Source organism: Henckelia pumila, chromosome 4 (assembly GCF_033568475.1).
Source record: "Henckelia pumila isolate YLH828 chromosome 4, ASM3356847v2, whole genome shotgun sequence".
NCBI lineage: Eukaryota > Viridiplantae > Streptophyta > Magnoliopsida > Lamiales > Gesneriaceae > Henckelia > Henckelia pumila.
In genome coordinates this window covers 123,346,287-123,490,465 of record NC_133123.1, presented here as the reverse complement: position 1 = coordinate 123,490,465, position 144,179 = coordinate 123,346,287, and the positions used below count along the sequence as shown (strand labels likewise).

At 34.6% G+C, this 144,179-nt stretch overlaps 9 protein-coding genes across 19 annotated transcripts; 6 read left to right on the top strand and 3 right to left on the bottom strand.

Annotated features, from left to right (window-relative positions):
• The first annotated feature begins 35,955 nt into the window (after positions 1-35,955).
• Positions 35,956-47,567, top strand: LOC140861667 (uncharacterized). Its single transcript, XM_073264688.1, has 6 exons — positions 35,956-36,086; positions 40,204-40,582; positions 42,476-42,499; positions 46,094-46,164; positions 46,924-47,015; positions 47,191-47,567. The coding sequence occupies exons 1-6, from the start codon at positions 35,956-35,958 to the stop codon at positions 47,316-47,318; spliced, it is 825 nt and encodes a 274-aa protein (XP_073120789.1). The 3' UTR covers positions 47,319-47,567.
• A 4,999-nt stretch (positions 47,568-52,566) lies between these two features.
• On the top strand, positions 52,567-56,023 carry LOC140860090 (receptor-like protein EIX2). Of its 5 annotated transcripts, none has more exons than XM_073262860.1 (2): positions 52,567-52,895; positions 53,119-56,012. In XM_073262860.1, exon 2 carries the CDS (start codon positions 54,289-54,291, stop codon positions 55,540-55,542), a length of 1,254 nt encoding a protein of 417 aa, XP_073118961.1. In that variant the 5' UTR covers positions 52,567-52,895; positions 53,119-54,288; the 3' UTR covers positions 55,543-56,012. The 5 variants fall into 5 exon arrangements, with proteins under 5 accessions (XP_073118961.1, XP_073118965.1, XP_073118964.1 ...); XM_073262864.1 differs by lacking the exon at positions 52,567-52,895 and having other exon boundaries at positions 52,974-53,279; positions 55,013-56,023; XM_073262863.1 differs by lacking the exon at positions 52,567-52,895 and having other exon boundaries at positions 52,974-53,279; positions 53,514-56,012.
• Positions 56,024-57,909: 1,886 nt separating this feature from the next.
• LOC140860089 (receptor-like protein EIX2) lies at positions 57,910-63,958 on the top strand. Of its 4 annotated transcripts, none has more exons than XM_073262859.1 (3): positions 57,910-60,834; positions 62,641-62,699; positions 62,882-63,958. In XM_073262859.1, the coding sequence occupies exon 1, from the start codon at positions 57,960-57,962 to the stop codon at positions 60,738-60,740; it is 2,781 nt and encodes a 926-aa protein (XP_073118960.1). In that variant the 5' UTR covers positions 57,910-57,959; the 3' UTR covers positions 60,741-60,834; positions 62,641-62,699; positions 62,882-63,958. The 4 variants fall into 4 exon arrangements, with proteins under 4 accessions (XP_073118960.1, XP_073118958.1, XP_073118959.1 ...); XM_073262857.1 differs by having other exon boundaries at positions 62,839-63,958; XM_073262858.1 differs by lacking the exon at positions 62,641-62,699 and having other exon boundaries at positions 62,834-63,958.
• Positions 63,959-71,065: 7,107 nt separating this feature from the next.
• On the top strand, positions 71,066-77,212 carry LOC140894720 (mitogen-activated protein kinase kinase kinase YODA-like). Its single transcript, XM_073303311.1, has 12 exons — positions 71,066-71,282; positions 72,154-72,715; positions 72,858-73,592; positions 73,789-73,876; positions 74,034-74,096; positions 74,416-74,576; positions 74,670-74,745; positions 75,108-75,167; positions 75,260-75,367; positions 75,590-75,826; positions 75,924-76,012; positions 76,154-77,212. The coding sequence occupies exons 2-12, from the start codon at positions 72,159-72,161 to the stop codon at positions 76,656-76,658; spliced, it is 2,679 nt and encodes an 892-aa protein (XP_073159412.1). The 5' UTR covers positions 71,066-71,282; positions 72,154-72,158; the 3' UTR covers positions 76,659-77,212.
• Positions 77,213-77,334: 122 nt separating this feature from the next.
• Positions 77,335-81,356, bottom strand: LOC140863092 (short-chain dehydrogenase TIC 32, chloroplastic-like). 2 transcript variants are annotated; one of them, XM_073266250.1, is made up of 9 exons: positions 81,120-81,253; positions 80,466-80,607; positions 80,153-80,384; positions 79,659-79,738; positions 79,262-79,415; positions 79,002-79,080; positions 78,149-78,233; positions 77,801-77,847; positions 77,335-77,664 (listed from the first exon to the last, which is right to left on the bottom strand). In XM_073266250.1, the coding sequence occupies exons 3-9, from the start codon at positions 80,317-80,319 to the stop codon at positions 77,494-77,496; spliced, it is 783 nt and encodes a 260-aa protein (XP_073122351.1). In that variant the 5' UTR covers positions 80,320-80,384; positions 80,466-80,607; positions 81,120-81,253; the 3' UTR covers positions 77,335-77,493. The 2 variants fall into 2 exon arrangements, with proteins under 2 accessions (XP_073122351.1, XP_073122350.1); XM_073266249.1 differs by lacking the exon at positions 80,466-80,607 and having other exon boundaries at positions 81,120-81,356.
• Positions 81,357-83,336: 1,980 nt separating this feature from the next.
• LOC140863529 (U-box domain-containing protein 32) lies at positions 83,337-89,494 on the bottom strand. Of its 2 annotated transcripts, XM_073267012.1 has the most exons (9): positions 89,080-89,494; positions 88,335-88,456; positions 87,982-88,102; positions 87,604-87,715; positions 86,835-87,102; positions 86,534-86,683; positions 85,615-86,142; positions 84,319-85,074; positions 83,337-83,895 (listed from the first exon to the last, which is right to left on the bottom strand). In XM_073267012.1, the coding sequence occupies exons 1-9, from the start codon at positions 89,249-89,251 to the stop codon at positions 83,713-83,715; spliced, it is 2,412 nt and encodes an 803-aa protein (XP_073123113.1). In that variant the 5' UTR covers positions 89,252-89,494; the 3' UTR covers positions 83,337-83,712. The 2 variants fall into 2 exon arrangements, with proteins under 2 accessions (XP_073123113.1, XP_073123114.1); XM_073267013.1 differs by lacking the exons at positions 88,335-88,456; positions 89,080-89,494 and having other exon boundaries at positions 83,338-83,895; positions 87,604-87,708; positions 87,982-88,101.
• An 8,549-nt stretch (positions 89,495-98,043) lies between these two features.
• On the top strand, positions 98,044-100,259 carry LOC140867125 (uncharacterized protein At3g49055). Its single transcript, XM_073272201.1, has 5 exons — positions 98,044-98,966; positions 99,058-99,134; positions 99,423-99,534; positions 99,682-99,798; positions 99,887-100,259. Exons 1-5 carry the CDS (start codon positions 98,148-98,150, stop codon positions 100,214-100,216), a joined length of 1,455 nt encoding a protein of 484 aa, XP_073128302.1. The 5' UTR covers positions 98,044-98,147; the 3' UTR covers positions 100,217-100,259.
• An 8,702-nt stretch (positions 100,260-108,961) lies between these two features.
• Positions 108,962-110,503, top strand: LOC140866443 (gibberellin 20-oxidase-like protein). Its single transcript, XM_073271427.1, has 2 exons — positions 108,962-109,607; positions 109,737-110,503. The coding sequence occupies exons 1-2, from the start codon at positions 109,267-109,269 to the stop codon at positions 110,332-110,334; spliced, it is 939 nt and encodes a 312-aa protein (XP_073127528.1). The 5' UTR covers positions 108,962-109,266; the 3' UTR covers positions 110,335-110,503.
• A 736-nt stretch (positions 110,504-111,239) lies between these two features.
• On the bottom strand, positions 111,240-115,045 carry LOC140863558 (uncharacterized). Of its 2 annotated transcripts, XM_073267071.1 has the most exons (6): positions 115,001-115,045; positions 113,468-114,123; positions 112,723-112,781; positions 112,502-112,630; positions 112,067-112,202; positions 111,240-111,675 (listed from the first exon to the last, which is right to left on the bottom strand). In XM_073267071.1, the coding sequence occupies exons 2-6, from the start codon at positions 113,924-113,926 to the stop codon at positions 111,340-111,342; spliced, it is 1,119 nt and encodes a 372-aa protein (XP_073123172.1). In that variant the 5' UTR covers positions 113,927-114,123; positions 115,001-115,045; the 3' UTR covers positions 111,240-111,339. The 2 variants fall into 2 exon arrangements, with proteins under 2 accessions (XP_073123172.1, XP_073123171.1); XM_073267070.1 differs by lacking the exon at positions 115,001-115,045 and having other exon boundaries at positions 113,468-114,994.
• Between the last annotated feature and the right edge of the window lie 29,134 nt (positions 115,046-144,179).

Sequence of the window (144,179 nt, the reverse complement as noted above, 5' to 3'; positions counted from 1 at the left end):
AGCGAGTACGGAATGCAGTCTTGACTACGTCCTGATCACGGACTCTCAACCGATGATACCCAGATCTCAAGTCAATCTTGGAGTAGACTGACGTGCCCTGCAGCTGATCAAACAAATCATCAATACGGTGCAACGGATACTTGTTCTTCACAGTGACTCGATTCAGCTGCCGATAGTCAATGCACAGCCGCATCGACCCATCCTTCTTCATTACAAAAAGAACAGGAGCTCCCCAAGTAGATACACTAGGACGAATATACCCTTTGTCCAAAAGATCCTGTAGCTAATTCTTCAATTCACGCATCTCTGACGGAGCCAGACGATACGGTGCTCGAGAAATAGGCGAAGTACCCGGCATCAACTCTATGCCAAACTCGACTTCCCTAACAGGAGGAAAACTCGGAATCTCATCAGGAAATACATCTGGGAATTCATCCACAACAGGAATGCTCTCTATCTCAATACTCTTAGCGGACAAATCAACTGCATAGATAAGGTAGCCTTCCCCGCCAAACTCTAGAGCTCGACAGGCTCTCAAAGCTGATACCAAAGGCATCGGGGGTCGCGCTCCCTCACCATAGAAAAACCAGCTTTCGCTTCCTTCCGGATGAAAGTGTACTAATCTCTGATAGCAGTCCACTGAAGCTCGATAGGTAGTCAACATATCTATTCCCAGAATGCAGTCAAAGTCGTCCATCACCAGGACCATGAGATTTGCTAACAGAATGTTCCCTTCGAACTCTAAAGGGCAACCCATCGCTAGACGCTTAGCCAAAGCAGATTGGCCCGTCGGCGTAAAAACAGACATCACTACGTCTAGTGCAATGCATGGTAACTTATGCCTCTTAACAAAACGTGCAGAAATGAAGGAATGAGATGCACCAGTGTCAATAAGTACAAGATCAGGTATACCATAAAGCAGAAATGTACCTGCGATGACTTTCTCATTCTCCTCCACGGCCTGATCATGTCTCAGGGCAAACACCTGGCCAGAAGCTCGTGGCCTCAAATGAGAACTCCCAGCAGGCTGTCCCTGCTACCTCTGCTGTACGGTGGCCTGAGAACCAGATCCTGAACCAGAACCAGAACCGCCTCCCCCAGATAGTGGACAATCCCTCCGGATATGACCAGTCTCTCTACAATGAAAACAAGCTCCAGAAGCTCTACGGCACTTGTCGGATGGATGGTTCTTCCCACAGTGATCACACTTGTCCTTCTTACCGAAACGGACAACACCAACAGAGCCAGAGGAAGAAGAAGTAGATCCAGATTTTTTGAAAGAATGGGCACGGGGACCCAAAGAACTAGCAGGCCTCGACTGAGGGAAAGATCTGTTCCGCCGAATGCTGTCCTCCGCCTGGTGAAACGGCTCACCAAACCCTCGTAGGACATGTCGTCGCCAACTGCCACACGGTCATGGATCTCAGGGTTAAGGCCCTGAAGGAACAGATTATACTTCATCCCAGAGCTGTCAGCAATCTCGGGGCAATAGGATAGCAGATCAAAGAACTTATGCTGATACTCATCAATAGACATGGCTCCCTGTCGCAGACTCAGAAGCTCACCTGCCTTCGACTGACGGAGTGCAGGAGGAAAATACAGCTTTTGAAAAGCTGTGCGGAACTCGGCCTAGGTGGCCACTCCTCTCGCCGAAACAAAAGGTGCAGAAGTAAACCTCCACCACCTGCGCGCACGTCCATCCAGAAGATAACCCAGGGTCTCCATCTTCTGCTCCTTGATGCATTGGAAAGTCTGAAAAGTCGTCTCCATGCGGTCTAACCAGTTCTCCGCATCCTCCGGAGACTCACCTCCAACTAAGGGCTTAGGACCCATAGCTAAGAATCAACGCACAGTGAAACGCTCGTCGTCATGATGACGATGACACCGTTCTCGACGACGCTCTCGGTCGGCATCGCCCCAACGACCGCCTCCACTTCCATGGCTACTCTTATCATCGTAGTTTGCCATCTACAAAAATACCTCATGATGAGACTAAATCCCAAGAATACTTTTGCATGCTTTGATACCATAAATGTAGTGACCCTTACCTGGATCACCTTCTAAACAGAACTTAGACATGCAATTAACTTAATTAAACAGATAACAGAATAATCTTGCGGAAACCATAAACAAATACAATCCCAAGGAAAGGAATCTGTAATTTATCCGAATAATATACAACCAAATCGAATAGCTGTATCAACCCAAAACAATAGAAATAAAAACCTAGACGAAGCTCCAGCTGGCCAACCACTGACTAGCCCCTCTTGGATCCACCCGCCTCATCCAATCGCAAACCTGCCCCATGGAATAGGGTGTCCAGAACACAGAGTACAAGACGTGAGCATAAAATACTCAGTACAAGAGTATGAGTATACATGCATGCAAAGTGAACTCCCTATAAACTCAAGGTCAATGATCAGATAACAGAGACAGACCGGGCCCTGGTATGTAGCACGCTGTGCCGTCGCTTTAGGAGGTGGCTCCCATACCGAAATACAAGTGGATATGCCGGACCCAAATAGATGGATGTCCAACCACTAACAGGATAAGGAAAAACCCTACTAACAGACATCTCGAAGGAGATAGCTCAGTATGCAAATGAATGCAGCATAAATCAATGACATATAAATCATGCAGTCACATAATACATGCATACTCAGTCAGGATATTTCGAACAGTACTTTCGTACCTCAAATCAGTGCAAGCTCTACCAACTCTAGGTCCATGCCTATAGTCTGCTCTACACTGCCAAATGATACTACTATCATTAAAGTGCTCTAAAAGCCTTAACTAAGCTATTGCATACTCCTAAATATTTATAGAAAGCAAAAGCTATACCTTCGTCCGTCGTTAGCCCTTTGATGTCGATGCCTCCAGAACTTGGGCACAACTCCGCTACGACTATCGAATGCCTCGACGACTCCCGGGGGCAAGCCTAGGAAGGCTTGAACAACTCGAATACGACTAGAGTAGAGAGGAAATCCAAAATTGGCAATCGAAAGTGAATTCTCGGCCCTCTATTTATAGACAACGATCGGAGCCTCCGATCCTCGATCGGAATGTCCGAACCTCGATCGGAACGTCCGATCCTGCTATCGGAGCTTCCGAAAATCCTGATCTGCCGCGTGTCAAAATATCACTTGTTGACTTCGGATAGGGGTGATCGGAGCTTCCGATCTTGACACACGTCATGCCTGACGCAATACCATCGGATTTTCCGATCCTGCATCGGAGCTTCCGATCCTGTTCGGAGCTTTCGATCCTGTTCGGAGCTTTCGAACTCACCTTCGGAGCTTCCGAACTCTTCCCAAGTAATTATGATTAATTCCTTAATTACTGATTTTGGTTACAGGCTACTACATTTACACCATAATTTGTGAATAAGAACACGAAAGCTCACCTAGTGCGGCGACGGCGAGGCGTGTGCTGGCGACGGAGGCTGCTGCTGTGTGGCGGCGGCGGGGTCTGGTGGGAAATGGTTGACCTGACGGCGGGAACCAAGACGACGTGAAACTTGAAAAAGCAGAAGAATGGTTTCAGATTATTTCGTCCGATTTTCAGATCTGGGAAATTAAAACGATGGTTTGAAATTATTTTGTCTTTGGTAGGTGAAGGATGTCGGCAGCGGGAGGAGGCGGGAGGCTTTGGAGGAAGCGGGCTGTGGGAGAAGCTTTTGAACGTAAGAAGAAGAAGCTTTTGAATATATTATTTTGTCTTTGTTTTTTAATTTTTTTTAAAAATACATGTGGCTGCTGAAGAAGTGGGGAATTCACGGATAAGTCGGTCCTACCCATGGGGTAATACTCCATGGGTAGTGTGGAATCATATGATTAGTTTAAATAATGTGGATCCTACATGATTGATGTGGGGCCCCATGATTTAAACCAATCAAATCCTGCCACACTATCCATGGGGTAATACCCCATGGGTAGGATCGAATGAACCTACCATGCCACGTCAGCGGCGTGGACGAAGTGGGGATTTCATGTTGGGCAGCCAAAAGAAACTCTATATATATATTCTGGATACATATTAATTGCAATTTACAACGGATGTTTAATCAATACTATTTATAAAATTTATTTGTAATGCATATATAAAAATATTGACAAATATAACTATAAACTATTTATTTTTTAAAGTGTAGACACACTATTGTAGGAATTTATTTATGAGAGTAACTTACCTCATTAATTTATGTGTACGAATATTGAATAACTCTTTATTTTCAACGCGTCTCATTAATTGCACGCGTTTCAATAATTGAGCTAATTTTTACGTTGCTACGGATATTTATGATTCGTCGCACTTATTTGCTATGACTTTATAAAATCGTCGCAACATCCTTTATATTACGCCGCTCAAACCTCATTTCTTATCTGTCTCAGATTCAATTTTTTTCGAGAAGTACATAATTTTCACCCGAAATTTTTTTCTTCCTTCGTCCTTTATGGAACTCTCGTTTCGGATAAATGAATGGCAAGCTGACAAGCTCAGAAACAAATACCCAGGGACGGAGCCAGCCCAAAGGTTGGGGTGGGCTCCAGCACTGGTTAGTTTTTATTTTTATTTTTAAAGTTATTAGAAAAATGTGTTTTTTCATTTTTTATTGGGTTGATGTGTTTTTTTTATTGGGTTTCAACCCTAGTTAAAAATTTTTTGGGTCCTTAGCCCGTTGAATTTATGTTGCTCATTAAATTTAATTAGCACATTGAATTTTTTTATCCCAATAAATTTAATTATCCCATTAAAAATAACATTCATGTGAATACATGACTAATTAATCAATCTCTCTATTTTTTCCTCACCTCAAAATCGGTTAATAGCTATGATAGTCAAATTTAAATATCTCTTTAATGACCAAGTTTATTGTTAAAAATTTGTTAATTCTTAAATTTATTTGTTTGAAAAAGTCAATTTTATTTATGGTGATACATTTTGTTGAATTCTTAGACTATTATTAAGATTATGTTCGTGTTTTGCATTTATTGTATTGCCATCGATTTATAGCTTGTATATTGGTTCTATCTCATTACTTGTATTGTTCGAGGAAATGGTTACCAGATTTTTTTTTTCATCTTGCATTTTTTTTCTTTTTCATTGTGCTTTTTGAGACTTTATTGTTACATGTTGGATGTATAAAACTAGTTAGTTTTCTAAAAATTTAATTGTATATTTATTTCATAATAAGCTGGTTTTTCGAATTGAAGTACAATGACGACGAACAATCCGTCAAAAGACATTCACCCCAAGGTCGAAAAAATTTCTGGTTACGTCACTGGAGATACCAAACTCTCTTTTCCTGGTTACGAGACTATGCAACCCAAAGATTTATTCAATCAACCAATTTATGTAGTAAAATGTGTTGATTACAAATCTTTATCCGAGATACCATAAATTATACATTTTGGGATGAGTTAAATGCGCAGATTGAAATAATTTTTTGAAAAAAAAACAACAAAGAATTTGAATATGTTTTCTGAATCCTGCTAAGAATTTGATTAACAACATAAACTTTTGTAACCCAAATGTAATTACTACTTGTGGATCTCTAAAATTATAGATGGTCAACGCATCTAGATTGTTTGCAGTTGGTAAAAGAATATAGAAATATTATATATTATGGGAAAATTGCAAATTTAGTTTGGTATGTTTGTCACTTTGCGATTTTGGTCATCTATGTTTTCACATTTCAGTTTTAGTCCTGCATGTTCTAATTTTTGGCAATTTCGGTCCTTTTTATTAAAAAAATGCTTACGTGGCACTGTACACGTCAGCTCCATATCAGCACTGAATTGGTGCCACGTCAGCGCCACATCGGAAAAAGGACTAAAATTGCCAAAAAAATAAAGATAGCGGACTAAAACTGAAATGTGAAAATATAAAGGACTGAAATCGCAAAGTGACAAACATAAAGGATCAAAAAAGCAATTTTCCCATATATTATAGAGTATGACTGGCCATAAATTATCTCAATCCAAAAAGCAATTACCCAAGGATTTTGTCCTAAATGTGAATCCACCGTTTTTAAAATTTTCAATCCAAATTTTAAAACAGTCAATTTGCTTTTAAAGTGAAAATGTAAAATGCATTTATTATGAATCAGAGTGTTTTATGATAAATAATTAATATTTTATTTTCACATATCATAAAAATAAATTTGTATTATAACTTTCCGATTTACAAAATCATATCATAAGTATTACTTTCTTTGAATAAAATCATATCATAATTATAAATGGTCAAAGATGTGAACAAAATCTGAATGCGATTTTCTTATCTTTTTGAAGTCTATAAATATAAATAAATCGTGAGTGCGAATCAATTTCTATCTGTCATCTCTCTCACATATTGAGCTTTTTCCGAGTTCTGTAAATGACGGCTCAGTAATTCTCCTCCTCTGGAAAAGATTTTCATTTTTGTAAGTTAATCTGTGCATTTCTTCGCGAGTGTTTTAGAAAATGTATATTCTCTCATACATTAATTTTTTCGGGTAAATTTATGATTTTTTTTTACTTGGGAGCACGCTGCCGCTTCGGTGTGCACTGAATATACTCAGGGCTAACACAATAGTCTGTAAATCACACTAGCCAAGTTTTGGCCAAGTTTTATGTGACAGACTTGTCTAAAAAGGTGTCGGTAAAGGGAATTGAGTTGTTGACCTCTGACCAAGAGTTCAGCTACTCTACCAGCTTGGACATCCCATACGGGGGACATTTTTTTGTATTTTTTTTGGTTGTCATGGGTTGTTTTTCATCAATTTTTCATCATTTTATCCAGAGATTTTTTTGAAGATTCGACTACCTTGTGCGATTTTGAGTTTTCGTCCATGAAATTTTCTAAGGTAAGAATTGTACCAGAAATTTGAGATGGATGGGAGACCAAACACTTATCGTGCTCGGGAGGCTTCAATTGTGGGATTGTAGGCATCAGAAAGGAACATCTTTGAGCTCGTACAGGTTCGTGTTGATTATCTTTTGCCTTATGATAACCATTTGTTCCAATAATGCTATGTTTAATCGGAGAGAATGATTAAATTTGTTTGCGATTATGCTATAAAGCAAGATCTTTTCAAAAAAATACATTTTGTTTTTAATTACTTTGATAGAAGTTCAATGAGAGTGAATCTTTTTTCACCATAGATCTTTTTGACTACATGAATTATAATCTCTTATTAACAAATCCATCTCTATTTATTTTCTAGATTCTTCTAATAATTTGAGATATATCTATATCTATATATATATATATATATATATAGCTTCTTGGCTCTTATCAACTGCAAATTAACTCACAAGTACTCCAATTTCAACCTACTTTGAATAGAAACGTTTACGGGCAGTAGATCTTACCTTCATCAAAAGCTTTATTGTTGGAGGGAGAAGACCAGAGGCAATGCAAAAGGAAAGTGAGGAGGGAAATGTTGGGGTCGCTGAGGTTGATACGAGCTCAACAAGTAAAAACATTAAGGTCCACTGTTTCAAATAATCTTGTCAATGGATTTTTTCATGACGATTTTGTAGGCATCTCTACTCACATTTACTTGCTTCCAATACGGTTTCAAAAGGTCCTGGCCGATGGATTTCTTCATGACGATTTTGTAGGCATCTTTGCTCAAATTTCCGTGCTTCCAATAAGGTTTGGCGGAAATTTGAGCAAAGATGTCTACAAAATCGTCCTGAAGAAATCCATGGGCCAGGATCTTTTGAAACCGTATTGGAAGCAAGGAAATTTGAGCAGAGATACCTACAAAATCGTCATGAAGAAATCCATCGACAAGATTATTGGAAGCATCAAGGCATCAAAATTTCCCAGGACCAAAAATGACCACCAGAAGCATCTCTCTTTTCAAACTTGAAGATCTTTGAGCTCATACAATAAATAAATGATTAGGTCTCTTGCGAGACTGTCTCATGGATTTTTATTCGTGAGACGAGTCATCCTTATCCATATTTACAATAAAAAGTAATACTTTTAATATAAAAGGTAATACTTTTTAATGGGCGATCCAAATAAAAGATCTGTATCACAAAATTGACTCGTGAGAAATAGGAAATTTGTATCACAAAATTGATCTGTGAAACCATGTCACATGAGTTTTTGTGTAAATAAAGATTAGGTATCTTGTGAGACTTTTTTCACGGATCTTTATTCGTGAGACGGGTCATCCTTACCCATATTTACAATTAAAAAATAATATTTTTAACATAAAAGGTAATACTTATGAATGAGTAACTCAAATAGGAGATATGTATCACAAAATTGATCCGTGAGAAATAGAGGATCTATATCACAAAATTGATCAGTGAAACTGTCTCACATGAGTTTTTGTGTAAATAAATTATATACACAACTAAAATATATTTTAATATAGTTATAAACATATATTAAAATAAATATTTATTCCTATATTTAGATTAGATTACGTATGATTCGAAGAACCACAAAGCTTACCCAAAATGCAAAAACCAATTGCATAAACTTTTAACCATTGAAATGATGTTAATCAGGATAATGAGTGAGATTCATGTGTCATCAAGTCAGTGCTGCGGTCGCCACGCATGGCCTTTTTTTATGAAATTTTTTTTATCATGAAATTTTCATGTTGAATTCTTAACTAATCAGTATCATATTTTGAAAAATAAAATAAATGGTTACTGAGATTGATTTGATCGTTCGACAACACTACTTTCAAGCTACAATGACAGTTTATATCCTTTTTTTTCCTTTGGTTTTTGTTGTAATTTTAGATTGGGTTTCTGGGTCAGTCGTTCTTGTACATTGCCTTTTTTTTTTTTTTTTTTGATATTGAACTATCGTTCTTGAGAAATAAAAAATAAAACAACAAATATTCATTTTATTATATTTGTTAGTATATTAAAATATATTGTATCTACATATAAAATAATATATTTTTATTATATATATTTATGAAAATGACTAAAATATATTATATTTGAGTATATAATTTATTTATTGAGATATATTTGTATTTATTAATAATTATTATAATATTTTAACACAAAGAGTATGATACATATTCATCATGCTTAATTTTTAAATAATTATACAAATTTTTTTTAAAAAAATGAATCAATAAATATGCCTGAAAAAAATATATGTACCTAATTTAATTTTTAAATAATTGAATGATATATCAATTAAGTCATTTACAATATTTCATGCAAAATTCTTCAAAATACTTTTTACTCATCGTAATTGACATGTCGGCACAATATGTGATCAATGAATTTATTATATCAAGTATGTCATTATTAAAAGACAATATCTATTTAATAGAGAAACTATGATTTTATATTAAATGATCTACAAATCAAGTTCATGTGGTCGGGTTCAGGGGCGGATCCAGGATTATAATTTGGGGGGCGGTATGTCCACACATACAAAGTTAGGAAAATAAAATTTTTTTAGAATAAGTCAGGAAAATAATTATTATATGTTTGCATAAAAAATTCTATCAAGAATACAATAATTAAAAAATAAATAAAATACCTAAAGATAATATTGGTATATTACTAAAAAGAGGGAAGCCAAACATAATTTTATCAATAATTTTAGAAAAATGACATCCCAGAGTTATCAAAATTTTCAAAATGGGAAAATCGTGAAAAATAATTTTGATGAAAAATGAATTTTTAAAAAATGATCTTTATCGATGATTTTATAAAATCGACTTTTAATGATATCTAATCTAAAATAATACACATACATAAAATTAAATGAAAAAAAATCGTTGTGTCTATATATAGACGTGTTTGACCAAATAAAAATTTTAAAAAAAAATATTGAAGAAAATTTCAACTTTGGTTATTTCAGTTATTTTGCATTTGGGAAGATAATTTTTTTGTGTGAATTCAATTTAATTTCGTTTATTTTTGTGGGACCTAATTAAATCATTAAATTTTTTAAATCTGATTGATTAACAAATAATTAAAATTGATATGAATTTTGATAATTGAGTTCAATTGGCAAACAAATTACTTGGTTATATATATTGTCCAGAGAAATGACTTGTACGTTTATATATTTTATTTATATTTATTTAATTTAATAATAGGTTTTAAGTTTTGTCAAATAATAATAATAATAATAGGTTTTAAGTTGGCCTTTACAAAAGGCCCAACATTTTGTTTGCAAAAAAATTAAGTGAGTGGAATATTTTAAACTATGCGTCCGGAAGATTCGAACATGTATCGCGCGAAAATTAAAAGGCCTTCAGCCATCAGAATAGACATTGACATTGTGATGTTGACCAAATTATATATATACACATTAAATAAAATATATATCCTAAATACTAATAAATTTTTTTAAAATTTTCGGGGGGCCGTGGCCCCCTCCGGCTCTACAGTAAATCCGCCCCTGACCGGGTTCGTGTACAAAATCCATTATGCTCAGTCAAAGCACAGACTTGTCATATTAATTATTGCATGACCAATTACTTGACTATGAGATGTAATTTATGGAAGAGTAACACTCCCGTGAGACGGTCTCGTCCGTGAGACGGGTCAACCCTACCCATATTTATAATAATAAGTAATACTTTTGGCATAAATTGTAATACTTTTTAATGGATAACCCATACAAGAGATCCGTCTCATAAAAATGACCCTTGAGACCGTCTCATAGGAGTTTTTGACATTATGGAAATGATCAATATCTTCAATGATTCAACTAAAATTAATCTTGTGTGCGCACTTGTAATTTTTTGTGGCTTGGACAATTACTCAACTTTGGCTTCGTTTGGTAGGAGGATGAAATAACTAAATGATTAATAAATTGATTGATAAGTGGTTGATAAAGGAAGATTATATTTGTATTTGATAGTTAATATTATGTTTGGTGTGTGATATATTAGTGGGATTGATTAATATATATTTTATGTCATGACCAAAATACCCTTACTTCCCTCAATTCTCTCATCCACCCCTTCGTGAATAAACTGTGATTTTATTATTTATTATTATATTGAAGGGATAGTATGGTAAATGATGATGTGTAATTCATATGGACAAAATTAATCCATGGCAGAAGTGTTAGATCCATTGTCCAACTACTACAATATATTTCTATTAATCCATATGTTTATCTAAGCTCGAAAATTGAGACAATTTCAGTTTTACTCCGTTATCTTTATTTTTTTTTTTTGGTAATTTTAGTTCTTTTTCCAACGTAGCGCTGACATGACACCAATTCAGTGCTGATGTGAAACTGACGTGTACAGTGTCACTTAAGCATTTTCGAATAAAAAGAACTGAAAGTGCCAAAAATCGAAACATGCAGGACTAAAATTGTTATAGAATGAAATGTCATTAACCATCAAAAGAAGGGGATCGAAAACACCTACAAACAAAAATAGAGTCAAGGTTACATATCGTAGTATCATTAATAAAGATATTAATTGTGCAAAGTTGCAGAGAAAATTCCATAAATATATATATACCATAAATTTGAGATGGGTGGAAGACCAAATACTGCAAGTTTCATGTTTGAAACTAATACAATTAAGCAGGGACGGAACCAGGATTTTCTTTTAGGAAGGGCTAAAAATTTATTTGATAAAAATCGAAGCGTTAAAAATATACATATATATAATATGAAACTCGAAAATGATACACATATATATAGCCAGATCACAAATATACAATACTATGATTAAAACTATATATAGTAATATATTATCATTTGAGCTAAATTATTAATTATACATATTCAACACCTTAAATTAAGTATCATTTTGACTAAGAAACAAGTCGATTTCATTTATTGATATGATTTAATATTTTTAAAGTAAAATAATAAAAAAAAACCAATAATATTTAAACCCGATCAATTTGCTGATTTGAAGTCTACACATAATTTACATTATTTGTATATATATATATATATATATATATATATATATATATATATGAGTTTCTTTCAAGTGCCCACCTATCATGCCCACTAACATGCCCACCAATGATGTGGTACTATTCTATTGGACCTATAATTTATCACATCCAATAGTAGTGGGCATGATAGGTAGACACTTGAAAGAAACTCATATATATATATATATATATATATATATATATATATATATATAGGGTACAAGGGAGGGGTCAGCCTGGGCTGAAGCCTAGGCTAGCCCCTCAAACAAGGCCGTTCCTGCAATTAAGGTAGTGTTTGCAACCTCTAAAAATAAGTGATTATGAAGATTTTTTTAACAACAGAGGTTTCAAAAAAAAAAAAAAAACAACCGTTTGATGCAGATCATGTGCTAGCATAAACTCTCCCTATAAAAGGTTGCTTCTCCATGTAATTTAATAGAAGCAAAATTAGAAAATAATTTTTTTTGGTTCACTAAATTATCTCATCCCGATTCATGAGTTTTGGTTAAACTGAGTATTACAATATTGGTTTTGGTGCATAAAATTTTAACGTATGACTTTGGTTTAACGGTTCACGTGACATCATATGTCAAACAATCCCTGGTAACTAGCATGACATCATTACAAGCGTAGAAGCATCATGTCAGGACTCTGGCAAAATAAGATTAAAAGCAAAAGAAAAAATAAAAAAAAAATAAAAAAAAATCAAAGTTATTCATGAGCACTCGGTGCAAAAAAAAAAAAAAAAAAGCCATACTTCTGAGCACTCGGTGGTTAAAAGAAAAATACTTCATGGATCAAAATCCAAAACATGACAAATAAGTGGACAAAAATTTATTTTCCATCTATTTTAATTTTTTAATTTTTTCACGTTTACACAGAATAATTGACACATAAAAGAACATCTAAAAAAAGTTGGTAGAAGACATTTGGATTGCATTTTGGTGGAAAGGCTAAAACTCAAGTAAGCAAAATCATTTGTATATTTCAAAGCAATTTATTGTTGGGTTATGCTATATGTATAATGGGAGTTACATTACACATTGTATTTGAAATTACAAAAACTATACTATATGTTTGTTTGAAAAAAAATGTTCAAATAAAGTGCATGAATAATTTTGAAATTTGGCAAATGTGTAATCCTCATTATATATGCATATAACATTTTCCTTTATTGTTTGATAACATTGAGGTAAAACAATTTTGTAAAGGCAAATAAAAATAAATTCGATGTATAAAATTTTGTTAAAATTTATTAGTTCAAATACAAAAATTAAATCAAAATTAGTATATTTAGCCAAGCCTATCTCCATTGTTGAACATTACAATTTACAAATTTTAAATAAACGAGAAATTATTAATATAAAAATTGGAAAAAAGTTTCGATTTGTTTTTAAAACAATATAATCGATTTAAGCAATCGATATGAATAAATATCGATGGATTACATATTGTAGGTAGATTATAGATTATGAGTGATTATCAATACTCAATTAATAAAACTTTTAATCTATAAATTTTGTTCAAACTATGAAATCAAGGATTTTAAATTTTCAACACATTCTAAAACAACTAATTTATATTCATAAAGTAAAATGCATTGATTATAAATCGTTGTCCGAGATACCACGTTTAAAATATATATTTTTCATTCATATATTTATATATATCACAAAAATAAATTATATTTTGTAAAGATTACTTCATTGCATGAAGTAATTATTTTACTAAAAAGAAATAACAAATTTCCATTAACAAAAAATAATGTAAAAGGTACCTCTAATATCGTGTAGATCGATTATATCGGGAGATTTTTTTGTTATATCATGAGATTTTGAATTCATATTAGGAGATTTTGAAAAGTTTGTTTTTTTTTATATATTTACTTTTGTGATGTAAAAATTGATGTACATGTAACATTACCCATTAACAAAATCTTTTGCAATCCAAATAATAAAATTATAAATAAGCAATAAATGAGATTATTCCAACAAATTCATCATTTCAAATTTTTTGCCATTTTTTGTTTGTTGTTTTCCTGACAATAAATTTTGACAGAAAATTCTCACCTGTAATCTTTCTCATACACGCACTAAAAATTTACAGTGAGACTGAACTCAGCTTCATTCCCTCTGAGTTATTTGCATGGCGGCTTAATAATCCTCCTCGGACTCATTTTACTTCTCAATTCTTTGAGTTAATCTGCGCATACGTATTGAGGTTTCGAACCAGCAAATGAGAATTTTTTTATCAAGATTTTCAGGTTTTATTTTTGTGATTTTGATTAAATTTTTTTTCTATTATTTTTTGTGGCGTTGTTCTCATCGATTTTCATCCTTTTATCTTATTTGCAGAGATTTTGTGAAGATTCATCGAGGAATTAACGATTAGTGTAAAAAAACTTTTCATTTTTCTTATCCTGATGTCGTCAACTTCATTTTGGTTACCAACTGTTTCTATATGAATGCTTCCTGGTGATTTGTTGTTATCAATTTTTTAGTCGTGTGAAATGATATGTTTTGCCTTCGTACAATTACATGAAATTTTATTTTGTGATATAGGAACCATTAATATATCACGAGTGTGTGACCAAATTGAGAAAAGACTGAATTTTGGTAAAGTTTTCATTCCAAAAAATAAAATTAAAAATACAAAAACTCATATGAGATTGTGTTAATGGTTATTTTTGTGATACAAATACTTACTCGATCTGACCCCATTCTAGGAATAGATCAAAGATTTTCTCAAAATAGATACTACATATATGTTGGGGTGTCTGTTTTGTATGTGTTTAGCCGCAGGGAACTATAAACTCAAGGATTTTATGATCATGCTTATTGAGATTTCACTATCAATAATTGGCGAATGCAACAGAAAGTTAGATTTAATTCTCGAAAATTTGTTTTGGCTATCCATATATATTTGTTGAATATAACAAGTTTGAAGGGTTATTCTACTATATGAACATCAATTTACTCGGGAAAAATTCAGTCACTGGAGTAATTTTCTTATGATTTCGTAAACATATTGTTACATTCATACCTTTTCAAGTTGTTGAAAAATATATGATCCGAGGACGACAAATTGCAAATCTGAAAAATAGTCATCTTTCGTGCATGGGTGGTTTTGCCTTCTGACTTCTCCCTTTATAATTTATCGCTGCTCGTGACTTTCGAAATGTCAATTACTTGATCACTAATCTTATTATAAATGCTTATTCTTTTTATATCATGATTAAGAATTTCATAACTGGAAACACGACCAATCTTGGATAGGCCTTTGCCTCTCTGTAGGAGGTAAATCGTACGTATTGGCAGTAATTTATTTGTGGTATCTTCTACACATACCTTACAAAACCCATTAGTACATATCAAATATGAAAGAATTAATCGCAAAGTGTTTTGTTAGAGCGACAAGTACTATAGGGTCTTATTGGAATTGCAAATCATCCTATCATCGATCTTCCATAATTAAATTAAGCTACTTAAGATATGCACAGGATTTATTTATGGGTTTATTACATACACCACTTTTGTGAAATCTCGATATTACTAAAAAAACCCCTATGAAAAAAGAGTAATCTATTCAATCTTTGTCTTTTCAAATATTGAGCACATACATCACCATGTTTTTAAATTTTGAGCTGGTGTAATCTCGATATTGCTAAAAAAAAAACCCCTATGAAAAAAGAGTAATCTATTCAATCTCTGTTTTTTCAAATATTGAGCACATGCATCCCCATGTTTTCAAATTTTGAGCAATCATCCCCCTGTCCATACGTGTTTCAAAGGTGTTTGTACTCAAAATTTGAAAACACGGGGATTTAACAGTTATTTGGAGTTTTCAGAAATATCGTAATTTCACAAGGGTAATGTATGCAATTAGCCCTTTATTTATTGCAATGTTCTCATTATTTTACTTTTTTAAACTAATAATGTTCGGGTGGGGTAAATTCTTGCTTGCTTCTCTAGTCAAAATTTTATAGCTCATTGAAATTGACCTGTGTCACAGACGCTAAGTATATATCATTTATTCTTCAAACAGGTACTTACAGTTTCACGACAATATTTTTACGGTTCATTAACCTTATCTAATAAATTTTGGAGGAATATGGATGTGAATCGTGGCAAAAGTTTTCTCTTAACCAAAATGTCTCCTGGTTTTGACAATTGGCGATTAGAATCACAATGTAGTTCTACCCATAGTAAATTAACGCAGCCGCCGTACAGGTCAGTTTCATTTTCTGGTATGGTAAATTGTGTTGACATTTATTTTTCGTGAATATTTTGTATGAGCATGTGTAAAGGTTTGAAGAAATGAATGCTATTAAATCAAGTTCAAGATTCTTTATTTCTCTTCAGATTTGGATGTCATGATTTTAATGAGTTACTAGTTACTACCGATATCGATGGAATGCTGACCAATTCAACATTTGTTTTCTAGATAACTACTGGCAGTGCTTAGTCGTATCTCACCAAAATTAACCCAGCTCTAATAAAATTAAGGGAAAATCGCTTTTTTTGGTCCTATATATTTGTCACTTTGCGATTTCAGTTCTTTATCTTTTCAGATTTCAGTTTTAGACCGCTATCTTTATTTTTTTGGCAATTTTATTCCTTTTTCTGACGTGGCGCTGATGTGACACCAATTCAGTGCTGATGTGGTGCTAATGTGTACAGTGCCACGTAAGAATTTTCGAATAAAAAGGACCAAAATTGTCAAAAATCAAAACATGCAGGACTAAAACTGAAATGTGAAAACATAGAGGACCAAAATCGCAAAATGACAAACATATAAGACTAAATTTGCAATTTTTCCTAAAATTAATAAATATGAGTAGCATGAGTAGAGATCGTTCAAACTAGAAAGTGTGAATTTATCGTGCTAACAACTTTAAAACAATAAAAAAAATGTAAGGGAGAATCCTAAGAAAATAAAAGTTCAAATTTTGACAATTAAACTAATGAATTTAAATTAAATCGATTAAAACTTAGAGAAAACTAACCTTGGTTTCGATAGATTTTACCATTGGTATTTTATAATTTGATCATCTAGGCAATAATATCAATTTTTGTTAAAATTCGTAACTAAAATTTAATTTATGTCTTTTGAAAGGAATATTTTATTCCTTAAAAACATCCTAATATAAAAAAAATTTATTTAATATCTTTTGCCTTTCTTGGACATGAAGTAATCTTTATTTAAGTGTTTTATTTCATATTGATAAGCTGATTAGAATATTTATCATATCATATCTAATACTTATCTTTCCTTATTTTATGTAGATTTGATATGATCAAATAAAAGGAATCCTACGCCTACAAGAAACATATTGAAGAAGGATTCTTTGCATATATATGAGATTAGAGATCGACGAAAGGAGATTGAATAGAGAGCTTCACATACGTACGTGAGAACTGAAGAACTTCTGAAGCTTGTCACGATCGTGGTTGCTTGAAGCCGTGAAGAACACTCGAAGATTGTTGATCGAAGAGTGTTTACATCTCACATGTTTTGGCTTCAAGTTTTTCTCCTTACTATGTTTTCGTTATTCTATTACATATAGAATTTTTAGGAGAACTTTTATTTTTATTTCTCACTTGTATTGAGAAATTGAATTTTACAATAAACACTAGTTTTAGGGTTTGTAAAACTCTTTGATTATTTTCTAGTGAAGTTTTGCCCTGAGGCGCTGCAAGAGTATTTTATACTCTTGCTTAAATCATTTGAGTCTATTTAATTGGTTACTTGTTTATTTTATTTACGCTTTAATTATATTTCGCTGTAAATTACTCAAGGTGTTATAGTAGGTATTGTCAACACCTTGTGACAATACCTCAAACTGTTTATGTGCAACCCCCATTCCCTTACAAGTGGCATCAGAGCCATATTCTTGATACACTAAGAACTGATCTTGGTTTGTTTATTTTATTACAGGGAATAAGATGGACTCATCGTCTGTTGCGAACTCGTTCCTGAAACCTCCGGTCCTTGATGGCACGAATTACGCACTATGGAAGAATAGGATGCGATATACTATTAAGGCTATGAATGTTCGTGCTTGGCAAATTATTCTGACTGGTTAGACTCCTCCAAAGACGCTAGATGAAGATGGAGACTACATCATCAAGCAAGAAGAAACTTGGACTGCTGAGGAAACACAAAGTTCAAGCTACAATGCTAAAGCACTCAATGCAATTTTTGCAACTGTGGATATGAGGATGTATGGAATCATAGCCGACTGCACTATTGCTAAGAATGCATGGGATGCTCTTCAAGAACACTGTGAAGGAACTGATAGCGTGAGAAGAACAAGATTGAGATTGTTAAACGCAAGATTTGAGAATATCAGGATGGATGAGAATGAAACTATTGCTGATTATGATAAGAAACTTAGGGAGATAGCTACAGAGGCGCATGCTCTTGGAGGACCTATTGCTAGTGAAACTATGGTGAACAAGGTTCTTCGATCCTTGCCTAAAAGATTTAATTGGAAGATTTGGGCGCTTGAAGAAATTAAAGACACTTCAAAGATGAAGATGACTGAACTGATTAGCATCCTTCAAGTCTTTGAGATGAACAATTCAGAACAAGAGAAGGATAAAAGAAAATCAATAGCTCTTCAAGCCTCGAAACCCTCATACGAGGAGTATGTTCAATTTCATCAAGAAGTTCATAAATCTGACTTGGAAGATGATTCGATCTCTCTTATGACTAGTAAATTCAATGATTATCTGAAGAAGATGAAAGAGTCAAGAAAGACGGATAAAAAACTCAAGGCTCCAATTTTCTCTAACAAGCCTTTAAGGATTACTGGACCAGAACAATCACCAAGGAAACCTGTTGATACTCCTAAGCCTCGACTGATGTTGGAAGGGAAGAAGAAGTTTGTCTCAAAGAAGTTGGACACTGTTCAATGTCATGCTTGTCAAGGTTTTGGACACTATGCAAATGAGTGTGCCAACACGCTTAGGAAAGGAATGAACACATCTTTGAGTGATGAAGAGTCTGAAAAAGAAGAACATGAAGATGAAGAAAGTCATACTGCCTTATCTGCCCTACTGAAGAGCAAGAAAAAGTTTCAAGTGAATCCTTTAGGTGTTGCCGCAGGTGTTGCCACTGTTGGAACACGGTCGTTCTCCAGATCGAAAAAGAAAGTGATACCCGGTGCAGCGGAAGTTTTAAAATTTTATATGGAACGATTCCATATGGGTATCAAATTACTACGATTAAAATTGATAACATAAAATTTAAACAATGTAAATTTTACCTTAAAATCTCGAAACGAGATTATGGACACCAACAGATTAAACTGCTCTTGTTGTATATCCCAGGAACTGATGAACGAACAATTCTTTAATCAGGTCCACGAACAAAAATTTAATCCCTCTGAAAAACTGCACTAGAAAGTCTATCAGAAGTTTCTATGATGAGATTGAACAGATATGATCTGTTAAATCGGTCTGCAAATTCAAAAATTCACAGACTGAATTTTTGAACACTGTAAGAGAGGGGGAGGGGTCGGCCGAATCCTTTGAGAGAATGCTCTCTAGGGTTTCGAAATTTTTTGACCTGTGTTGTGTTAATTTTTGTACTGCAATAACTTATTTATAATGTGGGCTGCTAACAGCTTAGGGCCCATTAGTCATAAGTTCAAGCCTGACAAGCAAAGCCCGCATGTTCAGAAATTAATATAAAATTCATCGTGACTCAGATTGATAAACCAATTTCACCAATGTGCACAGAAACCATTTCTGCATCTTTTAAAGTCAAAACAAATTTTCTGAATCCGAATTCAGTGGTTTCCAAAAATGTCCATCAATATGTCATTTTAGGAAATCTTACTCCCTCTACTTTTAAATAAGAAGTCCTACTTCTTTATCCACTAAATTTAACTCTTTAAATTTAATTATCTCAACGGGGATTATAAATCCATTACTTGTGTGACCCTCAATGGTTCAGGGATACAGCTAGCCGTGGGCTCACAACTCCTTGTGACTCGGAACAACAATTTCCGACTTGTCCATCAAATCATGGTAAGAGCGTCTAGCAACATCGCCCCATGATTCCCTAGGTATAACTAATAGTTCCTGCAAGAACCAGTAGATTTTGGTTAGCGTACAGTACGGTCCCTTCATCCATATATCCCAATCGAATCAACAACCATTGGTACATCGAGAGTCGTTCGAGATTCGATAACTATGCAATGCATCTTGAAGATCAAATAGTGGCATCGCATGTGCTACTAGGAAACCAAGTAACCTAAAACACATCATGTACTCTGGCCAGAGATTCGTCAAACTAATATCTCCTCAGATTGCATAGGATATCCATACTCGCAAGTGTGCGGTGAATCCTTGACAACAAAGCATCGAATCCTATATATGTCGTAACTGTACCCAATCCCGACACCTAATGACCCTAATAGAGTCAGTAAACGAGTCAAAGCACAGTACTAGCATATAGAGTCTCAATGATGTTTCAAGTAATAAGGACTAATGGTGTACAACCAAAACCGCGGACTATATCCATTCGATAAGTGATAACCACTTGGAAAGTTCGAATAGGGTAGTTCGATCATTCATCATATGAATATCCATTTGCATGCTTCGAACATCTCTATGTTCCATACCAATGAAACATGGTACTCGGCATCGCAAATGCTAGTCTCAATCTCGAGCGATCCTTATCCTTATTTGTGGACGGCTCAATTGACTAGGAACTGTTTAGAATATACAGTGAACATAAGATGTGTTTCATGACAGTGATCTCTCTATATTCACTATCTCATTTTACTTTAGTATATTCAAGGTCTTTATCAAAATAGCAATAGTATATCATTATATAATAATAAGATAAAGTGAAAGCCATTTAAAGAACGTATATTATATTAAACAAAGATTGTTTACAAAAAGAGACTCTCAAAGCCCTTATCCACAAGTTGGCTAACGGGGCATCTACTCTTTCAATCTCCCACTTGCCCTAAAGCCAACTAGTCATACTACGTAGTCCCATTGCTTCACGATGTTTGTCAAATAATGGTCCTGGCAAGGGCTTAGTAAGTGGATCAGCGATATTGTCTGCAGAGGCCACTTCTCGACAGTGATGTCTCCTCTTTCCACGATCTCCCGGATGATGTGGTATTTCCTCAGTATGTGTTTGGATCTTTGATGAGACCTTGGTTCCTTTGCCTGAGCAATGGCACCCGTGTTGTCACAGTACACCGGGACTGGACCAACAGCTTCAGGAATAACGCCCAACTCTTGGACGAAATTTCTCATCCAAACGGCCTCTTTAGCAGCAGCTGATGCCGCAATGTATTCTGCCTCAGTGGTGGAATCTGCTGTGGTATCCTGCTTGGAACTCTTACAAGAGACAGCACCGCCATTGAGCATGAACACAAATCCAGAGGTTGACTTCGAGTCATCCACGTCACTTTGGAAGCTAGAATCGGTATAGCCTTCCAATTTCAGTTCTCTTCCTCCATAAACCATGAATACATTCTTAGTTCTTCTCAAGTACTTAAGAATATCCTTCACGACTTTCCAATGCATTTGACCGGGATTGGCTTGATATCTGCTCGTGACACTCAGAGCAAATGCCACATCCGGTCTGGTAGATATCATCCCATACATGATACTCCCTATGGCTGACGCATATGGTATGTGTGTCATTTTCTCTATCTCTTCGTCAGTCTTGGGACACATAGACTTGGATAGAGAGACTCCATGACACATAGGTAGATGTCCTCTTTTGGACTCATCCATTGAAAACCTTTTTCAATATAGTGTCGATGTAGGTAGCTTGAGTAAGTCCTATCATTCTCTTAGATCTATCTCTATAGATCTGTATCCCTAGAATATAGGACGCCTCACCCAAATCCTTCATCGAGAATCTACCTGACAACCATATTTTTGTTGACTGCAACATCCCTACATCATTCTCAATGAGTAAGATGTCATCAACATAAAGTACTAAGAATGTCACAGCATCCTTAACTACTTTCTTGTACACGCACGGTTCCTCCGGGTTCTTGATGAAATCAAAGTCCTTTATTGTTTCATCAAATTTCTGGTTCCAACTTTTTGATGCCTGTTTGAGACCATAGATCGATCTCTGAAGCTTACATACCTTATGCTCGCTTCCCATGGATGTGAATCTCTCGGGCTGCATCATATAGATATCTTCCTTAATGTTTCCATTAAAGAATGCAGTCTTCACATCCATTTGCCATATCTCATAGTCATACCATGCAGCAATGGCAATAAGGATTCTTATGGACTTGAACATTGCGACTGGTGAAAAAGTTTCATCATAGTCAACACCTTGTCTTTGAGTGTAACCTTTTGCAACCAATCGTGCCTTGTAGGTCAGTACCTTACCATCAGGCCCAAGCTTTCTCTTGTAGATCCATTTACACCCTATTGGAACTATTCCATCGGGAGGATCTACTAAAGACCAAACTTGGTTTGCATGCATCGAGTCTATTTTCGACTGCATAGCTTCAAGCCATAAGTTCGAATCAGCATCAGAAATTGCTTCCTTGAAGTTTCTCGGATCACATCCAATGTCGGGTTCACTTTGATCCCCTTCAAGAAGAATACCATATCTAATAGGAGACCTAGAAGTCCTCTCGGATCTTCTAGTAATAGGCGTGTCTTGTGATGATTCTTGAGGTATAGGATCGTTATTTTGTATCTCGGGTTCTTCTCGAATTTCTTCGAGTTCCATCATCTTGCCTTTCTTATCCAATAAGAACTCCTTCTCCAAGAAGGTGGCATTCCTTGAAACAAACACTTTTGTTTCAGTAGGATGATAGAAATAATATCCGATTGAATTCTTCGGATATCCTACAAAATAAAATAAGGTGGATTGACTATCCAATTTATCTCCCACTGTCTTCTTCACGTAAGCAGGACATCCCCAAATCCTCAAGTACGAATACTTAGGAGCTTTGCCATTCCATAACTCGTATGGTGTTTTGTCCACTGCTTTAGTGTGGACGTTGTTCAACAACAATACCGCCGTTTCAAGAGCATAGCCCCAAAACGAAGGTGGGAGCTCAATGAAGCTCATCATAGATCGAACCATGTCCAACAAGGTTCGATTGCGACGCTCCGAAACACCATTCAGCTGAGGTGTCATAGGAGGTGTCCACTAAGAGAGAATCCCATTCTCTTTTAGATAATCCAAAAACTCGGTACTTAAGTATTCTCCACCTCGATCTGATCGAAGTGCTTTAATACTCTTACCTAGTTTGTTTTCTACTTTAGCCTTGAATTCTTTGAACTTTTCAAATGATTCAGACTTATATTTCATCAAATATAAGTACCCATACCTAGAATAATCATCAGTAAAGGTAATGAAGTAGGTGTGACCAAATTTTGTACCAATACTAAATGGTCCGCAAACATCTGTATGGATCAAATCCAATAGATTTTGACTACGCTCAGGTTTTCCTTTGAAAGGAGATTTAGTCATTTTTTCTTTCAGGCAGGACTCACAAGTAGGTAGAGAGTTAATATCAGACATATCAAACATGCCCTCTCCCACTAGCTTGTTCATCCTCCTTGAGGAAACATGACCTAGCCTAGCATGCCAAAGGTTTGCCGGGTTTTTATTATCAATTTTCCTTTTATTTGTTGTTACCGGTTTATCAACATAATTAATTGGAACGTCTTTTAATTTTAAGTTATATAGATCATTTTCAAGTTGTCCACATCCAATTAAACATTCATTCTTGTAAATATTGCAGATCCCATTCACAAAATTTCAAGAAAAACCATCTCTATCAAGCATAGAAATAGAAATAATGTTTTTAACCAAATCTGGCACATATAAAATATCTCTCAAAAATAACTTAAAATCATTCTGCAAAATTAAACAAATGTCTCCCACAGCTTTTGCTTCAACTCGAGAACCATTTCCGAGCCTCAGCTGGGTCTTATCCATCCTAAGCTTGCGACTTCTTGTCATCACCTGCAAATCATTGCAAATGTGAGATCCACATCCGGTATCCAATACCCAAGAAGTAGTATTAAGTGAAATATTTATTTCAATATAAAACATACCCTTCGCAGTTCGCAACTGCTCGAGATATTCCTTGCAGTTACGTTTTTAATGACCGGGTTTCTTACAGTGATGGCAAACATCCTTGGATTTTTCCACGTTTGAAGCCTTTGTCTTGTTCTTCTTTTCGGGTTCGGTTTTCTTGGATGGGGCAGAACGTTTCTTACCCTTTGTACTTGGCCCCTTCTTAGCAGAAGAAGAGGAGCCCACCAAGAGAACCGGTTTATCCTTCTTTAAAGTGGCTTCATAAGTTACAAGCATATTGACCATCTCTTCAAGGGAGGCCTCTATCTTGTTCATATTGAAATTCACCACAAAACCGTCAAACGATGAAGGAAGAGAGAGAAGTAATAAGTTCACATTGAGTTCATGCTCCAATACCAATTCAAGCGTTACCAACTTCTGAATGAGCCAAATCACGCGTACCCCATGATCACGGACCGAAGTCCCTTTACGCATGCGACACGTCATTAACTATTTTATAGTAGCGAACCTTTCAGCTCTCGATTGAGCCCCAAAAAGTTCCTTGAGTTGTACGTGAATGTCAGCAGCATTCACGGTATCCTCAAATCGCCTCTGGAGTTCATCAGACATCGAAGCTTGCATATAGCATTTGGCCTTGATATCATGGTCCCACCATTTATCAAGTTTGGCCAACTCTTTCGGACTTATATCAGCTGGTGCTTCCTTCGGAGGAGATTTTTCTAACACGTAGAACATCTTCTCCGAGGTCAAGACAATCTTCAACTTACGGAACCATTTCGTATAGTTTGCGCCAGTCAGTTTATTTTGTTCGAGAATAGAGAATAGTGGATTGCGCGAATTCATCTTAATGAAATACTGAAAAGAAACAGACAATAATCAGTGATTGTTTAATTAATTTACTAAGATATAAAATAAGGCGAGTTTAATTTTATGAATTACACTCCCACTATTTTAACGATTCCACCACCCTCTAGTGAAAACGAGAGAATTATTTTCTTTAGTGGGAACATGGAGCCCAATTGACAAAACATGGTCCCGAATAATATCAGTCAACCATGCTCTTCAAAAGGTAGAGCCCAATTGTTTCCAAAACAATCCCCATGTTATTTACCTCATGTCCAGTAAGGGCCCAATAATATGACGCCGTTTATTGTGACATGTCAAGATGACCCATCAATATTAAGTTGTGATGAACGGTCGCCATGTGGATCCCCAATAATATGAGCCAATCCCATGGGAGTTCCATCCAACTTACAACATGTGTCGATCCAATGTACAGCTTTCCGACAAACGGGCCTCACCCAATAATATGAGCCGGACCGTATCCGCAGGTAGCATCTCATACATTGATCGTTGATGGAAGGTAGGAATATTTAAACAATATTTAAATGCTCTTTTGTTTATCTTGATATCAATTTTAAATCATATTTAAAATGAGGGATTTTAATTTCGAAAATTTGTCTCATCATTTAAAATTTGTATGCTTGAAGGATTCATACAATTTAGTCTAAACATGCATACAACAATAATATCATATATTATTTTAGGATGATCGATTCCATTACTAATCGACCCGTGGTTGCCAATCACGAGTCTAAGTCCAATCCTAGGTAATATGCAAGTATGCAATGCAATCCTATTACATTGAGCTTCCAATTTACATTTCTTCGGTCTTTATTGTCTGCTGGGCCCACCTTTGTCTTCAAATCTTCATCTCCCACTAAGTCTAAAATTTACAATAAATTTCGATGACAAGCAGGGGATACATATTTAAGGGGTGGAAACGGGCCATAAACCAGACCCACTTTTATTACATATGATAATTCATATTGGGCCATAAACCAGACCCATTAATAAATCCAACAACAATAATTAAAACCAAATGTAAACAACCTAACATACACCTATAATATTGGTCATGGCAATCGATCATCCTTATCCAATAATATTTAATTTAAAAATTAATTTATTGGATATCATGCAATGACAATAAATATAAATAGATAAAATCAAATTTCATACATAAAATCTTATTTTATATATAAAATCATATTTTATCTAGTTTATCCATAAAATCATATTTTACATATAAAATCCAATTTTATACATAAAATCATATTTTATTATCAATTGTACCAAAATTATTAATTTTATAAAATCTAATTTAATGGATAAAATTTATAAATTTTCCAAAAATTCAAATTTATCCAAAAATCAATTTTTAAAATTTCGAACTCAAACAATTTGATCCGATGCCTCGTGGACCAATCAAAAACAATTTTCAATCGGACCAAAAACTGAAATTTCAAAAATTTCAAAAAATCAAAAAATTAAATTTTAAAATTTCCGAACTGCCCGGGACAATCCCGGGCAGCCCGGCCTCCACGTGGGACAGGGCTGCCCACGTGGAGGTGGGCAGCCAATCGCTGCCCGTGGTCGTTGCCCTCTCTCACAGTGTTCGAAATTTTTTGACCTGTGTTGTGTCAATTTCTGTACTGAAATAACTTATTTATAATGTGGGCTGCTAACAGCTTAGGGCCCATTAGTCATAAGTTCAAGCCTGACAAGCAAAGCCCGCATGTTCATAAATTAATATAAAATTCATCGTGACTCAGATTGATAAACCAATTTCACCAATGTGCACAGAAACCATTTCTGCATCTTTTAAAGTCAAGACAAATTTTCTGAATCCGAATTCAGTGGTTTCCAAAAATGTCCATCAATATGTCATTTTAGGAAATCTTACTCCCTATACTTTTAAATAAGAAGTCCTACTTCTTTATCCACTAAATTTAACTCTTTAAATTTAATTATCTCAACGGGGATTAGAAATTCATTACTTGTGTAACCCTCAATGGTTCAGGGATACAGCTAGCCGTGGGCTCACAACTCCTTGTCACTCGGAACAACAATTTCCGACTTGCCCATGGAATCATGGTAAGAGCGTCTAGCAACATCGCCCCATGATTCCCTAGGTATCACTGATAGTGCCTGCAAGAACCAGTAGATTTTGGTTAGCGTACAGTACGGTCCCTTCATCCATATATCCCGATCGAATCAACAACCATTGGTACATCGAGAGTCGTTCGAGATTCGATAACTATGCAATGCATCTTGAAGATCAAATAGTGACATCGCATGTGCTACTAGGAAACCAAGTAACCTAAAACACATCATGTACTCTGGCCAGAGATTCGTCACACTAATATCTCCTCAGATTGCATAGGATATCCACACTCGCAAGTGTGCGGTGAATCCTTGACAACAAAGCATCGACTCATATATGTGTCGTAACTATACCCAATCCCGACACCTGATGACCCTAATAGAGTCGGTAAACGAGTCAAAGCACAGTACTAGCATATAGAGTCTCAATGATGTTTCAAGTAATAAGGACTAATGGTGTACAACCAAAACCGCGGACTATATCCACTCGATAAGTGATAACCACTTGGAAAGTCCGAATAGGGTAGTTCAATCATTCATCATATGAATATCCATTTGCATGCTTCGAACATCTCTATGTTCCATACCAATGAAACATGGTACTCGGCATCGCAAATGCTAGTCTCAATCTCGAGCGATTATTATCCTTATTTGTGGACGGCTCAATTGACTAGGAACTGTTTAGAATATACAGTGAACATAAGATGTGTTTCATGACAGTGATCTCTCTATATTCACTATCTCATCTTACTTTAGTATATTCAAGGTCTTTATCAAAATAGCAATAGTATATCATTATATAATAATAAGATAAAGTGAAAGCCATTTAAAGAACGTATATTATATTAAACAAATATTGTTTACAAAAAGAGACTCTCAAAGCCCTTAGCCACAAGTTGGCTAACGGGGCATCAACTCTTTCAGCCACACCTGGCCACAACATCTCCCAAATGTCAGTGTGTTTGAATTCCTCCATTACTGATAACATGTGTGATAATGATACATGTGAAGAGACAATGTCCATGGAAGAAGCTCGGATGATGTTTGAAGAGTTACATACTGATTGGGTTGAAAGGAATAAGATGAATATTATTCTTTCGAAGGAAAATTCTGATTTAAAGGCTGATGTGTCAAGACTAGAAGTCATGTTGAGTAAGAAAGACATGGAACTAAGTCAAGTGAAGAAAGAACTCGGAAAAGCAAATGCTACATTGGCCAAGTTTAATTCAAGCACTTCCAAGCTTGATTCGTTACTCATGATGGGAAGAGATGGTACGACTGGTTTAGGTTTTGAAAACAGCATATTTGAGGTTGGTGAAAGTTCGAAAGGCCCTGTGTTTGTCAAGGAAAGTAGCAGTGCAAAAAGCTCAAGCAAAAATGCCTCACCAAGTGATCCTCCAAAACCAAAGCCACAGCCTGTTGCCCCTTCAAAATCTAGAAGAAAACGTAAGTACATCTGTCATTACTGTCATAGACCAGGTCATATCAAACCATACTGTTTTAAGCTGCAGGAAGACTACAGGTATAGATCTGCATCGAAGGTATTGCCAATACCTCCCCACAACATCCCTAGAAATAGATCTTATGTAAGAAAGATTTGGGTACCAAAAGTTGATATTCAATGTCATATGATTTATACTGCTTTGAGAACTAATGTTTCAGGTGCATGATACTTTGATAGCGGTAGCTCTCGTCACATGACAGGTTCCAAAAAGTTTCTCACTGACTATGTTGAAGAGAAAAGTGGAAAAGTAACCTATGGTGGAGGTTCAAAGGGAAACATTGTTGGAAAAGGAACTCTGGATGTTGCTGGTCTGCCCAAGCTTCGCAATGTGCTTCATGTTGAAGGATTAACCGCAAATCTAATAAGCATAAGCCAACTTTGTGATGATAATTTGCATGTGCAATTTGATAAGAAATTATGCAAAGTTTTTGATGATTCAAATTTGTGTGTCATGACAGGTACAAGGTCATCGGATAACTGCTATCAACTCGGAGAAGAGATGGCTTGTAGGCACACAAAATTGAATGAGTTTGATCTATGGCATCAAAAATTGGGTCATGCAAACTTCAAGACTTTAAAGAACTTAAGTAAGTTAGATGCTGTCAGAGGTATGCCTAACTTAAAATCTGGTATTCCATTTATGTGTGAAGCGTGTCAGAAAGGGAAGCAGACTAGGGTGTCACACGAGGTGTTGCCAACATCTGTGACAACACGTTGCCTTGAGCTTTTACATATGGACTTGATGGGTCCAATGGATGTTGAAAGCTTTGGAGGTAAAAAATTTTCTTTTGTTTGTGTGGATGATTTCTCACGATATACTTGGGTAAATTTTCTGAGAGAAAAATCGGACACATTTGATGCCTTCAAGAAACTGCTCACTAAGATTACGAATCTACATAATCTGAAGGTAATCCGTATTCGCACTGATCATGGTAAGGAGTTTGAAAACTCTTCTTTTGCTAGTCTGTGTGATAAGAAAGGTATTTCTCATGAATTTTCTGCTCCTAAAACTCCACAACAAAATGGAATTGCTGAAAGGAAAAATAGGATTTTGCAAGAAATGACAAGAGTGATGTTGAGTTCGAAAAATATTTCAAAACATTTTTGGGCTGAAGCCTTGAATACTGCATGCCATATTTCAAATAGAGTTTATTTGAGAAATTGTACTACTATGACATCCTACGAAATTCTCATGGAAAAGAGGCCAAACCTTAAATATTTTCATGTTTTTGGATGTGTATGTCACGTTTTGAATGATAGGGATTATCTTGCTAAATTTGATGCAAAAAGTGATAAGTGTATGTTCTTGGGATATTCATCAAATATCCGAGCCTATAGGATGTATAACTTGAGAACAAGGACTATTTTTGAGTCAATTAATGTTGTTTTTGATGACTTTGCAGATCTAAAGAAGAAAACAGCTGAGGATGAAGTTAATGATCTGCTGGATAATTTTGGAAATTTAGATGTTGTCAAAGGAGTGTTGCCAACACCTTTGACAACACCTCCTACAGAAAATCCAGAATCAAAAGTTGAAAAGCCTACTGATGAGAACATTGATGAGAACAATGAGGTAAATGAAGCTGGAAAGAATGTTCCAAGCAAAATTCAGAAGAATCACCCAACCTCACAGGTCATTGGAGATGTGCATGGAGACTTGCAAACTCGGAGGAAAGAGAAAGTGGATTATCGAAAGATGGCAGGTTTGTTGTGCATGAGTTCTACATATTCTCAGGTAAGATTCTCTTATTTCGTGTCAAACATTGAACCCAAAAAGGTTGAAAAGGCTTTAAAATATGAGTTTTGGGTCAATGCTATGCATGAAGAGTTAAAACAATTTGTTAGGAATGATGTTTGGTACTTGGTACCGTGTCCTGCTCATGGTAATGTCATAGGAACTAAATGGATTTTTAAAAATAAAACTGATGAGTCGGGAAACATCATTAGAAATAAAGCTAGGTTGATAGCTCAAGGGTATACACAGGTTGAAGGGGTTGATTTTGATGAAACCTTTGCTCCTGTAGCCCGCATTGAGTCAGTTCGACTTTTGCTTGCTATTTCATGCAACATGGGAATGAAGCTTTATCAAATGGATGTAAAAAGTGCCTTTTTGAATGGGATCCTAAATGAAGAAGTCTTTGTGAAACAACCTAAGGGTTTTGAGGATCCAAATCATCTTGACTATGTGTATAAGTTGAAAAAGGCATTGTATGGATTGAAGCAAGCACCACGTGCATGATATGGGAGACTTACTGAGTATGTTGTTGTTGGTAGTTGTTGCTCACAACTTCTTTGGATGAATCAAATGCTAAATGATTATGGTGTTAAGAGTGATACTCCTATTGTGTACTGTGATAATTCTAGTGCCATTGATATATCCAAAAATCCAGTACAACACTCTCGAACCAAACACATTGACATTAGACATTACTTCATTCGAGATTTGGTCGAGAAAAGCATGATCCTAATTGAGTTTGTTGGAACTAATAACCAATTAGCTGATATATTCACAAAAGCTTTGGATTTCGAGAGATTTTCCAGTCTAAGAAAGTCTCTTAGTATGTGTGCATTATAGACAGATCTGAGATGTTGTCAGGAGTGTTTCCAACACCCTGTGACAACATCTTTTTATGCATGTGCATTTTTTTAAGATTTTAGGCATACTGCATTCATGCATTCATTCTGTTTTGTGATGTGTTGGATATTTTGTAGCCATTGACTAGTTTTCACTCAGGATTCTAAGCAAAAATTTTTTTTTACAGTTTAATATGGATTATTTGAAGAATAATTCTTACTTTGTCACTAAGTAGTGGAGGGACGTTCGCGTATTCCATGATTTTGTCCCAAATGAAAAGTGACTTTGCAAAAATCAGAATAACAAAAGAACAAAAAATGATTAAGCTTGAGTAGAATCAATCATCAAATTTAATTGATAATCAGAAGCAAATGGAAAAAGCAACCTAAAGGTGTCCATTAGAAGATCGTTCCTTTAGTGTGCAGGCTACCACTTCTGTAAGAATAATGAATTGAATATCAAAATTTTTTTGAATCCTGAAGTGCTGCTGGGAGATGTTGCCAACATCGTGGATGACACCTCATGTGTCAACATTTATTTGCGCATTTTTTTTCATTTTAATTTTTTTGTCACACTTTGTTTTAGACATAATTAAGTCGTGCATATTTTTTTTTGTGAATATACTAAGCCAAAAGGTTAAAAATTCTGATCGAACAAAATTTGTGATTTTTGCCCTATCCTCTGAATTTTTGAATTTGAATGTGATTGGATTTTGTTTCAGTGGTGTTATATTCTGATGAGGAGTTATATTTGAAAATATTTGGTAAGATATTTTGGCCTAAAATATCGGTGAGAATTGAAGAGATTTGGTTCCCTAATTTAATTCAATTTGCTACCGTTTTGGGAGTGTTATCGTTGAAATTTATTACCGTTAGAGGGGCTGTAATTCGAGTGAGAATAGGAAGGGTTGTGTGTGTGGTATTTATTTGTGTAATTATCTGTTTTTAGAAATATTCTTACCTTCTTAAACCCTCGAATTTCTCATATCTCTTTGTGCCTCTGTTTTTTATCATTCATGTGTCTTAAATATTTTTCTCGTATACAAATGGCAGGAAAGGGTTTTGATCCCCAAGATATTCGTTCTGAGATGGGATATACGGAAGATGTTGCTGAAGGTGTCACAACACCTACGTCACCACACCCCGTGGTTGAGCAAGCAATCATTCCTGTTACCGAGGAACCTGTGCCTCTGGACTCCATCGCTCCAGGAGAGCTTGGCAATGCAATCGATGTAGAGAATTTACCAGATATGAGCGTGCTGAATAAGGTGTTTCCCACGAAACCCTTAACTCGTCGTTCCAAGAGACAAGCTGGATATAACCCAGATTACACCGCCTCCAAGCGATTCCATGGGAAGGGTCAACCTTCCAGACCTTCACTTGTTGACACTGAATTCTCTTCTGGTGATGCAAGTTCTGATGAGGATTTCAAGCTGGTGCATCGAAAGAGGGGAAAATCAAGCGCCATGGAACCATCTGTTCCAACTATCCCCGTGCCATTTGAGTCGTCAAAGAAAGATTCGTCTTCTGAGGATGAATCTACAGAGTCAGAAACTCAATCTGTTGCTGCTAAAAAGAAAGATGCATCTGCATCAATTCCTACTGTTGAGGGACCATCATCTACTGCTCCTCCTATTCTATCTGATGATGAGAAGATTTCAATAGCCCAATTCATGGCTAAGATGAAAAAATCAAAAACCAAGAAGACTGCTGAGGAAGTCCCTGTTCCAGAAGCTGAAGATGAACCAGACGAGGAGATGCTCACTGAATTTGCTGACAACCGTCCCCAACCTTCCAATAGCTCCAGCTCTGATTCGAGTGAAGATTCAGATGCTGAAAAGGAGTTGGAAGAAGAGTCAGATTCTGATGACTCTGAAGAATAAGAGGAAGGTGCTGAGGAAGGTGTTGCCGACACCCTGGACAACACCTTGGGTGAAGAATATCGGGTAAACTCGTCCTACTCATCTACTTTTTATTCCAAGGATATTGCTGACTGCTGGGATAAGTATTCTGATCGTGAGTTCCTTAAGGAACGTAATATTGATGTGGAGAGCTATGAAGCTCAAAATTTGGTCAGATTCTTTGAAGTGAGAAATCTGCTGGCCACTGTCTCTACTTGTGGTCCGTATTGCAGGGAAATTGTTCGAGAATTCTACTGTAATTTGACTGAGGCTGTGAAGGACCCACGGTATGTAAAGTATGGGAAGGTGTATGTGCGAGGACATATTTTTGCCTTCAGTCCTGCTATGATAAATGGACTCCTCCATACTCTTACTTGTGATGATGTTGCACTACCTTCTATGGATGAGATGACCTCTGTCATTACTGGTGGTCAAGTCACTATCTTTCCCTCTCACCCAAAGAAGTTGCAGGCTGCCAAGCTCACCTTCTTCCACTCTGTTTTACACAAGACCGCTGTCAAGACATGGACTCCATCTGAGAATTCCACTGTTGTTACCAAGCATCAGGCTCCAGTCTTGTACGCCATTGGCACAGGAAGCAATTTCAACTATGGCCGATTTGTGTTTGACATTGTCATGGCCTTTGCAGATTGTGCACAACCAACATTGAAGCTGCCGTATCCATCACTCATCTATTCTATATTGTTGTCTCAAGAGATTGAGAAGGATGATGATGAAGTACTTATTGCTCCGGGAGAGTTGCTGAAGATCGCACGCATTGCTCAAGGGAAATAGGAAGATAAACCTTCCTTGGTCTGAGTCTGCTGATTACGCAGGTGTTGTGGCAGGTGCTGCCAACACCTCCTCTGCCACTGCTATTTTTGTACCTCCCTCTACTGCTCATGATGTTGATCCTGCATTCATACAAGCTCAATTGGTGCATGCTGAGCAGAAGATCGCACAAGCAAAGGCTGACCTAGCCTATTATGAAGGGTTAAAGGCTCACTATGAATCACTACTAAGCGGAGCTGGCCCTTCTGAACAAAAAAGGGGAGAAAGTGAAGCAGAAGAAGCTGAATCCGAGAGCAATCAATTTTAATTGTTTTGCAAATTTCTTTTTGGTTTTGCTAGTTTTTTTTTTATTTGTTTAGTTTTTGTTTTTGCTCTGATCCTAATCAAAACTGCTTTGTGTGTTAACTCTGATATGTTTTTTTTTTGTTTCTCCTTGCACTTATGATTTCTGATTTAAGGTGTCATAGCTAGATGTTGCCAACATCTCGAGACAACACCTCTGCATATACTTAGGGGAGAATCTATTCAGGGGGAGTTTTGATTAAGGGGGAGCTTAGTTGATCTGTTAGTGTATTAAATGTGTTTTGTCCAAAAAGGCAAAAAGGGAAGATTGAAAGGAATATTTTATTCCTTAAAAACATCCTAATATAAAAAGATTTTATTTAATATCTTTTGCCTTTCTTGGACATGAAGTAATCTTTATTTAAGTGTTTTATTTCATATTGATAAGCTGATTAGAATATTTATCATATCTAATACTTATCTTTCCTTATTTTATGTAGATTTGATATGATCAAATAAAAGAAATCCTATGCCTACAAGGAAACATATTGAAGAAGGATTATTTCCATATATATGAGATTAGAGATCGACGAAAGGAGATTGAATAGAGAGCTTCACATACGTACGTGAGAACTGAAGAACTTATGAAGCTTGTCACGATCGTGGTTGCTTGAAGCCATGAAGAACACTCGAAGATTGTTGATCGAAGAGTGTTTACATCTCACGTGTTTTGGCTTCAAGTTTTTCTCCTTACTATGTTTTCGTTATTCTATTTCATATAGAATTTTTAGGAGAACTTTTATTCTTTATTTTTCACTTGTATTGAGAAATTGAATTTTACAATAATCACTAGTTTTAGGGTTTGTAAAATTCTTTGATTATTTTCTAGTGAAGTTTTGCCCTGAGGCGCTGCAAGAGTATTTTATACTCTTGCTTAAATCATTTGAGTCTATTTAATTGGTTGCTTGTTTATTTTATTTATGCTTTAATTATATTCCGCTGCAAATTACTCAAGGTGTTATAGTAGGTGTTGTCAACACCTTGTGACAACACCTCAAACTGTTTATGTGCAACCCCCATTCCCTTACATCTTTCTTTATTTTTATTATTATTGTTGTTGTTGACGTGAGAACCTGCAACCATTACTTTTCGGTGCGTACTGGATAAACCATTGGACTAACTAGAAATACATGTTCTATTAATTAACCCTTATCAATAAACAATATCATGCAAGCGATAATGATTTAATTTATTGATATCATTACAAATTAGAAAGAATGTTGAAGTTAAACGACACAAATACAATTAAGTTGTTGCATTATCTAGTTAGTTTTTCTCCCAAAGAATTAATAATTCAGAACATAAAATTCAGTTGTTTCATATGGTAGAGGGATCAAACACTTTATGAATTTGACTGCATCTAATTTAGCAGTAGATTAAACGAATCAAAACTAGTTGACCAGTTTAACAAACAAATAAATAATCAATAATCTTGACAATACACGAAAACAATTGACACTCAGATATAAATAAACCAAAATTATGCACAAACCTCAATTATAATTTTCACAGGCCAATAAAATCCCAAAGTTTTGTATTCCTTGACCAAGAATTACATGTTTGGCCACACCAAGGCCAAAAAATAAAGAGTAGATTCTTATCTATAAAACGGATCAACCCGACTCATTTTTTTAAAATAGGTATAAATTTTGTTGATAAATAAGGGATTCTCGAGCTACAATATCACTAATATGATTTGGTGGACTCGATCAATAACAAGGATTAGCATAAAATCGGGATTTGATTGCCAAAACATGAGCAACCTCGTTGGCTAACCGACTAATAAAAGCAATAGAAAAACTCGGTTTCTGTTGCAAAATGAGCCGATATTCCTCTATTATAGCTCCAAATCCAGATTCTTCAGTTTTTGTGGAGCCAAATGCCTTCACAACCACATGAGCATCCATCTTAAATATTACTCGATTGAATTTCATTTCACGGATCCATGAAACTATTTCTCATAATCCCATTGCTTCTCCCTCCTTCGCCTCACATAGCTCTTCCACTATCATCAACTGACATCCAACACACTTTCCTTCAGTATCGTGGACCACCATTCCGAATCCCATACTTCTGGTTTCAGTGCAGAATGTTGCGTCAACATTAATCTTCAAGAAGTGAGCTTGCAACTTTTTCCATTCTGTAGGTTTTTTTTTTCAATTGCATTGTTTTCCTGCCCCTTGTTCCTTTTTGTTTTATGTCCAACCAATCATAAAGGATCTCAATGCATTAAACATAGCTTGGTAACAATCATCCATCGTATCTCTCCATAGTTTATTGTTCCGTTGTATCCGAATACTACAGATCAAAGTTGCGAATTTTCCTACATTCATCTTATCTCCTGCCATTAGCACTTTAAAAAACCAATTGACAAAACCATAATTGTTTTCTGCACATTGATCAACAATATCCTTTATATTTGAAGTTGTCCAACATTCTGCTGCATATGGACATGAGACAATGTGTGTCATGTATTCTCCATATCCCTATTACAGATCACACACAATAGAGAACAGTTTATTCCTCTCCTACGAAGGTTTGTTCTTGTAGGAAGACAATTTTGACGGCTCGCCAAAGCATGAATTTAAATTTAGGTGGGGCTTGTAGCTTCCATAGCTCTTTCCATTTTTCTGTGTTGTTTGTGCCCTATGTTTCTCCAGTTCTTTCATGAGTGTTATGTAAGCACTTTTAACCGAGTACACTCCATCCTTTGTTTGGTGCGAGATTATTCGATCTTGCCTCAAGGTTAAAGGAAGTGGAATATTCAAAAACTTCTTGTACATCTCTGCCAGTGAAATATTCCAGCAATAATTCATGGTCCCAACTTTGACATCTCGGAATAAGAAGCTCGTTCACCTTTATTCGAGTTAACAAGAGTAGACACAATCTCGATTTACCCTCCGCATGAGCCAATGGGCCTCTGACTTATGTGGAATGGGGTCTCCTTCGGGATCAACCCTTTTTAAAAAAAAAAAGAGTAGACACAAAGAAATTTGTTTCATCTCTCAACCAAGGGTCCTTCCATATATCAATATTATGACATGTCCCAACTTTCCACTACAACCTTTAGTTGGCTAAGCTTATAAAAAACAGTTTATAAGCTCTGTAAGCTGTTTTAGGAACTAGGCTAGCTCTCAGGTCTTATTTTAAATATAATTTGTTAAAGTATTTGGATGAACTTATTTTTAAACAACTTAAAGATGTTGATGTGTTTGGTATTATATGTTATTTTTATTGTCGAAATTACCAAAATAGTTAAAACACTATGAAAGTAATTTAAATAGTAATATACATACAAAATATTTTTAAATCTATCATAAATGTTAAACATATATTAAAAAAACTATTTTAAATTTTAATTTTGAAAAAAAATTGAGAAATCATGTACAAAAAATGGAAGAGGGCGTGGTGAGAATTTAATAAAATATATTTAGGGATAATATGGAGAAGTAAAATATCAAAATAATTTTTTTAAAAAAAAATTTATGGGTGACCTTACTTTTTTAAAAACAGCTTATAAACTGTCAAACAACTTATTTTGACAGTTTATTAACTGTTTAACAAAAAAGAGCTTATAAACTGTTTTCAAGAGCTTATAAGCTCTCCCAAACACCTTCTTAGTATTTTTACGCTCCAAATGCTACGCTAAGTTAAAAGACTTCAAGTTCCGAAATCCCAACCCTCCTTCATCTTTTTGAACACACATATGCTTCCAATTCAACCAGTTTATTCCTTGATTATTACCTTGTTTTTAACCCTACCAAAATGAGCTTAACATTCTATGTAGTTCCTAGAGTAAGGAAGTCGGTAAAAGAAAAGTTTGCATACAATATGCTGGAATAGCTTGGTCAACCCGACTCATATTTACATAAAAAAATATTTTGGCAAAAAAGTAATATGTTTTCATGGATTATCCAAAAAAAAAAAAAGATTCATCTCACGAAATTGGTCCGTGAGATCGTCTCACAAAAGTTTTTGTCTAAATAAAAATTGAAAACTTTTGGTCTAATTAAAGATAGATATATCTCTTTTTGTTGCTTTCTCACCAATTCTTGAATTCGGTTATCCCCAACCTTTCTCCAATTTCGAAATTTCCTTTGGTAAGGCGTGAAATATACTGTCTCCAAATTATTTCCTTTCCTTTTTGCCCTTCATGTAATCATGAAATCTTGAGTGCAAATCGACTAAATTCCATTTTATAGTCTTTACGTGAGTATCGAAAATTGCTTCAGACTTGACTGAAACAGGCATGAATTAGGGCTTCATGATACATGAGAAAATAAGGTTATGTCGATGCTAGCACATGGACTAGATTGACATATATTTTTTCTTTTTTTTTCCACGCGAAATTGAGCATTTTCAACAAATCCATAAAATAGATGAATTGAACAAGTCCTTTACAAGAAGAAAGACCAACAATCCTTTCGCACATGATCTTGGTTTTAATTCAATAAATAGACCTCTGAATAAAAAAACATTATTTTCTCTCTCCTACTTTTCTCATTCTTCTTTTCCCAAGCCTTGGTCGACCAAGGCTGGGTCGACCCAACTTGGGTCGACCAAGCTGCTGGCTGCTGGGTCGACCCAACTTGGGTCGACCATGCTAGTTGGGTCGACCGCTTGGGTCGACCAAGCTAGGGCCCGGGCCCCGGCTTGGTCAACCCAGGCTTGGGTCCACCCCAAACCATTGTATATATATTTTATTGTTTAGTATTATTATTAAAAATATTGGTGGCTTAGTGGTTAGAACCCAGGAGGAGGGAGGAGATCCAGGTTCGAATCCTGGAGAGGAGAGAGGACAGGGAGGGAAGATGAGAGCAGTGTTTTCATTACCGGACCGGTGATCGAACCGATTTACTTAGAAAAAATGGTCCAACCGATTGGACCGTTTTAACCGGACGGTCGAACCGGAAAATCGTTTATATAATTTAATATAATAAATAATATATTTTGGAATTTTAAAAACTCAAAAATTATATAAATAGACATAAAATATATATTTAACATAGATTAAAAGCTAAATAAATATGTAAATATATTTAAAATATCAATTATAGTTATAAATTATTTAAATAATAAATTATTTATTTTTAAAAAACCAATAATTATTAAAAAAAAATTAATGAAGTAGAAATTTCAAATAATAATGTATTTATATATAAAAATATTAAATCTAAGGTTTAAAAACAAAAAAATTTAAATTTTCAAAATAAAAAATAAAAAAAATTCAAAAAACCGGTTCTTGGCCGGTCCAACCGGTTTTTGACCGGTTCTGACAGGTTGGACCAGTTTTCCGATTTTTGGGGTCGGACCGGACCGGTCCGGAGACCGGTTCCCGATCGAACCGGCCGGTCCGGTTCCGAAAACACTGGATGAGAGTTATACATAATTTATTTTTTTCCAAAAAAAAAAATTATGAAAAGACAAAACTACCCTTAATTGAGACCCTTTGACTGAATTAAAAAGTCAAGAGTCCCTTTTATTGAATTGAAAACAAGACTAGACCTATATATTTAAATGGCCCACAATCTAGCCTAACAACAAAATAAGCACGAATAATCTCTTCCAAACAAACCCCTTTATATTCATTACCTGTACAAGGAAAAATTACAATTTTAGTCCAGTAAGTTTGTCACTTTGTGATTTTGGTCTTTTATGTTTTTAGATTTAAGTTTAATCTTGTGTATTTAGGTTTTTTTATAGCAATTTTAGTAATTTTTTAATCGAAAATGCTTATCTGGCAATACACATGTCAGTTCCACATCGACGCTGAATTAGTGTGATGTCAGCACAACGACGAAAAAATGACTAAATTCAAAAAACAAAACAAAAATAACAAACTAAAAGTTAAATTTAAAAACATAGATAATCGAAAATCGTAAAGAAAGAAACTTATAGGATTAAAAAAACAATTTCTCCTAAAAATATATAAATTATTTTATAATATCTATCATCAGTCAAAATATACATAAATTTGCTTAACATTTTCACTAATATTTTTTAACCATTCTTATTAATGTGTATAAAAAATTTGATATATATGCATTCGACAAAATATACATAAATTCATTCAATAATTTTTTAAAATTTTTTATTAATTAATATTTAAATTTACTTATTTTGTTTGGAAAAAAAGAATCAAATAACCTTGTCAATCGCAAACTCAAGTCCATTTTCAACTTTCTTTGAATAGGAATGCTGCTCCTGCTCAGGAGCCACAGATTGTACCGGAGACGACATTTGGAGGGACAAATTCTTCATTTGTTGGAGGGGAAAGGGTGGAGCCATTGCTACATAAAGGAAACATTGGGGTTGCCGAGGTTGATCGCTCAAAGAGTAATAACATTCGGGAGATCCACTCCTTCAAATTTGTCCTAATTGAACATATTAGGCAAATTTTGAAACCATTTTGGGAGCAGGGAAATCTGAGTAAAGATGCCTACAAAATTGTCATCAAAAAATCCATTGACAAAATTATTGCGAGTATCCAGCCATCCAAATTTCCCAGGTCCAAAAATGACCACCACAGATACATTTCAGCCTCAAGATCGAAGATTTTTGAGCTAGTACAGGTTCGTGTTGATTATGTTTTATGATACTATACTCATTAATGATATTTGTTTGCAACGATGTTCTTTTCCAGTTTTGTAGGTTGTGCTCTGTTTATGTTAGAACGATTCCGTGTTCATTTGCTTCAACTCCTGCGTTCGTTTTTAAAAAGTATACTTTTTTTCGCTTTGATTGAAGCCCAACGAGAGTGGGCTTTTTTCTACTCCGAGGATTTTTAACTAATTTAATTTTGGACATTTAATAAGGTCTTAGATATTTCAGGAGGATATAGCTGATTTTATTTATCTCAATGGTGTTTTTATACAAGAGAATCAGCTAATTAATGTTTGATTAGTACGACAACCTAAAACCTAGCTCCTGAATCCCATACACAAAATAAAATCTTTCAGGACTATTCTCTACAGCACTTCTCAATCTTGCTTTTGTGAAGTGTCTGTTTGCCTCATCATCATCTTGTGTCAGTGTTCTTGATTCTGATTCACACCTGATCTAGCTGCCACATTTTGTTTCTCCGTGTCAGAAGATCTCCTCCACCGAGGTATGGACCTGTTATCAACTACTGAGTTTGCTTCCAGTTGGAATATATCATTTTCCCTCAACAAAATATTTCTCCCTAGAGTTCCCTTTAGGTTGTGAGTATTCTGTGAACAGCTTGCTTAATGCAACAAGTAAATCAATGTCAGGAATATAGCTATCTGTCAAAGGAAAACTGGAAGGAAAATTGGATGTAGTTACCTCATACCAGTGATGGATTCTATTGGTTGAGATTTTTCTGTAGACATGTGGATGATTTTTTATTTAGAGTTGACATGAGTGTATCGATTGCTACCAACCAGCAGGAAATAGGCTTGTTGGCAAGGTTGGTATTGTATTGGTAAAATAATTTTTAAAAAAAATTGGTTCATAGTTGGAACCTGATGCGAGTTAGTGGAGACTTAGGAAAAGCTAGGTCAAGTAGGAAGAAATCTATAACCTTTATCTTCCAAAAATGTACTCTCCCTTAGATGATAGTTTGGAAAATATCAGTATCATTTTTCACCAGATGTGACTTGAACCAAGATTCAAGGACAAAATTTTATACGGTGGTGGATAACATCATTTGAGTCCTTTTTCTCTGCAATAGAATCCCTCAAGAGTACATTCGACGACCCTTGGATCTATTTTCCCTAGGTCAGGACTATTGATATGGAAAAATGACCCACAACCAAATATTCCAGGTGGAAGATGGTCATCCGGTAGTTGAGATAGAATTTAAACAGGAATCTCGGCTCGTCATGCCGTGTGGAAAATTTTAGATGGGGAACCAATTTGATACTATTCATCTCAAATGGGGTTTATATTTAGGAGAATCAACTAATTAATAATAAATGTCTACAATAATTCCTACGTTACTGTGCTAAACAAATTATTCCTAGCTAAACAAATCTTTATTTGCTACAAAATATCTTTCAAGAGAATTCCCTTCACCGCATTTTGTTTCAAAGCTAGATGGCATGATTAAATTAGATGCAGTCATTCTGCTTTTGACGTGGATGCCTTCATGACAAAAAAGCATAATTACTTCTGTATTGGAATTTTATCATTTGGATATTTTAAGTGTTGGTGTTGGATTGTATCCAATTAGACCAGGCGTGAATATGCTTATTCTTGAAGATGACCAATATTTTTTCTTAAAGGAATTGCATAAAATTCTTTGAAGGAGATTTTATGTGTAATCGTTCTACGTGGCAAAACCTTTTAATCCAAAAGTTATCTTCTGCGGCATTAATAACTTTAATTCCTAAATCACAAAATTCTATACTATAGATTTATATAACTTTTATCAATATTTGTTGATTTTTTGCTATTCAGTTTAGCAATAAATAAATTCATGCAAATATTTTAATTCTTTGCAGGCTTATGTGAAGAAGAACCAGAAGGCTAGCATTTCAAAATCCTCTCCTACTTAAAATCTGGTTTCTCTGTCATTAGATATGTGAAAATCATGAAGTATTTTACAATGTTCATTAATTATTATTAGTTTAGCCAGAACCCGCAGGTGATTTTCTTCTATGCATTTATGTTGGTGTCGTAATTGGAATTATTGTTTCATGACTAGATTGTAGTTAATTTTTTGCAAGCAAAGTTAAATTTTTTTACATATTTTCTTTGGTGAGCATAATTCTGTTTGCTTGTATATCTGGAAATAATTAGCCCTGAAGATACATATATCTTTTAATCTTCATTCTTAGTTATAGTTGGTGAGTTGCTAACCTGACTGCTCTATATTGCCGATGAAAGACTGGTCCTGCCTCTTGAACTTGATCTTAAATTTTCCTTTTTAATTTTCTAGCATATCTTTTTCTTGAATGGTTTCTTGATGTCAATATTTTTCCTCAAGTAGCCTGCTTATATTTCTAGATGTCCATGTAGGGGTGTGGATTCCCCCTAGTTATGGATTTCAAACCGTTTCTCTCGTTAGCAGAACGAATTACATGCATAATCATTTTTTGGATGTACAATCAAACTTGTTTCACATCCTTAAACTGCTCAATATTTGCTTTGCTTGTGATTGGATTCGATTTGCTAACATTTTAGGAAAATATTGGATAAAAAGAGAAATAAATCAACAGTGAATGGATAACTTCCACTTGGAATCTAGGAATTGGAACGGGGCACGACCACATGAAATCATAAATTACTTCTAGAGAACATTGATCTACGATCTTTGAGTCTTTTATTGCCCCTCAAATAGAGACCCTTTCGTTCGACCATATTTCGATCCTTAATACGATATATAAGGACCAATAGTACACCCTGAATATGATGAAACAAGATGTATCTTGTAAATATGTAATTATCTTTAATATATTAATCAGTTCTTTCTTTTCCAATCCTGGAAGGGACAAAAGAAGGAACTTGTTGTTTCTTCAACAATTTCTGATCTCTAGTGGATCTCTCAACAGTATTCTAGTGGATCTCTCAGTAGGATTCGAACTCAGGTGAAGTTCTTATCATCTATAAGAGAAAAAAAACGAAAGGATTTTGTAGGATTCCCAAGAAATTCTTCGATTTCTTCCGGATTAATCATCATGACATATTTTCCACGACCCGTGATTTCCCACAAAATGACTGCAGCTATCCCTAGGTGTACATCATTTATGTCAGAACTTAGAATTGAATTATACCCTACCTGCTGAAAGATGCATTGATGGTCCCATCCTTTATAAATTCGTCCCGGAGTTTGATTGATGGTTATTTTGTTTGTTTTGATTGAGCCGCGAGGCAAGAGGAAAGGGTATTGAGAAGGGTGGTAATCAACATGGTAGTATTAGCTTTTTCCAGATTTTGTTGAAGATTTCTTTCGCTCACCATTCATTTTCGAGGTTTGTGAGATCAGTAGCCATGATTTTTTATTTTTTATCTTCTCCTTTGTACTCACTCTTCAATCCTCACTATAGGATAGAAGATAATAGTGAAGCCTATGTATAGGGTAATTCGACTAGCGATAGTTCTAGGTGCTACGCTGATGAGATATTATAATAATATTCTCCGTCGTATAAAATGCTTAACATCTATCCATAAGTTACCACTCTTTGATAACCATACTATTATGAGGTGGAAACTGCTTTACAATGCTGCAGAAAGGTTGTTACAAAACCGCTGGAAAATATAATCACGTTTTTCACCTTAAAAAGCAAGAAATGAGGGGTTCAGTGATTTCATGGTAAGTTTTCTTCGATACCTTGAACATGTCACGGTAGCTTTGTGAGAGTATCAAATAGCCACCTTGTGAATATTCGGAAAAAGTTGGCTCAAATCAGTTTGTTCCTCTCACTTCTTGTATAAGAGACACCAAGATCTTTAGGATGATCCCGTTTTATCTGTACAATATACATTATGCAATGGGCCCAAAAAGGAATCCAAATCTTAGTAGTAGCCAAGTGGAGTGAGAGACCCACTCAATCTTGTAAAGTTTTGTATATCTTTTTGTAGAGCCGATGTGAAGTCGTTATGTGACTAACTTCTTGATAAACGGGCAAATAAAATTTATAACCCCTATGAAAATCTCAAAAAGCACGTAACCTTTACATAAAATTAATGGTCTTCTAAAACCCTGTGTTTTAAAATATAGACATAAAACCCTACAAAGTACAAATGGGGTAAATATGCCTTATTTTTAAAAACACACGTTCGGGATAGACCTTTAATTTAACATAGGGGTTTTTATTCTTTATTTTTAGATTTCAGAGAGGTGATCATTGTAATTTTACCGCTTGAGAGGCCGATGTCCATGGCAACCACTCTAAACGATTTTCTCTAACTGATAAGCATTCTGGCACATGTACCTTAAACTTATGTGCCAGATTACTGGCACAAACTGGATGGTAACCTAAACCCAAAAACTCTGTTGAAATGGAGAGCCTCCCAATTTTATAAACGACCATAATTTCTTATGGAGTTGATAAAGGATCTCACAAAACCAGTGTTGTAGACGGCGGTAGGCGGTGTTGGGGCAGTCAGCAGTCAGTGACCGCCTACCGCCTAGGCGGTTGAACTTTTTTATACTGTATTTTTAATTATATATAATCATGAAATATATGCATAGATTAAATGATGTCTATGCATAAATAATCTTCATAAAATTTATACAAGGTACAAATAAAGATTTATCACCATATTAATATTGAAACGTAACATAGTAATGTAATAATTGTTCTAACCTAGTGGGTTGGCCCACGGCGGACATTTGAGGCGGGAGAAGGTAGGGCTTGTAACACATGTGGGTGATTGGGTTGACCATTATGTTTCGGAGAGAGGGTGCATAATGTATTAATAAAGTAGGATTTTTAAATTTTGTTGAATTTTTTACCACCTAAACCCACCTGACCGCCTCATCTCACCTTCAACCGCCTCGAGCAAAGGTGGTGCAGTCGATGGCTGCCTCCCGCTTACACAAAACCTAAAAATAATTTGTATCAATGATTAGAGCAAAGCACCATTCTATATAAAGTCGTTGCTCGTTACGTTCTTGTTACCAAACTTATGCAGATAACATATTCAAATAAAAACATGTTCTCCTTGCGGAATTTAGTGATGTCTATGCCTCAATTCATCCAACTCAATAGCCTTGATTGCTACCGTGTTACCATATTGTTTGCTCAGTGTGTTAAACTTGCTTCTTAGCGACGGCAATGGCCAGTATCGATAACCTCAACGAGTTTTATTTTGTATCTTTATGGCTTTGAAGTTGATTTTTGCTTTGTCGTTTTTATATATTTCCTTATTTTTTTGGTCAATCGTTTAGAACTACATCTATAACCATTCTATTGATTATTTGGGTTTTTGGCTTAATTTTTTATTTTAGGGGAGATAGTCTTCTCTAAGAAATCTTAATCGATGACATAAATTTTTAATTTGGGATTTATGCTTTATAGTTCATAACTACTAATTAGTTTACTAGTCATTTTTATTTACATCTGATATTTGAATTTGATTCAGAATATTTGATGAGTGTCATTTATTTCTTTTAGGAAGCCTCAATTTTGAAAAGTGTGTACCTCGCCTTGCTTCTCGAGCATCAAGACCCCTTAGGCACCTTTTGGTACATTGATTTATTGTTTTGCCCAATGCTTGTCTCAAGTTCTTTTAAGGAACTTGAGTATGGTTTTGAATTAGCATAATCTTCATATTAGACCCCTAGAGGAACTTGTGGACCTCTGGTCCACATTTGTATGTAACTTTTTTACCTATTAATAACATGACATTTGTTTCTGATAAAAAAAAAAGTTCTTCTAAGGATTAGTGTCATACACCATTTTCTAATCCAAGTATATTGATTTAAAATTCTTATATTATTAATTTATCATCCAATCTATGAACCAAACAGTGCCTCAGTGACTTGGTATGCCTTGCACGCTTGATAACTTTGTTTTACCTATAGTCCAAATTTTAGCCCACCTGCCCGCTGGTTTGTGTTGTTGCCATGCCAAAATTTATTATAAGAGTCATGGCATTATTCCAAATTCCAAAAGCATGTTTCATGTATTTTTGACAAATGTTATCTGTTCGATGTTGTTGAAATTACTTCAGTTACATAGTTCATCGCATGAATATTTTCTCAGGGGGTAATGTAATGACTAGAAATATGAAATTACTTTCGTGATATAATTTTACCATAATTAACTTTAATCATTCTTAAATGCTTATGCATGCCAGACTAATTACTATGTCAAATCTAGATTCTGACATCGCTAGATCAAATGTTTTGAGTACTTTGCTCATCTTTCTTTGTGCATGAGACCCTTTTTTCTAGTCCTGTTTTACTTTTCAGATATCTTTTGATTCTGATGTTCTCATGCAGGAACCATGACTTCTCATGCTGCAAGATTTCATCTGTAAACCTTTCCCTTGGGTCGCAGTTGTATCATAAAATGTTTGGTTTATATGTTGAAGGTAAATTGTGCTTTGAATGGAAACTGCATTTCAGGAGAGACATCATTTAAGTCATATAATGCAGCATGACTTGGATATCGTCACATCATTTTCACGTTGTAATTAAATGGAATTTGCTTAGTTTACGTTTTTATTATGTTATTGATACTATTGTTTTAATTGTTCCAAAATGCAGCAAAAAATTGCTTCAATGATTTCCAAAATTGTCACTTTGGGAATTCTGACACGAGATACAAATGGGTCTTCCTTCTCATCTTAAATCTCATTCCCGCAAATGGTCATGTATCCTTTGTTTCTCAATAATAAATGGTGATTCTCGCTTCTATGTTTATGAAAATCTTATAGATCGAGTTAATGATTAAGAATACTTCTCAAGTTGAAAGTTAAAATTAGGAGTTTATGTTGCTAGTGAATCCAAGCACACATAATAATTACTGTGTATGGGATAGCTTTTATCTCATTTAGCTCAGTTTTGGGTTGTACATCTATGAGGATTTCCTATTTATGTTTGAGAACGATCCAACTATTAATAGGAGTAATTGGATACATTACCCCGTGAAGTACCAAGATTGCTAAAAACCCCTTTTAGAATGATCTATTAGCTTCCTATGTTTTTTAATCTTGAACACATATATCCCTATGTTTTCAAAATTTGAACGCACAATCCCTTGTTCGTACGTGTTTTTGGGATATTTGTGTTCAAAATTTGAAAGCACAAGTGGTTAATAGTCATAGGAGATTTTCAGCAATATCCCATATTAATATCATCATTGCGAATGACACTAGAAAATGACAGTCGGTCAAAGGGGACGAGAAGTTACACTCGAACCAAGCCATACATTAAAATTTGACTCATTTTGAATTGTGTGCTAGAATGGCGCTAACCTCCAAATGCATAGACTTCGTTTTTCAGTTTTTTTATTATCTTACGTGCTCTTAGTGAAATGAAAATTTGCATCTGTATAATGTCGTCGTCAAATTTAATAATTGTATCTCACTCTCCATGGCATGCTTGTAGCCAATACTTGCTACTTGAATATTTATGATGCCTTCCAATAGAATCAAAAGAGCATGATTGAAGTAGATTGGAAGATTAAGAAATAGAGCTGCCAAAACAGGGCAGAATTCTGCCCAGAATAGGCCCGAGCTGCAGAAAAATGCAGCCCGAGCGCTGCCTTAAAATCCCAACCCGAAGGTTGGGTATGAGGGAGCGCTCGAGCGGCCAAAAAGTGCCGCTCGAGCGCAACCCTAGTTGAAAAAAAAATAATTTTTTTTGACCTTTCTTATTATTTTTTTATTAATGATGCTTATTTATTAATTGTCTCGAGAGAATTGAGATTAACAACCCGAGGCCCCACACATACCCATGAGAATATATGTCATTAAAAATCAACAAATTTTTTTTCGATTGTGGGAATATAAAGTATCATTTATCAGAAATTTTGTATCATTAGGTAACAAAAATTGTGTTTTACCACAACCTTTAATCAAGTCTACATGACCTGATATTGTATTCACCATTGTTTTTGTTGGTTTTAGTTCCAAGAAATATCTTTTATCTCGGAGAATAGTGTGCGTTGTACCACTATCAGGTATGCAAACTTTCATGGGATTAGTTTCTTGTTTAGCTTTGCTCATACCATTTTTCATATTGAACTTCAAAAAAAATATGCAATGAAAATTACAGACAGTACATATGCAAATAATTGAGAAAAATGCATATCATATTTATTCAATAAAATATTACCGACAATATATATGCACAAATGATAAAAAAAAAATTTACATTTTTGTCCCACCAATAAATTGATCATTAGAGAAATCATTCAGAAAATCTGAGGCATCAAAATGCGTTGAATCACTCAATTGGTCATTGTGTTCAGTGAAATTGGTCTTCTTTTCTTTTTCCTTTATTGATTGCTTATAGAGCTTACAAAGATACTCAGGAACTCGGCAAATACGAGACCAATGTCCTGGAGTGATGCACCTAAAACAAGAAATTTCAATTCGTTTTGAGTGATTTTCATTCATGCTCATGTTCTCATGATGCCTTTTTTGTGGGTGGTTCGTGACTTCTTTTTGAGATGAGTTATGAAAGTAACTATCTCGATTGTTTTCATATCTACGGTTGTGACCATGACCACGATCATTTCTACATCCACGCCCACGCCCACGTCTTTGTCCTCGACCTTGTCCACGACCAAATCTTGTCTATGACTTTGATTTTGGTTTTTATTTTTACTTACGACATTTATTTCTTGAAATGTCGTTGATCCAGTAGGTCGGGTCTGATGATTTCTCATTAATAATTCGTTATTCTTTTTCGTCACAAGAATATATGCGATGCGTTCAGAATATCTTGAAAATCCACGCACTCTATACTGTTGTAGAGTTATATTTGATGCGTGGAAAGTGAAAAATGTTTTCTCAAACATTTCCATTTCAGTAACCTCATCTCCACAAAATTTTAATTGTGAGACTATTCGATACATCGCAGAGTTGTAATCACTGACTTTTTTAATGTCTTGGAATCTTAATGTATTCCATTAATTTCGGGCGGCCAGAAGTATAAATTTTCTTATATGCTCAAATCTTTCTTTCAATCTTTTCCACAAAACCATTGAGTCTTTTTCTGTGAGATACTCACATTTCAATCCTTCATCAAGATGTCGACGCAAGAAAACCATAAGTTTGATTTATCTTGTGAGGATGATATATTATTTTCTTTGAAAATATCATTTAAACCCAATGACTCAAGATGCATTTCTACATCGAGAGTCCATGAAATATAATTTTTCTCGATAATATCTAGTGCAACGAATTCAAGCTTTGCCAAATTTGACATGGTGGTACTAGAAAAAATAACAATATATTTTATTAGTTAATTTCCATTAATATGACAATACAAAATAATGAAAAAACGATGAGTACAAGCATGTTTACAAATAGAGAAAAAATGCGTGTTGGATAAATCACCGATAAATACAAGGCTCGTGAGTATGATGATTATAATAGTTATAAAAAAAATAGCCTTGAAAATGTCATCTTCTTTTTCTTCGAAAAATCGAGAAGAAATAATTTTTGATAAAAAAGAGTGAGTTTGGTGTGGTTGAAATGTGTTTGAGTGATCATATTTATAAGACAAAAACTAACCGTTTTATTATCGTTTATGACCGTTTGTGATCGTTGGGAGAGAAAAAAAATTATGATAATCATGTGATGCATATAATGATAATGATAATTAAATAATTATGTATATCATATCACATTATTATATTGAGCTGTCATAGACTCTTTTTATATAATAATTTAAAATTATACAAATATAGTTAGTATATATATACACAATAAAATATATAAGCAATAATATATAATCATATCACGTTATTATAAAGTTGTGTCATAGACATCCTTTTATATAATAATATGAAATTATACAAATATAATTAATATATTATAATATATACACAATAATAATTCATAAATATTACGTTAAGTAAATGTTAGATTATATCATAATATTTCATTTAGAACAACCGGCAGAGCCACGCTATCGTCTAAATAAATTATATGATTTATATGTTAGATACGATAAAGTAAATGTTAGATGCGATAAAATAAATGTTAGTGTTAAACTATATATTTCATTTAGAACAACCGGCAGAGTCACAGTAAAATAAATATTCTTACTTGTTGAATATTTTTGCCTTTTCTTGAGATTTAGGACTTGAAAATTATAGAAAGTCTTCGAGCAATCCTGCTGATAACGTATTGTGAAAAAAGTAAAATTTATGGTAAAAAGTAAAAACTCCAAAACTCAAAATATATTAAATACTACACTTTATAAATTTTTTCTCTCTTGAATTATGTTTTTCATCACAAATAGAGCAGTCAAACGGGCCAATCCATGGCGGGACGGGTCGACCCACCAAAATCCTACCTTTTGGCGGGTCGATGGCGGGCTGGAAATCCTCAACCCAACCCAATCTAAGGTGGATTGCGGGTTAGGCGGGCTGGCCCGCGGGTTGGATCACGACAAATAAAAATAAATAAAAAAATATTATAATTAATTATAAATATCATTTCATAAATAAATATTAATAGAAACATATTAATAAAAATTTTAATTATTGATTTCATGTGTGTAAATTTTATATAAAGTAATTAACAAAAAAAATTCACAACTTTTATTAAAAAAATACTTATATAACAATAAAAATAAAAATAAATTATTAATTCTTCAGGCCCGCGGGCCAACCCGTGCAGGTCGCGGGCCTAGGCGGTTTGGCCCATCTAAGCCCACCTTTTGTTGGGTTGAAAAAATTTCAACCCAACCCACTTAAATTGTGTGGCAGGCCAGGCCGATCCGGCGAGCCTAACCCAAATTGACGGCTCTAATCACAAATGAGGATGTCTATTTATAATTTTATAGAACCTCATTTGAGAATTGTCCAAAAATAAATATATAATCACTTACATCATCACACAATAATTTTCAACCTAATTCAAATATTTAATTTCCAACAAGCACAATAATTTCTTTAAATTCGGAATCCCACTCCTCCCCGTTTTCTCTCCAGTCATCCATCCTCAACCATTTGAGGCAAGTTTTACGTGTTATTCCAAGTCTAAGTTGACTGACTCAGTTAAGTTTAGGGGTGGTTCGGTACGGTATACCGCATACCGTACCGAATACCGCATATCATACCAAAAATTTTGATACCGAAATTTTCGATACTGATACCTTACCGAAAATTTCGGTATATCGACATGCCGGTATACCGAAATTTTGGTATGACATAAATTCATACCGATACCGTATCGAATATCGAAATTCGGTACGGTGTCGGTATGATACCGTGTATATCGATTTTTTTATACTATTTTTTAAAAAAAAATATCGGTATACCGTGTATACCGATTTTTTTTCGGTATACCGAAATACCGAAAATTCAAAAATCTTATACCGATACCGATACCGAAAATTTCGGTACGGTATCATATCGTACCGAAATTTAAGGTATACCGAAATTTTCGATATTTTCGTTTTTTTTCGGTACGATAAAGGCGGTATGACGGCATTTCGGTATTTTTTGCCAGCCCTAGTCAAGTCTATCTCAGTCTTCCCTTCTCTATTATTATCTTGGTCCACAAACGGTAATACACGAAACTTGGACTTGAATCTCATAATTTTCTGGGATCGAACTTGCACGATAATACGTTAAGATAATTCTTTTTTTTTGGGGGGAAATGATATAGATTGCCAAGATTTTATGTAAAAAAAAAAAAAAAAAAAAAACTTTTAAAACATTTTATAAAAAAATTTTAAAAAACACTTTTATAAAAACGTTTAATAAGTAAATGTCCAAACTAAACCATAGTATCAGTCATTATTTTTCAAAATTTATTTGTAGTCCATGATCACATCATCAAATGAATTTAAAAATACAAGAATATGATCCATTGTTACAACACACGTATAGAAACTCTACTCCACCTCTATCGTTGGAAACATCTTTATTTATATATATTCATGCCTTTTAGTACTTTGGGAAAACAAAGGTATCAATTTTGAGTTGAAATTGTTGTTTGCATTTGGTTAACATTTTATTTTCGTCGGTGATACTTTACAAGTGATCTCATCATATGTTTATGCTCAGTTCCAGTCCATAGCCAAAAATCAAGGTTTAAGTCTAGCTCTAATTGGTAAAGTCAGCCCATAAGAGGAAAAATTTCATCCTACCCCGTGGGTTTTACCCCATGTGATAGATGGAAGCACATGATTGATCAAATTATGCGGTCTCACATGATTTGAACCAATAAACGAGTTCCACCTACCCATGGGGCAGGCCCATAAGAGTAGGTGGTGGAAGGAGAAAGGTTGGTTGGTCTCATTACATCTCTCCCTATAAATACCTTACTTGTTCATTTAATTTGCAGTAGCAACAATTTATATAAGAAAATCTCACGCACATTATTGTTCACACAATAAATTGATCCAAGCCAGAAAAAAAAACATGATGCCCATCAAAGATGAAGTCTTTAATCTTCTTTTATTTGCTGTGATGCTTTCATTGGCTTATGGGCTCTTCTCATCTTCAAGGACGAGCTTTTCGATGAACATGGCCGACTTTCGTCTTGGGGAACTGGAGAGAATAAAAGAGAGTGTTGCAAATGGAGAGGTGTCCACTGCCATAATCATACTATATGTCACACGATTGAATCTTAGAGGCCCTTCATTTGGTAGATATGCTCCTCTACAAGGTACAATCAGCCATTCATTGCTTGAACTGAAGCATTTAAATTACCTAGACCTAAGTCTCAATAATTTTAAACCTTCTTCTGTCCCAGAGTTTATTAATTCATCTTAGGTCCCTTGCACATCTCGATCTCTCTCTTAATATACTTCAAGGCAGGATTCCTAAATTCTTCGGAAAAGAAATTGCAGCATCTGGATTGAATTCCTTAATTAGTTTACTGTACTTGAATCTGCAACAGAACACTTTGACTGCCCAGCTAGATAACTTGTATGGGCCTCTGGAAAAGAAATTGCAGCATCTGGATTTGAGTCGCAACATGATAACTAGATCATTGATTGATTTTTCGAGGTTCTTGTCCCTGACTCGACTAGCACTCGGGCATAATAAATTGAACGGAATCATTCAAAAGGGCTACCTAAATATTCCGTATTTGATTGTTCTTGATTTGTCATCAAACAATTTTACGGGTGCTCTATCCGATCTGACGTTAACTTCATGCTTGAAAGAATTGTATCTTAATCACAATATGTTCAATGGGCCTTTGAAAGAAACTATTGGAACTCTTGTCTAAACTGGAGATTTTGTGTCTTGGTTGGAATCAGCTAGAAGACAACATCACAGAGGCTCATCTCTTCAATCTCTCAAGGTTACATCTATTGGATTTGTCTTCTAACTCGCGGTTGACCTTGAATTTTAGCTTTGATTGGATCCCCACCTTTCAGCTAATAGCTGTGAGTCTCTCCCGATGCAATTTAGGACCACAGTTTCCGGAATGGCTACGGCATTAGGCTAAGTTAGTGTTTCTTGATATCTCCTCCAACCAAATCACAGAAAAATTTCCTGGGTGGTTCGTTAATACAGCTTCTCAACCACGACTTCTGAATGTATCTAATAACCAAATACATGGTGTCTTTCCCAATGTCACATTCCCTACCACCAGCAACTTGGAGGCATTGGAACTTGTTCCTCAAATTAAGTTCGGTTCTGCATTAGATCTATCAAGAAACAGAATTATGGGTCCACTGTTCTTTCTATGCAATAACAATCACTTCTATTTCTTAGACCTCTCAGATAACCTATTTTCCGGGCAACTTCCAGAATGTTCTGCAAACTTTTTTAGGTATTCAGAATTTGTTAATTTGGCCAACAATAATTTCTCTAGAAACATTCCACATTCACTTGACTCGATATTTTTAGAATGGTTGGATTTACGAAATAATAGTTTATCTGGAATCATCCCCACTTCCATGAGGAGCTGCAGAGGCTTGGAAATGCTTGATCTGGGAAACAATAGGCTAACTGGTGAGATACCAAATTGGGTGGGATCTGATTTTGGAAACTTGCTTTTTCTAAGCCTACGCTCCAATGAGTTCCATGGAGCCATACCTTCAAGCATGTGTAGTTTGGAGAGACTCCAAGTCTTGGATCTTTCTTCAAACAATATTTCTGGAGCAATACCAACATGCCTACATTTTCTTAAGGCCATGACTCAAAAACCAACTCCTTTTATGTTAAAATATTTCGTTGGAGGGTTGGTCAATCCAAGTATAGACGATACCTTTTCAATGGAAAACCTTTTGCTGGATGGTGCGTATCTAATGTGGAAGGGGCATTCGGTCAAGTATATAAATGGTCTGTCACTTGTTAAACTTATTGACCTCTCAGACAATTATTTAGTGGGTGAAATTCCTTTTGAAGTCACGCAACTCATCGGCTTGGTGGGATTGAATCTTTCAGGAAACAACTTGACAGGATCTATTCCTCAACAAATCGGCAACATGAATATCTACTTGGATTTTCTTGATCTATCAAGAAACTCTCTCTCTGGGGGTATTCCATCTGGTATTTGGATACTGAGAGTAGGAGTTTTGAACTTGTCTTACAATAACTTTTCTGGAAATATTCCTCCCGATTCACACTTTGGTGATTCGTCATACATCGGAAATTCTTTACTTTGTGGACGTCCCATACTCAATAAATCTTGCCTTGGAGATTACGAACCACATCGAGATTCAAACTTCACCGATGCATTACTGGATTGGGAGCATGAAGAGGATTCAATCATTAGTCTTGGATTTTATATCTCTATGGGGCTCGGTTTTATCATTGGATTCTGGGGTACATTTGGGACAATCATGACAAACAAGTCGATCAGGTATGCATTTTTTAAGATTGTAGATGATATTGGAGATTATATATATGTAAAAGTTGTCCTCAATAAAGCCAGCCTGCAAATGTATTTCAGAAACAAGCGAGAGGTGATTTAGTTTGTGAACTTTTGATAACCATTCGAAAAGGTGGTCGTAGTCTTTACTTCGGCAAGAGAGTGTTCAATGTCCTTTTCTTCTCTTTGTAGTTTCAAAATAAGAAAAGTGTGAACATAATATTAAAATAAATTTTGATTTAGTTGGTTGAAAAATAAGAATACTTGGAAAAACAAGTTTGTTAAGTTTGTCAAGGGAGAACTTTGGTTGTATTTGCTTGTAGACTACTGTCAATGCTCGAAATAATCAAAACTACATAAACTTCTAATTATTTCATTCCCTCTGCTTTTCAATTCTCTCTATATATAACATCGAAAATTACCACTTATATAGTTATATTAAAAAAGAGCATGTACAATGCACGTGAAAATTTATAATTAGATATATGTTTATTAATATTTAATATATATACATAGTAGAAAAGAGATATTTGATTGATAATATTAATTAACACACATTATGATTAATTAATTATGTATAATAAAGTAGAAAACAAAAAAGTAAAGAAAAAAATTCACAATTTTAATGGTATATTTATATGTGCTTTGGGGGAAGGTCTATGCTACCACATGGACACTGTCCATGTGAAGATCCAACGATCCTTTTAATTTTTGCATTTCAAATGTTCACATGAATATCTGAAATGCAAAAAAAAAAAAAAAAAAAAAAAAAAAAAAAAAAAAAAACAATCGTTGGATGTAGCACTTGGGCACTATAAACTCTTCCTTGCTTTGGATATGAGCCTTGAAAATAATATTCTTAGTTTCCACAAATTAAATGTGTTGGATCATTCTTTAATTCGCAAATCGGCAAGTGTTTGAAGTCCAATGTTTTAATATATGAGTCGCCTTAATGGGCCAAGGCCCCAAAATTAAATATGGGCAACTGAAAACACTTTTTCCATTCTAGCATCATTATATTTTGTAATTTTATTTTCTTCATTCGACAAATTTTCAAATTCAATAAAATTTTGTTGAAATTGGCTAAATAATTTTAATTATTTATGTTGTAACAAATGACATATTTTGCATCTTAAGGTTCATCTTTCTCGAGGTTTGAGTTGTAATAAATTTGGAAACGATTTATGATGTGATAGATCATAACAAAATTACTCTAATGACCTCAATTAATTATAACAAATTGGATGATAAAATTGGAAAAGATCTCATTCCGACCTCTATATGTGAAAGTTGTTTTGTTTACAAAATCATTCCGTCTCTTGGAGAGCCCTGAATAATTTACCTGACAAATTTAAAAGTGGTTTAGCTCTTCGCGTCTCCCACGAGATAGAGAGAGTAAGGGGGCGGGGACAAAAGATTGGTTCGTTCTAGACTTAGGGATGACAATAAGATGGGTTTGGTGCGGGTTTTGTGTTGGTTGCATATTGTGTATATTGTCAAGTGATTTGGTAATTAGAAATATTAATTTTTTGGATTTACATTTGCATGTTTTGCATATTAGATAATGTAATATTTTATGAGTGATATAAATTAGTTTTTTTGAATGAAATGTGAATGTCGTTAACTGATTTTGGAAATAGGGAATGTATTGATTGTTCAAATGTTGAAATAAAAAAAAAAGTTTCTAATCCTAAACATAAAAATAGAAGCCGTTTTGTCATTCCAAAAACATGCTTTCTCGCGTGAAAAATGGCAGAGCCAGGATTTCAGCTCCACCCAGGCTAGAATTTTTAAGTGAGAAATTCAAAAACTATAGAAGCTAAAAACACATATTTTTACAGGAAAAATTGTAAAATTTGCTATTAAAAAAATTTCCAAAAAAATCTCCTCAAAATTAACCACAAAAATATTAAATGTTTCTCAATGTATCTACAAACTTCATCATTATTTGATGAACGTACCTTTTAAAAGTGGGAGCATTATAATATCAAAAAAATTTAAAAAATAGAGATTGAAGAGATTAAAATCTAATGAAAGACAATTGAATTGAATTTGCATGAAGTCAAGGCCGGATAGGTTGACCGACTAAGTTCAAGTTTGTTTCAGCCCTCACTTCTCTATTATTATATTATTATCTTGGTTCCACAAAGAGTGTTACAGTAATACACGAGACTTTGACTTGAATCTCATAATATTTTTCTTCTTCTTTTTTTTGAATCCCATAATTTTCTGGGATCGAACTTTCAAGAAAATACAATAACATAATTTTTATTTTATTTTTTTTTAAATGAGCTAGATTGATAAATTTGGCATAATTACGCTACACAAAAATTATCGTGAGATCAAATTAATTTTGTATCATAAATATCTTATTCGATCTGACTCATATTCATGAAAAAATATTATTCGATCCTTATAAACACGGCTTGGTAATTGTAGTACCAATTTATGGAAGAAAATCTCTCACACAATTATATTGTTCACACATTGAATTGATCCAAGCCAAAAAAAAAAATAAAAATGATGTCCATCAAAGATGAAATCTTTGATCTTCTTTTATTTGTTGTGATGCTTTCATTGGCTTCTGGAAATAACATGATCAGATGCTTCGATACGGAGAGGCAAGCTCTTCTCAGCTTCAAGGAAGAGCTTGTGGATGAACATGGCCGACTTTCGTCTTGGGGAACTGGAGTGAATAAAAGAGAGTGCTGCAAATGGAAAGGTGTCCACTGCCATAACCAGACGAATCATGTCACACGATTGAGTCTTAGTGGCCCATTACCACTTTATAGCTATGCTCCTCTACAAGGTAAAATCAGCCCTTCATTGCTTCAACTGAAGCATTTAAATTACCTAGACCTCAGTCACAATGACCTTGGATATTCTTCCATCCCAGACTTCATTGGTTCACTCAACCAATTGCATTATCTCAATCTGTCTAATTCCAATTTTGGTGGAACGGTTCCTCAAAGTATTGGAAATCTTTCCAATTTGCTATGTCTTGATCTTAGCCGGAATGATCTTCATAGTGAAAATCTTGATTGGGTATCTCGTCTTCAATCACTGGAATATCTTGGACTCAGTTGGGTAGCTGTAGATCACAAGAAAACCAATTGGTTGCAAGAAATTAGTAAATTAAGTTCCATTCAAGAAATACACTGGAGAGATGCAAACCTCGAAGACGTACCGCCTTCTTCTCTACCTTCCTTCAATGCTTCAACTCCTCTTTCTATCATCGACTTCTCAGACAATTCATTTCAATCATTTTCCACATTCCGTTGGTTCTTGATCAACTTCAACAATAGCCTAACCTTTATTGATTTTTCAATGAACAATATAACCGGTCCCATTTTCCCTGCTTTTCAAAACCTTAGGTCCCTTGCATATCTCGATCTCTCTCTTAATATACTCCAAGGCGGGATTCCTAAATTCTTTGGAAATATGACTAGTTTATTACACTTGAATATGCAAGATAACACTTTGACTGCCCAGCTAGCTAACTTGTATGGGCCTCTGGAAAAGAAATTGCAGCATCTGGACTTGAGCTTCAACATGATGAGTGGATCATTGATTGATTTTTCGAGGTTCTCGTCCTTGACTCGACTAGCACTGGGGCATAACAAATTCAACGGAATCATTGAAAAGGGCTACCTAAATATTCCGCATTTGGTTGTTCTTGATTTGTCATCAAACAATTTTACGGGTGCTCTATCCGATCTGACGTTATCTCCATGCTTGAAAGAGTTGTATCTTAAGCACAATATGTTCAATGGACCTTTAAAAGAAAGTATCGGAAACCTGTCTAAACTGGAGTTTTTGTTTCTTGGTTCGAATCAGCTAGAAGACAACATCTTGGAAGCTGCTTTCTTCAATCTCTCAAGGTTAAAGGTATTGGAGTTGTCTTCTAACTCGCGGTTGACATTAAATTGTAGCCCTAAATGGATACCAACCTTTCATCTAATAGCCGCGAGTCTCTCTGGATGCAATATAGGACCACGGTTTCCAGAATGGTTGCGGTATCAGGCTAAGTTAGTGTTTCTTGATATCTCCTCGAACCAAATCATAGAAATATTTCCCAAGTGGTTCGCTGATACAGCTTCTCAACTAGGACATCTGAATGTATCTAATAACCAAATACATGGTGTCTTTCCCGATGGTTCATTCTCTACCTCCTTCAACAACCAGGAGGCATTGGCACTTTTACCTGAAATTTGGCTAGGTTCTGTATTAGATGTATCAAGAAACAGAATTATGGGTCCAGTGTTGTTTCTATGCAATACCAGCATATTCTATTTGCTAGACCTTTCAGATAACCTATTTTCCGAGCAACTTCCTGAATGTTCTGCAAACTTTGTTAGCTCTTCAGAACTTGTAAATTTGGCAAACAATAATTTCTCTGGAAAAATCCCACGCTCACTCTGCTCGGAGTCATCAATATGGTTGGATTTACGAAATAATAGTTTTTCTGGAAGCATCCCCTCATTCATGAGGAGCTGCACGAGTTTGATGATGCTTGATCTGGGAAACAATAGGCTAACTGGTGAGATACCAAATTGGCTGCAGGGATCTGATTTTGGAAACTTGCTTTTACTAAGCCTACGCGCTAACGAGTTGCATGGAGCCATACCTTCAAGCATGTGCAGTCTAAAAAATATCCAAGTCTTGGATCTTTCTTCAAACAATATTTCTGGAGCAATACCAAAATGCCTACATTTTCTTAAGGCCATGACTCAAAAACCAACTCCTTTTACGTTACAGTATTCCGACGGATCGATGGCCCATCCAAGTATAAACAATGCATTTTTAGTGGAAAGCCGTTTGTTGGATGGTGCGTATCTAATGTGGAAGGGACATGAGGTCCAGTATCTAAATGGTTTCTCACTTGTTAAACTTCTAGACCTCTCAAACAATTATTTAGTGGGCGAAATTCCATCTGAAATCACGCAACTCATCGGCTTGATCGGATTGAATCTTTCAGGGAACAACTTGACAGTATCTATTCCTCAACAAATCGGTAACATGAACTCCTACTTGGATTTTCTTGATCTATCCAGAAACTCTCTCTCTGGTGGTATTCCATCCGGTATTTGGAAATTGGGAGTTGGAATCTTGAACTTGTCGTACAATAACTTTTCTGGAAGGATTCCAGCAGATTCACACTTTGATGATTCGTCCTACATTGGGAATTCTTTACTTTGTGGACGTCCTATACTCGATAAATCTTGCCCCGGAGATTATGAACCACGTCTGGATTCATGGATTCAAACTTCAGCAATGCATCGCATGATGAGGATTCATTAATCGTTGGTCTTGGATTTTATATCTTTATGGGGCTGGGTTTTATCATTGGATTCTGGGGGATAGTTGGGACAATCATGGTGAGCAAGTCGATCAGGTATGCATTTTTTAAGATTATAGATGATATTGGAGATTATATATACGTAAAGTTTTTCCTCAATAAGGCTCGTTTGCTAAGGTATTTTTCAATCGAGCCAGCGGTCATTTAGTTTGTGAATAGATTAGACTTGAGATTATATTTTATATATTGGTCTATTGTTAGTTTACATAATTAAGAACATGCTTGGTACGAGATAATAAGTTGGGAAGGGAATGAGCTTTATCATCATGCTTGGTTTGACAATTGAATAGGAAGCCCAAATGTTTTAATATTCTAGTAGTAATACATGTTTCGCAGTGGAAATATTTTAGTTGTAGTCAAATAATTATCCAACTGAATCAAAGATGATGTTGTCTTGAAGGAGTAATATATGCTCAGTATGTTGTAAATCGTGATATGCATTTCAAATATTCACTGACATTACTATCTAGTTAAGGAGTGATGTAGATCGATATTTGATAGGTTCGGTCAGGGTCTTTAAACCACTTGTTTGATTGATTATGTGTGAAGAGGATGATGAATACACACTTAAACTTTGCTGCTTTCTTGTAATTAAACCGAGTTTAGTTGGGTTGACAACTGAACTACTTCTTTCTCGTGTGTCTATGTCAATCAACCAATTAGATAAGTGCGGAATGAGGTTCACTGATAGATTGAACAGTAACAAGATGGCTTGATTGAGTATATGAATGAGTGTGTATGCTCAACAAAAATATAAACAACACAACAATTTATTTCTCGATGTTCGAAGACTAAACTGCTCCTATATCACCCATTTTTCCACCCCGGAAGGTTATCATTAGAAAACTTTGAGTATTACAAGCAATTTGCAACACCCGACCTCAGCTAGGACTTACCCTCCTGCCTACAACTGAGACTCCTAGACTTAACTCAAGAATTCAATCCTCGATCGATTCTGTTACAACTCGACTGACTTTACAACATTGTGTTTACGATACAACACTAGGCACAAAAATGATCCTAAAGATCTAATACAATCTATGTAATGTGTGCTTATGTTCTTCGGCTTGAGTAAGATCTTCAAATGTAAGGTTGAACTCTCTTGAGATAACTTTCATTTAACTTCCAAAGATAGTGGAGTTCTTTATGAGAGAGAAATTAATCATGTATGTGTGTATGATTCCAGAACCAAACTCACAAACAAAAAGGTACCAATGTAGCTTTTGCTAGTCAATAAGTTACAGTATTCAAGATTTTTCCTATTGTATTAATTCTGTTTTTATATAGTTCATAAAATGAAATATTTCATCATATAGATGTCTAAGGGAGTGTTTGAAATAGATTGTGCTTTTATAGAAGTGATTAATTTATAGATTATAAAAAAATTTAATAAAAATCAAAAGTTGGTAGTGTTTGGAAACAAATGTGAATCTAAAAATCAAAGTTGGGTAGTGTTTGATAAATAAGTGATTAGAGTGATTTTAACAATGAACTTTTTATTAGAATCACTTTTGGAGAATCAAAATCACCACATGACTAGCTTTTGGATTTCAATTAAGTTAAGCATAAGCTAACACATAATCTAGGTTTAAGAAACATACAAAAGTGATTTTTTTAAGTCAAAAGCTAACAATCACTTTTTTTAGTGATTGCAAACACTCTTTAAATTAAATTTGCAGTGAGAAAATAAGCTCTTTTGTGGCGCCAGTTCGCGTTAGCGAGCCTCGGCTTAGAGTGTAGATAGGAACATTCTTGTGGAAGTGTTTCCAGAGACTAGCCTAATAAGCTGACTGCCAAACTTTAAACTGTGCCCTATTTCTATCCTGAATGTTGTTTTTGCAGCACATGGGCTGTGTTTATTCAAGACGTGGGGTGTTTGTCCCCTCAAAACCTCTTTAAAGGTATTTGAAAAACCATCTTTTAGATTGGTTATTGGAATGATACGAGGAATAACGTTGTTCATATTCGTATATGTTGTTCAAGAATCTTGATTTTAATTTGGGTACTTGAGTAAGGTCAACACTTAATTTTGTAGAGCAGACACATTTACACTTTGAATGCTTACATGGTTGATGGTCCCCAGACTGTAACCATTCAATTACACCAAGACCCAAGTTGCCACTCGGGGTGAAATTCATGAACAAGAGCAAAGAGGATGCAATCATAGAAAAACAAAAATGGAACTTTATTACCGCCCCCTCTCCCGAAACAACCCCACCCCCCGCTTCTCATCTCGCCCTCTTCTCTCTGGTAACTAGACTAGCTCGTGATCGCCACAACTGGTGTAATGGCTAAAACTCCTATAATTCTACATTAGATCGAGTGAAAAAAAAAATCATAGTTACATAGAATTTATTATTGTACATAATTTTGTGGTTACACAAGATGCCTAGAATATCAATCAGCAAATATTGTGCTTTTGTCTTCGTCCTTTTGAAATCTGTCACACTGAATATTTATTCACAATATGAAAGAAACCAAATAAAAAGCCAAATAGTAAATGTGGGTTGAAAAACAAATGTTAAAGTATTGGTTAGATTGGTCCACTGTCAGGATTTTCATGGATGATTCTGTTGTTCTGTTGCAATCACCAAAGTGTGCCAAATTTATCATTCTTGGATCAACATATAATGTATGTACCTTGTTCTTTTTTCTTTTTCTTTTTTTTTTAAAAATTTTTTTATTTTCATTTTATTTCTCGAGTTTTGTCGCTAGAGAGTCTAAGCACAGAGTCGTAGTTGCAACTTGCATAAACATGTCAGCTACTTTTAACGTGTTCAAATGTTGGTTCTGGATATATAGCTTTATTTTAATTCGAATATGTTAGCTAGTAACATTAGGTTCTTGTTTTTCTATATATATGATATATGATTTAAATTTCGGGTTAATTTTAATCACTGGTCACGCCTATTTATGTTACAAATTATTCATTATATCAGTCAATGTAATTTTTTTTTAAAAAAAACCATTATATATATGTGTAAAGTGAAGTTTCATGAGGACTGAAGATACTGCATGCACCAGGCTTAAATCACTTGACGTGCAAACTAGCCTTAAATCAACAAAAAATAAGGCATCATATTGTGCGGGTCCGATCTCAATTTATTGTTTTTCGAGGTTGACAGACGGGGGTTTACCCAGAGCGCACCGAAAGGTAACGATTGCGGGTTTCGACGTCAAAAAAAAAAAAAAAATTCACTTCAATTTTTTTTTTAAAAAAAAAAAGAAAAGAAGAGAAAAGAAAAAGGAAAGAAAAGAAAGAAAGAGAAAGATAAAGAGGAAGAGAAAGAGAAAGAGAAATTTCACATCAAGTCACGTTTTGTGAGGACTGAGGTTAGTTTTTTTTTTAATGAAGTATATTTTTCTTTGCCTAAATTCATCCCCCCTTGCATGCATTTTAGCCATCATATGTGCCAAATATTTCCAGCAATTAAAACATAAAAAAAATATACAATTTTTTTATGATATGCAATTTTGTCAATAAATAAAATTTATATTTATTGCCTTCAAAAAAAAGTTACATGTATATTTTTAAAAAATTATTTTTGTGTAGCCGGCATTTAAACAAACTTTAGGGTTGATTTGAACTCTACATTTTAGAAGTATAATTTAAAAATAAATATTTTTCCAGATACGATGTTGAATAATAATTTTTTCCTATAAATATTATTGTTAATTAGGATTTTTAGAGAAAAAAGAAAGAAAAGAAAAGAAAAGAAAGGAAAGGAAAAGTTAAATATATATTGACAAAATAAAATAAAATATTTTAATATTTGGTTTTATATAATTACATCCCCTATATTTTATGTACATGAGACTTATACTTACTTTGTAAGTATAAAAATTATAACAAATCAATTAAGATAATTAAATGTCAAATATGAAGTATAGGATAAGAGTCAAAATAACTCGTATAATATTTATGTGATAGGTGACGAAATGATCATATACTTACATTTACACATGATAGTAAGATTGGGGTCATTCGACCCTGCGAATGGTGTAATATCCCCTTTGCATGCATTTTCAAGATCAAGATCCAGCCACAGTATTTTTCATGTAGGACCCAACATAATACCCCTATAGCTAGGGTCGAACTTCTTGTAGGAGTGATGAATTAATCACTTTTCCAATTTAACCCATTCTTGTGATCATATTATAATTTTATAAACAATATTTTATTTGACGAATCCAAATTCAGATGATAGTGTGATGGAACAAAATCTCCATTATCCCATGAACGGAGGCGGCTTGTAATTTTATCATTATTTTTTTAATCAAGGTGGCTTGTAATTGAGCGGGGCAAGAACCATTTTTTTTTTAAAGATCGGGCAAGAAGCTAAGAACCATCTTGCAAACACAAGCAAAATACAAAACAAAAACAAGTATTTGAGTCTTTGACCCCACTCAAAATGAGAAAAATAAGTGAGTGGGGTCACAAATTTCAAAAGAAATATGTTAATTAGTATATTTAAAAAAAGTGATTTAATTAAGTTTACAATACAATAGCAAAAAATTAGTTTTTTCAACCATAAATACTAGTGATGGGACACACGCAATGCATATATACAATATAATGGTTTTTAAAACATGAATGAAGATGTTTTTTCTCTTGTATATATTTTAAAGGGTAAAAATAGAAAATCACTTAAAAATACAAAAAGAGTTTTATATTTCTCTTTTTCTTTAAAATAACTAGCGATAATGTACAAGCAATGCGTGTTCTTGAAATATTTTATTATTAAAATTATTTTTTTTAAATGAATTGTTATGCAATTTTATATCGAAATTAAATCTGAATATAATAAAAATTTTAATATTTACATCATTGAGATAAAATTTTCTTTTTATAATTTGAAAATTCACTAATAGATTTAGTGATTAACCAATAAAAATATACATGCTAGGCATGTAAAAATGTTGAGGTTATGAAAAAAAAAATATATGGATTAATATGATTGAAAGGGTTTTTTTAAATAAAATAAAATAAAATAAAATAAAATGTGGATCAATGAGATGTTAGAAGTGTATTGTTGGAATGTAAAAAAGTTTTGCTGTGTCTATTGTGTCATTTCTCTTTATATATAATAATAGATAATATACGAAATTCACCTAAAAGATACAAACTCGACGTATTGAAATGATTTTGGATTATTGAGTATAAAGTGAGAACATACACCCGTCCCTCTATCCGACGAGTGATGTTGAAACATGTCCAAGTATTTTGGTGGAAATAACAAGTGAAAAATGCTCAAAACCAACATACATCTGATGTTATATTCATCGAAACTAGCAAAAGAGAAAGGGGCCATATCTTGAAAATGAATCAAATAAGAGGTCCACATTACTATAAATACAATAACTACCGATGGAGAGCAACACAAATTCCAACAGTCATATCGTGCTATGCAATAATTATATTCCACTTTTTGGCCCAAAAATAATTGCAAATTTGGATTTAAATTCTTTGATATAATATTTATAACTCACTTTAATGCCATGTTGGGCCAAATGTTAGAAGAGGACCAATTTAATTGGATACAATTTCGTATGAACTTTAATTGGAATTATTATAATAAATTAAGCCTAAAGTTTATTTGTATTGATTGGGAATAATAAATTAAGCCTAAAGTTTATTTGTATTGATTGTGGCACTCCCAATCAATACATTTGGATAAAGTGGAGTAGTCATGACTCATGAGCCAACGAGTCGGATTAAAAGAATTTTCATTGAAAATTATCCGTTAATAACAACGTACAAAACAATGTATTTGTACGATACGTAATAACTCTTCGTAGAAGTTTGTAAAAAAGTTTTTTTATTTATTTATGAAACGCTTTTAAAATTGCGACGTTCTAATTTCTCCAATAACTTATTTTATACAGTCCCCAGCAATAAGCATATTATTATTGGTGTAATAATTCTAACGGATCCATACATTTATTTAGGCGTTCATAGAACATCCCAGTTTAATATCTCTATTATGTGACTTCACCAAGGCCTTATTTATTGACAAATTTTCTATTAAATTTTATTCTAATTATGTCACACCAATATTTAATTCTTCACGCAATTAAACAAATATTTATTTACCTTAAAGAGCCGCAGACACTTCACTTTTAAATCGTGTTACTATCCCCGGCCAGTACCATGTTGTCCACTAAAGAAAAAAAATTAAGATTAAGGCATATATGTGTTTACTTGGCTTGATAACTATAAGATGAGCTTATTATTCAATCTCATCCATTGTTTACTTTTAAAAAATCAATTCTCCTCAAATCTCAAGGTCCGTCGTCATTCAACCCTTATTTCATGATATATTTCATCCTTAATTACATGAGGTATAACATATCCTGAATAATGTTTGTGGAAAAAAATGTACAAAAATCCTAATCTACCCTCCTTTAATTTTTTTGTTTCCTTTCCAATTTCTCTTTCTCTATATATCTTTTTTATAACTCAGTTTATCAATTTTAACTATTTTAAAACAATACATATTTTTATACCAATAATTTTGATATGTGAAAATGACTCAATTGTAAATCAATAATAATTTACAATATTAAAAAATAATCAAATCCAAATTATATATGAATACAAAATTAAACATAAGATTATTTAACATTGGTGGAGGGTAAAATTATAATTCGTCCATCGATCATTGTTTCAATCCCAAAATTAATAGTTCAAAGTAAACATGTTATTGTTTATCCATCATTCTTCCAAATCATTAAAAATTATTTTAATAGTCTTAGGCTGCGTTTACTTGACTTGATAAAGGTAGGATGAGTTTATTAATCCAATATCATCATCTGTTTACTTGAAAAAGGTCAATTCTCCTCAAATCTCAAAGCCCGTCATTTCACCTTTTTTAATCTTATTTGACGTGATATCTCATCCTTCATATTTCTAGGTATAACTCATCATTATCATTATTTTTGAAAAAAAATACATAGATAACCTAATCTACCCTCTCCCAATTTAAAATTTTCAAAAATAATCTAATCCAAATTTTATGAATAAAAAATAAACATAAGATTATTTATAATAGGTGAAGGATAAAATTGTAATTCGTCCACCAATCATTACTTCAATGTCAAAATTAATAACTCGAAGTAAACATGTTACCGTTTATCCATTATTATTCTATATCCATTAAACTCATTTTAATAATCCTAACATGATTTATCCATGTATAATCATATCCCACTAAGTAAACGCAGCCTTAATATGATTTATCACATGTAATCACATCTCATTAAGTAAACGCAGTCTTGATAAGTGAGTGATTAATAAATTATCCCATCTCATCCCATGTTTGGTACATTTTTAAAAAGTTCATGATAAATCAATGAGCTGGTGATAAATGTTTCGACAAGTGAACTATGTATCCCTTTAATTTGATGTGATAGATTTAATACAAACAAAAAAATACTACAAAAATTCAAATTTAATTATTACATTTATGCAGGTGCAAGATCTTGAATAACAATGATAAATAAATTTTATTATGTTAAGGTTAATTTCGTCATTACAATCAAATATATAAATTTAATCACTCTTGTTAAATAATGTATAGATAAGTAATGCAATGTAATAAAAAATAAATAAGAAAGGATAGTGAATATTTAATTTGATTTGATTGATAGATTATAATTTATTTGATTTGATTGATTAAATTTTATATAAAAATGGTAGCTTTCCATATTATCCTTTTAATAATAAAAAAATATAAATAATATTATTTATAAGGGGTAATATAATAATTTTAATTCAATAATTTGATTGATGTAAGATAAGTAATTAATGATTTGATTGATGTAAAATTATAATTAATAGATGGATAAATAATATGATGAAAAGAACGTGTGATTAGACAGAATAATTTTATACATAGATTATTAATAATGATACCAAACGGAGCCTTAATATAATATCCTACCATTTTACTTATCCTTAATTTATCCCTATGTTATATATCATATACTTATCATATTCTATGTACTAAACTATGCCTTTAAAAATATTAATTAAACATCAAAATTAAGAATCTCATATACCCAATAATAAATAAAAATAAATAAAGTGTGCAAATAACGTCTCAAAACTCAAAAGTACCAAACTGAAGAAAACGTTGCGGGGAAAAAAATGAAAATTGCACCCCGCACAAAATTTAAAGTGTATTTGGATGCATAAATTCATTAAGGAATATGAAAAGAAGACAATTAAAAAAAGTTTTTGTGGGTTGGATTTGGATAAGATTTCATAGTAATTTAAACCTTTTTAAAAATAAAATTATGCATTTCTTTTGTTTAAATAATAATAATAATAATAATCTACACTATATAAATTTATCACCTCATACTAATTAACTTTAATATGTCAATGCGACATCAAAGTTTGTTTATAATTTTATTTTTCATAATATTTGTTATCTAATTTTGTTGATCTGAATTTATTAGTCATTTTCATAACTCTCTCAATTTTTTTCCTATTTTTTCTCCAACTTCTCTCTAATATATCTCAACGTTCAAATTATCTCATAAAATCGTATCTAATATATAAGTATCATATCTAATAAATATATATATATATATATATATATATATATATATATATATATATATATTACACAAAAATCATCACACGAATATTTTAAAAATGTATGTATGCATGCATCGCATCGGCATGTCTGGTGCACTAGTAATAATAATGCATTAGATACATGCTCGATGTGTGTAAAATTTAACATAAAACTCTTGTGAAACCGTTTTACAAATTAATTTTGTAAGACATTTTTAGTTATCGACTCAACTTATTAAAAAATTATTACTTTTCACTTTATATATATGAATCAGGTCTCGACTCATCTATCTAATAGATAAATATCTGTGAGATCGTCTCATGTGACCTATCCAAAACATAATTACATCGTTATCATTAAATATAATATTTTTTATAGTCGATAAGATTCGGTTATACATATAATTGGATATCAAATAATCACTCGTTTGATTCATACATTGCAAGTAAGTATAATAATTGGAAAGTGATTGAATCCATTAAAACAATGATCACTTGTTTCATTTTCATAAATTGCAAGTGAGTATAATTATTGGACAAGCATTGTGATAATCTGATTTCGTCGGAGATGCATGTATTGAAGCAACAATTACAAGACTTGCTAGATAAGGAAGAAGATAGCATGAATAAAAACAATTATTCTTGCTGTGAAAACAATTGAAATATGGTATTTAAGTTTGAGTTATATAATTTGAAATATTCGAATTGACCGTTTATCTCAACTATAGATTTAGTATAACATTAAGCAACCCGATCCTAATATGTAATTTAATTTAATAACAATTAATATCATGATAAAAGTTTGTACCTTAAATACGTGTTTTTATATACATAACTTTTTGAGCGATATAAAAAGTTTGTATCAAACCCGATATCGTGTATATATATATATATATATAAACTCATGTGAGACGATCTTACGGATAAATTTTGTGAGATATATCTTAATTGTATTAATTTTTATTATAAATTATTACTTTTTATTATAAATATGTATAAAATTAACGATCTCACGAATAAATTTTGTGAGATATATCTTAATTGTATTAATTTTTATTATAAATTATTACTTTTTATTATAAATATGTATAAAATTAATAGTCACACTCTCAGTAGATATCTACTCATATAGTCATATATATAGAACTCTCTCCATATATATCCTCTCTACTCATATAGTCATATATATAGAACTCTCTCCATATATATCCTCTCCATCCCATTAATATAATAAAGTGTGTGTTTTCACACAAATTAAGAAATTTTTTGAGAAAGTATATTTTTGAAAGAAATTTTCTATTTAACTTTATTCAATGAAGATTTGAATAAAATAATTGTATAAGAAGTTAATGATATTAATTGAAAGGATAAATCAGTAACATAGTATAAAATATAACATTAAATATGTAAACCTGATTATATATTTGAGATTGATAAAAAGAAAATATAACCTAAATGAGTGAGACGGAGGAGGGAGATAAACATATGTATACATATGATTGAGCAATTTATATGTTCAATGAATAGTATTGCATTAAATTTCATTTATTATTTTTATTCCACCAAATTTGCATTAAGTTTAGTGTCCGTTTATATTTAAGGAAAAATAATAATTACAATAATGGAAGTATTAAATATCATCATTATAATACATTTCACTCAGACAACTCCCCATTCCCTTTATTCTCTCTCTTCTGTGAACTCTAACGTCATTCTCTCTCTACGCGATCTCTTCAGAATTTCTTAGTTCACACTAAGAGAAACCCACTTCAATCCAACCCGGCGTAGTTTTCAAGCTTTCGGACGTACGGATTTGTGGAATCGGACGCCCAAATTCGGTGGTATTCGTGGAATGAGTGAGCTTTTTGCTCGCGTGATTTGAAAGAGCTCAGAACTTTCGGTATGTTCTCGTGACATTGTTCTTTTGGTTTACTTTAATTGATTGAAGTTAATGAGTTACAGTTCTTGGTGAGATTTTGTGATGTATGCTTAGATCTGTAGTTGAAAGCTTGGTTTTTTATGGTAGAGATGGAATTTTGTTGTTGTACTTGATTACTGTGAGATCAGTGATGTTTGCTGATTAAGTTGTGGGAGGGAAAATGGGAAACACTTGATAATCTTGGGAGTTGTACTTTTGAAGTGGGGTAAAAGACTCGTCCTCCTTGTGTTTTGCCTAATTTTTCTGCTAGTCCTTGGTTGTTGATACCTCTTAAATCACACGATTCACTAGTTCAGATTTTGATCGTGTATGTATAATGGGGGAGGAAAAGGCTGACAAAGCTGGTAGAAATTGATGACGGATTTTAGCCAACGGGCTAGCAAAAGAACAAAGAAAATGGTGGCCGGAGCCTGGAGCATGATTAGGAGATTTTATCATGCGGATTTCTTTTATTTTATTTGCTCTGTTTTCTGCAAGAATCACCGAATCCAACCTTTTGATCCAGTTAACTTTAATGGTCGTTAAGTAAATGAGGGAGTCAGGGAGGTGCAGCTATTGTTCGTCGTATACACTGATCAGATGTAAATTTAGACTTTTATGATACTTGAATTTACATCATTACCGAGAGTTAGAAATCATTTCTTTAGTAGTTGAAATATGATGTTTCTTAAGATCAAAATCATGTCTTTAGTGGCTGATAAAATATCTAAAGACAGAAAAAGTTAAATAACATTTTTGAGTACTAAGGATGCTTGTAAACAGTATACGCTCTAGTGCTGCTGCAATTTGTACTGAGAGCATAGCATCATTTTTTTCATCTCTTAATTTTCAGGAAATATGCCTTCATGGTGGGGAAAGTCTTGGTCAAAAGAAGAAAAAAAGAAAAAATCCAAAGAAAGTTTTATTGACACATTGCATAAGAAGTTTAAGAGTCCGGAAAGTAAGCCTTCCGGTAGATTAGGAGGATCTAGAAGACGCACCACTGACATAGTTTCAGAGAGAGGGTCTCAATCACAGGCCGTGTCGAGATCTCCATCACCTTCCAAACATGTTGCACGGTGTCAAAGTTTCGCAGAAAGACCTCCCCAACCACTTCCACTTCCAGGTATGCGCCTGCGCACTGCAAATGTTCGTCGCACAGATTCTGCAATGCGTGAATCGGCAAAACCAAAGCCAGAAAGAGTCTCGAAATCATCATTGTTTCCTCCTATCCCAAGGCCGACATGCATTTGGCAAAAGCCAGACCCTACAGATATGGATGGCGAAGCCATAGTTCATTCGATCTCTAGTGAATGTTCCGTTGAAAGTGACGATCCAGCTGATTCTCACCAACGAAGTCCTCGGGCAAATGACTATGATGTTGGTAGCAGAACCGCTGCAGGCAGTCCTTCTAGGTGAGTGGAGTTCTAAAATCATGGGACAAAGTACATCAATCAAACTATATATGCTCAGTTAGTTCTGATTAAGTTATGTGAATTTTTTTTTTTTATGTCTTACTAACCTGAGGTCTCGTTTTCTCGTATTGTCTTGGTGAAGTTCTTTTGTTAGAGATCAGTCCTCTGTTGCACCGGCAATCTCAAGGGAGACACCTGTTACTGTTAACCTCTCTGCTAAAAAAACCGTCTCATCACCACCTAAAAGACGACCTTTGAGCAATCGAGTACCAAATTTACAGGTCCCGCATTACGGTGCCTTTTTCAGTGCTCCAGATAGCTCAATGTCTAGTCCGTCGAGGAGTCCAATGAGAATTTCTGGTTATGAGCAAATGTCTGGCTCTGTTTTTCCTGCTGGAAAGCTTTTTCCAGAACACCTCTTGCTTGGATCTGGTCAATGCTCAAGTCCTGGCTCAGGCCAGACTTCTGGGCATAATTCAATGGGAGGAGATATGTCAGGGCAGTTATTCTGGCAGCCCAGCAGAGGAAGCCCAGAATATTCCTCTAACCCTAGCCCCAGAATGGCAAGTCCTGGCCCTAGTTCTAGAATTCACAGTGGTGCTGTGACACCAATTCATCCTAGAGCTGGAGGGGGACACTCTGAATCAATGAGTAACTGGCCTGATGATTCAAGACAACAGAGTCATCGCCTTCCCCTTCCTCCTATAATAATTTCAAATTCTTCGCCCTTCTCTCAGCCGAATTCTGCTGTGGCATCACCTTCAGTACCGCGCAGTCCTGGACGAGCAGAGAACCTCGCAAGCCCTGGTTCGCGTTGGAAGAGAGGAAAATTGCTTGGCCGAGGCACATTTGGACATGTTTACGTTGGTTTTAACAGGTGCGGAAATTTAAAAAGTGAACTCTTATTTCCTTATGTAAATACGGTTTCCATATATCTGCTCCATATCCTTTTGTCGATGGAAGCTTTCAAGGCATATTATTATGCAATCTATAATCCCAATCTTTTGGTGCACTTTTTGGAGTGTTAATTTGTTTTAGTAGTTTCCTGATCAGTGGCATTCTGCTGATTTTAGTGAGACCGGAGAAATGTGCGCAATGAAGGAGGTCACTTTATTTGCCGATGATGCAAAATCAAAGGAAAGTGCGAAGCAGTTAGGACAAGTAAGTCGTTTTTGTCTGTTGAATTTCTGGATATTCTTATTTTCTAGAAGTTGTTCTAAGCTAATAGTTTTCTGGGTACTAAATTAACTGCAAATCATTGTTCTTACTATTGCATTACATAACATGAAATTATAACCGATAGTTTCTGTTTCCTCAGGAGATTGCGTTGTTGAGTCGCTTAAAGCATCCTAATATTGTGCAGTATTACGGATCTGAAACGGTCAGTTGCATTCCAGCCACTTCGCCGATTCTATTGTGGTGCATCATCATGTGAACTTTCTAGATATCCATTGTTTTACTTTTGTCAACCAAATGCATTTCTCTTTATTTTGTTTATGATCTCGCAATTGATATTATGATCATTTTCATTTATCTCCAGTGGGTCATAAATTTTGGAGACATTATTACTGAACAATATTTTTATTGTAAATAGTTTTAAATTAGTATAATGCGTAATTCATTGAATAGAATTCCTAAAATAGTGCATGGCATCCTTTTACCTGATCTTCCGCTGATTCTAAATATTCGTATGTGATCAGGTGGGTGATAGATTATATATATATTTGGAATATGTGTCGGGTGGTTCTATCCATAAGATTCTACAAGAATATGGAATATTAGGAGAATCAGCCATTCGAAGTTATACTCAACAAATTTTGGCAGGGCTCGCATACTTACATGCTAAAAACACAGTGCATCGGTAAATCTGATCACCTTTGCATGCTTGGTTTGGATTATTTATTCACTTGGAATAAATAATAGTAAGGCACTGAATGCTGCATATATATTACAGGGATATTAAAGGGGCCAACATACTCGTGGACCCAAATGGCCGTGTTAAGTTGGCAGATTTTGGCATGGCAAAACATGTAAGCCTGTTTCTTCTCATGGGTGATTAACTTGTTTGAATGAAAAAGGCTTCATGCAACAGAAATCAACATAAAGTCGGAGTTAATCTAGTGAATTGGAAACATATTAGAACAATGGCAAATCCAGATTTTGCGAAAGTGAAACTAATTATCGCCTTTTATGTTGGTTGGTTTGTTATGACAATTATTGTGCACCACCCACAAGGACCCCTAGTTTAAAGTAGTTTTAATATTAAGATATGACTCATTTGACTGTTCTGTTTAGTTGATGAAAGTGTCTCTGGTATAGTTGAAGTTTGATCTCATGCATAGTTATGTGGCCTAAATGGTTCTGAGTTTTTACCTTCATTTGTGGTTTACAGGTTACAGGGCAAACCTGCCCCTTATCGTTTAAAGGTAGCCCTTATTGGATGGCACCCGAGGTTGGTACCCCCCTCCCCCACTAAAATCCTGTAATTGATATCTGTGACTTGTTTTTTGCTAGCTGCATCGTTATATCTCTTCGTTCTTTTAGGTCATAAGAAATTCAAATGGTTGTAACCTTGCTGTTGATATATGGAGTCTTGGATGCACTGTTTTGGAAATGGCTACGTCAAAACCACCTTGGAGCCAATATGAAGGGGTGTGTGATTTGGACTATGAGATTTTTGGAATTCGTTCATTCTTTTGCTGTTTTATTCCCTTCTCATTATTCTTTCTTAACTAGTGGATACCTTTGGTGTATCCAGTTGAAGATGATCTGATTGAACTTCTCCATTGTTGCATATGGGTGTACTATCAACTATGACTAAAATGTTGGTGACAATCTTTGCTTGTCTGATGCTCACTGCATTTTGTCATACAGGTTGCTGCCATGTTCAAAATCGGGAACAGTAAAGAGCTTCCACCAATTCCAGATCATCTATCAGATGATGGGAAGGATTTTGTGAGAAAATGTTTGCAACGCAATCCCCAGCATCGTCTTACGGCTGCTCAACTGTTGGAGCACCCATTTGTAAAATGTGCTGTTCCTTTGGAAAAACACATATTGGGTACTGCATCTTCTGATCATTCGTCAATGTCAAAAGCTGCCAAGTCCATGGTACTTGCTATTTTCTGAAATTCACGCTTGAATTTTCTAGGTGGACCCTTTCTAGAGTTGGAACATTTATTTGCCTAATGTTTGAAATAATTTGTAGGGCATTGGTAATACAAGAAGTCTGCAATCGGATCCAGACAGACTTGCCATCCACTCAACTAGAGTGTCAAAATCTAATTTTAATCCAAGGTCCTCCTCTAAATCTCACTTCATTATTTTAAAAACGTAGTTCATGGAATCATGGAAGTAATTAGTTAATTATGATGCGTAGATAGATTTGATAATTTGTTTCATCCTTGTTTTGTGGTTCTAAATAATTCATGCTTGCAGTGATGTTTACATTCCAAGGAACATATCATGCCCTGTCTCTCCAACTGGTAGTCCTCTTCTACATCCAAGGTCTCCTCAGCACCCGAGTGGGAGGATGTCTCCGTCGCCGATATCTAGCCCCCTCGCTACATCTGGCTCCTCCACACCTCTAACAGGTGGGATTGGTGCCATCCCATATAATCAATCCATGTTAATGCCCGATGGATTTTCCGTTGTACCAAAGCGGCCACCAAGTCCCTGTGCCAATTCCCTCTCTTACTGGGATCCAGACATTCTTAAAGGAGTTCATTCCGGCTCTCATGCTTTTCGGGAACTGGCATCCTGCCACAACAATGCTCTTGGAAGGAAATTTGGAAGGGTTGCTCATGCAGAACTTTATGACCGACAGTCTATCTTGGCTGATCGTGTGGCTCAGCAACTCCTGAGGGATCCTGCTCAGTTGAATCCTTCTGTTGATTTGAATCCCTCATCTCCATATCCATCCCACCGTAGGAATGGACTATGATTTCCTTTATCACAGAAGTCATCAAGTCAACCTGATAAAGCCGTCTTGTTTAACAGGATTGCATCTCAGCAGAAATTGACGTGCTGGAGCAGGATTCTTCTGGCACTGTCGACTTTCTCGTTTAATGGCTTTCAGATGCCTCCTAGGAAGTGGCAGGCAATATCCATCTTCCTTAGTACCAAGAGATCCTGCAAATAGAGAGTTGCATTTTACCAACTGTGTCGATGGACACATCAGCTTTGTGCAGAGTTGAGTGTCTATGTTTGACTTGGTACCTGCCTGATTTCAAGTCCAAATGAAAAGGCCTCGTCTCCCTGGGGGAATGTAAAAAGGGGGATAGTATGTCCATTGATCGATTGTATAGGTGATTCTTCCCTTACATTATTTGGCCTAAAGTATGTATATTTACATTATTGGTTTAGTGGAGGAGAAAGAGAGGGAAAACAAGTAGGATGTAGCAGATGATCTTACAAGATGTACAGAAATTGGAGAAGATAAATTCATATTTACTCTCGTTTTTTAAATTGAACAGTAGTTTTTGACTTCTTGCAACATCATTCTGTATGATTAACATGTATTTCGGCAATTGTTAACTAGTTGATGGGAGAGGATGATTCAAAATTCAAAAGAAAAGAGTTGAGAAATTTGTTAAACATAAAAATACCAATCGTTATACTTGTGTGGTATCTAGATCGTCAAAATATATGAATAAAGAGGTTGAAGGAAGATAAAACAACACTTGAAAAACAAATTTTACAGAACAAACATTGTTAACCGGAGGAAAATCCTACAGTACAGAATAGTTGAGAGCTCAATGAAGTGAATGAAAATTTGTCTACGCTTTGGATTGATCTATCAGACTACTTGTGAACTCCCACAATTTGTTGGCCAGATCATGATCCTTAGCTTGCAAGCTTGTCTCAGCTAAGGCACAGTCCGCATAATACTTCCCACTCACACCTTTAACATCTGGATGCAATGCCACATAGCAGGTTGTTGCTGCGCCCTGCAAATACCACATGAATAGATCAAATACACGACGAATAAAATTTCATAATCAGATGGTATTTAGCAAGACATAACACTTTCTTTTGTATTTTATCAACTGAATCGATCCTTAAATTAAGCAAAACAACGGTTACCTGCTGAACATTTTTCATCACATGCTTAACAAGAACAGCAACAAGGCCTGGATTACTCCAAAGGTTAGAGAAATTGTTTAGATATAAGAAAAATGAGGCATTTATCACAACTACGTACGTATAAAGTGATCTAAACCTTTAGGGCTCCAAAATTATAGGTAGCATTGTTGTACAAAATACAAGAGAATGAAGGTAAGCAGTATAAACATATGGTCCCATGGAAGGTGGAAATTGTAGTATGATAACAATAGCCATTACACAACTTTGAACCCATATTCTTTATACATTTTCAATTTATGTGTGAATGATAGGGAGTAAGAAATGATCAAAGAAGAAGAGATCTGTTACCATTAACAAATCCAAAATGACGAAACAGGTTGGTGGCAATTGCTCCTGGATGAAGTGAATTGGCTGTTACCTCCACGTTCTCTTCCTGCAATGAAATCACTCGGCTTCTTATAAATAAAATAGCCACGTAATGACCCAACATTATAATCACTCAATACAACAGTGTAATTGTTCTAATACAACCCTTTCAAACGTGTTAACGTTCAGATAAAGTGGTTTACTAGTAAGTGTCTTCTCATGGTATAGGCTATTGGGCTGTTAATACCCTCAAAGGTTCATTTTCCTAGATAGGTTTGATAATCAAACCAGTTGAAAGCATAAGTAGAGTTTCAAGTCAAAGTATTTAAACCTAAGAACATCAATTGAAAATTATATTGCAAATTGTAATCATGTCTGTTAGGCCATAAGATGAGAGGAGAACCCAATTTCAGCTTTATAGGCGGGACTCGGGAGAACCTCCCAACTTATTGGCCACTCTGTAATTTCCTGTTGGACTGAATATTAGATTGTATTATAACACATCTGTGACAATCAGCTCTTTTTCTATTCACCTATAGGTACTTAGTACATGCACCTTAATCTAGCCTATAATGTGAACATAGATCACATTATTGACACTAGCCCAATTATAGTCTTTCCCATTTCGTTGCATCAAATCTCAATAGAAGCACCAATATTAATTCATAAGCCAAGGGGACATCCCAAATCCAAAAGAATGGCCTTCTAGGCGGAGAATCTTGTAAAATTATTAGCCACTTCACAATTTATGGTGGAGTCAATGTTGGACCATATGCATGAAATGATCATAAACTTAGAAAGCAGCGAATTGGCATTTCTTAATAAGCTATTATACCTTCAAACGCCTTGCTAGTTCATTAGCATGTAACACATTAGCAAGTTTTGATTGTCCATATGCAGATAAGCTGCTGTACCTGCACATGCAAAAAATTTGTATTTAGCTGAAAAGAATGAACTTCATCAATAAAACTTGCAAGCATAAACCTGAAATGGTGGAGCTTTTGTGTGAATCTTTTCACACAAATGGTTGATAATACCATTTTAACTTCCCCACTTGATAAGGTTAGTGGATGGCATACGGTAAAATGGCTTTACCTTGATTGATCGTTAATTTTATCAAAGCAGATCCCTTCAGGATATGAAAACTTGTGTCGCCTGGATGAGACATTGACAATCCTTCCTTCTCGACTACTTTCGCTAGCTGTTCTCTTCATGGTTTCCATCATCAAATCTGTCAAGAGGAAATGTCCTGCAGGAAGATAATGCTTGAGTAACTGAATGAAACGAGACAAGAAAAAACTTAACAATAAGAAAACTGAAATCATGCACCCACATACTATCCAAATTCAAATGGTTGTTCCACTTTCCTCATGCAAGAGTTGTTTTCTTTTTTTTTTTTTAAATAGCCTCATGCAAGAGTTATATCAACTCAAGTCATAAATATCTTTCCAGTACCTTCTGCATTTTATGTTGAAGAGGAATGAGATCTTACCCACATGATTTGTTGCAAACTGCAGCTCTATGTTGTCTTTTGAAAGCGTGAAAGGTGTTGCCATAATTCCAGCATTATTACTATTGGAGAGCCAAATATCTAATCAGAGAAAGTAATACTAGCCATAGTTTAGGCACGAAAACTGTCTAAATATTTTTCAAATAAGCGACAAATTAAAAGTTAAGTAACAAATATCAATACTTATTGGCAGCACCAAGCATATGCTTCTGCATTTATTGAGATAACAGATCCCAAGGATTTAGTGTGATAACTAAAGAAGGTGCAAGAAGAAATAGAAAGAAACATCAAACAAGGACTCTTATTTATGCTCAGATTAAAACCTTATTAATACTGCAATCATTAAAACACAGTTCAACTAAATCTGGATCAAGAAAGTCAGGTACAAAGAAGTTAAATGTGTTGTCTTGTATATACTAATAAAAATTACTCCAAAGTCAACAAGTTTCGTCTCAGTTGTGATTCACATCTCTTACATGAGTACATTTAGCGGAAGGTTCAAGGAATTGAACTTTGATGCGAACTTCCTGATTGATGCAATTGAACTGAGATCTAACTCCATAGCATCAACTCTTGCATCGGGAACTTGTTTAACAATTTCTTGTTTGACCTCATTTCCTGTACACAGATTTCTGACAGCCATTATGACATGGACGCCACGCAATGCAAGAACCCTTGATGTTTCTGCTCCAATACCACTTGAAGCTCCTACAATTGTAATGATGAATGATAATAGTTTCTTATAGCATGAAATACAGTGAAAATTGGTCAACTATAGCATGTACTCACATAATTTCTTTCCCAGAATAAGTTATACTAACATGTGGATTTCATATCCTCCATTACATAGAAGAGCTTGACAAAAATGTTCCGTAATTTACCAAATGCCCGTTGCGTGCCTAATGCATGAATTTTGAGTCCACTGCACATTCTGGATTTACAAAAGGGGTTACATATCCAACATGAACTATAGCAGGAATAATCTTTCGGAATCTGCCACTTACATTGTCCGAATGATAACAAAAGAAAGTTCATTGCCTCTACATTCTTTTCAAAAAAAAATACATGTTCACCAAAAATTCTTTCACTCTTTCGCATCATCGTGAGTTACACATTACAATTCTCGAGGAAAACTTACAGCATTGTAAAGTTGATTCCCGATACTACTTGCTCTCTCCACCGAGTAATGTAACAATTCTAGTAAAGACAAGTAAACTACAGAATTCCCGAAGCAAACCTTGAAAATCCCAGAGGACACAAGTGGAGACCAACCATAAACAGCAAAGAACTAAACTTTCTCAGCAGTGAACTAATGTTGGATACAAAATATCCCGGAATTGGAAAGTAAAACTTTGATCATCAACGCAAAATAGCATAACTACGAGAAATTAAAACCCCACCATCCAAAGAACACAAAATACTGAAAAAGAAGAAGAAAGGAACCTGTAACAATGGCGGTGAGACCCGACCCATCTAGCCCTTCAGTGACTTGCTCGGCCGTGGAGGTAGCCGAGAATCCAGACGCCTCTTTTCTGCTAAACAACCACATCTTTATCTTTGTTCATCAAATCACTGCATAAAGAACCTTCAAGTTAAAGTGAAGTTACTGCGAACGATGCTGATCCATCTTATAGCCTCCCACTTCTGGTTGGGTCGACCATGCTGGGTCGACCTGCTGCTGGTTGGGTCGACCGCCTCCTGGGGCCCTGCTGGGTTTAAAAAAAAAGAAATAAGAAAAAGAAAAAAAAAAAAAAAAAAGAGGAAAGAAAAATGGAAAAAGTAGGAGAGAGAAAATAATATATTTTTATTTGAGGTTTATTTATTGAATTAAAAATAAGATTAGGTCTATATCCCTCATTTTCCCCAACGGTTTCGGTATTATTTTTTAAATATTATATTATATAATATTACAACATAAAAATATTTTTAAGAGTTAAGTTTCTAATTTTACATAATTTTTTTTTTAAAATCTAATTTTATAAAATTAATCCTCGGGGAGTTTGAATTTTTTTGAATTTTTAATATAAATTTTTTTTTACAGTTAATATAAATTTTAAACAGTAAGTCAAACCATCTATACTATATTATTAAAGAGTTATTTGTATCAAACACCGTTGTGAAATATTGAAAATGCACACTTCTCACATGTGAAATTTTAATAGGCATTTTCAACCCTGATTTTTTATAAAATTAGTACACTCGCCCCTTCAGATGAATGATTGTTAAGCACGCGCTACTCATTCGATTGAACAAATATTTTGATATTTTTTTCATGTATTTTTGTAGTTCTCTTTTGGTGTATGAATCTTATACTCGAAAACTTCAGCTTGGTTGATCAATAAAGGTTTTCTTTTGTTCTTCCGTGGACGTAGGTTTGGCCGAACCACGTAATCTTGAATGTGCTTTTTAATTTTCTTGATAGTTTGAATGCATGGTTTGAACTGTGATTGTTATTGCATCGTTTTTCATTCACAAACACACACTGATGTTGTTGGCCGATCTTGGTTGGTTTGAAGAAATCCAACTAACAATATTTTATTTCAAAAATATAAATGAGACCTTGCGATAAATGCTTAAACTAAGAGAGTGTTTGACTAAATTTATAAAAAAAACAGTTTATAAGCTGGTTTAGGAGCTTATAAGCTATCACAATTTATTTTAAAAATAAGATGTTAAAGTGTTTGGATGAACTTATTTTAAAAAAATTAAATATGTTGATATGATCACATTATAAGATATTTTTATTGTTAAAATTATAAAAATATAATACTATGAATGTTATTTAAAAATAGTTTTACAATTTTATCATAAATATTGAACCTATATTGCAAAAAAATATATTTCATATTTCAATTTTGAAAAATTGTTATTCCTTGGAAATTTCAATTTTAAAAAAAAATTTAATATTTAATAAGTGGAGGACATGATGATAATTTATGAAAATATAGAAAACTATTTTGAAAAAGTGAAATTTTAAAATAAGATATTTTTTTAAAAAAATAGGGTCACCCTAACTTTTTTAAAAACAGTTTATAAGTTGTCAAACATCTTATTTTGACGACTTATAAGTTGTTTGACCAAATTATTGCCAAACAAATTGGAAGAGCTTATAAGCTCCAAAACAACTTATAAGCTGTTTTGTAAAGTTTATAAGCTCAGTCAAACATCCTCTAAAACATGTATGCTTAATCGAGATTAATTGTCTTTAAACTTACACAAGATTATATGTAGGTTAAACGAGTTTTTAAACACTAATAAAGATATATTAATGTTTCTTCAAAATGTAATATTGTGCTTGTATAAGAATATAAGATGGCCATAATCACTTGTAAATGTTTTAGACATATTTTTACTTTAGTACTCCGAGAAACATATATAAAGTCGTGCGTGATTTATATTTTTTCTGACACCAAAGTTTTCATTTCGAGTGAAGTTTTTTCAGATTTGATATCCAATTATATCAATCCTTCTCCAATTAAAGAAAAAATAACAATAACATATCTTCATAATAAAAAAAAATCAACTCAGTCGTCCTTCAAACACAAATTACCACAAGTTCTCAAACATTACTAGCTCCTGTGCAAATCCCAATCACATGAAAACTAGAAAAGAATGGCCTTCAATAATTATGGTTACAGATCAAATCGCAATACTCCTTTACATAGTCAAATAATAGAAGGGTTGATGCATCGTACAGTGTCCTAAGTTGGCGAAATAAATGTGTACAAGATCAAATTGTCACAAGTTCAATAGCCCTACCAACATTTTTTCAGACAAGTTTGTCACACTCGATTGACGCTGTTAGTATATTATTATGTTAAGCTCAAGAATTTACCTAGTACGCACTTGAAAAATAACGACTGCATATTCCTAAAAAGATATATATACTAAAGTTGATATACATACTAAAGTTGATCTACATTTGTTGGTATAATATTCTTAGGTTTGAACACCACCTAGTAAGAAACACGAAAATGGGTTTTCTTTCTTCCAATTTTTGACACTAAAATATGTGCACATTTTGGTACAAAATGAGTTATGTGTGTTGCTGCCACTCCTGAATTGCATAATAAAGAGCATAATTTGGAAGAAGGTCACAGTTCTCAAGCTGTAGATTTGTCATTGGTGAAGTCTTATGCCCACTGCCAAACCACCCTTTAATCGCATCGGCTTCGTATGTGAAACCATCTGCTGCTATACATGGATATTTCATAACTTCCTACATATTCGAAGAAAATGAAACAAAAAAACGAGTCTCAGTCTAGGGAAGGCAACATCCCATGAAAGGAAATCCGCAGGACATTAACACCGGAGTGGGCACATGCAGCTATAGGAAGTTCCGATATTATGCCTCATAAGTGGTCACATAGGACAATAGAAAAGACTAATACTCCCAATGTGATTCACCTCCCAACGGCATCATATCAAAAATTATAATTAATGATTAAATGTGTAAAACAAATCTTTTAAACTAGATAGCAGATCAAGTAATGTGTTTTTTGCCCACAAGCCGCAAATAGGATAATAAAGGAGCTTCCCAACAATATACTAGTTTCCCCAAACTCCAAGTGTTTCAAAAATAGTTTGTTAAATGCACAGAAGTTAATAAAAAAAAGGTGCAAATTAAAGGTGAAAAACGCACCTGAAAAATAGGACATACAAAATGAGAAGGTATTTTTTGCTGACTCTTGGAATTCGAGCTTGTAGAAGTAGATGTTGACTGTGACTGATGGCACAAGTCCTTCAACGGTTCAAGGCCAGCCCATATTTCAGATGAAAGATCAGGTCGATCCAAGCTATTTGTCTCACAGCACCTCAAAGCCAAATCAGCCAACTGCTTAGCTTGCTCGAGTGGCCAGTCTCCAGCTGACAAGTCTAAAACAGCATTCAACTGTCCTCTTTCTGAGGCACACCTCACATCCCGAACTACAGTACTAGCTGGTCTTGCAGTTAAGAGTCGTAAGAGAATTATCCCAAAGGAGTAGACATCAGTTTCAGTGGTACGAACTCCATTTTCAAGAATTTCAGGGTCCATATAAGCTTTAATTTCGGGATCGATATTACAGGTAAGAGGATTCTCGTTTTGAGACATCAAATTATAGATCCCAAAGTCACTTATTTTGCAAACAAAATTGGGATTGAAAAGAATTTTGGAGGGTTTTAAGTTTCCATGAACATTACAACTATGATTGCCTCGCAAGAAGACAAGGACACTACATATCTCAATGGCAATTCTAATTCGGGTTTGCCATAAAAGAGCGTGGATTTTGGCTGGAGTGGAGAGGTAATCTTCGAGGCTACTATTCTCAATGTACTCGTACAAGAGTGACCTCGATTCAGGACAGGCACCAATAAGCGTAACAAGATTTGGGTGCCTTACCCTGCTTAAAACTTCCACCTGAGGCAAGAGAAGCATTTAGTTTCACATTTTAGAGACATCGAGGATAATACTTCACTTCTGATTAAGAAAAATAAGCTTTTCTAATCCATTCACTTCCATGGCTGCTTTTCTCACTTCCAAAAATGAAATCAAACATTACCTTATTGGTTCTTTCTTCCTCCAAAAGTTATTTCCCCTTTCTAAAAATACTCTAATGCTATATTATCAAATTCAGTACACTATTTTGAAGTTTGAAATACCCCCCACACCATTAAAAATTATATAGATAATCCAACATATTCTCACATGATATGTCATGTACAGGAAATAATACATACAAAACAAAATACACGTCATATTCTACAAGATATTTTCCATCAAAATATTTTTAGCCAAAAAACAATTCCAAACATTTACCCAAGTATTACTGAATTAATGTATTGATAATCAAGCCAGACAAAGTATTTGAATTAAAACATACACTTCAATAAATCATTTTTACTACATATGTAGCTGACAAGCCTGGTGTCAAGATTAATGTAAAGACTAAAGAGTTACCTCGTACTTGAATTCTGAATCACTTTGAGAACCAGAAGAAGGCAACATCTTTATAGCTACTTTAGCATGGAAAAGCACTCCCTTGAAAACACTTCCACTTCGCCCATCTCCAATTCTATGACAGGGATTAAAACCTTGGGTGGCTTCTATGATATCCGAGAACGAGACTCCAAAAAACTGCGTACTTGATATTCCTATAGGATCGTCCTTTGCTGTAGTCATAAGTTTATTAACTTTTCTAATAGTAGAATCATACTCTATCCGCAGTTTATCCCGAGTCCCCTTAAATGTTATCAAGAGATTCACTGCTTGAATAATCTTGTCCTCTAACTCTTTCTCTGAGCAACGGACTTTGCTCAGTTCATTTTCTAATTCAGGTATACGATTCCTGACCAGCTGAAGCTCTTTCAGAGATTGATCGTGGCGATTTTTCATTATTTGGATTTCTTGATTCTGATTGGTTGATACGTCCTCAATTTCTTGTCTTGTGCTCATCTCTTCCTTGTATTGACTTTCTGCTGCTTCAGCCTGAAAAAGGTGTGATGAGTTACACATAAAGATGCAAGAAATTAAAAAAGGAGCAACTTTCTCACTTGTTTCCGCTTCAGAACAACTGAACAAGTAAAGAAACTTTTCTTGAGATGCAAATGATTGGATGTAAGTCAATGTATATGTGCATACATATGGATATATGAGAGCTGAAGATTGCACAATATTCTTCCGAGCCAACTAATACTTATGAGGACCAAAGAATAAGTCAGATGCTCCACTGCTCTTTATTAACAGAAGGATGTGCTCAGTGATTCTTATTGTTTGGTGGAACAGTGTGTTTAAACAGGCTATAGTAATAGTGATATGAAATATAACTGGCAAAATAGGAGGAAGGATTAAGGAGGACAATCTAATAATGTATTTTAACCTTACGCTCAGCATCAAATGCATCTTCTTCAGCCCTCCACCGATTCAAAGATTCTTCAAATAATTTCTGGTTCCAGCTCTTGACATCTTTCAGAGTATGCTCCAGTCTATCTTGAATGCCACTAATTTCGTTTTGATGGCAGATGAAATCCTGGAATATTTTCTATTTAATCGATGCACTGAACAAATTTGTGGAAATTTATCATTTTATGCCATTTGCAGGTGCAAGATTCTACATTCAAGACACAAAAGTTCAGGAAAGGTGTACTAAATGATTCTCCATAAGAGCAAACAAAACATACCAAAGAGTTGCTAGATGACGAACATGGTAAGTACTCTTGAAAATTCACTTTTTCAAATAAAGGCGAACTACTTCCGCTTTCTGCTGTAGTAGTTGAATCCAAAGGGCTCACCAACTCTTCTATCGACCTCGTCGAGTGCTCCAAACACATATTGTCTGCATTGGCATCCATGTTTTCCACATGGTCACATGTTAATGTTGATCCACCGCCATTTAAGGGGAAAGACAAGGCTTTAATAGGAGTCAAACAAGAGCCACTGCCCACAGGCCTAATCAAGAAAAGGGAACACCATATATCAGTAAACTACAATAACATCGATTCCCACAAGCAGTAACAGCTTCTTCATTGCTAAAATGCATCCAGACTACTCAACTTTCACAAAGTCATAGCCATGTCTGGGCCCAAGGGCCTACAGGCCCATTCAAGTATGAATCCACAAATGGACTTTACTAGCAACTAAGTTGTACCTTTCCTCGATTTATGAAAATGATTAACATAAGTTGCTAGAAGAACTCATTGCATTCTCTCATACACATCGACACCTTCCCCACATGATGTATGGCAGGATATTACAATAGTATTATGCCAAGCCCAGGGCCATGCAAGCAAGACTTCACACAGTAAATTCCACTAGCATCTAACTTGTATCCGTCTTCCTTACAGAAGTAATTTAGCCAAGTTGATAAAGGAGTAATATGTGCAGTTTTATAAGCCATTCTAATCTCATTCCGCAATGAACATGGAACAAGAACATTGCATATTAACGAACCTTGAATATATGAGGTCCCCTTTGCAAATGAACCAAATATGGCATGATAATGGTGCCTGCTGGCAAACAAGCATAGGTCTGTTGGACTTGGTCTCTGAAAACTTCCTGCAATCTAGATAATTCTGTATCAGTAACTAAAGAAACTCATCACGTGGAACAGGCATGAGGACTTTAATACTAACTAAGAGTTTTATTCATTTTTATTGGGCCATATAATGGGACTAGAATCTCTCAATGATGGGAACAAAAAAGGTTTGTCATATCACAATTTTCTAACTCTATCATTTCTTTTTCTTCAAGCTATTACAAAAAAGGGTCAGCTAACATAATTTATCTGCAAATAAACGATGTTTCGGTAGCATCAAGTTTGAAAACAACTCGTTAAGAATGTATCAGCTGCAGCTCCCATGACGAGATGACTTATTCTGTGTTGCGCAATAAGTTTTAGGATCCCTTTCTCAGTATTGTCCGTTTCTATCGAAACTTTATCAGCCTGTATCTGCAGAAATACATGGTAGTTGACTTTCTTTAGAGATACATGAACAATAATAGTTCATGTTTGAAGTTTCAATAATAAGCAAAAGACTCATGAAGTTTGAAGATTTAAAGTCTATCAGTAAACAATTGCTGTGAATTATTTATCCATCTATAAGTATAATTAATAAGAAATGATAAAACATGATTCAGCAGTTAATATGAAAAGCAACAGGAAGAGTGAATAGCACAGTTACCCCCATCTGAAATAAGAATAGAAGGTACTGATTGAGAAGATTTTGATTCTTAAGTCCGTCAATTTCCTCGCACGCGTTAATTGCCAAATTTTTTAATTTGCTCTCCCACAGCTTTCCATTCACTGGAAACATATAGTGTACAAAAGATTAAGTCAATTCCAACTAATGATTCAACTTTTCGTATCTTAGAAAATGCATCGAACACATGCATGCACTCACTAAATCACAGAAAGTAACAGACATGTAACAGTCATAACTGAATATTTGGTAACACCAAAACAATTGCACAAAAACCAGTTATTTTCCATCATCATTTATGTCACTTATATGTATATAAGGAGGTGTGAACTCCAAATCCGGATGCTTTACAGAACACGGGCAAAGAGATGAACAAACAAAGAACAGTAATGAAAAAACAAATGCAAAATACATAATGTTCTGAACCAATCCATCAACCAAAAAAAGGACTTCCCAATACTCATCAAGAAGAGAACCAAAACGTATCATATCAACACAAGCACCAGTGGAAGAAACTAATAGCTCGGAAAGGAGAAAGTACACCAGCACAACCAATTCTTTCCCAAGCCTACAGCTGTGTGTTTAGAATCCAAAACCCACAAATCAATTCAGAAAAAAATTGATAATTCACACACTAAATCCCTCGTACAACACAAATTCAAACACATCTGCAAATTCATCCACCGACCCAAAAAAAAAAAAACATGTCTTGATTTGATGGGCTTACAAAGTGGGTCCAAAACCGTGGGACGGTGAACATGCAAGAGGCATATCTTCCTCCCCTCAAAACTCTTCACTGCCCACTCCAGCAAAGACTTTCCCTCCTTCACATTTCTTCCCACAGCAACGTATACCGTAGGATTACAATCAAAGGATTCTCCTTCACTACCCATCATCATCCCACTTTCAAAATCGCACAGCAGTTGATGAGTGTGAATGAAGAATATGAATAATATTATATTCAGGTAAGTGAAGCTATACAAAGTCTTGGTCAGTGAGAAAATTAGCAGTGTAGGTGCCTTACATACTCTTCTTCTTGATTTTTTGCCAAAAAGGATTACTTGAACATTACGTGCTTGTTGGTTTGCGATTAATGGGTCAACCAAGTTGATGAAAAAACATGGAAAAACTTTTCGTTTAAAAAATTCCAAATTACAGAGAAAATGGCGTTTTCGTGGTTCCTATTTTACCACAAGCAGCCATTTTTTCCCATTGCTTTTCTACTTGCTATCTCCGGTCGGCTTTTATTATTTTTCAGCCCTAGTATTAGAGCTGTTAGAATGACCAATCCATGGCGGCCTACAAAAAATCCATCTTTTGGCCGGTTGAGGGTAGGTCGGCCCACCATCTTGGCGGGCTGAAAATCCTCAATCCAACTCAACCAAGATGGGTTGCGGGTTAGGCGGCCGATCCGCGGGTTGGCTCATTGCAAATAAAAATAAATAAAAATCATTATAATTATAAATTTCATTTTATAAATAAATATTAATACAAACATATTAATAAAAATTTTAAATATTGATTTTGTAAATTTTATATAAAGTAATTAATACAAAAAAATTCACAACTTTCATTAAAAAATACATATATTACAATAAAAATAAAAATAAAATAATAATTTCTCGAGGCCCGCGGGCCAACCTGCACGGGTCACGGGCCTAGGCGGGTTGGCCACCTAGGCCCACCTTTAGTTGGGTTGAAAAATTTTTAACCCAACACACTTAAATTGTGTGGCATGGCGGACCAATCCGGCGGGTCTAACCCAAATTGACGGCTCTACCTAGTATAGTCTAGTTTTTATATATATTTTTTAAATAGTTTTTATATTTTTTTTTCAAAATTTTTTATTAATTTATCAACATATGTGCATTTGCCTTGATCTTGTGTATGATATGACTTATGAGTTGTATAAAGGATGCTTAAGATTTTTTTACATTAAATCTGTTGATATTTTAAATATTAATTTGTATAAACCTTTAATAATCTATACTGTATAATAATGCATGATTCCTTTAAAATAACCATTTTGATCATTTAATGAATGAATAAAAATTCTCATTCTTTTGTAGTTTTATAAATTTATTATTACTACTTTTTTTAAAAGGAAAAATTATTATTGCTACTTACCATCACCTTTCAAAAAAAAAAATTTCAATTTTAAAATATATAAATATTAATTAATTTTTAGATATCACATTAATTATTTACGCAAGCAATTTTCTCGCAGGAGATTGCTAGTAATAAATTAATAATAATTAACGAGAATTTAAGAGTTCAAAGAATATCACATCACCACTTATTAAAACATTTGATTTTGTCAGCTCCGTAATTGATTAATTCTCAAATATCATAATTTATACTTTTCAGGACGGATAGAGCCGTCGACCATAGTGTGAGATCTACGTTCCAGGCTAAAGTATATAATTGAAAATTCAAAATGTAAAAATTAAAATTTAAGAAAAAAATCTCCAAAAATTAAGACACAGTGAACCTATTTAACATAAAATTTACTCTCATATAAATTTAATTTGATATTAAATCTTATTAACAACAAAAATAATGTCAGAGACTTTTATTTTATTTTATTTTATGTGTCAAAATCACATGACACCCATTCATTTACCCATTCATGAATTTCAATTCTAGTACGTTGGTGGTGCCAATATATATGTTAGATCTAACTGTCTATTTTTTTTTTCAAGATGTTTGTGCAAATATTTTGGGTGAAAAAAACATGGGTTGTTTGATGTACTTTTTAGACATTATCTGAAAGATAACATCGACCAAATCCAAAACTTGGTATCAAAAGTTCCAAAATAGATTTTTTTTGCACGCATTTTAAAAAGAAATAATAGATTTTTTTTAAAAAAAACAAGTCTTTCTATGTTAGAGATTGAACTTATCAAAGATAAAAAAATTTGAATATTTTTAAATTTCAAATTCATAATAATAAATTCATTGGTTTGTTTTGATAAATTTACTTGAAAGTGTATTTCAAAGCCATAACAACAAATTCATTGGTTTGTTTGAGTAAATCCACTTGAAAAATGAATTTTAAATATGAATTAGTTATTTTTTGAGTCATTGTAGTATATTTCAAATTCATCACAATACAGAAAAATTTCAAATCATTTCTTCAAATAATCTCTCAATTCAAATGCAAGCTAACGGAATTTATAAATTCATTGGTTTGTTTTGATAAATTTACTTGAAAGTGTATTTCAAAGTCATAATAACAAATTCATTGTTTGAGTAAATCCACTTGAAAATGAATTTTAAATTTGAATTATTTATTTTTTGAGTCATTGTATTATATTTCAAATTCATCTCAATAGAGAAAAATTTCAAATCATTTCTTCAAATACTCTCTCAATTCAAATGCAAGCTAACGGGATTGATATAAATTTATATTTGGGGGGAAATACTTAGATGGGTTTAGAATCTAATAAATTTAATTTATATTGTATTATTTGATAAACTAATTAAAGTTTTATTAAACTTTACAAATAATAAAAATAAATTATTAATCCTCCAGGCCAGCGGCGGGCCAACCCGCGCGGGTCGCGGGCCTTGGTGAGTTGGCCCATCTAGGCCCACCTTTTGTTGGGTTGAAAAAATATTAACCCAACCCACTTAAATTGTGTGGCGGGCCGGGCCAACCCGACGGACCTAACCCAAATTGACGGCTATAATTGAAAGCCAATGGAAGAACATGAAAAATGATATTTGGTAAATTTATTATTAAATATATTATTAATCTCTTTTCTAAACTAACATTGAGAAGGTATTAAATAACCTTATCTACAATAAACAATTAAGAGGTCAAAATAGTATATAATAATTTATGCTTTAATATATAGATGATTATAATTAAAAAAATTAGTTTAAGTTAAATATTATCATTTTTATAATAAATAAAATATTACTTTATGCAAATATCTTGCAATTGGAAGAAAATTGGAAAACATGAAAAATGATCTTTGGTATACTTATTAGTATTAAGTGTATTATTAATGACATGCTTTTAAACTACAATAGAAAAAGACATAAATAACCTTGTGTACAATAAATAACTAAAAGGTCAAAATAGTAAGCTCACATTTCAAACTCACATATTTATAATTTAATAATAAAAATTTAAATTATTGATTTCATGTGTGTAAATTTTATATAAAGTAATTAATACAAAAAAAATTCATAACTTTTATTAAAAAAATGCATATATCATAATAATAATAAAAATAAATTATTAATCCTCCCGGCCCGCGGCGGGCCAACCCGCGCGGGTCGCGGGCCTTGGCGGGTTGGCCCATCTAGGCCTACCTTTTGTTGGGTTGAAAAAATATTAACCAACCCACTTAAATTATATGGCGGGCCGGGCCAACCCGGCGGGCCTAACCCAAATTGACGGCTCTAATTGGAAGCCAAGGGAAGAACATGAAAAATGATATTTGGTAAATTTATTATTAAATATATTATTAATCTCTCTTCCAAACTAACATTGAGAATGTATTAAATAACCTTATCTACAATAAACAATTAAGAGGTCAAAATAGTATATAATAATTTATGCTTTAATATATAGATGATTATAATTAAAAAAAATTAGTTTAAGTTAAATATTATCATTTTTATAATAAACAAAATATTACTTTATGCAAATATCTTGCAATTGAAAGACAATTGGTAAACATGAAAAATGAATTTTGGTATACTTATTAGTACTAGTAAAAAGCACGTGCGATGCACGTGAGTACACATATTTTATTTATAATTTGTGAGTTATATTTCTTAGAGTTATAATGATTTTATTTAGAATTTATTTCCTCAAATTAAAATACACCTCCTTAATATATATCATAATACTTTATTTTGATTAAAATAATTTATGGCTTTGACCCACCTTCAAGAATTAATTATTGGAAGCAATGTTTTCATAACCGGACCGGTGATCGAACCGGCTACCTTAAAAAAATGGTCCAATCGGTTCGACCGTTTTCGGACGGTCGGACCGAAAACCGTTTATATAATATAATATAATTAATAATATCTTTTAAATTTTAAAAATCTAAAAGATGTATATAAATAAAAAAAATATTTATCATAGTTTAAAAAATAAATAACTATATAAATATATTCAAAATATTAATTATAGTTATATATAATATATTTTTAAAAATAAATTAATTAATTAAAAAATATATAATAATAGAAAAATAATATTTGTAACGAAGTAAAATTTTCAAATAATCATGTGTATATATATAATAAAATATTAAATTAAGATTTTAAAATTAAAAAAAAAACCAATTTAAAAAAAAATAAAAAAAATTCGAAAACGGTTCAACCGGTTTTCTGGCCGGTTCTTGATCGGTTCGATCGGTTTTGACCAGTTCTGAGCGGTTGAACCGTTAAAATGGTTTTTAGGGGTATTTCGGACCGGACCAGTGACCGGTTCCCGGTCGAACCAGTCGAACCGGCCGGTCCGGTCCGGTTTTTAAAACACTGATTGGAAGCCAAATATTCTTTCAAGTGAAAAACGTCCACGACAGCCACAAACTAAATATGGATTAGATGTCGAGTAATGATAATTATGAGAGAAGAAAATATTGTAAATTATATATAGGGGTGAAATATATTCAATTAATGTTATAATTATGAGAGTTCAATAAAAATCATTAATCATTCAATTCATTTTAATTTAAATAAAAAAACTAAAAATAGTTGTCCTAAATTTGGTCTTCATTGATAATTGTTTTTACTATTAAAATATCATTTCTTCTAAATCTGTTTTATGGTTATTGTTATTACTATTTAAATATAATATTATTTATTAATTTTAGCATTTAATAATTTTAAAAATTATTGTATATATAATTCATATTTTAATTAATTACTAATATAAATGATCTAACATTTCATTCACACAATCAAAAAAATATTGTCGTATATTGAGTAATATTAGGTTTATATAATTATTAAGTTTGTAAAATTAAAAAATATTTTTACTGATTTCAATTTTCACCCTATTGAAATTTTTCGGTTACATATGTTGGCCTTCATTTAAATTTCAATTAATAAATAATTAATTTCAAATTTTAATGATTAATCAAATCAATATAGTATATGAAAGTCATAAAGACATAAACCACATATATTAATTTTCTATTATGCCTCAACAAATATCTTTTTTTTACATTTATATCTCAAACTATTTTTCAATCCGTTACAAAATAGTATAGAATAAAAATGACGCAAGTATTTCACAATTTGAAAATTTTGTCATTTCATTCACAATTTGAACATTTTGCTTTTGGTAGAAAATTACATTTTACATTGTTCATGAATTCAAAAATATTTATTTTAACCAATAAAAAGTGAGTAATATCAAGTTTATATAATTATTATGTTTGTATAATTATTATTTAACATTTTGTTCTTCATATTTATCTATACAAATATATCAAGGTCTCAAAAAAAATTTTAATTTAATTTTATTTTTAAATTACTATCGGAAGTTTTAACTTTTTGTTTTTATCTTAGAAAATATTTTCATTTCATTCACAATTTGAACACTTTGCTTTTGGTAGAAAATTACATTTTACATTGTTCATGAATTCAAAAATATTTATTTTAACCAATAAAAAGTAAGTAATATCAGGTTTATATAATTATTAAGTTTGTATAATTATTATTTAAAATTTTGTCTTCATGTCTATCTATACAAAAATATCAAGGTCTCAAAAAATATTTTTTAATTTAATTTTTTTAAAATTAATATCGGAATTTTTAAATTTTTGTTTTTATCTTAGAAAATTTTGTCATTTCATTCACAATTTGAACATTTTGATTTTGGTAGAAAATTACATTTTACATTGCTCGTGAATTCAAAAATATTTATTTTATAGATAGATACAAAATTATTTCCTTTTATTTTAGTTATTTAATTAATTAATTAAAAGAAAACAAATCCCACCCATTTTGTTTTTCTATTTTCAAAACTGATTTCGTTACAAAAATATTTCCTTTTATTTTATTTATTTAATCAATTAATTAAATAAAAAAAATCTCACGAAACACTTTTAGATATGTATTCATTTATTCTAATCAACACACTATTACTCACTAATGAATGCATTTAGTTAATGTGTAATAATTAACAAGTCATGTATTTTGTATTTATTTATATAAAATTTTATACATTTACTTTTATGTCCTAGTTAATAATTGACTTTTGCATTTATATCCTTATTTGTATTCACTTTTACGTAAAATTATGTAGAATAAAAGGACAAAGTTGTAAATTCACATGTTTTTCAAATTACTATGAGAATTTTTAATTTTTTGTTTTTCTCTTTTCAAAACTGATTTCTTTACAAAATTATTTCCTTTTATTTTAGTTATTTAATTAATTAATTAAAAGAAAACAAATCCCACCCATTTTGTTTTTCTTTTTTCAAAACTGATTTCATTACAAAAATATTTCCTTTTATTTTATTTATTTAATCAATTAATTAAATGAAAAAAATCCCACGAAAAACATGAAATTATGGAAAATTATTTTAGGCTCATTATATTGTAACATATTTTTGATTCATTTATTCTAATCAACACACTATTACTCACTAATGAGTGCATTTAGTTAATGTGTAATAATTAACAAATCATGTATTTTGTATTTATTTATATAAAATTTTATACATTTAATTTTATTTATATGTTTATATAAAATTTTATACATTTAATTTTATGTCCTATTTAATAATTGACTTTTACATTTATATCCTTATTTATATTCACTTTTACATAAAATTGTGTAGAATAAAAGGGCAAAGTTGTAAATTTACAATTGTAAAATTTTGCCCTTTTATTCACACTTTTAGATAGGTAATAGATAGATATGTCCTAGTTAATAATTGACTTTTACATTTATATCCTTATTTGTATTAACTTTTACATAAAATTGTGTAGAATAAAAGGGCAAAGTTGTAAATTCACAATTGTAAAACTTTTCCCTTTTATTCACACTTTTAGATTCACACTTTTAGATAGGTAATAGTAGAATAAAAGGGCAAAGTTGTAAATTCACAATTGTAAAACTTTGCCCTTTTATTCACACTTTTAGATAGGTAATAGATAATAGATTTAGATATGTAATAGTAGAATAAAAGGGCAAATTTGTAAATTCACAATTGTAAAACTTTGCCCTTTTATTCACACTTTTAGATAGGTAAGAGATATGTCCTAGTTAATAATTGACTTTTACATTTATATCCTTATTTGTATTCACTTTTACATAAAAATGTGTAGAATAAAAGGGCAAAGTTGTAAATTCACAATTGTAAAACTTTGCCCTTTTATTCACACTTTTAGATAGGTAATAGATTATTCACACTTTTAGATAGGTAATAGATATGTCCTAGTTAATAATTAACTTTTACATTTATATCCTTATTTGTATTTACTTTTACATAAAATTGTGTAGAATAAAATGGCAAAGTTGTAAATTCATAATTGTAAAACTTTGCCCTTTTATTCACACTTTTAGATTCACACTTTTAGATAGGTAATAGTAGAATAAAAGGGCAAAGTTGTAAATTCACAATTGTAAAACTTTGCCCTTTTATTCACACTTTTAGATAGGTAATAGATAATAGATTTAGATAGGTAATAGTAGAATAAAAGGGCAAATTTGTAAATTCATAATTGTAAAACTTTGTCCTTTTATTCACACTTTTAGATAGGTAATAGATATGTCCAAGTTAATAATTGACTTTTACATTTATATCCTTATTTGTATTCACTTTTACATAAAAATGTGTAGAATAAAAGGGCAAAGTTGTAAATTCACAATTGTAAAACTTTGTCCTTTTATTCACACTTTTAGATAGGTAATAGATTATTCACACTTTTAGATAGGTAATGGATATGTCCTAGTTAATAATTGACTTTTACATTTATATCTTTATTTGTATTTACTTTTACATAAAATTGTGTAGAATAAAAGGGCAAAGTTGTAAATTTACAATTGTAAAACTTTGCCCTTTTATTCACACTTTTAGATAGGTAATAGATATTCACACTTTTAGATAGGTAATGGATATGTCCTAGTTAATAATTGACTTTTACATTTATATTTTATTTGTATTTACTTTTACATAAAATTGTGTAGAATGAAAGGGCAAAGTTGTAAATTCACAATTGTAAAACTTTGCCCTTTTATTCACACTTTTAGATAGGTAAGTAATAGAGTAATAGATTAAGTGTATTATTAATGACATTCTTTTAAACTATAATAGAAAAAGACATAAATAACCTTGTGTACAATAAATAACTAAAAGGTCAAAATAATATGCTCACATTTCAAACTCACATATTTATAATATAGATAGATAGATAGATAGATAGATTAAACCAATTACAAAACATTTATTGAACAAAAAAAACTGTACAAATAAACAAGGTTACACTAACGTACTCGTCAATGTATTGTCTCTGATGCAATGATATGATATAAACCTCTCCCCGGAGAGAATTCGATTCCATGTTAAAAGCAAAAACCTCCATGCATATAAACATATATACGTACGTATATATTTCTTGAGTGCGCCAAACCTGATTTTAGCTAGATATATAAATTAATTCCAACTGATTTAATTACTTACCTGAATTTCTTCACTCCTCTCCTCTTGACTAGTAGTTGCTGATTTTTCTCTCATCTCTCTCAAACTCTTCACAAAACTGTATACATATTTATGCACTACAAAAATCTTCTAAACGTTTGTAAAAGAAATCATGGAATCCATTGAATCATCGACAGAAAATCATGCATTTAAAGAACTTGAAAGCCTTCGTTTATCATGTCGAAATCTTGGAACCAGATTCAAAGAGAAGGAAATGGTGTTCACTCATGTACATAAACAAAATCAAGAATATTCCATCCAAGAAAATAAAGACGTTTTGCAAGAAACCGCGAAAGAGAGAGGGTGCGGGGACGAAATTTTCAAGGCCAAGAAGCTTCTTAGAGAAAGGGAGGAAGAGTTTGTGAGGGAGAATGGACAGCTGAAGAGAGAAAATGGGGAGAAAATCGGGTTTCTCACGAAGAATCTCGAGGTCATAAAGTTGGCGAAAGATGGCCTGATGAGTATAATCTCGAGTTTAGAAGAGGGCAGGCTTGAAAATTTTGGCGAAGAACATGAAGAAAATGAACAAGATCTTGATTGGGATGAGTTATTGGTGGAATCAAATCTTGTTTTGAGGCTCATCAATATGATCTCTTTGAAGCTCAATGATTATAAGGATTCAAATATAAAGGAGAGGAGGGAATTAGAGATCAGATTGGTTAATTCGGAGGAAGAAAACAAAGATATCAACAGCCTGCTTAGAATTGCATTGATGGAGAAAGAGGAACTAGAGAAGAATTTAGGTAAGCTAAAGGGAGAAAATGAGCAAAAAAGAATGGCAATTTTGCAGATTGCGGAAAAGGGTTTGCAAAAAGTTGGATTCGGATTTATAATGGGAAGTGGATCCAATGATCAGACATCGAATGATTCGGATACAAATTCCGGGACTAAATCAGATGACAGTGAACGGGCAGAGGAAGTTGTTAATCTGGTAAAAGGGTCCATAGTAAACTCAAGAAATGAGATATTCATTGTTGTTTTTAATGCTTTAAGACATGAGATTTCTGTTATCATACATGCAGGCTTCAGCTATGGAGAAAATCATGAAGAATTTGAGACAGGAAATTGCTGACTTGAGGAGTTCTTTACAAGAATCAAGGTGTTCTTGGTTGGATTATAGTGCATGTGAGCCGAGCTGATCGTGCGGTTACGAGAAGCTCGACCTAGGCTCTAAATACTTCAGTAGATAACTGAGTCCAATCCAACTGTATACACAGACTTTATGAACTACTTTAGTCCTCTACGGATTTTCGAAAATTTCGAGCTCAAGATTAAGTTACTCCATATGCTGCAAAATTCTGATCAACTTATTCTTTGGAAGGGTGTAGGTACAACAAAGAATTTGATCAAAGCCAAGAATGGTGACAATGTGCTTTTTGATTGATAGGTTAGAAACAGAGCAAGTACGGAGAATTACATTCAACCAACATGAAAAATTAGCCGGAAAAAGGCGAAAGATCGAGGAATTAGAAGAGACAGAGGCAAAACTAATCCAAAATGTAAGTTGCTGAGAACTAAGAAGATGCATATATCCTCTGTGTACCATTTGTTGTTGCAAATTATTGTGTACGGTTTAAAATATTTGAACACCGTTACTGTAGAGTGTAGAGGCAGACACGTCATTTCCTTTTTGTCATATTTTCAAGGTTGAAGCATTACTCGTAGAAATCAAAGAAACTGAAGAAGATGCCAGAAGATGGAGGGATGCTTGTGAATTGGAAGCAGAAGCTGGGAAAAACGCGGTTATGGAGCGTGACAAACTGGTATAAAAACATGAAAAATACAACATAAAACGGCTTTGAATGCCAATTCTTGATGCACTCATAGTTGCTAAATCTCCTCTCCTGACAGATCAGCATTTTGAAACAAGGACTCGAAAAAAATAGTGCAGCTTTGGACGTATCAAACGGTAAGCTAAAGCTGAAAAACGAGCTCGTAAGCGCTGCAGATGCAGCACGTGAAGCAGCCGAAAGATCCCTTCAACTGGCCGATAGTCGAGCTGCAGGATTACGCGAAAGGATCGAGGAGTTAACGAAGCAATTGGAAGATTGTGAAAAGAGAAGTAAGCGTAGAATAAGGTATATTTGTTGGCCTTTCCCTCTGAATCCTGCTAATAGTCCCGCAGGTGGGATTAGGAATGTGAAGCAGATGGTACCTGAAATGCTGGCATTGGATAACTAGTATATAAATTCTACTCACATTCACATCAAACACAGTATTATGATTATCAAACTACATAGATTGCCAATATTTTAATCAATTTTTTGCGCTCACATTATTCATCGACATCTTTCGATCATCTCATACCGCGTACCGAATACTACTTTATTATATTGAGTGGATTATTTTTGTAATTCGTAAATTTTTTAAATGAATCGTACCATAATTCAAATGGCAAAGATAATTTCCACAGAGATTCTTACAATCCCTTTGAAAGTTTGATGGAACGACGTGTAACTATCAAAAGATCATACCCAAAGGATTGAAAGCTATATCACATGCTGAAATTTTTTAAAAATTAGTATCATATTTTTAGGAAGTTCTATGAACAAGTTTAAATTGTAAAAGAACTTTTTTAAATTAAAAATCATTATAATATAATTTAAATAGACTAGATTCCCGATTTTCAATATATAATTAGAGGTAGATTAAAAAATATATATTTATAATTATTAGAAAATGTGTACGTGCGTTGCACGTGGGGAATATACGATAGATTAATTAAAATAAAACAAAACTAAAACAAAACTCGAGTAAGACAGTCTCACGAGTCAAGTTTGTGAGATTGATCTTTTACCATGTTTTATTAAAGTAATTTATAAATGTAAATCACAATAAAACATTGGTTGAAAGAAATGATTGCAAATTAAAAAATTAGAAACTCTAAAAAGATCATATCAAAACGATATTTTATTGTGTTTTATTTATGTAATTTATAAATAAAAATCACAATAAAATGTTGGTTGCAAAACATTTTAATTTAAACACATAAGTTAAAATAGACGTGAGATTCTCATGCCTAAGTGCAACGTAGTCTCTTGAGTTTTGTCTATATTTGAGTGCTCTAACCATATTAGCGAGGGCTAGCAAGAAACATTGTGTTACTAAGGTCGTAATGAAACTGCGCTCAGTTGCGAGGCTCTCGACTTTTACGGACTAACGACAGATGAAAGATAGTCCCTAATACTTAATAGTTATTGGGAGTGTCTATTGGATTAATAGAAACTTTAGATTAAAAAAAATAGTGATATGATGTTCACTTATATTTAGGTTGGGATTTTATAGACTTTGTGCTACTAAACAATTTTTTAGAGATGCGTAAGTATTAACTGAGATATCCAGCTTGGTATGTATTTTTATACGTTGCAATATTATTTGTGATATGATGCATATTATCTTGTAATATATATGTATGTCACGTTGAGCCTGATATTCCTTGAGATAGTTAATTGAGTAGGTCGCTCAACTCTTGTTTCTTGTAACTGTGACAAGATGTTTGATCCCTGTGCTTACCAGAGTAGTCATAATAATTCATGCATTGCATGTAAACATATGCATTAATAGATTATATATGTACGTGACGATTTCACTCACGTTCCTGTTTCTATAACGAATATCACATTCGATGAGATAAATCACAAGTTATCTATCTAGGGGAAAACAATAAAAAAATTAACATAAAAATAAAAAATTTGACCAATACATGTAAATTAAAAATTTTAAACAACAAAAATTATATCACATTAATTTTTTGACCATATTTTATTTAAGTAGTTTTTAAATACAAACCGAAAAAATTTAGATAGGAATAAAAAATTTAGATATAGGAAATCAAACCATATGATGTAGTTGATATTTTTATTTAGATATATAATTTAAACATATAATTTTTTGTTAATGACCATAAGTAGAATAAGACTAATAACAAATTAGAAGCTCTGAAAAAATGAATATAACTTTTATTAAACATATAATTTGTGGTTAATTTTTGAAAGTAGAATAAAGAAATTTTTTAATTATAAGTTATAAGTTGCACATTCAGAGGTTTCTGAGCCATATTTAAGTGTTTCTATTCATATTATCGAGAACCCGCAAGGACCAAGGTGCTACAGGGGTCATCGCAAAATTGTTCTCAAGTTACGGCATTTTCGACTTATGCAGACTAACGCGGATGAAGTTATAATCTCGAATCCCTTTCTTAATTGGGACTTTGGGAGTAGATGTTGGATAAGCATACACTTTGTTTTAGGCTAGGACTATAGACCATGTGTTCCTAAACCAGTTGTTTAGATGTGCATAAGTACTGACTCAGATATCAAGTTGAATGTGCATATTATTTTTTTGCATTATTTTTTGCATTATTAATAGTCAAGATATATATTTTTCCTGTCATGTTACATATGAACATTTGAGTATCATGTTGAACCTGAACCCTTGAGATATTCAGTTGAGTAAGGTCGCTCAACTCTTATTTCTTATAACCATGTGATACCTACTGAGTACATAGAGCAGCGTATGCAAACTTACCATGACACTTTTAGTCCAAGATCATATTTAGTATGTGTATTGGATTTTCGGAGCAGCGCACTCATACTGGAGAGGAGATGCCTATAATCTAAGCATGAGTTTCAATGTTTGATATCTGCTTACCAGAGTAGTCATGCTTCATGTATTGCATGTAAACATGTATACTAATAGATTACATGCATGAAGATTTCACTCAGATCCCTGTTTCTATCACAAACATCAAATTAGACGATACAATTTGCAAATTGTTCAGGAGGTGGATCACTGTTCATTCGATTGCCAAGGCCTAGGAGCAGATGTTACCGATTGTTCTAGTTTAAATCTATTTCTGTTATTTTGTGATAATTCGATTGAGTTATAATTAATTCTTAAGTTTTCAGTTATCTTTCGTTATTTATATGTTAATATTTTAATAAAGTTAGTTACATGCATTGATCCAGGTAGGATGACAAGTAAATTAAGAAATAAAAAAAATAAAAAAAATTATATACAATAAAAATTATATCACATTAATTTTTTTTGACCATATGTTTTAAATACAAACCGTAAAAATTTAGACAAAAAAAAAATTAGATATAGAAAACCAAGCCACATGATGTAGTAGATATTTTAATTTAGATATATAATTTAAATAAAATTTTTGGTTAATGATCATAAGTAGAATAAGGCTAATTAATAGAAAATTAGAGGCTTTGAAAAAAGAAATATAACTTTTTTAAATATATAATTTGTGGTTAATTTTCGAAAGTAGAATAAAGAGATTAGCGAACTATAAGATCTAAAATATAATTCAGGGGTTGTCAAGTCATTCAGTCTATATTTAAGTGTTTCTATTCATATTATCAAGAGCCAGCAAGGACCAAGATCCTACCGAGGTCATAGAGAAATTGTTCTCAAATTGCGGCATTTTCGAGTTATGCAGACTAACGACTGATGAAGTTATAGTCTCGAATCCCTTTCTTAATTTGAACTTTGACGGTAGCTATTGGATAAGCACACACTTATCTTTAGGCTAGGTCTTTAGACCCTATGTTCATAAATCAGTTGTTTAGATGTGCATAAGTACTGAATGAGATATCAAGCTTAGTTTGCATATTTTTTTTGTTGCATTGTTAATAGTCATATGATGCATGCTTACTATGTCATGTTATATATGAATGTGTGTATCATGTTGAGCCCTGATAACATTTAAGATATTCAGTTGAGTAGGGTCTCTCCACCCTTGTTTCTGATAACCATGCGACAACCACTGGGTAGATAGAGCAACGTGTGCAATCTTACCCGTGACAGTTTTAGTCCAAGATCATAGTTGCTATGTGTAGCACCAATTGGATTTTTGGAGCAGCGTGCTCATATTGGGGATGCTTATAATCTAAGCATGAACTCCAATGTTTAATCTTTGCTTACGAGAGTAGTAATATTTTATGCATTGCATGTAAACATGTGTGCTAATAGATTACGTACATAAGTATTTCACTCACGACCATGTTTCTATCACGAACATCACATTCGACGAGACAACTTGCAAGTTGTACAGGAAATGGATCAATGTTCATTCGATTACCAAGGCGTAGGAGCATAGGTGACCGATAGTTTTAGTTTAAATCTATTTTTGTATTTTGTTGTAAATTGATTGAGTTATATAACTGATTCTTATATTTCAGTTATCTTCCGCTATTTATATATTAATATTTTAATTAAGTTGATTACATGCTTATGAAGTGATTAGTTGTGGATCCGGGTCGGTAACAAGTAAATTTAAAAATTTAAAAATTTTAAACAACAAAAAGTATATCACATTATTTTTTTGACCATATTTTATTTACTTAGTTTTATATACAAACCGTAAAATTTTTTATAGAAATAAAAAAATAGATATAAAAAACCAAGACGCATGATGTAGTTGATATTTTTATTTAAATATATGGGAGGTCTTACCAGAGGTAGTAATTTCTCCGTTTTTCGATGATCCGACGCGCTAAGGGAATTCATGTTCTCAGTATTCACAACTACCAGTAGATTTAAAAATAATGTTTGATAACAAAACCAAACAAATAATGCACAACAATTAATGAAAAAAACAATTAATAAGAAAAACAATTAATAAGGGTACCAAAGTAAATTCACAATGAAAGTGTATTTTGTTGTAAATTGATTGAGTTATATAACTGATTCTTACATTTCAGTTATCTTCCGCTATTTATATATTAATATTTTAGTTAAGTTAATTACATGCTTATGAAGTGATTAGTTGTGTATCCGGATCGGTAACAAGTAAATTTAAAAATTTTAAACAACAAAAAGTACATCACATTATTTTTTTGACCATATTTTATTTACTTAGTTTTATATACAAACCGTAAAACTTTTGATAGAAAAAAAATAGATATAAAAAACCAAGCCGCATGATGTAGTTGATATTTTTATTTAAATATATAACTTAAACATATAATTTATGATCAATGTCAATAAGTATAATAAGGCCAATAGAAAATTAGAAGCTCGGAAAAAAAAGTAATATAACTTTTATTAAACATATTATTTGTGGTTAATTTTCGAAAGTAGAATAAATAGTTTAGCGAATTATAAGATCTAAAAATGCATATTTAGAAGTTTTTAAGTCATTCAATCTATATTTAAGTGTTTCTATTCATATTATCAAGAACCAGTAAGGACCAATGTGCTAACGAGGTCATAGCAAAATTGTTCTCAAGTTGCGGTATGTTCTAAAATTAAAAAATTAAAAAAACTTAAACAACAAAAAGTATACGCATTAATCTTTTGACCAGATTTTATTTAATTGACTTTTAAATACAAATCGTAAATTTTTTTTAAAAATAAAATTAGATATAAGAAACCAAATTACATGATGTAGTTGATATTTTTATTCAGGTATATAGTTTTAAACATATACTTTTTTTGTTAATGACAATAATGAGAAAATAACAAACAAACAATACACAATAATGAATGAAAAAAAAAACAATTAATAATTAAAAAAATTAAAAATGGTACCAAAGTAAAAATTATTGGTAGAAAAAAATTATTTGAGAACATAATTTTTAGCTTTATTTTTAAAATAATCAATGAATTTAAAAATAATGTATGATAACAAAACCAAACAAATAATCACAACAATTAATGAAAAAAAATTAATAAGAAAAACAATTAATAAGGGTAACAAAGTAAATTCACAATGAAAGCTACATATTTATAATAGAATAGATTATTGGTAGAAAAAAATTATTTAAAAACATAATTTTTAGCTTTATTTTTAAAATAATCAATGAATTTAAAAATAATGTATGATAACAAAACCAAACAAATAATCACAACAATTAATGAAAAAAAATTAATAAGAAAAGCAATTAATAAGGGTAACAAAGTAAATTCACAATGAAAGCTACATATTTATAATAGAATAGATAGGTACTGATATAAATCATAGTATATCAAGAAAAAATTGCAATTATCATCCCATATATGTTATACACCCCAGTATTTTTTTTAAAAAATTATGCACATGTTTACAGTTTACCCATTTGCAGGGGTTTTACGTACACCCTGTTTTTTTAAATAGGATTAAAATATTACTAATTTCCTCTAAAAATTTATGTACTTTTTTAGGTTTTCACGATATGCTAAAAGCTATTTGCAGGGGTTTTACGTACACCCATAATCTTAGTTATGTGGGTCTCTGTGAAACAAAAATTAATGTGCTTATGGCCGAGATTGAAAATACCTCAATTTTTCATGTTAAAAGATTGGCTAGTGAAATAGCTCACTCTTTATCTAAATTTACTGTTTTCCTCTCCTACACCTTTTTTTTTTGGGTGGTTGGAGATTTTTCTAGTTGAATGCTTAAACTTGTAATTTCGGATCTCTCAAACATGAAATAAAATTACAAGTTTTCTTTTTCAAAAAAAAAAAGAAAGCTATTTTCCCCAATTCAAAAAAACAAAAAATTATTTTCTCAATATCTAAATTAACTGAGAAATTCAAAGGACTCGGTTGAAATTGTTTTCTCTAGAATTAATAGTAACGGGCCATAATGGGCCTAAGTCTAGTCGACAAGGCCCATATCCGTGCAGTAGATTTGCAGCCTGCAGGTTTATTTCTTCTCTTTGAATCTCTGAAGTCTGAACCAAATGCTAATTTAGCTGTGGAGTTGTTCTTCAAATCAAAAGAATTTTTTTTAGATAAAAAGTATAATATTTTAAATAAATTTTTTGGGTTTTTCAAGGAAATGGAAGCGAACGAGGGAAGTGACAAAATCAGCAGTGGCGTGAGGAAGATAATGTCGCCGTGTGATGTGGAAGCCCTCAAGAAATGTTTGGAAGAAAATAAAGGAGATCAGAAGAAATGCCAATCACACATCGAAGCTTTCAAAAATTCATGCTCTGTTAAAAAGCCCAATCCATCTTCAGATTCCCCTTAAAATTTCCCACTTTTGAAGTCTAATCGTGAGTTTTAGCTTCCCTTTTTTCCTGTAAAGTGGGTCGAAGTTTATTGGTGATCCATTTTAATTTGGAATGTATTAAAGTTTTGTCAAGATTAATGATAGAAATATTTTTTTTTGAGCTGTAAAGATTGCATCTTTTTGGTTTTAGATGATGGATTGAGTTTGTTTGCGTTCTGTGGTGCTTGTTGTTTCTTTTTTCCTACTGCATTTCTTTCTGTTTGGACCATATAGTTTCTTTATGAACAAGCAATTTCTAATGGCTAATTTTCATTGCATACATTAGATATTGCAAGAAATCTACAAAAAAATTAGTTGTTGGAATGGAAACTACTGCAAAAGTAAATGCAGTTTGGTGATAGACTCTATCTAGTTATATGCTGGATTGAATGTTGATCAGAAGCTTATCCCTTGGAGGAATAGACAACGTGAAATAAGGTTCGGTTATGGTGTGCTTGGATAAAGAGATTTAAAATCACCGATTTCAAATCCATTGGATGAATATCAAATCATCTCATTTGTTCGTTTATGTAGATACAACGGTAGTTGAGATGCATTTGAAACACACCAATTTCAAATCCGTTCTTCAGTTTGCACTTCACATAAAATCAATCCCACCAAATCACTCTCCAAGTGAAATCAATCTGCTGCAAGAAATTAGAAGTACCCTTCAAACCTCCATGCTCCAAGAATCATTATTCCGTATTTTTACACCATGGTTGCTAAAGTTTTGGCTATTGGAGGAAATAGCATAGCTTAGTTAGTAGCAAGCATATCATGGCTTAATAATAAAGCAACCTTTTTTAAATGAGGAGTTGGTTGCACATGTTTAGCGATGAATTGACCTCCAACAAGTTGAGATAAAGGGCAATAGAATTGCTCTTGAGGAATAATTATAATGGATTTCTTGATTTGAGCTGTACACATGAAAGAAACCGCTACTGGAATTTGAAACAACAATAATATAGAATCGAACGTCTTTTGTGCTACCTAAAATTATAGCTGATGCTAATGATGCAACTCAAATCATTCCGAAACTATATAACAACCCTATCGACATATCTTGCCCTTTGTCCCATCCAAGTGCAATTACTTTATTGGAGAAATTGCATATATCACCCTTGTGAAATCCCGGGCTAGCTAATAATCTCCTGTGAAAATTTTTTAAGCTAATAACCCCATGTGATTCTAGATTTGTAGCATACACATTCCTTCTGCCTAAAAAATGACGAAAATGCCCTCGACTTTTATGAACTATTTAATTTATCATTTATTTTATGTAGGGGTATTTTCGTCATTTTTTAGCTGAAAAGGGTGTAATGCTACAAATCTAGAATCTAAGGGGATTATTAGCTTAAAAAATTTTCACAGGGGGTTATTAGCTAACACGGAATTTCACAAGGATGATATATGCAATTTCCCCTATTTTATTAAATAATTCCACTACCAACACGGATTAAAATATTATAGTCGATGGTAACAATATAAAATTGGATAAGTTAAGTGTACGCTTCAATTGCTTTGCCAATAGGGACATCCCAACTAGGACATTTACTTATGAATATTAAAAACTAACTTGATTCTCCAATGTCTCTGTAGAGGCTAAATAGAACAAAATTAACTTCAGCCCCATAATTTTATTTCTCACAAAAATCTGGCAAGCCTTAATTACATTAACATTGGACAGAAGCTGTCCCACCCAGCCCCAACAAGTTGAAAATTAGTTACCTCAGAGAAGTGCCTAAGTTACATTCTCTAATACATCAACTTGCAGATAAGAAATTTATTCCAAAGTCAAAACTTTGAGGTGAAGAGCCTCTGCTCAAAGGCCTATGTATATCAAATCAACAATCATGGCTCCATCATTCCTGCCAACTCATAAATACTTGTTTTCCTCAATGCCATTGGAAGATAAATATTCAATTTTAAAGCCAATTGCAATGTCAAACTTCTAGATGATCTAAATTTCTCTTATATTGACTCAATATGCATGAAAATTATGCCTTGTGCATGTTTTCCTTTTAGGCCATAGTTTGGTAAGAAAAGTTGGTGCGTATAGAATTTGATATTGTAATACCTTTTGCATCCTTTAATCAATTTTTTTTGTCTTTGAAAGAATTTGCATCTGTCAATGAATATTGAATTATGGTGCTCTGAGATTTAAATATTGAACGACAGTAGTTGATATAACTTCTATTTAAAGCTACTCGTGAAAGCCCACACAAGGGAACAAAATTTCTTGATAATGTCTATACAACTCCCTGTTTTTGATATTTCACAGCCCTTGAGTTCTACTTCGCTTTCTGCCCTTTCTCTAGCATGTAAAGAATGGGGTTTTTTTCACATAACAAACCATGGAGTATCCAAAGAGTTGTGCACGAAACTGCGTCTTTTGTCGAGCCAGATTTTTAATCTCCCCTCGGAGGCGAAACAGAAAGCAGGTCCTTTATCTGATATAAGAACATATACTCCCCATTTCATAGCCTCCCCTTTCTTCGAGAGTCTACGAGTATCGGGACCGAACTTCTTTGCCTCTGCACAGATTTCTTCAGAAGCTCTCCTAAACCAGCCAGGCCCCGAATTCTGGTAAAGTATTATGCCGGAAAATACATATTTGATATGGATAAAGATTGTTACCTCATTACTTTAGCTTACCTTCTTGAATAGTTTCCCATTTTGTTATGCTTATCTATTATTCTTTCTGTCATTTACTAGTGAGATACTTACAGAATATGGAAGTAGAATGACCTATTTATCAAAAACAATTCTTGAAATGGTTATCCAGTCTCTAGGGAATGATCTTGAGACGAAATTCCTATCCGAATTCAAGAATTGCCATGGTTACTTTAGAATCAATAATTATTCTCCACCCAAGTGTATGGAAGAACAAGAAACCGAAGGGCTTGGAATGCACACTGATATGAGCTGTATGACCATAGTTTATCAAGATGACCATGGTGGACTCCAAGTGAGGTCTAAAGAAGGGAAATGGATGGACATAGATCCACACGACGACACGCTCGTGGTGAACATCGGTGACTTGATGGAGGCCTGGAGCAACGGAAAATTCAGATCGTCTGAGCATAGAGTTATCTTGAAACAAAACGTGGATCGATTCTCCACTGCTTTCTTTTGGTGCTTTGAAGATGAGAAAACGATCATCGCTCCCGATGAAATCGTGGGAGAAGGGAACTTGAGGCTCTACAAGCCTTTTGTTTGTACAGATTATTTGAGATTCAGAGAGAATAATGAGAAAGGGAAGTTTGAGAAAGTTGGCTTTACTGTCAAACATTTTGCAGGGATTGAGGAGTAAAATTTCCTATAATCCATTTTGTATCTCCTCCATTCATTTTATCAGTGTGTTCCACCAATATATTTGTTGATTTGTGATTATGTTTCCTTCTAGTAAAAGGTGTTACTTGGCAGCATCTTTCCACCTTATTAAATTTGCAAAGAGATGATGTGATTGTGCTCAAGAATGTCCAATAATTGATCTTTTGATCACAAGAAATCCTGTATTTTCTAGTGGAACACTTGATCAAATGGAAGAAAACAAACTATAAAATAACTCAATGCTATTTAGAGCAGAAACTTCAAATTTTACATTGGATCTATCTTCAATATACAAAATCTCTAGTGAGTTTTTTAATTAGTAGTTGACTTGTATAGTTGCAAGTTGCAAGTTGAGTCTCATGGAAAAGTTTCTTCAGTTGCAACCACATCATTCGACCCAAAAATAATGAGGTCAATTACATGAAGTTCCACGTTTTACTAAAATATAGACCTCATCTTGTTTAGATTATCATCATTACCTATCTTTACAAGTGAAATATATGGATCATAATTCAAATATAAAAGTCGATTTCGTGGACGTTCAAATCCTGAAGCATGAATGCTGATTGTGATTTGAATCTAGTATTTAGGTAAATAAATAAGAAATTTTCTGTACACTTTTATCTCAATATTTTTGTATAATCTAAAATTATTTTTAGGTTCATGTTCACAATACACCATCAAACCCTGCACTTCAATTAAGATATTTTTGGTAAAGGTTAAAAAGTTGCTGTTAAAATCACTTAACAAAGACTCAGACCTCAATAAAATTTCAGTTTACACAACGAACTTTTGACTTCTCTCTCATTTCTTTGAAATCTAAGTTCAATCTAAAAGCATGCTTGGTGTTCTAGGATGCTTAATTATGGTAATTTGAAACTGAAATTCGAAACCAGATATCTAGTTTTTGCTGATACCCAAGTACATGCTACAAAACCTCAAAACAGAAGAATGATGCTGAAATTCAGCTGGAAACTGGCCTATATTACAACTTTTCGGTAACGAGTGTTTTTTTCAGTACTATGTGACCAGAATCATCCTTCTCAAATAGGCGTTCGATCAATTCATCCCAGTTTTCTCTACCTCTGCTTCTTGTTGATGATCCTCGAGAGGAATCACCGAGCAATTTATGGGACTCTTCATCAGATGTTTGATCAAAGGTTCCATATGGAGAAGGTGAAAAAGCATGTGGAACGGACAATGAAATAGCCCTTCGTAAAGCAGCATTGTACTCCTCGCTGTGGTCTTTCTCTAACGTCTCCTGACGCTCCATCCTTTGTTTTGCTGGAATCTCAAGTGTCTGATCTTTCTCTAGCATCAACTGTATTTCAGACAGGACACGTATTAAAAAGTAATATGTTAATTAAGACTGGAGAAGGACATCTGACGGGCGGAGGGGAGATTTAGTGCATCAAGAAGGAACATGGCCTGTGATTCTCAAAACTTCAAGCAAAATTGGAAAAGATTTCAACTGTTTGCGAGGTAGGCGATCGTGCCTGCTCACCCCAGCTGAATCATGTTATGCTGGAGTAAACTAAAGTTTAACTTCGAAATCTGTGCGGATTTGTGTTACAAAACCAAGAATCTTTAATATTTTCTCTAGTTATATTTATATTATCATGACTATGACATATATATATATATATATTTTACTGATAGGAAAAGGTTCCTAAGCCGAAAAAAGTTATTCTAATGACGCAGAAAAAACATACTTCAAGAGCCATTGCGGCTTCTCTCTCTATCCAGAGAATGGCATGGTCAGAAGTGGCATTGCAAGAAAGAACTATATGCTCGAATCTTCCATCCACCGGCACTGCTGTCTTCACAACCGGAGGAAATCTTCCGCATCTTCATTCAAGAATGATTTATGTAAGTGAGGTACAATAAATTAACAATTGAACACAATTATCTATCAATTCATAAGAATTGTCTTCTTGATTTCAGGACCCCCTGCCTTAGTTCTGGATTAGATAAATCGATGAAAACTTTGATATAATGTCACGGCTGCACATCAAAATTCCACAAGCATGAATGCAGGGTGTTGCAATTCCACATTACTTATAAGGGAAATTATAGAATTAATGATATGTTTTCTAGCTTTATCACTTAATAGAGAAATCGTTTATGCTTGCTTCTCCTTCATATACCTGAATGGTTTTCGCTCAACAATGTGATAAAGGCGACCAGGTGCATATAGCCTTCTTGGATCTTTGAGCTTCTTCTCTTCTGGTATGCATGTATCAGCCATGCACCTTAAGCATAATATGCACGGCAAACTATAAAAGAAGCGTGTGTTCAAAAAATTAGTTCTCGTGCCACAGTAAAGCAGGTAAAGATTGAATTACAATCTTATAATCCTTATTATTACCAGAAAAGTGACTTAAAGATGTCTTCCAAGGGGGTAGCAGTTCGGGGTAAGAAATCATCCTGAGCAAGTAAGCGATGAGTTAAAAAATCAGTTAACTTATTCATGAACATCAAGAAGCAAGCCAGTCTTACCACAATGTTGTGAGATGAAGAATGACAAAAATAATTCAGCAATTTGATCTTTTTTCATCAACTTGTGATTTATTAAAAGCTGCCTTCTATTTTGAATTATAGATAATGTCTCCAGGGAAAAAAAAATTGATCTGTTCAAATATAATTCAATAAAGCATGAAAATTACCTAGCTTGTTCAATTTACAACTTGTTCATCAAAGATAACACCACCATGCTCACTTTTTAACCACCATATGAACTCTTCATTCTCATGTGTTAGACTTTATTATTTTATATAACAAAACATGAATGATTTGGTCATCCATTCACTGAAATTTATCAGATATAGGGAGACATTAACTGATGTGAACTTGTATTTGAAGTTGTTTTAAGTTTCCAGTCCAATCCATGTTATGTGCATACAGAAAGCAAAACTTTTGAGAAAATCCTTCTGGCAGGAGAGAAAAATAACAATAGTTCCTCTAGAAGGGAATTGAGAAACGGATTGGAAACAGTAAATACAATAATTCGCTAGCTACGAGATGCTAAAGCATATATAATCAGAACATGTAAAAATATGTGACAAAACAGATGCTACAAGTACTTGAAATCATTCCAAATAATACAGAATTACCTGAAGAACAACAGAATTGATAACATCAGCATATCTCACAGCCAAATTAAGAGACATACATCTGGCCGGTGCAATGGCAAAGCACCTGATTCTCTTCCTGTCGATATTGTGCAGTCTATCACGATTCTGCACCACGACTAGGGTCAATAGAGCCGCCACACCTGATCCTAGAGAGTGCCCCGTGAAAGTCAAAGTATAATTCGGATATTTTTCGACCAGCTCCTTCAAAATATCACATTCTGCATTCAAAACCCACCCTGCAGCGTTCAAAAGCCCATTATGGACATAACCCCCATCAAATTTCCTTCTCCCGAGCTTATTATCCAACAAAACTGCATAGTCACTCTCCTTGGCAAGATTAAGGCCTCTTATGGCAAGAACTATATCGGTATGCTCATGATCCAGATAAACTAAGTACGGGGGTGCTTTCCCTTGAGTGTCCTCATAATTCTTTTTCATAACTAAGCAATCGGGATCAATTCCATACCCTCGAGGAGGCTCCCAGATAGGTTGTCTAAGATCATCCTCATACACAGCTAATATGTATCGGCAGAGCCTCGGGACGGGTTCAAACTCTTCGAGTGTGGCCGTGCCCCATGTCTCGCTATCATGGCCTGCAGTGTGTAGGCACCGCTTCCATGCCCATCGAGCACATGCTAGACAATATACACACTCAAGAATGGGCAGACCACAGATAATTGACATAGCCTCCTAATGTCTAAGGATGATCTATCATGACAAGCGAACATGTATTTCTAACTAACTGGAAGCGTCATGAGATCATAAAGAATCCAAATAGATTTTCATTTGAACGGTCAAAAATGCCACGAGCAAAATCGGTGTAACAACAAGTTCTATGAAGGTGAAAGTGAAATAGGAACACGGAATTGGAAACTAGGGGATTGAATTTTCTTGGAAGTGGCAAAACTGAAGTAAATACTTCAAATTTTCACCACTTCAAGATCAAATACGTGAATACAACAAACACCACCACCAAAAGAACAGATGAATCACATTCACAGTGAACAAACTGAAACTCGGGAAACAAATACGAACGCAACAACAAAGCAAGATTAAAAATCTAAGCTTATATATTTAAAGATTACGGGGGCAGAATCAATACAAAAAATCTGATCAAAATGCAGCAGAGCTTAGTAATTAACAACAAAACAATGACCAGTGATTGGACTTTCGCTACCAATGTTGTCAATGAATATAAAAGGGGAAAGCCAAATATCCTCCCAACAACAATCTTTAATATATAAAACAAAAGGAACCCAGCAGCCAAAATTTAGAATTGACCCAAGAAAATAAGGAATCGAAACATCAAACTCGTTTAAAAACAAGGGTTCACTAGTTTCTTGAATTTTCAGAAAGCCCACTTAGTTGGAGGGAAGAACCAAGCAAAAAAGGGCTCAGATGAAAACAAATCTACTAAATAACTATAAATATTAATGGGATTTAATCTTTGGTGAGTTTGTGGAAGGTAGATGAAATTCGTAGATCAGATGATTTCTGGAGAGGAGTAGTTACCTGCCAGTCAACCGACGATCCAACCAACAATTGGCATTATTAAATTATTATTGATTTGACACCTATGTTTTTTTGGTTTTATTTTATACCGGCTACTTCTCGGAAAGTGCATATAAATTATTATGTTTTTGAAAGATTTGTTTTTATCAAAATATTCAAAGTTTAATAATTAATATAAAGGGGAAATGTACGAATTGGAAAATTTGTGAAATGAGAGTAAATATTAATAAATATGCTACTAGAAATAATATAAAAAAAAATTATATGAGATCTATCAGACAAGTAAATACATTTGAAATAATTTGACATATTAAAATTTTTCATTATTTTAAATATTTAAGAAGTAAAAATAAAATATAATATTCTTTAATATTCTTTTTGACAAGCATGATCAAACATGTAGCGTGATCAGCTGCGTGGCAACAAAGAAGAAGAGTATTTGGCTCAAACGGGAATTAAATGATCTACCCATTTTATTTACAGCATTAAGCTCGAATAATGCGAGTTTCGTTAACTTCACTAGACCCCTCTTTCCAAAAAAAATAAATAAAATAAAATAAACTTCTCTAGACCCTAAAATTATAATATTTTTATGTACCATTTAAACTTTGGTTAGCTCCAGATAACTTAAATTAAAAACATTTTTCTACATTTAATCACCAGAGGTCATCATAAATATAAAGTAGCAATAGATTATTTATTCATTTTTTTTATTTTATCTCAAATTTTAATAAATTGAAATAAAAAAATTTAAATCCCAATATTTTATATGAAAATATCAATAATGTGTATATATATGCACTAAAACTTAGGATATATATAAATAAATACTATTAAATTTAAGATCAAAATAACTTTTTTGATATTATATATACATTGTTTGTAACAAAATATTGCAACGATTTTTTGAGAAATATTAAAATTTAAGTTTTCATGAATAAAAATTTTAGTTTGTTAGACATATAATTTGTATTTGAGATTAGAAGTGAGAACAATTACCGAATTTTCGATATATCAAGATTAATGTCGTACCGAAAAAATATTGAATTTTGATAAAGTATGGTACGATAAGTCGATAACGATACCGTATATTTCGGAATGATAAAGATAAGAAACTTGAAATATTTTAATATATACCGGTATATCGAAACATTATATTAAAATATATAATGTTTTTAAACAATAAATTCATATTTTTTTAAAATATAAAAAAATTTTGGTATAAAACAGTATATACGGATACTGTATCGAAATCTCAGTATAGCGTAAATTTCGATATTATCGGTACGCTAGTTATATGTACTAAAAATTTTGACACGATATCGATATAAAATTTTCTTATACCGTCATTTTCGATACGATATACTGAAAGGAATATTAATTTCTTGATAATCTTTGACTTAAGTATGTTTATTATAATATTGAATTTTGCCTTCTAGACAAAAGATTTGATATGATAGGTTAAATATTTACGTGCTATTATCGAAAAAATTGAGATAGATATTTGCATATATTAAATATTATCTTGATAAGAAATTTATGTGTATCATGGTTATTAAATATTATCAAGATATATTTAAAAGAGTCATGGTCCTAGAACCTAACAAAGACTTGTTTCCTTATTTTGTGTAGGACTTTACAAGAAAATTTTTTTCCATGCTTGGACTCTCATCAATAAGAAAGGGTTTCTGCGTACAAACAAGACGTTCTGCGTACAAACAAGACGTAAAATTCAGAGGAGAATTCAAAGAGCTTTCAGAGAAAATCACATAGAAGAATTCGAAGATTTTGAAGAAGTTTTGCAGCCATCATTGTTGTCCCCGTGTTATCATTTGTGTTGAAGATATCGGAGACAATACTTAATGCAATGTGTTGTTCGACAATTTTTGTTGTTATTCAATTTAGGTTTAGAGGGGTTGCATCTGATTTTTTTTATACTCTTATTATTTAGGATGCAAGTTTGATTGCTCAACTTATTGAAAAATTTAGGATTTAATGACTTTTCGTAAAATCACTAGTATTACACTGATCTACACTTTTCTAGTGATTAACCCGCACGAATCTCTATATGAATTTAAGATAACCGCAATTATACCTTATATATACGTTATTTGAGATTTTAAAGTAAAATGAAGATTTATTATTTAAGTAAAGATATTATAAAAGTAATATTGTTTGATAGTAAATTAATTGACAATACTGAATATCAATAATACTTTTTTGATGTAAATAAATTTTTTTTATTTTATTATTTTTATACTATATCAAGCACGAGAAATGATTTGGTATGTTGATATGATTTCTTTCATTTTTTTTTATCTTTTAATGGCTATTTAAATTATAGAAATTTACTCTATTTTTTTGTGAATATTTATTTATAAAAAAACATTTTTTTATTTTTAAAAAAATTCATCATTTTTTTTTGTTAAAAAAATAAATTGTATAAACATGTGATGCGTCACTGTTACAATTATATTTGTAATACACTTGTGGAGGTTGTGGTACGTGTCGTGTGCTTTTCCAGTTATATTTTTAATTCCCTTGTGGTACGTTCTGTGCTGCTTTTCCAAAAACAACTATTTGGCCCAATGGAATAAAAGAGACCAAATCGCTTTTTATAATCTGATGCATTTTAAAATTTTATCTCGGGCTCGGTATGGTAAAATAGATATTCCAATCTTTCAATACACGGGTCGGGTCGGGTGAATAGTACTTTGCACAGACAAAAACATGGTTAGGAGGCTTCGAAGGTGTGTTCGGCGTGATACCTCCGATGTCTAAGTCCAGGGGCGGTCCTAAGAAAAATGTGTTCCGAGACGAAGTTAAAAATATGATCTCTTTTCATTAATAATGTGTCTATATATATATATATATATATACACATATAATATTAATAAAGAACATACATATTAGAAATAATTTTACACATAGTTTCTCAAAATAAATTATTCAACAACCAATATTATTTAAAATTCACTCTTACTGCATTTTTTTAAAAAACTAAGTCATCATTTTTTTAACATTTTATGATGAATATTTGTTCAAGAATGAAATTATTTAACTAAATTCATAAACAATATAAAATAGTGCTAAATAATGAAGTCAAATATGAACAAAAATATACATATATATAGAAGAGAGATAATAAATTAGTGTAATATAAATTAATAAAATAATGATGCAACAATCCATTAGTCAATGAAAAAGAAAATGAAAAGAAAAATTCTATCTTTTATAAAATTACTCAATTTCATAACCTGCTATCTGAGTAATCAACATAGTTTAATTGAATAATAAGTAAGAAAAACTTGATGGTATGTCTACCTATGATGCAGCGGGGTTTGCGAGAAATTTTTTAAACCATGAGAGTCATATCATTTGGAGCAAAATTTTTGTCATAGAAACCTATTCACGATTTCTTTATTTTTTTATTTCACTATTAATTAATTAAATTTATTTGGATATTAATTTAAATACTAATTTTTTAAAATAATCGGGGGCCCGTCTCAAGGTGGGGCCCTGGGAGGTCGCCCGACCCGCCCTACCTTAGGGCCGCCTCTGCCTAAGTCAGTGCTCAGAAGACAAATAACATAATAGAGAGAGCAAGAGAATATGAGTGAGTGAATGCGTGAGCAAAAGTGAATGTGTAAAACCATAAGAGATATCTGATAATATACAAAGGCAGGATAGTAAGTTACCTTGCTATGGTAGAATTCTTGTTGGAGCAGGACTCTACCCATGGTAAGTGACTATTATGAGTAGGACTCAATCATCATGGAAGCTAGGACTCTAGCAAACTTAATAATTTCGTCATAACCTCGAATTCATTGGGATTCTCTGCATCCGTTATAGATTCTCAAGTGTTTTCGATATTCAAAACTTCTCTTGTTGGGCCCAGGTCGGCCTTCTACCTTACCCAGACAGGGCTCGACCGAATGGGCTTAGCAGCTTGGGCTTTGACCATGATCTTTACCTTTTGTATTGGTTGGACTTTTATCCAGCTTGGACTTTTACATATAATAAGGCTTAGTGAATTTTGGGGCACCTTTTCCCGGATATGGGCTGTCGAGTTCGGTCGGACCAGACTCATATATTTTTGAGAACATCAATAGTACCTCCCCTTTATGGTCTAAAGAAAGTATGAAGTTTAGACCATGTGGTCTGGTCGAGTCCCGAGCCCCCAGTGTGTTTCTTTTGTGTTGGTTAAGCTCAATGGTTTATCATATTGCACGACATGGATTATGATCCGCGTGACTTCCACAAATAGACGGCCAGGATTGTCTGACGGTACGGCTCTTGAAGTAAGCAGTACGACGGAGTGGCCTCATCCGAACCCTTGATCAATCTTTTAATCCAACGGCCAGGATCTATTCTTTTCTTCTATAAATAGACAGTAAAAAATTTCATTTTTCAATTTTATAGCTTACTTCATTACCCTGCCGAATTTTCGAGAGCGTTCCCTGCCCGTACTGGTGGTTACTGACCTTGAATTTCTCGAGCTCTTCTTGTTTTATCGACCCCGAGCACAAGTTATCCCTCCCGTGCTTGCCTAGTCGTCTTTGTTTTTGTCCAGACATCTCTTTGTAAGTCCTTCCTTTTACCTTTGTAGATCTAAGGATAAAACTTCTTCCCCTGATGATTCCGTAGTTAGGGAGTTAGCAGAGTTTGTAGACACCCCCTCTTACCCTGTAGAAATTCCCGTACCATCTGAACCCCAGGGGCCAGAGTCCGACCCCAGCCCTCCTGAGTCTCGAGAAGCTGAAAGGATGAGATTACATAGACTTAGGTCTGACGAGTTTCGACTGAGAGGAGAGGGTTGCCCATGGTATGAGGTCCTGACTTCTTACTGATAAGTGGATTTTATGCACTTAATTTGCATATGATTTGAGTTGGCTTTTGTGATGTATCGAGCGATTTTATGCGTATTTGTTTGTTGTTTTTGTGATATACAAGGATTGGAAGTTAAGTACCGAGAAGAGGCAAAATAAGCAATCACGAAGCAGGAGAGCTGCAACGCCTCAAGGAAGAGCTGCAACACTTGGAGTTTGAAAGACTAGCGCTGTAGTGCTAGATGGGAAGCGCTGCAGCGCTACCTGAGCGAGAAGCACAAAATATTTTTGACTTTTAAAAGTCTTGAGTTGTCGGGCTTTATTCTACGGGCTTTTGGGAGATATAAAAGAGAATCAGACACACAATAGAGAGAGAATCCGCACAACAGCAGCACACACGTGGGAGAATCGAGAGAAGAAGAAGAGGCACTCAAACAACATAATCACACACAATTACACATCAAGGAGGCTTGGGACACAGATTTGAGACGTGGGAGGGAACGACAAGGGATAATCGAATCACAAGACAGAGTAAATTCATCTGGGGACGGATAATCAACTTTATTTTGTGATTTTTATTACTTGCCTTGATTTATTATGAGATTTTTTAATATGTCCATGTTTAATTATTTCATTATAAACTTATTGGTTGTTTCTAGAGATTGAAGGATCTTGATTTGATTTTCATGTTTTGAATATTATTTTTCATACTATTATTTGTTCTTAACAATTTATTTGTGTATTCTTGTTTTGATTGCCTTTCAATTTACTGGCCATATATTGAATGTTAAATTTATTTGAAACCTGACACTGAGGAGAGGGGATTTTGAAGAGGATCATAGGAAAACACAACCTAGGAGTTTTGAGAGTTTGGAAGGCCTGCAAGTTCCTTTGAGGTCATTGAAAGAGAACCATAGAACTTGATTAAATTATTTTGTTGTTTGATTTCTAATAGGGATATCGAAATTGACATTAGAATAATAAAATTTACTCGGCACTCGGGAGTGGCAGTAAATAATACTTAAGGGTTCTTGGCCTATAAATTAGAATAAGTGATATTATCAACTGATATGATTTACATGAATGAAAATTGAGTGAAATCTTGTATCTAGAACCCGTCTCAGATCGTGTACCCAAAGCCGTCCTTGAAATTCTGGTTCATTTAATTTAATTTATTTTATTGAATTTAAAACATTGATTTTCTAAACAAAGTTGAGATTATTTTAATTACATGATTTGTTGTGAATATAAATTTGCAATCCTCGCGGGAACGATACTCTACTCATATATATTAAAAATTTTCTCTTAAGATTTGACATCATTATCTGTACGGTGAAAGATTTGAGATCCTTACGCATCATAAGATTTTGAAGTATCTTTTCACTCAGACTGAGTTGAACATGAGGCAACATCGCTTTATGGATTTGTTGAAATACTATGATTGTGAAATCAAGTATCATCCAGACTCTTAAAATCCGTTGCTGATGTGCTTAGCCGCAAAGTGCATTTGAGTTCCCTTCGAACCAGGTCAGTTTCGCGAGTGGTAGAAGAGTGTTGTTCCTTAGGTTTCATCTTTCATCACTAAAAGGAGCAACAAGGGATTCGTGTTTCTTCAGTGCTTTCTGAACCAGCCTTGTACACTCGGATTCGAGAGGCGCATAGTGCCAATCCGAAGTCTTAGAAGTTAGCACGATTGACTCAAGATGAGAACACTTCTGGTTTTCATCTTCAGGCGAATGGTTTGTTATGTCTTTCTAGCCGTGTGGTAGTTCTTGATGATTCCACACTGAGAGACAAGATCTTGTCGCAAGCTCATCGTAGTAGATTATTTGTTCTTCCAGGTTGCATGAAAATGTATAACGATCTACAGACGAGATTCTGGTGGAAAGGGATTAGCGTAGCGTGTACCAGTTCATGTCTCGATGCCTTGTGTGTCAGCAGGTCAATACAGAATTTCGACGACCCGGATGTTTACTCCAGAATTTAGAGATTCCTGAGTGAAAGTGAGAGCATGTGACTATGTATTTTTTCACACACTTGTCAATATCTTCCAGGAAATGTGACGCAATCTGGGTTGTATTTGATCTATTGTCGAATTATACGCATTTTGTTTCGTATAATTGGGATTTTACTTTTGATTGGATGTCACGTCTATATGTATAGGAAATTGTCCGACTGCATGGAATTCCACTGAGCATTGTTAGCCACAGAGATCCAAGATTTACCTCAAGATTCTGGGGTAGTTTCCAACGTGCTCTTGGAACTACTATGAATTTGAGTACCGTATATCATCCAGAGACCGATGGAAAAACTGAAAGGACGATTCGTACTCTTGAGGATATGCTTAGAGATATTGTAATGGATTTTGGTCCAGTTTTGCATGACCATCTGGCGTTGGTTGAGTTTGCATATAACAACAACTACCATCGCAGTATTGGCATGACGCCTTTTGAAGCTTTGTATGGACGTCGTTGTCGTACGCCTTTGTTTTATAATTAGGTAGGCGAGCGACAAATTAAGTGTCCAAAATTGGTTTGGTAGATAGCTGACCAATTCGAGTTGATTCATCAGAGAATCAAGGCTGCTCAAGATCGGCAGGCGAGTTACGCTAATACTCAGCGTAGGCCCTTGCATTTCCAACTTGGAGAACATGTGTTTCTGAAAGTCTCACTGTAGTGACCCTTACTCGGATCACCTACTAAACAGAACTTAGACATGCAATTAACTTAATCAAAACAGTAATCAGAATTAAGCTGCGGAAACCATAGATATTATACAATCCCAAGTAAAGAAATCTGTAAATACCCAAAAATAATACAACCAAATCGAATAGTTGTATCAATCCAATAACAACAGAATAAAACCTAGGCGAAGCTCCAGCTGGCCAACCACTGCCTAGCCCCTCTTGGATCCACCCGCCTCGTCCAATCGCAAACCTGCCCCATGGAATAGTGTAGTGACCCTTACCCGGATCACCTACTAAACAAAACTTATGCATGCAATTAACTTAATTAAACAGATATCAGAATGAAACTGCGGAAACCATAAACAATATACAATCCCAAGTAAAAGGAATCTGTAATTTATCCAATAATATACAACCAAATAGAATAGCTGTATAAACCCAAACAACAGTAATAAAACCTAGACGAAGCTCCAGCTGTCCAACCACCGACTAGCCCCTCCTGGATCCACCCTCCTCGTCCAAACGCAAACCTGCCCCATGGAATAGGATGTCCAGAAAATACAGAGTACGAGACGTGAGCATAAAAAGCTCAGTGCGAGAGTATGAGTATACATGCATGCAAAGTGAACTCCCTATAGACTCGAGGTCAAGGATCAGATAACAGAGACAGACCGGGCCCTGGTATGTAGCACGCTGTGCCGTCGCTTCAGGAGGTGGCTCTCATACCGAGATAACCATGGATAAGCCGGACCCAAATCGATGGAAGTCCATCCACTAACAGGATAGGGTATAACCCTACTAACAGACATCTCGAAAGAGATACAGCAAGATGCAAATGAATGCAGCATAATATCATGACATATAAATCATGCAGTCACATAATACATGCATACTCAGTTAGGATATCTCGAACAGTACTTTCGTACCTCAAAACAGAGCAAGCTATACCAACTCTAGGTCCATGCCTATAGTCTGCTCTTCACTGCCAAATGATACTACTATCATTAAAGTGCTCTAAAAGCCTTAACTAAGCTATTGCATACTCCCAAACATTTATAGGAAGCAAAAGCTATACCTTCGTCCGTCGTTAGCCCTTTGATGTCGACGCCTCCAGAACTTGGGCACAACTCCGCTACGACTACCGAATGCCTCGCCGACCTCCGGACCAAGCCTAAGAAGACTAGAACAGCTCCAAAAGGACTAGAATGGAAAGGAGAACTCGGAATTGGCAAATGAAAGTGAAACCTCGGCCTTCTATTTATAGACAACGATCGGAACTTCCGTTCCTTGATCGGAACGTCCGAACCTGCCATCGGAGCTTCCGAAGATCCTGATCTGCCACGTGTCAAAATATCACTTGTTGATTCCAGATAGGGGTGATCGGAGCTTCCGGTCCTGATCGGAGCTTCCGATCTTGCCTCACGTCATGCCTGAAGTAATATCGATCGGAGCTTCCGATCCTGTTTGGAGCTTCCGATCCTGATCGGTGCTTTCGAACTCACCTTCGGAGCTTCCGAACTTTACCCAAGTATTTATGATTAATTCCTTAATTACTGATTTTGGTTACGGGCTACTACAAATAGGGTGTCCAGAAACACAGAGTACGAGACGTGAGCATAAAACGCTCAGTACGAGAGTATGAGTATACATGCATGCAAAGTGAACTCCCTATAACTCGAGGTCAAGGATCAGATACAAAGACAGACCGGGCCCTGGTATGTAGCACGCTGTGCCGTCGCTTCAGGAGGTGGCTCCCATACCATAATACCAGTGGATTTACCGGACCCAAAGCCATGGAAATCCATCCACTAACAGGATAGGGTACAACTCTACTAATAGACATCTCGAAGGAGATAGCTCAGTATGCAAATGAATGCAGCATAAATCAATGACATATAAACCATGCAGTCACATAATACATGCATACTCAGTCAGGATATCTCGAACAGTACTTTCGTACCTCAAATCAGTGCAAGCTCTACCAACTCTAGGTCCACGCCTATAGTCTGCTCTACATTTCCAAATGATACTACTATCATTAAAGTGTTCTAAAAGCCTTAACTAAGATATTGCATACTTCTAAATATTTTTAGGAAGCAAAAGCTATACCTTCGTCCGTCGTTAGCCCTTTGATGTCGATGCCTCCAGAACTTGGGCACAACTCCGCTAAGACTCCCGAATGCCTCGCCGACCTCCGGGCCAAGCCTAAGAAGACTAGAACAACTCGAAAACGTCTAAAAAGATAGGGAATTATCGGAATTGGCAAATCAAAATGAAGCCTCGGCCTTCTATTTATAGACCACGATCGGAACCTCCGATCCTCGATCGGAACTTCCGATCTTCGATCAGAACATCCGATCCTGCCATCGGAGCTTCCGAACATCGTTATCTGCCACGTGTCAAAATATCACTGGTTGACTACGGATAGGGGTGATCGGAGCTTCCGATCCTGATCGGAGCTTCCGATCCTGCCACACGTCATGCCTGACGTAATTCGATCGGAGCTTCCGATCGCCCCTTCGGAGCTTCCGATCTGTCTGATACCCAATTTGTTAATTAGCGTTGATTAATCCCTTAATCATTGATTTTGGTTATGTGCTGCTACATTCTCCCCCACTTAAGATATTTCGTCCTCAAAATCAGATCTTAAGTACCGAATGTAATACAGAAATCAGAAACATTCTTTATTCAAATCAAACGTTTACAGAGTTTGCAACTGAATACAACTTAAGAATGAAATCAAAACAACTCAGGATGGTCTTCACGCATCCTGTCCTCAAGCTCCCAAGTAGCTTCCTCAGTGCCTCGGCGCTGCCACTGAATTAAAACCAGAGGAATGACTTTGTTCCGCAAAACCTTATCCTTATGATCCATGATACGAATAGGTTTCTCAACATAGGTCAAATCCTTGCTCACTTGAACCTCAGACCGCTGCAGAATATGAGACTCATCCGCCACATACCATCGCAACAGAGATACGTGGAATACGTCGTGAATACTGGAAAGATGTGGTGGCAAAGCTAGTCGATAAGCCAAATCGCCAATGCTTTCCAAGATATCAAACAGACCGATAAACCTGGGAGACAACTTGCCCTTAAGGCCAAATCTGAGAATTTTTCGAAAAGGTGACACTCTCAGAAACACTTTCTCCCTGATATCGAACTGCAATGGCCTACGCTTGGTGTTAGCATAGCTGGCCTGACGATCCTGTGCAGTCTTAATCCGTTTCTTGATCTGATCAACAATGTCTGTAGCTTGCTGGATTAACTCTGGCCCCTCAGCCTGTCTCTCCCCCACTTCTTCCCAGAAAAGTGGAGTACGACAACGTCGTCCGTACAACGCCTCAAAAGGTGCCATCCCAATGCTAGTATGATAGCTGTTGTTGTACGCGAACTCGATCAATGACAAATGATCCTGCCAGGCTGAGCCAAAATCCATGACGCACGCTCTAAGCATATCCTTCAAAGTACGGATAGTGCGCTCTGACTGACCATTAGTCTCCGGATGATAGGCAGTACTCAAATTGAGAGTAGTACCCATCGCACGCTGAACACTCCCCCAGAATCTAGAAGTAAACCTGGGGTCCCGATCGCTGACAATGCTCACAGGCACTCCATGAAGTCGAACGATCTCCTGAATGTACAACCGAGCCATACGATCCACATTGTACTCCCGGCTATAGGCAATGAAATGCGCTGACTTGGTGAGTCGGTCCACCACAACCCAGATAGCATCACAGTTTCTCGGAGATACCGGCAAATGGGTCACAAAGTCCATTGTGATAAACTCCCATTTCCATTCAGGAATAGGCAGACTGTGAAGCAATCCTCCAGGTCGTCGGTGCTCTGCCTTGACCTGTTGACACACCAAACATCTCGAAACAAACTGATAAACACTGCGTTTCATTCCCTTCCACCAGAAACGAGTACGTAGATCCTTGTACATCTTGTTGCTCCCAGGATGAATACTCAACTTAGTGCGATGCGCCTGAGCCAAAATCTCCTCTCGCAACTCTACATCCTGCGGAATCACAAGCCTACCAGACAAACACAGAAAGCCATCTGACTGATAATGAAATCCAGACGAGCTACCCTCGTTAGCTAGACGAGCTAAACGCTGGGTCTTTGAATCAAACATCTGAGAATCTCGAATCCGCGAATACAAAGCTGGCTCAGATAATATCGCAAACATCTGGATACTCTGCATACCTTTCTTATGCTTGAAAGTATATCCTGAAGTACAACAGTCACTGATCGCACTAGACATCGAACAAGTCTGAAGTGCGGATAGTCGCACCTTGCGACTAAATGCATCAGCGGTGAGATTACCAGCTCCCAGATGGTACTTAATCTCGCAATCATAGTCCTTAAGCAAGTCCATCCAACGTCTCTGCCTCATGTTCAACTCCGTCTGAGTGAACAAATACTTGAGACTCTTATGGTCGGTGAAGATCTCAAATTTCTCGCCATACAGATAATGACGCCAGATATTCAAAGCAAACACAATGGCTGCCAATTCCAAATCATGGACTGGATAGTTGTCCTCGTGAAGTTTCAACTGTTTAGAAGAATATGCTATCACATGCCCATTCCGAGTCAGGACACAACCTAACCCCTGAAGAGAAGCATCAGTGTACACCACATACCCTCCAGATCCTGACGGTAATGCCAACACTGGCGCAGAAGTCAACCGCCGTCGAAGCTCACAGAAGTTCTCCTCACACTCGGAGGACCACTCGAAATTCACACCCTTGCGGCTAAGCTGCGTCAAAGGTCGAGCTAGCTTAGAAAAATTCAAAATGAAGCGACGATAATATCCTGCTAGACCTAGAAAGCTACGGATCTCAGCAACCGTTGTCGGTCGCGACCAATTAAGCACCGCCTCAATCTTTGGATCAACAGAAATCCCCTCCTTGGATATGATATGGCCAAGAAAGACCACTCGATCCATCCAGAACTCACACTTGCTCAGCTTGGCGTATAACTGCTCATCTCAAAGAGTCTGCAGTACCAACCACAAGTGAGAAACATGCTCTTCTGTATTACGCTAATACACCAAGATATCGTCAATGAAGACCACGACAAACTTGTCCAAATACTCCCTGAAGACACGGTTAATCAGGTCCATGAATATAGCCGGCGTATTAGTCAAACCAAATGGCATCACTAGAAACTCGTAATGCCCATAGCGAGTACGGAATGCAGTCTTGGCTACGTCTTGATCTCGGACTCTCAACTGATAATACCCAGATCTCAAGTAAATCTTGGAGTAAACTGAAGTGCCCTGCAGCTGATCAAACAAGTCATCAATACGAGGAAAAGGATACTTGTTCTTCACAGTGACTCGATTCAGCTGCCGATAGTCAATGCACAGCCGCATCGACCCATCCTTCTTCCTTACAAAAAGAACAGGAGCTCCCCAAGGAGATACACTAGGATGAATGTACCCCTTGTCCAAAAGATCCTGTAGCTGATTCTTCAACTCACGCATCTCTGACGGAGCCAGACGATACGGTGCTTGAGAAATAGGCGAAATACCCGGCATCAACTCTATGCCAAACTCGACTTCCCTAACAGGAGGAAAACCCGGAATCTCATCAGGATATACATCTGGAAATTCATCCACAACCGGAATGCTATCTATCCCAACGCTCTCAGCGGACAAATCAACTGCATAGATAAGGTAACCTTCTCTGCCAGACTCTAGAGCTCGATAGGCTCTCAAAGCAGATACCAGTGGCATCGGGGGTCGCGCTCCCTTACCATAGAAAAACCAGCTCTCACTTCCTTCCGGATGAAAGCGTACTAATCTCTGATAGCAGTCCACTGAAGCTCGATAGGTAGTCAGCATGTCTATCCCCAGAATACAATCGAAGTCTTCCATCTCAAGAACCATGAGATTCGCTAACAGAATGTTCCCCTCGAACTCTAAAGGGCAACCCATCACTAGACGCTTAGCCAAAGCAGATTGGCCCGTCGGAGTAGAAACAGACATCACTATGTCTAGTGCAATGTATGATAACTTATGCCTCTTAACAAAACGTGCAGAAATGAAGGAATGAGATGCACCAGTGTCAATAAGTACAAGAGCAGGTATACTATAAAGCAGAAATGTACCTGCGATGACTTTCTCATTCTCCTCCACTGCCTGATCATGTCTCAGGGCAAACACCTGGCCAGAAGCTCGTGGCCTCAAATGAGAACTCCCAGCAGGCTGTCCCTGCGACCTCTGCTGAATGGTGGCCTGAGAACCAGATCCTGAACCAGAATCAAAACTGCCTCCCCCAGATAGTGGACAATCCCTCCAGATATGACCCACCTCACCGCAACGAAAACAAGCTCCAGAAGCTTTACGACACTTTTCGAATGGATGGTTCTTCCCACAGTGATCACACTTGTCCTTTTTTCCTAAACGGACAACACCAGCAGAGCCAGAGGAAGAAGAAGTAGATCCAAACTTCTTGAAAGATTGGGCACGGGGACCCAAAGAACTAGCAGGTCTCGACTGAGAGAAAGACCTGTTCCGTCAAATGCTGTCCTCCGCCTGGTGACAACGGCTCACCAAACCCTCGTAGGACATGTCGTCACCAACCGCAACATGGTCATGGATCTCAGGATTAAGGCCCTGAAGGAACAGATTATACTTCATCTCGGAGCTGTCGGCAGTCTCCGGGCAATAGGCTAACATATCAAAGAACTTCTGCTGGTACTCATCAATAGACAAAGCTCCCCGCCGCAAGCTCAGAAGCTCACCTGCCTTCGTCTGTCGGAGTGCAGGAGGAAAATATAGCTTGTGGAAAGCTGTGCGGAATTCGGCCCAGGTGGCCACTCCTCTCGCCGCAACAAAAAGTGCAGAAGTAAACCTCTACCACCTGCGCGCACTTCCATCCAGAAGATAACCCAGTGTCTCCATATTCTGGTCCTTGGTGCAGTGAAACGTCCGGAAAGTCGTCTTCATGCGGTCTAACCAGTTCTCCGCCTCTTCCGGAGACTCGCCTCCGCCCAAAGGCTTAGGCCCCATCTGCAAGAATTGATGTATACTGAAACGGTCCTCATCTCGATGACGATGGCGGCGCTCCTGACGAGGCTCCCGGTCGGCATCACCCCAACGTCCACCAATATTGCCATGAGAACTCTGGTCATCACGATCTGCCATCTACAAAATTAACCTAACGGTTAACTTATGTAGAATCTAAATCCCAAGAATACTTTGCATGCTCTGATACCATAAATGTAGTGACCCTTACTCGGATCACCTACTAAACAGAACTTAGGCATGCAATTAACTTAATCAAAACAGTAATCAGAATTAAGCTGCGGAAACCATAGACATTATACAATCCCAAGTAAAAGAATCTGTAAATACCCAAAAATAATACAACCAAATCGAATAGTTGTATCAATCCAATAACAACAGAATAAAACCTAGGCAAAGCTCCAGCTGGCCAACCACTGCCTAGCCCCTCTTGGATCCACCCGCCTCGTCCAATCGCAAACCTGCCCCATGGAATAGGGTGTCCAGAAACACAGAGTACGAGACGTGAGCATAAAATGCTCAGTACAAGAGTATGAGTATACATGCATGCAAAGTGAACTCCCTATAACTCGAGGTCAAGGATCAGATACAAAGACAGACCGGGCCCTGGTATGTAGCACGCTGTGCCGTCGCTTTAGGAGGTGGCTCCCATACCATAATACCAGTGGATTTACCGGACCCAAAGCCATGGAAATCCATCCACTGACAGGATAGGGTACAACCTTACTAATAGACATCTCGAAGGAGATAGCTCAGTATGAAAATGAATGCAGCATAAATCAATGACATACAAATCATGCAGTCACATAATACATGCATACTCAGTCAGGATATCTCGAACAGTACTTTCGTACCTCAAATCAGTGCAAGCTCTACCAACTCTAGGTCCACGCCTATAGTCTGTTCTACACTGCCAAATGATACTACTATCATTAAAGTGTTCTAAAAGCCTTAACTAAGCTATTGCATACTTCTAAATATTTTTAGGAAGCAAAAGCTATACCTTCGTCCGTCGTTAGCCCTTTGATGTCGATGCCTCCAGAACTTGGGCACAACTCCGCTAAGACTCCCGAATGCCTCGCCTACCTTCGGGCCAAGCCTAAGAAGACTAGAACAACTCGAAAACGTCTAAAAAGAGAGGGGAATTCTCGGAATTGGCAAATAAAAATGAAGCCTCAGCCTTCTATTTATAGACCACGATCGGAACCTCCGATCCTCGATCGGAACTTTCGATCTTCGATCGGAACATCCGATCCTGCCATCGGAGCTTCCGAACATTGTTATCTGCCACATGTCAAAATATCACTGGTTGACTATGGATAGGGGTGATCGGAGCTTCCGATCCTGCCACACGTCATGCCTGACGTAATTCGATCGGAGCTTCCGATCGCACCTTCGGAGCTTTCGATCTGTCCGATACCCAATTCGTTAATTAGCGTTGATTAATCCCTTAATCACTGATTTTGGTTACGGGCTACTACACTCACATTTTTGGAAGGCGACGAGATTTGGTCGAAAGGGTAAGCTGTGACCAAAGATTCATTGGGCCATTTGAGATTCTTGAGAATATCGGGGGATGTGGCTTATTGTCTGGCCTTGACACCCTATCTATACAACATTCACGATGTCTTTCATGTGTCTTTACTGAGACAGTATGTGTTACATCCGATGGAGGTTAAGTTGGATCAAGACTTGTCTTATGTGGAGAAATCTCTCAAGATCATTGGCAGGAAAGAGAAGGTACTTCGGAATAAGAGTATTCCATTAGTCATGGTGTAGTGGCAGCGCAGAGGTACCAAAGAGGCAACTTGGGAGCATAAGAGCCGGATTCACGCCGAGCATCCAGAGTTGTATTAAGTTGTCTGTTTAAATCTGCAATTGTACCTTGTAAATGTTCAGTTGTAATAAATAAAATTTGTATATGATTATTTGTTTTTCTTAGAATCAATTTCGAGGATGAAATTTCTTAAGAGGGGGAGAATGTAGTAACCCGTATCCTGATTAATGTGATTAAGTGGCTAAATATGATCAAAGAATGTTAATTAGTCAAACAATGAGCTTAATTGGGATTAATAATTAAGATAATGTTAGAATAGGTGCCCGTCGAGCCAATGTGTTGGCCGATGGTCCTTGAGAGAACTCTTGTATGACAATCTTTATTTTAATAATATTTCACATTATTTAATTTGGCACATCTTTATCTTTATACCCCTGCAAGCTGCATAGATAAAGCCCTTGAATATACAAATAGTAGAAAGAATATGAGATGGTCATGTGATGACTGTCATGAAACTCATATTTGGAATACTGTATATTCTAAACTGTTCCTAGTCGATTCAGCCGCCATAAAGAAGGATAAAGGCCGCTCGAGCTTGAGACTAGTATTTGCGATGTGAGTACCATGTTTCATTGGTAGGGGACATGGAGATGTCCAAGCATGCAAATAGGTGCTCCTTGTAGAGTGCACTGAACAACCCTCCCTAAAGGATTTTCCAAGTGGTTCTCACTTATCGAGTGGAGAAGTCCTAGTTTATGGTTGTACACCATTAGTCCTATAACCCGGGACAACATGGAGACTCTATATGCTAGTGCTTCACTTTGACTTGTTTACCGACTCATCTGGGGTCATCAGGTGGCAATGTTGGGTGTTGTGACGAAACATATAGGAGTCAATGCATTGTAGTCGGGGATTCATCGCTTACCTACGGGTATGGATATCCTATGTTATATCATGCATACGTAGCTTGAAATCTCTGATCAGAGTAAGTGGTAATTAAGAAAGGAGTTTCTTGAATTACACTTTCGATGCAACTATGGCATGACACATAGTTATCGATTCAATGACAACTCTCGATAAACCAATGGTTGTCGAATCGATCGGGATATATGAGTTGAAGGGACCGTACTGTACGCTAACCATAATTGATTGGTTCTTGCAGACACTATCATTTGATACCTAGGGAGTCATGTAAGCAATGCTGCTAGATGTTTACATGACTGGTTGGGTACTATCAGACTTGAGTTTTCTGACGTTCTTATTATCAATGTGTTGATTAATAAGAATGGAGCTATCTAGGGTATGCTCATATAAGGGACTTGTTGATCCTGAATCACATGGAGATGTGAACCCACTGCTAGTTGTATCAGTGAACCATTGAGGGTCACACAAGTACTAGCTTTCTAGATCCCGTTGAGATTAAAATTAGTTCATTGTGTTGAACAACTTATAAAGGAGTTTATAAGTACAATAAATTAGAAGTTTGACTTCTAAATTGGAGAATGAATGGAATAAGTAACTTTTAATTTGTGAATATGTTCCAAGATTAAAAGTTGACTTAAAATAATTAGTTTATGAAAATGGTGATTTTCTAAACTATTATTTTGAACTTAGTTAATTAATTCAAGTGTTGAATTAATTTAACACTAGTAGACATTTTAATGTACAAATAATTAAATTAATTCAAGTGTTGAATTAATTAAACACTATTGAGTCTAGTAAAGCTCAAATTAATATAGTGTTGTATAATTATTGATACTAGTGGACTTGAATGGGTTCAAGTTAAATTTAATTAATTGATTAAACTTAAATGGGTTTAGGTTTAATAATTAATTAAAAATAAGTTCAAATGACATTTGAATATATATATTTATATATGTATATATATATAGGCGTGTATATATATATATATGATATATATATGTGTGTGTATGGAATTTGAAGGGTTGTAAGATGGTTTGCAATTTTCCATGCATGTCTTGCAATTTTTCATGCATGGCTTAATTGTACTCATTAATCCCTCTCCTTTAATATATTATTTGGAATAATATATACATACACACAATCCATTCCATTCCAATTTTATTGAAGTGGCCGAACACTCCATTGCAATTTCTTCAAATTTTTTATTTCATTTTGAGGAAGAATTAAAATGATATCTCAATGAAAAATCCTCTAAATATTCTAGTGCATATTTAGAGTGGATATAGATCGTCTATTCGTGGACCTAATTCGGAGGCTCGAAGAGTTCAATCCATTTTGAGCAAGGAGTGCTCTTGGAAGCTTGTAGATTGAGTCTACCATTTTTCAAGAGTCTAGTTGTTTATCAACTTGGTTGGAGCCATAAATCAATCTTTGAGATTGATAGGTAAAATTCAACACCCTATGGTTGTTTGAGTTTTTGAATACTACACAAGTGCTCGGATTTCTTTTATTAAAAATTTTATATTTCCGCTGCGTTTCCGGGCACGAGTTAACCGATCCCCTTCAGTGGTATCAGAGCCTAGGTTACTCTTTTGTGTAGTATTTGTTGGATGTTATGTTGAGGTCAATTTCTAACCGCATGAGAAAATCAATATTTTAACTTTTAGGGCAAATTTTATTAAAATTATTTTTTTTTATTCAAGGGCTGCCCGAAGGTGTCCTAGGGGCAGCCGTGGGCTGCCCCATATTTTTAATAAAAAAAAAAAAATTTTTTTTTTGGCCGAAATCCGGCGACGGAGTTTCAATGACGACTATGACGACTTGAGTTTTTCAAAAGGTGTTTTGGAATATCATGTGTCATATGCCCTAAATTGTTAAATATATTATAGTTGATTTTTATGAAAAATTAAACTTTATAATATGTGTTTTTTCTCATAAAATAAATAGTTAAAGTGTGACTTTGATTATTTATAGTAAATTGTAATTTATAAGAAATTCAATTATAAATAAATTAATTTGAAAGTAAACAAAGGTGTTTGTTTATTTTGTTAATTTATTTTATAATTGTGGTGGTTAGTGATTGGACCAAGATATATAATATTTGATCAATTGATTATTGAGATAATTAATTGATGGTGTATGATATGTGATATTGTGCATGAAGGATGATTAAAAGCCCAAGACCAATTTGCTAGGTGTATGCTAGGATATTTTGTGTTGAATGGTTGTAATAATTATCAAATTACAAAGTGGGCTTGGTTTATGGCCCGTTCCCATCCCATGAGATGTATCCCTATTTGCCATGGATATTTTCATGTAAAATATTTGATAGCGAAAGTTCAAGATTGAAAGATGGTGGGCCATGATGAATTATGAAGATCCATGACATGTAAATATTGGAAGCTTATGTAATTGTTGCATTTGCATCCCATGCATTCCCTAGGAATTGGACCTAGGCCCGTGTTTAGCTCACACGGGCCAAATAGTTTTTGGGGCGATTGATCATCCTTATTAATTAGTATGTGCGTTATTATTTTATAATAACAAAGTTTCATGAATTCGGCAAACATACGATCAAACATGGCGATCTTTAAAATTAATGATGAGACCTTTTTCAAAATTAAAAACTCTCATTTTGAATTAGATTCAAAATTTATATCAAGCCCAAAAAGGGGAATTATAAATTTGTTTATAATTTCCATGTCTTCCATCGACAATGGATGCATGACGAACGCTACCCGTATTCAATGCTCGGCTCATATTATTGGGGGGGCTTGGATGCCGGAAAGCTGTGACATCCATTGACATTGTGATGTGAACTACGTGGAACTTCCATGACTTCGGCTCATATTATTGGGGGAACTCATGGCGACCGTCCATTAAGGTTCGATATCGATGGGTAAGGCTTGACACGTAAAGATGAACGACGTCATATTATTGGGTCCTAATCAAGCGTGAGACAAAAGTTTACGTAAGGGTTGCATGGAGATGCAATTGGAAACTACCTTTTAGAAATTATGATTGGCTGATATTATTCGGGATCGTAATTGGCTAATTGGACCTTATGTACCTACTGAGGAAAGGAGTTTCTCGTTTTTACTAGAGGGTAGTAAAAATGTCAAAACAGTGGGAGTAAATATTTATAAAGTTAAAGTTCATACTTTATATCTTATTAAATATTTTAAAATAGTCATTGACATTTATCTGTTATTATTTTTCAGTACAAGTTTTGACAATGTCATCAATTCGCAATCCGCTATCTACTATACTCGACAAACATTTACTGACCGGTCCAAATTACCTCGATTGGCTAAGAAATTTGAAAATTGTCTTGAACTCGGAGAGGATTGCATACACACTTGATGAGTCACCCCCTGATACGGCTCCGACTGATTGTAGCCCTGAGGAGCTACAGACTTACAAGGATTGGTGTGACCATGACTTGAAAGCCAAGTGTTATATGCAGGCTTCTATGAATGATGAGCTTCAGCGACGTTTTGAGAGTGCAAAGCATGCTGCTGACATTCATTTGCATCTCAAAGAACTCTTTGGTGAACAAACACGCCCACTTCGACATGCGATTGTCAAGGAGCTAATCACTTTGCGCATGCGAGATGGGGCTTCGGTCCATGAGCATGGCCTGAAGTTGATTGGGCTCGTGGAGAAACTCGTTAGCATGGATCTTGTGCTACCAACTGAGTTGACCACAGACGTGCTGCTCTTGTCACTGCCTAGCTCATTTGATCCTTTTGTGGTGAATTTCAACATGAACAGGTTAGATCCAACCCTTGAGGAGTTGGTTAACATGCTTGTTACGTTTGAATCCACAATCAAGAAAGAGAAGCCGGTTCTTTATGTGGGATCTTCATCTGGTTCAAAGAATAGACCACGTGGGAAAGGAAAGAAGCGTTCCTTCCAAGCTCCCAAAAAGAACGTGCCCATGAAGAGGCAAGCTCTGAGTCCCGTTGTGGTAGCCACACCAGTTAAGGCTAACAAGACTAATGACGTCTGTCATCACTGTAAGAAACCTGGACATTGGAAGCGTAATTGCAAGGAATATCTTGACCAGAATGGTTCTGGAAAAGGTATGTTCTACATTGAAGTAAACATTTCACTTAACTCTTCTTCTTGGGTATTGGATACCGGCTGTGGCTCACATCTCTGTAATGATTTTCAGGTGATGGCAAGAAGTAGGAGACTTAGAGATGGTGAGACCTTCTTGAGGATGGACAATGGGGCAAGAGTTGCAGCCAAAGCTATTGGAGATGTTTACTTATTGTTGGACAATGATTTTAAATTATGTTTGAGAGATGTTTTGTTTGTACCAGATTTGGTGAAAAACATTGTTTCCATTTCTATGCTTGATAAAGATGGATATTCTTGTTTATTTGGCAAATGTGTTTGCAATATTTACAAGAATGAATGTTTAGTTGGTACAGGACAATTGGAAAATGATCTCTATAATTTAAAATTAAAAGATATTCCTATGTATAATGTCCAAGAGATATCAACAACATCCAAAAGAAAACAAGATACTCTAATCCAGCACACTTATGACATGCTCGATTAGGTCATATATCTTTTAAAAGGATGAACAAGCTAGTGGAAGAAGGCATGTTTGATATGTCTGATATTAATTCTCTTACTACTTGTGAACCCTGTCTAAAAGGAAAGATGACCAAAATTTCCTTTAAGGGCCATGTGGAGCGAGCCAAGGGACTGTTGGATTTGATCCATACAGATGTGTGTGGTCCACTTAGCATCACCACTAAGCACGGACATTCTTACTTCATTATCTTTACCGATGACTTCTCTAGGTATGGGTATGTGTATTTGATGAAATACAAATCTGAAGCTTTTGAAAAGTTCAAAGAATTCAGATATGAAGTAGAAAAACAATTGGGACGAAGCATCAAGGCACTTCGATCGGATCGAGGTGGTGAGTACTTGAGTACTGAATTCCAAGAGTATCTTAGGGAGAATGAGATTCTCTCACAGTGGACTCCTCCTGGTACACCTCAGTTGAATGGTGTTTCAGAACGTCGTAATCGAACTTTGATGGACATGGTTCGGTCTATGATGGGGTTCACGGAGTTGCCGCCATCCTTTTGGGGATATGCACTTGAGACAGCGGCACTGTTGTTGAACAATGTCCATTCAAAGACAGTTGATAAGACACCATATGAGATATGAATGGGAAAATCTCCAAAGTATTCTTATCTAAGAATATGGGGATGCCCTGCTTATGTGAAGCAGATAGTGGGAGATAAATTGGATGCTCGATCCATTTTATGCTACTTCGTGGGATATCCAAGGAATTCGGTTGGATATTATTTCTATCATCCCAAAGAAACAAAGGTGTTTGTTTCTAGGAATGAAACCTTCTTGGAGAAGAAATTTCTATTGGATAGAAAATGGGAGATGATAGAACTCGAAGAAGTTCGAGAAACACCCACGATTGTGGAACCCACACACGAACAGCCAAGAGAGGAGATACAAGCTCCTAGAAGATCCGAGAGGATCTCAAGACCACCTATGAGGTATGGTCTGCTTCTTGAAGAGGGCCAAGATGAGCCTGACCATGGATGTGATCCAAGGACCTTCAAGGAAGAATTGTCTGATGCCGATTCATCCAAGTGGCTTGAAGCTATGGAATCTGAGATGAATTCCATGTATTCGAACCAAGTGTGGAATCTTGTGGATCCACCTGAAGGAATTGTTCCTATAGGGTGTAAATGGATTTACAAGAGGAAGCTTGGGACGGATGGGAAGGTTCTGACCTTCAAGGCTCGATTGGTGGCAAAAGGTTATACTCAAAGGCAAGGAGTTGACTTTGAAGAAACTTTTTCTCCAGTCGCAATGTTCAAGTCCATAAGGATATTGCTTGCCATTGCCGCATGATATGACTATGAAATATGGCAGATGGATGTGAAGACAGCTTTTCTTAATGGGGATATTAAGGAAGAAATTTACATGTCTCTACCTGAAGGGTTCACATCTATCGGAAGTGAGCATAAAGTATGCAAACTTCAGAGATCTATCTATGGTCTCAAACAGGCATCTAGGAGCTGGAACCTCAGATTTGATGGTACAATCAAAGAGTTTGGGTTTACTAAGAATCCTGAGGAACCATGTGTGTATAAGAAGGTCAGTGGAAGTGCTGTGACATTCCTGATACTTTATGTTGATGACATTCTACTCATTGGGAATGATGTAGGAATGTTGCAATCAACTAAAGTATGGTTATCAAGTAAGTTCTCGATGAAGGACTTGGGTGAAGCATCTTTTGTATTGGGAATACAAATCTATCGGGATAGATCGAAAAGATTGCTTGGTCTCACCCAGTCCACATACATTGATACCATCGTGAAGAGGTTTTCGATGGATGAGTCTAAGAGAGGACATCTACCAATGTGTCATGGCGTGTCTCTATCCAAGTCCATGTCTCCCAAAAATGATGCAGAGATAGAGACGATGACATGCATTCCATATGCATCTGCAATTGGTATTATCATGTATGCGATGATATCTACACGTCTTGACATGGCCTTTGCACTTAGTGTTACAAGTAGATATCAATCGAACCCTGGTCTTCCACACTGGAAAGCTGTGAAAGACATTCTCAAGTATTTGAGAAAGACTAAGAATATGTTCTTGGTTTATGGGGGTGGAGAACTAAAATTGGAAGGCTATACCGACTCTAGCTTCCAAAGCGATGTTGATGATTCGAAGTCAACTTCCGGTTTTATATTCATGCTCAATGGTGCTGCTGTTTGTTGGAAGAGTTCCAAGCAAAATAGCACTGCGGATTCAACCACTGAGGCAGAATATATTGCTGCATCCGATGCTGCAAAGGAAGCTGTTTGGATTAGGAATTTCGTCCAAGAGTTGGGCGTTATTCCTAATGGAGTTGATCCAGTCGCGGTGTACTGCGACAACACTGGTGCAGTTGCTCAGGCAAAAGAACCAAGGTCTCATCAGAAATCCAAACATGTACTGAGAAAATACCACATCATCCGGGAAATTGTGGAACGAGGAGATGTCTTGTTAGACAGAGTCGCCTCCGCAGATAATGTTGCTGATCCACTAACTAAGCCTTTACCAGGACCATTGTTCAAAAAGCATCGCGAATCAATAGGTTTGAAGAATATGGGTAGTTGGCTCTAGTGCAAGTGGGAGATTGTTAGAGTAGGTGCCCGTCGAGCCAATGTGTTGGCCGATGGTCCTTGAGAGAACTCTTGTATGACAATCTTTATTTTAATAATATTTGACATTATTTAATTTGGCACATCTTTATCTTTATACCCATGCAAGCTGCATAGATAAAGCCCTTGAATATACAAATAGTAGAAAGAATATGAGATGGTCATGTGATGACTGTCATGAAACTCATATTTGGAATACTGTATATTCTAAACTGTTCCTAGTCGATTCAGCCGCCATAAAGAAGGATAAAGGCCGCTCGAGCTTGAGACTAGTATTTGCGATGTGAGTACCATGTTTCATTGGTAGGGGACATGGAGATGTCCAAACATGCAAATAGGTGCTCCTTGTAGAGTACACTGAACAACCCTCCCTAAAGGATTTTCCAAGTTGTTCTCACTTATCGAGTGGAGAAGTCCTAGTTTATGGTTGTACACCATTAGTCCTATAACCCGGGACAACATGGAGACTCTATATGCTAGTGCTTCACTTTGACTTGTTTACCGACTCATTTGGGGTCATCAATTGGCAATGTTGGGTGTTGTGACGAAACATATAGGAGTCAATGCATTGTAGTCGGGGATTCACCGCTTACCTACGGGTATGGATATCCTATGTTATATCATGCATACGTAGCTTGAAATCTCTGATCAGAGTAAGTGGTAATTAAGAAAGGAGTTTCTTGAATTACACTTTCGATGCAACTACGGCATGACACATAGTTATCGATTCAATGACAACTCTCGATAAACCAATGGTTGTCGAATCGGTCGGAATATATGAGTTGAAGGGACCGTACTGTACGCTAACCATAATTGATTGGTTCTTGCAGGCACTATCATTTGATACCTAGGGAGTCATGTAAGCAATGCTGCTAGATGTTTACATGACTGGTTGGGTACTATCAGACTTGAGTTTTCTGACGTTCTTATTATCAATGTGTTGATTAATAAGAATGGAGCTATCTAGGGTATGCTCATATAAGGGACTTGTTGATCCTGAATCACATGGAGATGTGAACCCACTGCTAGTTGTATCAGTGAACCATTGAGGGTCACACAAGTACTAGCTTTCTAGATCCCGTTGAGATTAAAATTAGTTCATTATGTTGAATAACTTATAAAGGAGTTTATAAGTAAAATAAATTAGAAGTTTGACTTCTAAATTGGAGAATGAATGGAATAAGTAACTTTTAATTTGTGAATGTGTTCCAAGATTAAAAGTTGACTTAAAATAATTAGTTTATGAAAATGGTGATTTTCTAAACTATTATTTTGAACTTAGTTAATTAATTCAAGTGTTGAATTAATTTAACACTAGTAGACATTTTAATGTACAAATAATTAAATTAATTCAAGTGTTGAATTAATTAAACACTATTGAGTCTAGTAAAGCTCAAATTAATATAGTGTTGTATAATTATTGATACTAGTGGACTTGAATGGGTTCAAGTTAAATTTAATTAATTGATTAAACTTAAATTGGTTTAGGTTTAATAATTAATTAAAAATAAATTCAAATGACATTTGAATATATATATTTATATATGTATATATATATAGGCGTGTATATATATATATATATGATATATATATGTGTGTGTATGGAATTTGAAGGGTTGTAAGATGGTTTGCAATTTTCCATGCATGTCTTGCAATTTTCCATGCATGGCTTAATTGTACTCATTAATACCTCTCCTTTAATATATTATTTGGAATAATATATACATACACACAATCCATTCCATTCCAATTTTATTGAAGTGGCCGAACACTCCATTGCAATTTCTCCAAATTTTTTCTTTCATTTTGAGGAAGAATTAAAATGATATCTCAATGAAAAATCATCTAAATATTCTAGTGCATATTTAGAGTGGATATAGATCGTCTAGTCGTGGACCTAATTCGGAGGCTCGAAGAGTTCAATCCATTTTGAGCAAGGAGTGCTCTTGGAAGCTTGTAGATTGAGTCTACCATTTTTCAAGAGCCTAGTTGTTTATCAACTTGGTTGGAGCCATAAATCAATCTTTGAGATTGATAGGTAAAATTCTAAACACCCTATGGTTGTTTGAGTTTTTGAATACTACACAAGTGCTCGGATTTCTTTTATTAAAAATTTTATATTTCCGCTGCGTTTCCGGGCACGAGTTAGCCGATCCCCTTCAGATAATAATTCTGGAAATTCGATTATTGGTAAGGTTCGAACGATCCAAACCAGAGTTCAGACCATCGGAACAAACTATACTTTGGAAGCTCTGAAGAAGTTAGGAAGGACACGGAGATCGGACGATCCGATCAGGGATTTCGGACGATCCGAACTCAAGGCGTACATGTGTCCAAAGTCAATTATTGGGATGATGTCACAAATGATGTATTTTGAGGGATCGGACGATCTGAAGAGCCCGATCGGATGATCCAAAGTGCTGGCAAGACAGGTGTCGGACATGCAGAGTTCGAACAATCCAAAGAGAGAGTTTGGACCATCCGAACTACAGCTATAAATAAGGGCCGAGAGTTCCTCATTTGGTGCTAATTCCAACTTCCTTCTCTTCACATCGCTAGTATTTTTAGGTGTTCCTAGCCACCTAGGTGGATTTAGGGAAGTGGAAAAGCGTTCTAGAGGTCGTAGCGGAGCTGTGCCCAAGATTTGGGACTTTTGACAACAAAGGGCTCACGACGGACACAAGTATAACTTTGGATCTCTAGTATAATTAGGGGGTATTTAATTTTCTATGTGGGGCCTCGGGTTGCTAATCTCAAATTTTAAGGGCATTTAATGAATAAGCATCATTAAACTAATAAGGAAAGAAAGGATCTAAAAAAAAATTTTTTTTTTTTTTTTTTCAAAAAGGGGTGCTTCCCCGCCGCCAAAAACTACTGCGGGGGCGCCCCTGTTTTTTTCCAAAACAGTAGGCTAGTCTCCAGGCTGCGCGCGAGCCGTCAAAAACTACCGCGGGGGCGCCTCCTGGAGCAGAAACTTGCCTTGTTCTTTGTCCGCAAATTTGATCCCTTCAACTCCTTCCAATTCATCAAACTCAAGTCCAAAACATGATATAAAAGATCCAAATCATGCATATTAATATAAACAAGGTCTCAAGAATCTATACATGTATTTATTACATCGCACAAGTCGCTAAAGAAACGATAAACGACATAATCTATCTCAAGTTTCATACATGTATTCCAAAACCCACAAGTTCTAAGGTTCCATGCTTCTACCATTCAAAACATCATCTACAACCCGAGTCCTCACGTGCTAGACTCTCTCCCAACTGTCAATGACGTCGATGATCAGCTCCTGCCCTCTCTGTTGTCATGCACACATACAAAACAAGACAACAACCGGATAAACTCCGGTGAGATATAATTCTCAGTATAACCAACATATCGAAAGCGTTAAATAAATCATAACGACTCTATTTAAAACTCAACTCAACAAATAGAGTACTCAATGCTTTAAAGACGAATTGATTCACATAACTTCGAAGCCATCAAGATTCATAACTGATCTTGACATGGATATCCATCTAACGAATTTGTAAACGACTCGCAAATAAGGTTAACCGCAACCTTGGCTTAGAATCAATTCGATATAGGATAATATCAACTCAAATATAAAGATCCACTACCTGAGATGGATCGACAACATCACAATCAAATCAAAACACAAACAAGTATGTGATTTTTGCGGCCAACTCAAAGATAATCGTTCTTGAGTTTCAAAGTCCCTACTTCGCGATGTCGTCATTATACCTTCGTTTATCTCGGTTCTGAACTCTTAAAATCTGCGAGATATAATCAAAATACATATATCAAACTTCATACCAATCTATCATTTCAGAAACGAGTCAAAACCATCAAGAATTCATCAATCAATCGCATTTCAAACCTCAACTCTTTCTTCGTTCGTTCAAAGTCGGCGTCTCGTGTTGTTGGCCTTCCAAACTTGACTGAAACTGAACAATAAAAATACTATAACATTGATAACATCTCAATAACAACTTCAACTCAGAATTCGGCTATCAAAACAGTTCCAACACTCGATTAAACGACGTAGCGATTTCAATTCGGTAACCGACGTAATCCCGACTTCGAAATCATTTCCCTTTTCAATATCATTCAAACTTATAGATATATTTCACAAACCAGATGATATAACTCATTCAAATCTTCATTGAAATAGCTATAATCTACAATCATAAGCTGGAGATCATATTTGGACACAATATCATAAGCTCATCAATTCCGGTGTTGCATATTCAAACGATAGAACACCAAGCACAATTCCAAAATTTCAGAATCTGATCTTTGCCACATATCAATTTCGAAATCCATAAAACATAACATAAAACTTACACGAGATCGAAGCCCTTGTCGTAAGGATTCCAGAACACTTTTCGGAATCGAAATCGGACAACCGGAACAAAAGTTATGGCAAATCGAAAATCAAACTTTCTAAAGAAAAGAGGAAGAAAGACGGGCTCTGCTTCAAAAACTTCTGAATTCTCAATATCATGCACGTGTACATGCTGAATCAACAAAACAAATCTGATAACTTTCAATAGATATTGCAATTTAGTCCCTAGATTCTTCAATAATTGCAATTTGGTCCTCGACCCTTATTTTAATTCAATTTCAATCCTAAATAATTTAAGAATATTAGAATTTAAATCAAAACTCCAAATATTCCCAAATTAAATATACTCGGATTAAAATTAAATAAATT

Bases quoted from the DNA above. Each gene is read 5' to 3' on its own strand.
- LOC140861667 (XM_073264688.1), top strand. From the start codon at position 35,956: ATGAAACTATTTCTCATAATCCCATTGCTTCTCCCTCCTTCGCCTCAC. The intron at 36,087-40,203 runs GTTTCAGTGCAG...TTCTTTGAATAG, and splicing joins TTCCGAATCCCATACTTCTG to GAATGCTGCTCCTGCTCAGG. The intron at 40,583-42,475 runs GTTCGTGTTGAT...AATTCTTTGCAG, and splicing joins AGATTTTTGAGCTAGTACAG to GCTTATGTGAAGAAGAACCA.
- LOC140860090 (XM_073262860.1), top strand. From the start codon at position 54,289: ATGGGTCCACTGTTCTTTCTATGCAATAACAATCACTTCTATTTCTTA.
- LOC140860089 (XM_073262858.1), top strand. From the start codon at position 57,960: ATGATGTCCATCAAAGATGAAATCTTTGATCTTCTTTTATTTGTTGTG.
- LOC140894720 (XM_073303311.1), top strand. From the start codon at position 72,159: ATGCCTTCATGGTGGGGAAAGTCTTGGTCAAAAGAAGAAAAAAAGAAA. The intron at 74,746-75,107 runs GTAAGCCTGTTT...TGTGGTTTACAG, and splicing joins ATTTTGGCATGGCAAAACAT to GTTACAGGGCAAACCTGCCC. The intron at 75,827-75,923 runs GTACTTGCTATT...AATAATTTGTAG, and splicing joins CAAAAGCTGCCAAGTCCATG to GGCATTGGTAATACAAGAAG.
- LOC140863092 (XM_073266249.1), bottom strand. From the start codon at position 81,225: ATGTGGTTGTTTAGCAGAAAAGAGGCGTCTGGATTCTCGGCTACCTCC. The intron at 79,739-80,152 runs GTAAGAGATGTG...GCTCTCCAATAG, and splicing joins CTTCCGCTAAATGTACTCAT to TAATAATGCTGGAATTATGG. The intron at 79,416-79,658 runs GTAAGATCTCAT...ATCTTCCTGCAG, and splicing joins GTTTGCAACAAATCATGTGG to GACATTTCCTCTTGACAGAT.
- LOC140863529 (XM_073267012.1), bottom strand. From the start codon at position 89,251: ATGATGATGGGTAGTGAAGGAGAATCCTTTGATTGTAATCCTACGGTA. The intron at 86,684-86,834 runs GTATGTTTTGTT...AAAATATTCCAG, and splicing joins CGTCATCTAGCAACTCTTTG to GATTTCATCTGCCATCAAAA. The intron at 83,896-84,318 runs GTGCGTTTTTCA...TCGAATATGTAG, and splicing joins TTGTATGTCCTATTTTTCAG to GAAGTTATGAAATATCCATG.
- LOC140867125 (XM_073272201.1), top strand. From the start codon at position 98,148: ATGGAATCCATTGAATCATCGACAGAAAATCATGCATTTAAAGAACTT. The intron at 98,967-99,057 runs GTAAAAGGGTCC...TCATACATGCAG, and splicing joins CAGAGGAAGTTGTTAATCTG to GCTTCAGCTATGGAGAAAAT. The intron at 99,799-99,886 runs GTATAAAAACAT...CTCTCCTGACAG, and splicing joins TTATGGAGCGTGACAAACTG to ATCAGCATTTTGAAACAAGG.
- LOC140866443 (XM_073271427.1), top strand. From the start codon at position 109,267: ATGTCTATACAACTCCCTGTTTTTGATATTTCACAGCCCTTGAGTTCT. The intron at 109,608-109,736 runs GTAAAGTATTAT...GTCATTTACTAG, and splicing joins CAGCCAGGCCCCGAATTCTG to TGAGATACTTACAGAATATG.
- LOC140863558 (XM_073267070.1), bottom strand. From the start codon at position 114,172: ATGTCAATTATCTGTGGTCTGCCCATTCTTGAGTGTGTATATTGTCTA. The intron at 112,782-113,467 runs GTAATTCTGTAT...TTACTTGCTCAG, and splicing joins TCAATTCTGTTGTTCTTCAG to GATGATTTCTTACCCCGAAC. The intron at 112,631-112,722 runs GTAATAATAAGG...CTTCTTTTATAG, and splicing joins ATCTTTAAGTCACTTTTCTG to TTTGCCGTGCATATTATGCT.